Consider the following 144,179-nt stretch of genomic DNA (forward strand, 5'->3'; position numbering starts at 1 on the left):
TCTTGTACCGTTAGGAATGTCGTTGATGAAGATAAGAAAGAGTACCGGCCCAAGTACGCTCCCTTGTGGAACTCCACTTCGCACGTCTGTCCAGCTTGACGATTGACCTTTGACCTTGACCCTTTGCCTACGGTTGCTAAGAAAGGTACAGACCAAACTAAGGATGAATGGTTTAAGTTAAATGTTGATGGGTACAGACCGATCTCATGATGAATGGTTTAAGTTAAATGTTGATAGGAGACAGACCTAACTAAGGATGAATGGTTTAAGTTAAATGTTGATGGGTACAGACCAAACTAAGGATGAATGGTTTAAGGGGCATCCCTTCGTTTGAACGTCAAATGTGTACTGTACAGTAATTTATAAGATTGATGAATAAAAGAAACTTACACTCATACTGATGATTAACTGTGATGGAATAGATACCGTATTTGTAAAGAACATATTCAGCCGCGCCTCCTACGCTTCATTTAGATATCACGTGACCATACAGACTCAGTTCGCTAAAAAATACACCAGTAGTTCGGTAAAATCACGTCGATTGTGTAAAGCTTATCGTACCGTTTAAACCCATATTATAGCCCGTTTTACCTCAATTACTTGATGTTATGGTAACATGCATAGCGAGTAAATGAGTTAAAAATATCAACAAACATTTAAGATATTACACAGGAACATTATCTTACCCGTGCACAAAGTCGCATAAATGTGCCGTGTTTACAAACTGATGTGTACATGAATGTAAATGAAGGAAATGTCTAAGATAAGATAAATACACAGTGCACTTGTAAAATCATTTATTGTGGTTCGATGAGGTAATATTTAGTTACAGTGTCTGTGATTTGTCAGCACGGTAACAAGTGTAACTTCGAGCAGAACTTCATTACGAACCTGTCAGTCTGTCCACTATCACCTATACCCCGTAGAACTTCCCAGAAGCAATGCGAGTGGTTTGTTAACTATACTTGATAATTAACCCAAACTGGCGTTAATGTGCATGTCGGCAGGATTTGGTTTTTTTTTCGTTTTAAAAGATAAATAGAAAAATGTAACATTTCAAACTAGAGGTTTGTCAGTTCACTGTTCATTATTTTTTTTAACTTAATGAACGTCTGTTGTACAGTAAGTGATACAGCAAACTAAACTATTAGAAATGAACGATTTCTTCATGTTACTAGCTCTAGAAGTTTTCTCGGCGACTCATAATATACCGGTCTCATCCCCAACAACGGGTGATAAATTTGTTCTTCATCTTGTCCTCCTTGTGTTTGATCAATACGTCTTGTTGCCCACGCTTCATCACGAAAGTGTTTTGTGATTTTGAAAAGTTAAATTACGAGAATTCACTGGGATGTAAGGTTTTCTAGAGACTGTGAACTAGGGGGAGTAACTGCAATTAAAACACAAATTATAAATCGTGTCCAGTTTATTAAGGCACGTGTAATTCATATATTTTCTACAATGCACGTGTAAACCACAAAATTTCTATTACTGGTCAGGTAATAGGCACTGCGTCAAGACAATATTACATAACTGGAATATCCGGTTAAACGATCGGACATGAATGAAGTCCTGGTTTAACATTCGTATATGATATGAGGTATGTGAATAATCATCTTAAACGCTTCCTTGAAATGGATTCACTCAAGCAAGGAACACGTAACACGATATAACAGTTCCACATAACTTTTCCGGTAATCAAAAAGAGAAAAAATCCTGATTTCACTCTGAAACTTGTTACTAGGCAATAATCGAAACAAAATTATTTTTGCCTAGGCAAAAATCGAATATTGCCTAGGCAGAAATATTTTTGCCTAAGCAATATTCGATTTTTGCCTAGGCAGAAATAATTTTGCCTAGATATTTAATTATGACATCCTTCCCGTGCCACGGCATATCATGCGTGGTTGTTTCAATGACACTTCTACACGGTAACTTGTTACAGTGTACTTTGTTTGTTTGTTTTTGATTAACGTCCTATTAACAGCCAGGCTTATATAAGGACGTGCCAGGTTTTAGAGATGGAGGAAAGCCGGAGTACCCGGAGAAAAACCACCGGCCTACGGTCAGTACCTGGCAACTGCCCCACGTACGTAGGTTTCGAACTCGCAACCCGGAAGTGGAGGGCTAGTGATAAAGTGTCGGGACACCTTAACCACTCGGCCACCGCGGCCCCTACAGTATACGATGCGTGGTTGTTTAAGTAACACTACAACACTGTAACGGGTTCTTTGCTGACTCGTTTACGACGTTCTCTCTCGGCGAGGTAATGTTTCACTCTGTCACTAATACATTCCTTTAACTTAAACATGATAAAGAAAAACGTATGTATGAGAGGCACGCCTAAAAACGTCAATAATGCTGACGTCACGAGTGACGTCTGCCAATTGTGTGCCCAGTCTAAGATGAATGGATAGACGGGTCTGACGTCACCGGTCCAGTAGAGAACCAGGGTAAATGTTAGGTACAACAGACCCAGAATCACACTGTACACAACATGCATCAGTCGTACTGGTATCGAACCAAGCACATGATCTAGGCCGACTATAACGAAATTGATGGCGTGGGTCTGAAGGTTCATGTTGCTAATACCTTCCTCCTTACTCAACCTCGGCCACAGGAATACGAAGAAAACCAGCATGACTAAAGCCGCGGCGTCAGTGGCCACAACGTACAGGGCCCACGTGATTTTGAAAGTACCACTGCAATGTTTTCCGTCTAGGAGATGAAGGCTGATAAAACTAAGAGGATGTTCTGTATTCCTCAGTTCGGAACAACCTTTATCCGAGTTGATCATTTCTGCAGAAAAAGTTTCTTGCGGGGTGTGCGTTTCACTATCACTCGATGGAACTCTCCAGTAGAATTTAGGTCGGCGACACACGTGGAAGGACACGGCCACTGCGTACAAGAGCAAGTAGAGAGTGAGTACCACGTAGGCCCAGTGAGACAGGTACACGGGCCAGGCGTGGATCCGGTCATTTTTGGCTGTAATGGCCGTGAACTCCATTCCGGTAGCCAGCAGCCAGAACAAGGCATACAGGGCGAGGACCACTCGGTACACCACGTACAACACGGGAGGCCATGGGAACTACAACACAGTGATCACACCTTCATAAGAGGCAAACACAGTAACCAACAAATGTTAATAGTATCCAGGCTAAATATGCTAGGGTCTTCGTCTGTGGTATCTAGTCAGTCTTCGTCTGTGGTATCTAGTCAGTCTTCGTCTGTGGTATTTAGTCAGTCTTCGTCTGTGGTATCTAGTCAGTCTTCGTCTGTGGTATCTAGTCAGTCTTATGCTGTGGTATCTAGTCAGTCTTATGCTGTGGTATCTAGTAAGTCCTATGCTGTGGTATCTAGTCAGCCGTCTGCTGTGGTACGTGTATCTAGTCAGTCTTATGCTGTAATATCTAGTCAGTCTTATGCTGTGGTATCTAGTCAGTCTTCGTCTGTGGTATTTAGTCAGTCTTCGTCTGTGGTATCTAGTCAGTCTTCGTCTGTGGTATCTAGTCAGTCTTATGCTGTGGTATCTAGTCAGTCTTATGCTGTGGTATCTAGTAAGTCCTATGCTGTGGTATCTAGTCAGCCGTCTGCTGTGGTACGTGTATCTAGTCAGTCTTATGCTGTAATATCTAGTCAGTCTTATGCTGTGGTATCTAGTCAGTCTTCGTCTGTGGTATCTAGTCAGTCTTCGTCTGTGGTATCTAGTCAGTTTTCGTCTGTGGTATGTAGTCAGTCTTCGCCTGTGGTATCAAGTCCTTCTTCGTCTGTGGTATCTAGTCAGTATGATGCTGTGGTATCTAGTGAGTCTTATGCTGTGGTATCTAGTCAGTCTGATGCTGTGGTATCTAGTCAGTCTTATGCTGTGGTATTTAGTCAGTCCTATGCTGTGGTATCTAGTCAGTCTTATGTTGTGGTATTTAGTCAGTCTGATGCTGTGGTATCTAGTCAGTCTGATGTTGTGGTATTTAGTCAGTCTTCTGCTGTGGTATCTAGTCAGTCTTATGATGTGGTATCTAGTCAGTCCTATGTTGTGGTATTTAGTCAGTCTTCTGCTGTGGTATCTAGTCAGTCTTATGCTGTGGTATCTAGTCAGTCTTCGTCTGTGGTATCTAGTCAGTCTTATGCTGTGGTATCTAGTCAGTCTTATGCTGTGGTATATAGTGAGTCTGATGTTGTGGTATCTAGTCAGTCTTATGCTGTGGTATCTAGTCAGTCTTCGTCTGTGGTATCTAGTCAGTCTTCGTCTGTGGTATCTAGTCAGTCTTCGTCTGTGGTATCTAGTCAGTCCTATGTTGTGGTATATAGTCAGTCTGATGTTGTGGTATCTAGTCAGTCTTATGCTGTGGTATCTAGTCAGTCTTATGCTGTGGTATCTAGTCAGTCTTATGTTGTGGTATCTAGTCAGTCTGATGTTGTGGTATTTAGTCAGTCTGATGCTATTGTATCTAGTCAGTCTGATGTTGTGGTATCTAGTCAGTCTTATGCTGTGGTATCTAGTCAGTCTTATGCTGTGGTATCTAGTCAGTCCTATGCTGTGGTATCTAGTTAGTCTGATGCTGTGGTATCTAGTCAGTCTTCGTCTGTGGTATCTAGTCAGTCTTATGCTGTGGTATATAGTCAGTCTTATGCTGTGGTATCTAGTCAGTCTTCGTCTGTGGTATCTAGTCAGTCTTCGTCTGTGGTATCTAGTCAGTCTTATGTTGTGGTATCTAGTCAGTCTTATGTTGTGGTATCTAGTCAGTCTGATGCTGTGGTATCTAGTCAGTCTGATGCTGTGGTATTTAGTCAGTCTTCGTCTGTGGTATCTAGTCAGTATTATGCTGTGGTATCTAGTCAGTATTATGCTGTGGTATCTAGTCAGTCTTACGCTGTGGTATCTAGTCAGTCCTATGCTGTGGTATTTAGTCAGTCTTCGTCTGTGGTATCTAGTCAGTATTATGCTGTGGTATCTAGTCAGTCTGATGCTGTGGTATCTAGTCAGTCTTCTGCTGTGGTATCTAGTCAGTCCTATGCTATTGTATCTAGTCAGTCTGATGCTGTGGTATCTAGTCAGTATGATGCTGTGGTATATAGTCAGTCTTATACTGTGGTATCTAGTCAGTCTTATACTGTGGTATCTATTCAGTCTGATGCTGTGGTATATAGTCAGTCTTATACTGTGGTATCTAGTCAGTATGATGCTGTGGTATCGAGTCAGTCTGATGCTGTGGTATCTAGTCAGTATGATGCTGTGGTATTTAGTCAGTCTTCTGCTGTGGTATTTAGTCAGTCTTCGTCTGTGGTATCTAGTCAGTCTTATGTTGTGGTATCTAGTCAGTCTGATACTATGGTATCTAGTCAGTCTTCTTGAAGGGACATTTATAGTGCAAGCAATATTAATCTTTACACAGAGGCAAAAAACTATCATATACGTGCAAGCAAATTAATCAATCACGCGCGTGTACACCAACAGACCATACGTACAGATAACACAATCGTGTAATATAACTTTTGTGCAAGAACCTAACCTTTCAAAAACATACATATACGTGAAAAGTCCCAAACAGTTTATCCTACCCTGTCTCTCTCCCTACACAGTTTATCCTACCCCTGTCTCTCTCTCCCTACACACAGTTTATCCTACCCCTGTCTCTCTCTCTCCCTACACAGTTTATCCTACCCGTCTCTCTCCCTACACACAGTTTATCCTACCCCTGTCTCTCTCTCTACACACAGTTTATCCTACCCCTGTCTCTCTCTCTACACAGTTTATCCTACCCCCGTCTCTCTCCCTACACAGTTTATCCTACCCCCGTCTCTCTCTCCCTACACACAGTTTATCCTACCCCTGTCTCTCTCCCTACACAGTTTATCCTACCCCGTCTCTCTCTCCCTACACAGTTTATCCTACCCCTGTCTCTCTCTCTCCCTACACAGTTTATCCTACCCCTGTCTCTCTCTCCCTACACAGTTTATCCTACCCCTGTCTCTCTCTCCCTACACACAGTTTATCCTACCCCTGTCTCTCTCTCCCTACACAAAGTTTATCCTACCCCCGTCTCTCTCTCCCTACACACAGTTTATCCTACCCCTGTCTCTCGCTCTACACACAGTTTATCCTACCCCTGTCTCTCTCTCTACAGTTTATCCTACCCCTGTCTCTCTCCCTACACACAGTTTATCGTACCCCTGTCTCTCTCTCCCTACACACAGTTTATCCTACCCCTGTCTCTCTCTCCCTACAGTTTATCCTACCCCCGTCTCTCTCTCCCTACACAGTTTATCCTACCCCCGTCTCTCTCTCCCTATACACAGTTTATCCTACCCCTGTCTCTCTCTCCCTACACAGTTTATCCTACCCCTGTCTCTCTCTCCCTACACACAGTTTATCCTACCCCTGTCTCTCTCTCCCTACACAGTTTATCCTACCCCCGTCTCTCTCTCCCTACACACAGTTTATCCTACCCCTGTCTCTCTCTCTACACAGTTTATCCTACCCCTGTCTCTCTCTCCCCTACACACAGTTTATCCTACCCCCTGTCTCTCTCCCTACACACAGTTTATCCTACCCCTGTCTCTCTCCCTACACAGTTTATCCTACCCCTGTCTCTCTCTCCTACACACAGTTTATCCTACCCCTGTCTCTCTCTCCTACACAGTTTATCCTACCCCTGTCTCTCTCTCTACACACAGTTTATCCTACCCCTGTCTCTATCTCCCTACACAGTTTATCCTACCCCTGTCTCTCCCTACACACAGTTTATCCTACCCCTGTCTCTCTCTCCCTACACACAGTTTATCCTACCCCTGTCTCTCTCCCTACACACAGTTTATCCTACCCCTGTCTCTCTCTCCCTACACACAGTTTATCCTACCCCTGTCTCTCCCTACACACAGTTTATCCCTACCCCTGTCTCTCTCTCCCTACACAGTTTATCCTACCCCTGTCTCTCTCTCCCTACACACAGTTTATCCTACCCCTGTCTCTCTCCCTACACAGTTTATCCTACCCCTGTCTCTCTCTCCCTACACACAGTTTATCCTACCCCTGTCTCTCTCCCCTACACACAGTTTATCCTACCCCCTGTCTCTCTCCCTACACACAGTTTATCCTACCCCTGTCTCTCTCTCCCTACACACAGTTTATCCTACCCCTGTCTCTCTCTCCCTACACACAGTTTATCCTACCCCTGTCTCTCTCTCCTACACAGTTTATCCTACCCCTGTCTCTCTCTCCCTACACACAGTTTATCCTACCCCTGTCTCTCTCTCCCTACACAGTTTATCCTACCCCTGTCTCTCTCCCTACACACAGTTTATCCTACCCCTGTCTCTCTCTCCCTACACACAGTTTATCCTACCCCTGTCTCTCTCCCTACACACAGTTTATCCTACCCCTGTCTCTCTCTCCCTACACAGTTTATCCTACCCCTGTCTCTCTCTCCCTACACACAGTTTATCCTACCCCTGTCTCTCTCCCTACACACAGTTTATCCTACCCCTGTCTCTCTCCCCTACACAGTTTATCCTACCCCTGTCTCTGTCTCCCTACACACAGTTTATCCTACCCCTGTCTCTCTCTCCCTACACACAGTTTATCCTACCCCTGTCTCTCTCTCCCTACACAGTTTATCCTACCCCCGTCTCTCTCTCCCTACACAGTTTATCCTACCCCCGTCTCTCTCCCTACACAGTTTATCCTACCCCTGTCTCTCTCCCTACACACAGTTTATCCTACCCCTGTCTCTCTCCCTACACAGTTTATCCTACCCCTGTCTCTCTCTCCCTACACAGTTTATCCTACCCCTGTCTCTCTCCCTACACAGTTTATCCTACCCCTGTCTCTCTCTCCCTACACAGTTTATCCTACCCCTGTCTCTCTCTCCCTATACACAGTTTATCCTACCCCTGTCTCTCTCTCCCTACACACAGTTTATCCTACCCCTGTCTCTCTCTCCCTACACACAGTTTATCCTACCCCTGTCTCTCTCTCCCTACACACAGTTTATCCTACCCCTGTCTCTCTCCCTACACAGTTTATCCTACCCCTGTCTCTCTCTCCCTACACAGTTTATCCTACCCCTGTCTCTCTCCCTACACACAGTTTTATCCTACCCCTGTCTCTCTCTCCCTACACAGTTTATCCTACCCCCGTCTCTCTCTCTCCCTACACAGTTTATCCTACCCCCGTCTCTCTCTCTACACACAGTTTATCCTACCCCTGTCTCTCTCTCTCCCTACACAGTTTATCCTACCCCTGTCTCTCTCTCCCTACACAGTTTATCCTACCCCCGTCTCTCTCTCCCTACAGTTTATCCTACCCCTGTCTCTCTCTCCCTACACAGTTTATCCTACCCCCGTCTCTCTCTCTACACACAGTTTATCCTACCCCCGTCTCTCTCCCTACACACATTTTATCCTACCCCTGTCTCTCTCTCTCCCTACACAGTTTATCCTACCCCCGTCTCTCTCCCTACACACAGTTTATCCTACCCCTGTCTCTCTCTCTACACACAGTTTATCCTACCCCTGTCTCTCTCTCTACACAGTTTATCCTACCCCCGTCTCTCTCCCTACACAGTTTATCCTACCCCTGTCTCTCTCCCTACACACAGTTTATCCTACCCCTGTCTCTCTCTCCCTACACACAGTTTATCCTACCCCTGTCTCTCTCCCTACACACAGTTTATCCTACCCCTGTCTCTCTCTCTCTACAGTTTATCCTACCCCTGTCTCTCTCCCTACACACAGTTTATCCTACCCCTGTCTCTCTCTCCCTACACACAGTTTATCCTACCCCTGTCTCTCTCTCCCTACACAGTTTATCCTACCCCCGTCTCTCTCTCCCTACACAGTTTATCCTACCCCCGTCTCTCTCTCCCTACACACAGTTTATCCTACCCCTGTCTCTCTCTCCCTACACAGTTTATCCTACCCCTGTCTCTCTCTCCCTACACAGTTTATCCTACCCCTGTCTCTCTCTCCCTACACAGTTTATCCTACCCCTGTCTCTCTCTCCCTACACAGTTTATCCTACCCCTGTCTCTCTCTACACAGTTTATCCTACCCCTGTCTCTCTCTACACAGTTTATCCTACCCCTGTCTCTCTCTCTCCCTACACATTTTATCCTACCCCTGTCTCTCTCTCTACACAGTTTATCCTACCCCTGTCTCTCTCTCCCTACACACAGTTTATCCTACCCCTGTCTCTCTCTCCCTACACAGTTTATCCTACCCCTGTCTCTCTCTCCCTACACACAGTTTATCCTACCCCTGTCTCTCTCCCTACACAGTTTATCCTACCCCTGTCTCTCTCCCTACACAGTTTATCCTACCCCTGTCTCTCTCTCTACACACAGTTTATCCTACCCCTGTCTCTCTCCCTACACACAGTTTATCCTACCCCTGTCTCTCTCCCTACACACAGTTTATCCTACCCCCGTCTCTCTCCCTACACACAGTTTATCCTACCCCTGTCTCTCTCCCTACACACAGTTTATCCTACCCCTGTCTCTCTCCCTACACAGTTTATCCTACCCCTGTCTCTCTCCCTACACAGTTTATCCTACCCCTGTCTCTCTCCCTACACAGTTTATCCTACCCCCGTCTCTCTCCCTACACACAGTTTATCCTACCCCGTCTCTCTCCCTACACACAGTTTATCCTACCCCTGTCTCTCTCTCCCTACACACAGTTTATCCTACCCCTGTCTCTCTCCCTACACAGTTTATCCTACCCCTGTCTCTCTCCCTACACACAGTTTATCCTACCCCTGTCTCTCTCCCTACACACAGTTTATCCTACCCCTGTCTCTCTCTCCCTACACACAGTTTATCCTACCCCTGTCTCTCTCCCTACACACAGTTTATCCTACCCCTGTCTCTCTCTCCCTACACACAGTTTATCCTACCCCTGTCTCTCTCCCTACACACAGTTTATCCTACCCCTGTCTCTCTCCCCTACACACAGTTTATCCTACCCTGTCTCTCTCTCCTACACACAGTTTATCCTACCCCTGTCTCTCCCTACACACAGTTTATCCTACCCCTGTCTCTCTCTCCCTACACAGTTTATCCTACCCCTGTCTCTCTCCCTACACACAGTTTATCCTACCCTGTCTCTCTCTCCCTACACACAGTTTATCCTACCCCTGTCTCTCTCTCTACACAGTTTATCCTACCCCTGTCTCTCTCTCCCCACACACAGTTTATCCTACCCCTGTCTCTCTCTCTACACAGTTTATCCCACCCCTGTCTCTCTCTCCCTACACAGTTTATCCTACCCCTGTCTCTCTCTCCCTACACACAGTTTATCCTACCCCTGTCTCTCTCTCCCTACACACAGTTTATCCTACCCCTGTCTCTCTCTCCCTACACACAGTTTATCCTACCCCCGTCTCTCTCTCCCTACACAGTTTATCCTACCCCCGTCTCTCTCCCTACACAGTTTATCCTACCCCTGTCTCTCTCCCTACACACAGTTTATCCTACCCCTGTCTCTCTCCCTACACAGTTTATCCTACCCCTGTCTCTCTCTCCCTACACAGTTTATCCTACCCCTGTCTCTCTCCCTACACAGTTTATCCTACCCCTGTCTCTCTCTCCCTACACAGTTTATCCTACCCCTGTCTCTCTCTCCCTATACACAGTTTATCCTACCCCTGTCTCTCTCTCCCTACACACAGTTTATCCTACCCCTGTCTCTCTCTCCCTACACACAGTTTATCCTACCCCTGTCTCTCTCTCCCTACACACAGTTTATCCTACCCCTGTCTCTCTCCCTACACAGTTTATCCTACCCCTGTCTCTCTCTCCCTACACAGTTTATCCTACCCCTGTCTCTCTCCCTACACACAGTTTATCCTACCCCTGTCTCTCTCTCCCTACACAGTTTATCCTACCCCCGTCTCTCTCTCTCCCTACACAGTTTATCCTACCCCCGTCTCTCTCTCTACACACAGTTTATCCTACCCCTGTCTCTCTCTCTCCCTACACAGTTTATCCTACCCCTGTCTCTCTCTCCCTACACAGTTTATCCTACCCCGTCTCTCTCTCCCTACACAGTTTATCCTACCCCTGTCTCTCTCTCCCTACACAGTTTATCCTACCCCCGTCTCTCTCTCTACACACAGTTTATCCTACCCCCGTCTCTCTCCCTACACACAGTTTATCCTACCCCTGTCTCTCTCTCTCCCTACACAGTTTATCCTACCCCCGTCTCTCTCCCTACACACAGTTTATCCTACCCTGTCTCTCTCTCTACACACAGTTTATCCTACCCCTGTCTCTCTCTCTACACAGTTTATCCTACCCCCGTCTCTCTCCCTACACAGTTTATCCTACCCCTGTCTCTCTCCCTACACACAGTTTATCCTACCCCTGTCTCTCTCTCCCTACACACAGTTTATCCTACCCCTGTCTCTCTCCCTACACACAGTTTATCCTACCCCTGTCTCTCTCTCCCTACACACAGTCTATCCTACCCCTGTCTCTCTCTCTACACACAGTTTATCCTACCCCTGTCTCTCTCTCTACATACAGTTTATCCTACCCCTGTCTCTCTCTCCCTACACACAGTATATCCTACCCCTGTCTCTCTCTCCCTACACAGTTTATCCTACCCCTGTCTCTCTCTCCCTACAGTTTATCCTACCCCTGTCTCTCTCTCTACACAGTTTATCCTACCCCTGTCTCTCTCTCCCTACACACAGTTTATCCTACCCCTGTCTCTCTCCCTACACACAGTTTATTCTACCCCCGTCTCTCTCCCTACACACAGTTTATCCTACCCCTGTCTCTCTCTCCCTACACACAGTTTATCCTACCCCTGTCTCTCTCTCCCTACACACAGTTTATCCTACCCCTGTCTCTCTCTCCCTACACACAGTTTATCCTACCCCTGTCTCTCTCTCCCTACACACAGTTTATCCTACCCCTGTCTCTCTCTCCCTACACACAGTTTATCCTACCCCTGTCTCTCTCTCCCTACACACAGTTTATCCTACCCCTGTCTCTCTCCCTACACGCAGTTTATTCTACCCCCGTCTCTCTCCCTACACACAGTTTATCCTACCCCTGTCTCTCTCCCTACACACAGTTTATCCTACCCCTCTCTCTCTCCCTACACACAGTTTATCCTACCCCTGTCTCTCTCTCCCTACAGTTTATCCTACCCCTGTCTCTCTCTCCCTACAGTTTATCCTACCCCTGTCTCTCTCTCCCTACACAGTTTATCCTACCCCTGTCTCTCTCTCCCTACACAGTCTATCCTACCCCTGTCTCTCTCTCCCTACAGTTTATCCTACCCCTGTCTCTCTCTCCCTACACAGTTTATCCTACCCCTGTCTCTCTCTCCCTACACAGTTTATCCTACCCCTGTCTCTCTCCCCCTACACACAGTTTATCCTACCCCTGTCTCTCTCCCTACACAGTTTATCCTACCCCTGTCTCTCTCCCTACACACAGTTTATCCTACCCCTGTCTCTCTCTCTACACACAGTTTATCCTACCCCTGTCTCTCTCTCTACACACAGTTTATCCTACCCCTGTCTCTCTCTCCCTACACACAGTTTATCCTACCCCTGTCTCTCTCTCTACACAGTTTATCCTACCCCTCTCTCTCTCCCTACACACAGTTTATCCTACCCCTGTCTCTCTCTCCCTACACACAGTTTATCCTACCCCTCTCTCTCTCTCCCTACACAGTTTATCCTACCCCTGTCTCTCTCCCTACACAGTTTATCCTACCCCTGTCTCTCTCCCTACACAGTTTATCCTACCCCTGTCTCTCTCCCTACACAGTTTATCCTACCCCTGTCTCTCTCCCTACACACAGTTTATCCTACCCCTGTCTCTCTCCCTACACAGTTTATCCTACCCCTGTCTCTCTCTCCCTACACACAGTTATCCTACCCTCTCTCTCTCCCTACACAGTTTATCCTACCCCTGTCTCTCTCTCCCTACACAGTTTATCCTACCCCTGTCTCTCTCTCCCTACACACAGTTTATCCTACCCCGTCTCTCTCCCTACACACAGTTTATCCTACCCCTGTCTCTCTCTCCTACACACAGTTTATCCTACCCCTGTCTCTCTCCCTTACACACAGTTTATCCTACCCCTGTCTCTCTCCCTACACAGTTTATCCTACCCCTGTCTCTCTCTCCCTACACACAGTTTATCCTACCCCTGTCTCTCTCCCTACACAGTTTATCCTACCCCTGTCTCTCTCTCCCTACACACAGTTTATCCTACCCCTGTCTCTCTCCCTTACACACAGTTTATCCTACCCCTGTCTCTCTCTCCCTACACAGTTTATCCTACCCCTGTCTCTCTCTCCCTACACAGTTTATCCTACCCCTGTCTCTCTCTCCCTACACAGTTTATCCTACCCCTGTCTCTCTCTCCCTACACAGTTTATCCTACCCCTGTCTCTCTCCCTACACACAGTTTATCCTACCCCTGTCTCTCTCCCTACAGTCTATCCTACACCTGTCTCTCTCTCCCTACACAGTTTATCCTACCCCTGTCTCTCTCCCTACACACAGTTTATCCTACCCCTGTCTCTCTCCCTACACACAGTTTATCCTACCCCTGTCTCTCTCTCTCTACACAGTTTATCCTACCCCTGTCTCTCTCTCCCTACACAGTTTATCCTACCCCTGTCTCTCTCCCTACACACAGTTTATCCTACCCCTGTCTCTCTCCCTACACAGTTTATCCTACCCCTGTCTCTCTCCCTACACACAGTTCATCCTACCCCTGTCTCTCTCTCCCTACACAGTTTATCCTACCCCTGTCTCTCTCCCTACACAGTTTATCCTACCCCTGTCTCTCTCCCTACACACAGTTTATCCTACCCCTGTCTCTCTCTCCCTACACACAGTCTATCCTACCCCTGTCTCTCTCTCCCTACACAGTTTATCCTACCCCTGTCTCTCTCTCCCTACATACAGTTTATCCTACCCCTGTCTCTCTCTCCCTACACACAGTATATCCTACCCCTGTCTCTCTCTCCCTACACAGTTTATCCTACCCCTGTCTCTCTCTCCCTACAGTTTATCCTACCCCTGTCTCTCTCTCTACACAGTTTATCCTACCCCTGTCTCTCTCTCCCTACACACAGTTTATCCTACCCCTGTCTCTCTCTCCCTACACACAGTTTATCCTACCCCTGTCTCTCTCTCCCTACATACAGTTTATCCTACCCCTGTCTCTCTCTCCCTACACAGTTTATCCTACCCCCGTCTCTCTCTATTCAATTGCATCGTTAATGCAATGCGACATGGGCAGCAAATCGACTTTCGTAGATCTAATGAAACATGCACTTGTACAATGATGCTTCACACAAACTGTTACAAGGTGAACCAAACAACCTCAATCACCTTCAGTTGTACGTTTTCACGATATGCGACACTCGTGTTAATGGGAGCATGGACGATTTGGCCGTCAACACATTCTTATATTTCCTCAATATTTTTTATCATAAAATGTCGTTGTATGTGGTCCTACACCCAGTTCGACTGAACAGGGTCACACTACATTAAACATAGAGCCACACTTTATATATACAAACAAGGTAGGGTTTTGTGCTCTTATCGACCAGTGAATGTTAAAATACATATTGAATATATATATGCAATGCACGACTGCAATGCATGACACTGCATAGCCCCAGTGTGGCCTGAACGCTACATATGTACAGTTTGTACACACAACCAAAACAAGTCGTCTGCAGTCAACAGAGTAAAGGAACCAATAAACAAATACTAAAGCCGCTGTCACTTACGTGGAAGCGCGTGAATGTGTTCGGGTGCACTCCTCCGAAGCCAAGGTTCCTCAGCTCGAACTCTCGACACAGATGCTGGCAGCAGGAAGGCATCTCTTTACCACCCGCTTCCTGTTGGCAGGGTTACTCAAGGTTACAAACGATCGCCATACGGAAAAATCAAGTACACAACTCCACATAGGATGGTTCAGGTTCAATGGACTTGTTGCATGAACAATTAAAAAACGTCGCCGGCTTAATGGGCATGGCTGTCATTCAACCTGGTGGCAGTGGAATGAAACATGATCGGTTGTCGTCTGTACAACGCATCGATTAGTCAGATCGCACGAGATCCGAGCTATAATTAGCCGCTCTGTGAGCGTACATTGTGGACAGAACGAGCAATATAGGTCGGGTGTATTTGGTTTCAGTATTAATCATATCGCCACATCAAAGTCATCTATAACTGGATGTTACTATGTACACAGTTTCTCACGTGTCTGTGTGTCCATGCAACTTTAATTTGCTTCATGTCATTTCAAAACAAAAAAATCGTCAGTGAAAATACATCAGATTTGACCATGATCTTGACCTTTGGTCAATTGACTCCTTGTTTAATTCTGACCAACATTGCTTCATGTTATCATAACCTACAAAATTTTATCGGTGAAAATACATTACCTCTGGTTATTTGGCTAATTTCATTGTGACCAACTTAATAATTAGCTGCAAAATGCTCATCAATTAAAAAGACACTAAAATTTGATCTTGACCTTTGGTCAGTTGACTCCTTGTTTAATTCCAATTGCGATCAACTTTGCTGCATTATATAGAAATTTCATCATTGAAAATATACAAAATTGTGCCTTAACCTTTGACCTCTTTTGACACAGATTATGACCTTTAGTCAGTTGACTGCTTGTTTGATTCCAACTTACTTTGCTTCATGCTATTCAAACACGATATTTATGTTCATCAGTAAAAAGAAACAAAATATTGACCTTTGAACCCATGGCCAATGACCTTGATGATAATATAATGTACCTCACAAATACACTGAAGACATCAGACAATCAAGATGGTGATGGGGTCTACATTTTGATCGCCTTCATCCCAGAACAATCACACATTACTAGAAGTTCATAAGTATATGTTTCTGAGTGCTTATATGCTAAGTGTTTCCTCCATCTTGAAAACAACCATAAATTGAAAGATGACAAGGTATTAAAGGCTCTGATCAATTGAAGCGTCCGATGACATCCTATATATATATATATATATACTCTGTTCAAGTCATCATGTTCTCTCTCTATATACACCATCTTGTTGAGTTCAATAATATAAGTGAAGATACTTCTTTCAACATACATTTTACACTACATCATTTCAAGTAACATTTAGGAAACTTGTACAGAATAACCAATATTTTGAAAACTTCCAAGGTTCTTGGAGTGAACAAAATATATTCATAAGAAATAAACAAAAAACATACATGCTCAAAATTCTTTCAGGATAGCACTTTTTATTATTGTAACATATAAATACAATAGCCATTGCACAATAAAACATAACATGTAACTTTGGCATAAAAATATCTAAAATTTATCAAGAGAATTAATGTTATAACATTGGTAATATTTGGATATCATATGACTATTTTACTAAATCAAAGTAAATATATATTGTTAAATAAGATAATACATAAAATGCAAAATGTACCATATCTATCTAACAATAAACCCATGATCCACAATAAGCTTATCAATAGCTGTTCAGTTAATTGTTCCAACAAAAATTATTTCATTTCAAGGAGTGAGAATTGGAACCTATTTCGTTGCCTGTGTGAACTTGTTGTGGAGAATATCATAACTTCACAGCTGATAAGGAGAGACATCAGCTGAATGTTGAAAATATCCTCCAAGAAACTTATCCTTAAATTTCCAACTTGTACCAACTTAGCAAGTACCGTATGTTGTTTTTTGATATTATTTTACTTTTAGACTGTGTACATATACCGTATATAACACCTTGGTTTGTGGCAGTACTTCCACTAGTTATGCTCAAATCATTTTGTTAGGTTAAAAGAATTGGTGAAGAGCAGTCACTTTTGCAAATTGTAGAGTATTTTCAGGCAAGTCCAAAACATTACCAATTTTTTTTGTTAATTTTATGAGATACTGACAATTAAAATTTGATCTTAAAGATTTTGAACAGCTATAAAGACCTTTAAATTTGAACATTAAATAAATTATTTAAACATTTATAGTTACTTCAAAAAGAACATTAAATAAGAGACATATGAGAATTAAACAGTAATTTACCAGTTATCTTGTTAGGATCACAGTTTAGACTCGGTCAACTATATATATATTATCACAGGTGTCTGCTTCTGGTTAGTATCTATGGAAACATAATATTAGCCCCTATTCTACCATGTTTCCTATACAACGCCAGTTTTGATTGGTTTAAAACCATGTATTATTTTCCAATAACCCACTCTCGTGCCAATAATACACTGTCGGGAGTCACGGCTGTAACAATTTTATATATCTAATATTCACCCGTTTTCCAAAAGGTTACTATAGCCGAGTGGGCTAATGGGTTAGTCTTTCAATAAATTTTTATCACGACGCGAGTTCGAATCCTACGGAGGACCCATTTTTTTTATTTATTTTTTTTTATCCTTTTTTTTAATTTTCAAAATCAATGCCATATAATAGATGCTCTTGATCGTAGTACTGTATTGCCTGTATATTTCATCAACAAATAATGCAATACTCAAGAAATAAATCACAAGGTTTTCTCGGGGTTTCTTTGCTGTTTTTCTATTAGAAAGAGGTCGATCTCTTAGAACTAAACAGTACATGGTAGAATAGAAATAATCAACTTTGACTCGTGTATTGTTGCAGGATATACAACTCGGACTCGGATATTTTGCAATTTTAATTAATAACTCAGGCCTGCGGCCTTCGTTATTAATTAAATTGCAAAATATCCTCGTCCTCGTTGTATATCCTGCAATAATACACGAATCATCGTTAATTATTTCTTAACTATATCAACAAGGTGTAACACTCAAGAAGTCGGTGGTGGGGGGTGAGCTTCGATTCACTTTAAATTTAAGTTCGATCGGACTATAATATCAAATGCACACAAACTTCAGTAACGTACCTAGTTTATAGAATCCTTAAATATAAATGCATGTTATTCTTTTGTTGTGTGACAGTGATTTTAAGATGCATCATCTGATCTTTGAGTGTTACATCTTGTTGATTTGTTCTATTAATACCAGCCATAAGTAGACGTCTGTGGTATTACTAGGTAGGATTATCTTAAATAGAGCATTACCAGTATATATACTCTCTGTGTATTAGTTCAAACAACAAACCACTATAAACAGTGGATTTCTCTAAATACACAAAAAAAATATGATAAAAGTTGGTGATGTAAATATATGTCGAACTTCATTATATAATTATCAATAGACATAATACAAAACGTTAAAAACACAAAAGCATTGTGCTTGATATACCAGGGTAATTATTTTTAGGGAGATATATATTTTCAAATGAAATCAGGGTTGCAAAAAATGTTTTAAGTCTATATTCCCAGGCTGTGCTTGCAAGGAAAAGTGCACTTACTAGGTTGTATAAGTACGTTACAGAATAAACTCTGAACACTAAATATGTAAGTACTTGTACAAATACGATATGCAATATGACTAGGTACAAATATGCATGCAATCTATTTCAATGCAAATTAATCATTTAGTCTGATCATGAGATTATCACAAATCTTGCTTCATCACAATGATTAAAGGATAAAATGATTTTCAAAGTTTGATTTGGAATACAAAGATGCTTTATTATAACCGACTTAATTATAATTATGCAAGGAATGGATTTATTTGATAAAAATATATAAAATATGTAGTATAAAATATGTTTATTCTGCAAAAAGATACAGCTAGCGTATCTGTGTATAATAAGTATACAAATTGATTAAATTATAGAAAGCACTATCACATCCATACTCCAGACACTTCACAACACAATAACAATACAAACACAATGGCATACATATCAAAAACATTCAGTTGACCATTTAGCTTTTAACAATTCCAGTAATCTGAAATAACTTTTTTTCTGAAAATTTGCAGGATCAAACACACATATAAAATAGATATGTACCACATAAATGTGTGTCTTTTTCATCCATTTCTTTTCACTAATGTACATAAATAACCATGTTATCTTTTACTACTATTCTCCTGATGGCTTCTCTATAGCATGCTGAAATTTGTATTCAGTTTGTTAAGGTACAATCATGGGGAAATATGAAACCTCATTGTAGTTTATATATATCTCTGAAAATTAGTATCTTGTTGAATCAAGTGTTTGGAGAGAAAATGGTTTCATGTACATGTATCAGTGATCACCATTGCCTGTTTTAACGTGGCGGCCCGCCACCCTTAGCTGGGTACCCGCCACGCTTACACAACCAAATTCACTCGATCCGCCACGCATGTAATTGTTACCTAACACCCCTATTTTGTATCGATTTCAAGCAGAAAACTGGCCCGTTTCTATAGCGTCCGATACTCATTACCTATGGTCCCTGTTTTTACAGGTGAACTAGGCCTAATTGACGAATTGCGATCTCGGTAAGGTGCCTCACCGTTATGTTTTGATACGGTTGACTGATCTCTTGATCACACCTATATCGATGGTGATAATTAATTAATAGTAGGTGTACTGTTCTGACCATGGGAACAGATGTGATTGTATGGTTTCAGTCGATCGGGACATCAGAGTAAATGTTACCATCGTCTACATCGGAAAAACCGACGGTCCGATAAGATTTTTTTTTCACAAGAATTAATATTCAGCTGGGATAATCAAACTGATAATATCAATACCTAAGCCGATGTTTGAGAAGCATGGATACATTTTTGAAAACTTTATGGCAATGTCACCATGAAGAGAGGAGTATCAGCTCCTTTTTTGGAACACCATGTGAACGACATGCGATCGCGACAACCGATCTAGAAAACCTGCAGCCAACAGACTGAAATCTGATATATCGCGCAAGCCACGGCTACAGAAATGCACATGGATTAATTGTGTATGAAGATGACCAAGGTAAGCTTACAATTAGCCTATATTTGATTTGCTAGATAATGATAATAATCTAATGAATATTTCGTGCATTGGTTTTCTTGTCACGTGCTATTTTTAGAAAGTACTATTAGAGTGATCTCCCTTCCAAAAACGATCTCGAAACGTCCAATAATATAAATAATCTCAGAATCTCTCCTAATGTATCTCTCTATTTATTATTTGATAAGTGTTATCTAGGTTTTTGATTTTCTTTAATTATTATTAAATAAAGATAAGTTAATTAGCACCTCAAGTATATACAATGTAATTAAAAAATAACATGTACATTTGTAATGAATATGTACTAATTTGATTATATTTGTTAAAATATAATTAATTTGTTTTTTGGGGTTTTTTTTTCCAAAGATTTATTGATGGTTTTAATTGTTTTGCTTATTACAAATTTGTAGGAATAAGAAGTTCATAATTATAATATGGTAATGACCACAATAAGATTCATTAAGCTTTTCAAAAATATTTATTTATTTATCTATTTATCTCTTTATTTATTTATTTATTACCACCAGCAGGAACAGGCTCTCTCAGAGGATCTTGAACTCTCTGATGATGGTGTTTACCCAGAAAGTTCCCTACAAGAAAGCTGCTTCATTCTAGAAGGGACTGTGCAACAGCAGAATGTTCATGTCATTTGGAGAGACAAATTGTGTTTGGCTTCAATTGTTCATATATAGTGAAGACTATTTTCAGGAGAAAATTATAGTGACTGTGTTGAATTGATATCTTAATTGAAATTATATTGTGGCTTGTGCATTGCTTTAAATACTTTATATATTCTTATATTATGTCCAGTAAAAGTTGCCATTGAGTTTGATTTGTAGATGCTGTATCATAGATATAATAGTTGCTATTAATATGTTCACTGATAATATTATAGTGCAATTTATGAAATTAATAATTGAAATGTTTTAACTTATAATACTTGACAATGCAATATGATCTTCGTGTGAATGTTTATCATATTTTTAACAGTAAAAGATGTTATTTGAGTTTGTTTTATTCAATGTTATATTAAAGAACAGCGAGTTGGAATTGAGATTGAAATGGTTTTGTGAAAATAAATTGATGATTGTTTAAATGAGGAATGTATGTTTGTAGTTTTTTAAAGTAATGGTATAAGGTGTTATTTTGTTTTAATTTACACGATATATATGGCATAGAGTGAGCAAATGATTAAAATGCATATTTATTTAGAACTAAATCAAACAACATAATTAAATCTCTATTCTTAATGTCATAATTGATGATGTTTCTCGAAACGTCGCACCGCGAGGCTGCATGACATCCACAAAAGTACATGTTCAGAAAAAATTGTCAAAAAATTTTCCTCCACCCATCATTTTGAAATTGTGGTGATCCCTGATGTATATATATGTATAGGCCTAGGACAGAAATAGCTATCGGTCACCCAAAACATATTGATCCCTGATAACAAAATTGTACTATATACTGACACTTCTGAGGACTCGTACATTATCACAAGCTCTATACTAACTCTAAGATGTCTCTACAGATGACACCCAGCTAAACAACCACATCTTCACTTTATAGATGATGAAAAAAAATAGCTGTAGTAGCGGTAGTATCACAAAACCCACTACTACCACCATTATCATTGTCTGTCCTACTTTGTCTGAGTTCCAGTCCAAAACATTAGGGTAGATTGGATCCTTGTTCCCAGCACCATAGAAGATGGCTGTAAAGATTATGTATACTATACCATATATAAGGGGATACACATAGTGTAGTAAGTGTACAGGCGCGGCTGTCAGCAGACACTCCACAAACACTATCACAGAGTTAATTCCATGTAGCTGCAGATTGTCTAAGTCTATAGGCTCGTTGTTTGTGTCCATTTGTGGCCATAGAAAAATAAAAAATACAAGAGTGACCATTATTGAGCATGAAGACGCAATATTGAATAGGATCCATACCAGCTTAAAGTAGGCAGGCATGAGGTTGGTTCTTGTGGACGTTTCTCCATATGATAACTCCCTGTCCTCGTCATCATGACTGGGTATCTGCTCATAGGCATCACCCCACAGACTTGGATATACATCCAGCTCCTTAAATAAAGCCCTGTGTTCCCTAACTGATAGTCTCCTCCAAAGTACGGTGGGTCTGGTGCACAGGAAGATGAGAGAGGTCAGAGCATGTAGAGTGAGGTAGAGACACAGCATAGTGTATGTCCAGTTAGTTAGATATACCGGCCAGGAATAAACACCACTCCCAGTTACTACTGACCCGTACTCCACCGCAGTGTATATCAGCCAGGTGTCTGCATACACAGCAATGAGCAGTCGATAGAGGAGGTAGACAATCGGAGGCAGGCGCCACTACAATTTAACAAAAGAGAAAACAATTACTAGTTATAAGGTAATGAAAGGTTCTTTGTTTCTTGCTGAAGTCTTGTAAAAGTATGCTATATGGATTGCCTCCCTTTTAAACACGATGTTTCCTTTCTAAAATATAACTCTTTACAACGTACATTCTCAGTATCCACTTCAATCAAATTCAGTTCTAGAACACTAAAAAAGGACTGTCTGCCTAATTACAAGGTTTAATGACCGTCACCTAGTTACAAGGTCATATGACCATCGGCCTAGTTACAAAGTTAATGACCATCACGTGCACCCTAGTTACAAGGTTAAATGGCCGTCGGCCTAGTTACAAGGTTGAATGACAGCTGTCGGCCTAGTTACAAGGTTAAATGACCGTCACCTAGTTACAAGGCCATATGACCATCAGCCTAGTTACAAAGTTAAATGACCGTCACCCTAGTTACAAGGTTAAATGACTGTCGACCTAGTTACAAGGTTAAATGGCCGTCCGCCTAGTTACAAGGTTAAATGACTGTTGGCCTAGTTACAAGGTTAAACGACTGTGGGCCTTGTTACAAGGTTAAATGACTGTCGGCCTAGTTACTGTTACTGTTGACCAAATTTCAAGGTTTTACCAAGAGATACAAAATCACATTTATTATCTTTTATTTCAAAATATTTCATTGTTCACACAATAATGATAATATAAGTAGTAAAACATGGAAAATATTACTGTAAAGTACTAGTACTAACGAAAAGGATTAGATAACAAGCTATATAATATAGTTTGTCTTGTATATCATATATATTACTTTGTCTTTATATCATATATATTACTTTGTCTTATATATCAAATAATATATTCCTTTGTCTTATATATCAAATAATATTTTTCCTTTGTCTTATATATCAAATAATATATATTCCTTTGTCTTATAATCATAAATATTACTTTGTCAACATATATTACTTCGTCTTCTATATCTTATATATTACTTAAGGATTTTACCTCATTTAGACAGCATATATACAGTAGTATGCCCGTAGTTGAAGATATCTTACCCATAACATAATATGTTCGTTGCCAACTGCGCGGGCATACTATACTGTCAAAATGAGGTACAATCCTTATATTTACATCAAACAGATTGTTTAAATACAGTACAAAGAAATGAAAGTTCACAATTTCTTTTTGAAAAAATGCACAAACACCCATACATAAAAGTCTTCAGGGCATTTCTAAAAGACTGGAGTCATTCTAACTAAGGTAAACTTTAATATATCTGTACATTTGTGATTTACATGTACCTGTCTACCTAAACCCTACTAACAGGTGCTTCAGTTGTCCAACAATGTATGAGGAGCGTCAGTTGATGTCAGATCAACAAAAAATACCCAGGCCAGAGCTTTTTAACTAGGCCTAGTACCGTATAGCCTAGTTGAAGTAAAGTAGGGCTTGACAAGTCCCTCAGATTGAAATATTTAACCCAGCCTCAGGGTCCGTCCCCTGGTCACTTATTGACAATACGTGATCTGGGGCTAATACATACTAAGAGGCATATGCACGTATCAAGCCCTTGTGACTCGACTCGGCTGCTAACAAGTAACGTTACTGTTACTGTACAGTAAGCTTGTCAGTCTTTCTTCAAAGTGTCGTGAACAGTGTTGTATTTATATTATATTAGGCCTACCTGAAACATTGAGAATCTGGCGGGGTGTACATCACTTAACCAGAGCTTCTTCGATCTGAATTCGTTGCGGATGTGAGCGCAACATACAGCCATTGTCTTGGACCAGTTGTGTAACAGACACTCTCTAACACTGTAGATGTCTACCCTTGTCTACTCGTGTGCTCAGCGGAACTGACAGCGATCAACACGGTGCATACAAAATTCGGAATAACAATTAACGTATGAAACGGAATACACCAACACGCCCCAGAATTTGACCTCGTATATCGAATCACATGAGAACAACCCGTGACAAAGCATGTGATAATGCGTTCTCTTTATATATCGTTTAAGTGATTGTACAGATAAATTGTACAGACACGTTTTACCTTTTCTCTTATTTTGTTTTCATCATCTCTTCGCCTAGCACCCACTATAACTATAAATCAAGGTAGCCGTATGGTTTACTAGACCAGGTACATATCTATTTTTACAAGTGTATCGTATCATATATCCCTGTTTTTAAAATTGAATTTTCAAAACAGGATATTGGTGAATGTAGGAATTTATGCCTCTATGATACGGGTATCGATCCACGTCAATATGTTATTTGAAACGCAAGGTGGTACTTATAACATAAACTTATAAAAAGGCATTAATGATTTTTTAATATTAAAGAATAGATATTTACGCCATAAAGCTATAACACAAAAAACGGAGTGAACTCTATATAAATAACTATTAATATCAATTAATAATTTTGAATAATGATTAAATAACTATTAATAAATGAATATTGATATTTTTAATATCAATTGTTGAACATTAATAGTATTGGATGAATGGACAGAGGCTTTGGACAAAGAAGGAGAAATTGACTGTGTGTACCTGGATTATCAAAAGGCATTTGATACCGTACCTCACAAGAGGTTAATAAGCAAACTCAGATCTTTTGGAATAGGAGAGGAAATGCTGTTGTGGATAGAAAATTTCTTATCGGGTAGGAATCTTCGGAATGGGGAGAGGTGACATCAGGAATCCCTCAGGGGTCAGCAATTGGGCCGCTGCTGTTCGTTATCTTTATCAATGATCTGCCGCACTTAGGACCTAGTCCAATCAAGCGTTTTCCTATTCGCCGATGACACCGAAAATCTTCAAAATCATAAAAACGGACAGTGACAAAACAATACCACAACAAGATCTTCAAATCTTAGAGGATTGAAGCAAGACATGGCTGCTAAAATTCCACCCACAAAAATGTAAGCACATGCACATTGGAAAAGACACTCATGGGAACCAAATTAGATACATACTAGGAAATCAAACACTGGAAATGGCCAATGAGGAAAAGGATATAGGAGTCATAGTCGATAATGAGTTAAAATTTGATAAACATGTAGCTGAAAAAGTAAAAACGGCAAACTTCATGTTCGCCATTATCAGAAGAATTTTTAAACATTTAGGATCAGAAACATTTATTCCGTTATACAAGTCACTAGTGAGAACGCACCTTGACTACTCTAGTTTAGTCTTGGCACCCTACAAAATCAAACATGTGGAACAAATCGAGTGTGTACAAAGAAGAGCAACGAAACAACTTCCCGGGATGGCTCACCCAACCTACACAGAACGACTAAAAATACTAAAACTACCTACGCTAAGCTACCGTAGAATTCGGGGTGACATGATCGAACTGTACAAAATGACAACAAATAGATATGACAATTCTGCATGTCCAAAATTAACATTTTGGGACGAAAAATGTGAAAGGATTTCAACTAGAAGAAACACTAAAAAAAATTCCAGGAGAGGTCAGATTCAGATCTAAGGAAAAATTCTTTAACAATCCGTACGTGTTGTAAATTTGTGGAACAGTCTACCAGAGAAAGTAGTGTGCGCAGACAGTACAAACACGTTTAAGATAAATATATGGAAGGACAGGAAATAATGTATAAAGACTTTTAAGCCAAAGTGAATGATACCGGAAGTCACAGCAAAGTCTTAAAGTCAAACGAGTCGGATGTAGAGGATCCCTGGGGAGTCTGAATCAGTAAACTACACTAAGTAACGATACGTATCAATACGTACCTCTTTTTTCCATAACGGCTTGCCATATTTTGGTGATCGTACTTCAACTCAAGATCGTTTTTAGAATTCGCTCAAGCTTTTATTCTCAAAGTCAAATAATTTTTATGTTACTTGATACAATAACTTTTTGGACACATATTTTACACTGATTCCAGACGTAATAAATTTTGATGGACATCAAAACGAACATGTCCTGTATAACCGTAATACAGTAACACAACTCTCATGAGAACTAGATTTTTTTAAAAAAAATTTTTTAATATAGACTAGGTCTATATTTAGTCCGAATAATCGACGCCAGACGAATGGGACATGCAGGATATACATATTAGGCCTTAATATAAGTAGATATGTACCGTAATATGTTTCGCGGTAGTTGTAAAATAAATAATGTTTAGCAAAGTATGTCAGGTTTCATTAGATTCGTTACATATGGGATGTGTGTATTCATTCTATAAACAAAAGGAGACGGATTTACATAAGTATTTAGTACTTGTTTCTGAATCTTTTCATGCTTTGTATAATGTAAGTACTATTGCAATTTATAGTAATATAATTCAGTTTAAACTAAGTTAAAGGGGGTGGAGGTGTGCGAAATCGGTAGGGTCAGTGTTGAAGGTTTGGAGAGTCTTCTCGACGGAGAATAGTTTTCAAGAAAGTCCGATAATAACCATCCCTCGTGTCCTGACGACACTTTTTGTTTTACATTCTTGAAAATTTCTCTTGCAATTCTTCTTCTTCTAGCAGTTGACACGTGTTTGAAAACTTATGATCAAATCGTTTATTAACAAATATTTCATTCACCTTTTATGGATTTAGGCCAATGACTAAAAAGTGCCAGTGAATGTGTATAGGAAAATCAATATATTGCCGATGAAATTACGATGTAATTTATCCGAGAAAAAAAACGAATAACATGTAATAATCTGATAAAGATATTTTATAACGCAGTCCTCGACAATATCTTTGCCATCCGATCGCAATCAAAGGGAAACAACTCTAGCAAAATAATTCACATAGAGCAAATGGGTCATTTTGAAATTTGTATCAACTTTAACTTAGAGAGTATGTTTTATTGATGGGCCGAGCAAATGTAAAATCAGTACAGCTTTTACATTAGAATTATAGTCTTTTAACAAATATAGTATTAAAGTCTGCTTATGTGAGCTTTTGGAAGAATATCTGAAAAAGTTTTTTTTTTTCGGGGAACTTGAGAGTATGTCGGAGTCAGTGAAAACAATATGGCTGCTCCATAGCGACGGGGTACGCGCCAGCAAGGGAAAAATTGTAAATCTTCATATTGCAACATGAGTCATGGATTACATTTCAGCACCAACATGATCAAATGGGGAGGACGAGAAACGATGTCCATGATAACCATACGTTTGCTCCTCAGATAAGTGAAGCAAGCAAACGTATTGCAGCTCGTCGCTTGCAAAGTTTAGATGGAGGGGTGCCACATTTTATGCTGAATATAAAGTGCAGAGAGCCGCTTGCACCCATCCCCTCTAACCCTGACAAGCAGAAGATACCCACAATCTCTGATGAAGCCATCGAATCTGACCGTGAATCGAAGGAGGAGTTACTTTTAGATACCGTTTTAAATTCTCCTAAATTATCGGAGAACAGCATTAAATTTCCGAAAGATAAAAAGGGCGGGTATGCTCTTCGATCCGGAACTATGGCCACAAAAGCTAACGTTTTACTAGACGACAGCATCTTTACATTCCGCCCAAAAGTCAGTAGTGCTAGCGTTAAAATAGTTGAAAGTCTAGGTACAGATTTTATGTCCAGACAACAACAACATTTGGAAAGACAAAAAAGACATGTAAGTAATTCTAGTGTGCATGGTTTTACAGGGTAGGATAAATTTATTAATGTATTTTTTTATATATTAAGTTTTTCTCTTTAAGTACATTCATTTAAGAAGTGGTCCATTTAGTAACCAATTATAAATTGGATCCTTATTATCAGACTTGTGTAATTGTTTTATTGTAATATGTAAAGTATTCATGAAATGTGTTCACATGGATTCACAAACAATTGACAAAATTATGTAGCCTGAATTTCCTACTTATTTCACTTGTCTGGGGTGGAGCCCTTTTGCCTCATTTTGTGAAGCTAGTCAGCGAATTAGGGAGGTACTTCCAAGAGTAAACTGCAAATTTTGAGAATTTGGCTTAATTAAGTGTGAAATAATTTCAATTTTGAATGGGGCCCATTATCAGCCCGTAAAAGCCCTGCATGACTTCCATCACTACTCCAGTAATAATCCAGCTGGCCAGTAGTCTGTTATTACACAAATATACATAGTTATATCAATAGAAATCGCCAGGCCAATTATGAACTTGAAATGAAGCCAAGATAGTAAATTATGTCATGAATTAACTACATACCAATTGCAAATCTCAAGTCAGCACTCTTGAATGAAGCATTCATAGCTTTATAAATATCATTAATTACTGTAATTAGGAGTTATTATGGTGACTTATGTGTGGCCTTTGCATAATAGGAGTAAACAAGTTACCTATAACCTATTGCATGGTTGTAATTGCAATTTATATTGTGATGCTTCTAAAATGCGAATACCTTCAAAAATAGACTTAAATAGACCCTTAACAAAACAAAACAAAAATAATAATAATAATTATACAGTAAGTGTAAGGAACCCCATTTTCAATCTAGTGGAAATAACAAATTACTTCATCAAAGAAATGTTGTAACATGGTATCCTTAATGAAGATCCTTACATTTGCAAATCAGTTGATTCAGTATTATTGAATGCCAATAATAATAGGGTGCACACGACCTTAGTTATCAATGTGTTAGTCAATCAGTCAATTTTAGGAGTAATTGTTGATAAATTCATTATTAAATTGTTAACTAACTTTTGTTTATTACAGATCGAGCAAGCTCCTATACACTTTTCAAGTTATTCTGGACGTCTTTCTCCTGTGCTAGCCAAATCTGGAAAGAAAGCAACAAAATCAAAAGAGGTAATGCTCCATAAACATTACAACAGTGATATTGTTGGTGGCTCTTACAGTCCTTCAGTAAGAAACATGATGGTCATAAATGATCAGAAAGGGCAAAAAAATCAAATCAAATAAAGATAGTTCCTTATAATCGAAAACAGCAATTGACACCCTAATTTAAATGCAGCCTTATCATATTTCACCTTTGACTTCTGAAATAAATGGTATCTCATTGATGTCTATAAAATACATATACTGTGGAGACCTAGGGGAACTGTAGTTTTGTATTGTGTCTGTCCTTCCATCTTTACATTGTAGATCTGTTCCTCAACATCCCCTTCTGTCTTTCCGTCCTTCTGCACTTTAACTTGTGCATGTTCTATATCCTCCTTGTCTTGGGAGCTTTAAACTGAGGGCATGGTTTCACCTAGTTAGCAGGTCTCTTTAATCTTCATTTTGAACTTTGACCTACATAAAAAAGTTTGTCCAGGCTTTATTTCCTACACTACTTGTCACTGGAACTTTATGCTTGGGACATAGGTTCACATGTAAATGAGCTGGTGTGACATGTACCAAAAGTAGGTCACTCTGAACTATATTTGACAGGCCAAAACAATAATTTTTCAATTTCTGCAACTACCTGAAATGTCTACTTCCTTATGGAAGATTCTAAACCATTGTAGTCAAAGACATTTGTATAAATAATGAGAGTTGATAATTCATTTATAAACAATGAAAGTCTATCACAGCTGTCAGTAGTGTTGTTGATTTACTACCTTTTATCATACTGATGTAAATCATACTGATGTAATAATAATAATGTTATAGGCATTATTTATAGTGTTTTTTTTAATTCTTCAAAGTGTAGGACATAAGGAACAGTGTTGTTGTCTTATTCAAATGTTCTTTTTGACATTAATGAGGACAGGCAATACAGTGCCATTTGACAGCTGGAATCATCCTTAACTGACCATAGTTCAGCTGTTGATAGGATGTTAATGTACGTTTATGCTTTCCTACTATCCATATTTGGGAGGGAGAGGCTCAATATCTTTTTTTACGCTAAATTTAGAAATAAATCGTCAGCTAAACATTTCTGTTAACCTGGTTAGAATAACCAATGTGGCCTTCAGCCATATGGTGGTATTCATCGTTCCTGTATCTATACATCATAATTTCTTTAAACATGTTCTGTGATTCACAACTAATGTAGTTCTAGTTGGAATGACACTTAATTTGACTGGAAGCATCCCTAGGTGGTGGTGATTCAAAATTGTACAAATGGTGAAGCTGAACCCCCAGGGGACTGAGGGGCAGGACCAAAAGGGGGCAACTCGGTTATATTGCTGTAAACAACTTTTTTTTCCAGAAATATGCCAGGGCTTTTTTTCACTACTTTGGGAATGGGGCCTATGGCTTTAGGATTGGGGGAAAATGTATGACAACACTTACAGGTAAATGGGGAAAAATGGACATAATGGTAAAAATAACAAATAGACACAAATATGAATCTATGCTATATTTATTTAGACTCTAGAGCATTATCTCCCTTTATCAGGCCAGAATAACCAATAAAACGTAGACGGGACGGCACCATCCAGATTTTTAAAGACATAATTTTTTTATAGATCATTCGATTGGGAAGTTTAACTGGTTGGATTGGGAAAAATATCCAATTTTGCTGTGGGGAATGGGGCCGAAATTCGGCCCCAAAAAAAGCCCTGTATGCACTTGTGGATATTGCTCATATTTGATTAAAAGCATCCTTAAATGTTTGGTATTCAAAGTTGTACAAATAATGAGGTTGATCCCAGGGAGCCGAAGGGCAGGTCCAACAGGGAACAATTTGGCAATATATTACTTTAAACATTGTCTTCTCTAGAACTATGGACTAGTTTGAGTTTTGGGGGATAGTTCTGTTGGCCCTGAAAAGTGATGCAAGTTAGATAATTTATATTTGGGTCCTATTAGTGTCTTCAAAATTCAAAAAAAAAAATTAGATATTTTTTCATGTGAAGCCAAGATATCCAGGAATCTATGTTACTCATCTTTCTACTAATTTTAAACTTGAGCTGCACAAACAAATCTATACAGTAGTTGAGCTATAGTCGTTTCCAAAGTGGCCAAGATTAAAACACAAGTTTAATAATGTCTGTTTTCCTGATATAATATGAACAAGCAGAATTCTTACTCCACCAAATAAAAATAAAATGAAATTTGTTTGTACTAACCAACGATTAGCTGGAGGCAGGGTTCGAAATTAACTCTTTAACTTGCAAAATGCCACTTAAATTGCAGGAAATGTGACTTTAAATATTTTGTCTACTCACAAGTGTTTGCTTGTATGTTTTCCCCAAAAATCAGGCTGAGTATTTTTCCCAGGTCCCTACATGGGCGCCAATGTAACAGAGCGTGTGATTAATTAATTTTAAATCACTGCCTCTGCTAGGGATCGAACCAGGGACCTCTGGCTTACTAGTCTTACGCTCAACCGATCAAGCTAAAGAAAAGATCTCTCTAGCCAAGCAGTATATTGCAGCTAGTATTTACCATGGTTACATATACAGTGGACCCTCGATAATCCGAACACCTTCGTTCCAAATCCGAACCGTCCGGATTACGAGTTTTCCGGACTGCCGAATTTCGTCTACCAGGTCAAAAAAAAAATGTTGTGTAAGAGTTCTCTCCCTTGATTATATACAATCCGGGACGTTTCATAAACACAGACTTTTTAACAATAAATATACTTATGTTTCTGATATGATTCTTGTTTTGTTTTGTAGAAAGTAAAAAATAAACTATGTTTTTAAAAGAACATGTAAAGTGAAAGTTGTTTTATTTATAGTGGGCATATGTGACCTACAAACAACACACATGTGTCACGTCCCGGAGGTTCACAAACAAGTAGAAATTACAAACGTTCAATACCTTAAATAAATGACCCGGATTTTACAACTTACCGTCAGTCCATGTTTTTTTATGATTTTTACGTACCAGAAACCCCAAGCTATGTATTTAAAAGTACGCGACACCAGCGAGAACTACCCAAGATGTCCGATAATTATTAAACCCGTATTCACTTAACAATGTGACGCTTAGTTAAGTATCAGACGACTATTGACTAATTTGTGTGTAATCAACCCAGTTCTTGTGATCACTGCTTAATACGTAAATGTGTATGTAATTTATAACATGCATCTTTCAATGAGCCGTCGTTTCACGTAACGGTGTTACAAAGCCGATATCCGTGTTTACCCAATACAAGTGTTAATGATGTAAATTACCGATCATAAATTTATTAGATCTACATGTATTTGAGTTTGATTAATTATCGTATCACGTACTGTATGTTTGTGCATAAATTCTGTAACATTTAGGTCGTAGAGAAAAAGCAATGTACCGTTATAAAAACAAAAGCTACACATTGTAACACAGGTAAACACCCGGGGCTATGACCTGGCAGCGGTCGCTATGACTACGCACAGTGTCAAACGATAGTCTGTACAGCTGTCGACACGGGTGACTTGCCCCGACATTTTTTTTCTCCTCGTGGTGAAAAAATCGTCCAGATTATTGAGGGAAATTTACTAATGAAAAGTACGTTCCGTTCCCAAAATGGGCTTCCGGAATCAGAATCCGAATTTCCGGACTGGTGAGTACAAATAACGTTACGGAAATCCGTTCCCGTGCATTTCCGTCCGGACTGCGAGTTTTCCGGACTATCGGCGTCCGGATTATCGCGGGTCCACTGTACGTGATACACAAGCATAAATAGTGAAAATATGAGTGGAAAATAGATACCAACATATAAGAAATTATGATTTCATGATAAATGAAATCTTTCCGATAAGTGTTGTGATTCCTGTATTGTCTCTACTTTACTTCACAAAATTAATGAAAATACTGCTATTTGAAATTTTAGGAACTGGCAATGAATTGCTAGTGATGAAAAAAGTTAATTTCAACCCTTTGGAGCTTTATTTTAGTTACAGCCTCCAATTTATTATTGATTCCATATTTTACCTGATAATTGGTTGGACTCGCAGAGCGTCGACACTAAATATCCGTGTCATTGGTATTATACAAGTATTTACAAACAGGAAAAAGATATATACATGTATGACACCAGTTCCTGCTTCAGTATCTATCCTGGTGAGGTTACATACATGTATGACTTCAGTATCTATCCTGGTGAGGTTACATACATGTATGACTTCAGTATCTATCCTGGTGAGGTTACATACATGTATGACTTCAGTATCTATCCTGGTGAGGTTACATACATGTATGACTTCAAAATCTATCCTGGTAAGGTTACATACATGTATGACTTCAATATCTATCCTGGTGAGGTTACATACATGTATGACTTCAATATCTATCCTGATAAGGTTACATACATGTATGACTTCAGTATCTATCCTGTGAGGTTACATACATGTATGACTTCAATATCTATCCTGGTGGGGTTACATACATGTATGACTTTATCCTGGTGAGGTTACATATCCTGGTGAGGTTACATACATGTATGACTTTATCCTGGTGAGGTTACATGCATGTATGACTTTATCCTGGTGAGGTTACATACATGTATGACTTTAATATCTATCCTGGTGAGGTTACATACATGTATGACTTCAATATCTATCCTGGTGAGGTTACATACATGTATGACTTCAGTATCTATCCTGGTGGGGTTACATACATGTATGACTTCAGTATCTATCCTGGTGAGGTTACATACATGTATGACTTCAGTATCTATCCTGGTGGGGTTACCTACATGTATGACTTCAATATCTATCCTGGTGAGGTTACATACATGTATGACTTCAATATCTATCCTGGTAAGGTTACATACATGTATGACTTCAATATCTATCCTGGTGAGGTTACATACATGTATGACTTCAATATCTATCCTGGTAAGGTTACATACATGTATGACTTCAGTATCTATCCTGGTGGGGTTACATACATGTATGACTTCAGTATCTATCCTGGTGAGGTTACATACATGTATGACTTCAGTATCTATCCTGGTGGGGTTACCTACGTGTATGACTTCAATATCTATCCTGGTGAGGTTACATACATGTATGACTTCAATATCTATCCTGGTAAGGTTACATACATGTATGACTTCAATATCTATCCTGGTGAGGTTACATACATGTATGACTTCAATATCTATCCTGGTAAGGTTACATACATGTATGACTTCAGTATCTATCCTGGTGAGGTTACATACATGTATGACTTCAGTATCTATCCTGGTGATGTTAAATACATGTATGACTTCAATATATATCCTGGTGAGGTTACATACATGTATGACTTCAGTATCTATCCTGGTGGGGTTACATACATGTATGACTTCAATATCTATCCTGGTGAGGTTACATACATGTATGACTTCAGTATCTATCCTGGTGAGGTTACATACATGTATGACTTCAATATCTATCCTGGTAAGGTTACATACATGTATGACTTCAATATCTATCCTGTGAGGTTACATACATGTATGACTTCAGTATCTATCCTGGTGGGGTTACATACATGTATGACTTCAATATCTATCCTGGTGAGGTTACATACATGTATGACTTCAGTATCTATCCTGGTGAGGTTACATATCCTGGTGAGGTTACATACATGTATGACTTCAGTATCTATCCTGTGAGGTTACATACATGTATGACTTCAGTATCTATCCTGGTGAGGTTACATACATGTATGATTTCAGTATCTATCCTGGTGGGGTTACATACATGTATGACTTCAATATCTATCCTGGTAAGGTTACATACATGTATGACTTCAATATCTATCCTGTGAGGTTACATACATGTTTGACTTCAGTATCTATCCTGGTAAGGTTACATACATGTATGACTTCAGTATCTATCCTGGTGAGGTTACATACATGTATGACTTCAATATCTATCCTGGTGAGGTTACATACATGTATGACTTCAATATCTATCCTGGTGAGGTTACATACATGTATGACTTCAATATCTATCCTGGTGAGGTTACATACATGTATGACTTCAATATCTATCCTGGTAAGGTTACATACATGTATGACTTCAGTATCTATCCTGGTGAGGTTACATACATGTATGACTTCAGTATATATCCTGGTGATGTTACATACATGTATGACTTCAATATATATCCTGGTGAGGTTACATACATGTATGACTTCAGTATCTACCCTGGTGAGGTTACATACATGTATGACTTCAGTATCTTTCCTGGTGAGGTTACATACATGTATGACTTCAATATCTATCCTGTGAGGTTACATAAATGTATGACTTCAATATCTATCCTGGTGAGGTTACATACATGTATGACTTCAATATCTATCCTGGTGAGATTACATATCCTGGTGAGGTTAAAAGATCTGGTGAGGATGATTAATTGGGATATAGAATTGGGTATATTACCACAGACTATATCTCCCTGCAGTATACGACCACCTGTTTATCTCCCTACAGTATACGACCACCTGTTTATCTCCCTACAGTATACGACCACCTGTTTATCTCCCTACAGTATACGACCACCTGTTTATCTCCCTACAGTATACGACCACCTGTTTATCTCCCTACAGTATACGACCACCTGTTTATCTCCCTACAGTATACGACCACCTGTTTATCTCCCTGCAGTATACGACCACCTGTTTATCTCCCTACAGTATACGACCACCTGTTTATCTCCCTACAGTATACGACCACCTGTTTATCTCCCTACAGTATACGACCACCTGTTTATCTCCCTGCAGTATACAACCACCTGTTTATCTCCCTGCAGTATACGACCACCTGTTTATCTCCCTACAGTATACGACCACCTGTTTATCTCCCTACAGTATACGACCACCTGTTTATCATTACCACCATGTATCAGCGATTTAATAAGTGATTTTAATTATTGTTCCTTTACTTAGTTATATACATGTAGTTCAACAATGCATTCAGGACTATTTCCTACTAGTATTCTCAAGACCATGTATACAGTATTATTGCATGGTTCAGAGAATGTAGCTTGTCCTCAAGTGTGGTAGATTGGAGCCCCTATAATACACAGATCATATAAAGTCCACAACTTACAGGCCACCTTTAGAAATACAGATTAGGTGATTTTGGATCTTTATGTTGACTGAATGTGGTATATATATATATATTACATTCAGTGTATTATAAATCCTCAATGCTATTGAAAATGTGTTTTAAACTTGACAAAGAATAGTCACACTATGTTAAAGTATTTTGGAGGTCATAGGTCATTGGTGATCAATCAAATGACAACCCTGGTCTACCTATAAACAGATAAATTTAGCATGAAACAGGTTGGAAGATTGGAATCTTGGTTACAGAAGCACAATGGTACAGGAAAACACCTGATTAGAACATGTAAACAGAGGACTTTGTACAGGTTGTGTTTACCAGAGTTAAAGTGTGACAAACTCGGGTGGATCAGGACACATCTGATACTATCTCCTACTGACTTCTGTCAACACCTTAGGTATCATGTCAACTAACAAAACAGTAACACCCACTATCATAAACTAACAAAACAGTAACACCCACTATCATAAACTAACAAAACAGTAACACCCACTATCATACACTAACAAAACCATACACTAACAAAACTGTAACACCCACTATCATAAACTAACAAAACAGTAACACCCACTATCATAAACTAACAAAACAGTAACACCCACTATCATAAACTAACAAAACCATAAACGAACAAAACCATACACTAACAAAACTGTAACACCCACTATCATAAACTAACAAAACTGTAACACCCACTATCATAAACTAACAAAACAGTAACACCCACTATCATAAACTAACAAAACAGTAACACCCACTATCATAAACTAACAAAACTGTAACACCCACTATCATAAACTAACAAAACAGTAACACCCACTATCATAAACTAACAAAACAGTAACACCCACTATCATAAACTAACAAAACTGTAACACCCACTATATATCATAAACTAACAAAACTGTAACACCCACTATCATAAACTAACAAAACAGTAACACCCACTATATATCATAAACTAACAAAACTGTAACACCCACTATATATCATAAACTAACAAAACTGTAACACCCACTATCATAAACTAACAAAACAGTAACACCCACTATATATCATAAACTAACAAAACAGTAACACCCACTATCATAAACTAACAAAACAGTAACACCCACTATATATCATAAACTAACAAAACTGTAACACCCACTATATATCATAAACTAACAAAACTGTAACACCCACTATATATCATAAACTAACAAAACAGTAACACTCACTATCATAAACTAACAAAACAGTAACACCCACTATCATAAACTAACAAAACAGTAACACCCACTATCATTAACTAACAAAACAGTAACACCCACTATCATACACTAACAAAACCATACACTAACAAAACTGTAACACCCACTATCATAAACTAACAAAACAGTAACACCCACTATCATAAACTAACAAAACAGTAACACCCACTATCATAAACTAACAAAACCATAAACGAACAAAACCATACACTAACAAAACTGTAACACCCACTATCATAAACTAACAAAACTGTAACACCCACTATCATAAACTAACAAAACAGTAACACCCACTATCATAAACTAACAAAACAGTAACACCCACTATATATCATAAACTAACAAAACTGTAACACCCACTATCATAAACTAACAAAACAGTAACACCCACTATCATAAACTAACAAAACAGTAACACCCACTATCATAAACTAACAAAACTGTAACACCCACTATATATCATAAACTAACAAAACTGTAACACCCACTATCATAAACTAACAAAACAGTAACACCCACTATATATCATAAACTAACAAAACTGTAACACCCACTATATATCATAAACTAACAAAACTGTAACACCCACTATCATAAACTAACAAAACAGTAACACCCACTATATATCATAAACTAACAAAACAGTAACACCCACTATCATAAACTAACAAAACAGTAACACCCACTATATATCATAAACTAACAAAACTGTAACACCCACTATATATCATAAACTAACAAAACTGTAACACCCACTATATATCATAAACTAACAAAACAGTAACACTCACTATCATAAACTAACAAAACAGTAACACCCACTATCATAAACTAACAAAACTGTAACACCCACTATCATAAACTAACAAAACAATAACACCCACTATTAGAAACTAACAAAACTGTAACACCCACTATCATAAACAAACAAAACTGTAACACCCACTATCATAAACTAACAAATCCATACACTAACAAAACCATGAACACACACAACAATAAACACACAAACAACCTTAAACTCACAAAACCATGAACACACCAAACCATGAACACAAAATACCATGAACACACAAAACCATAAACTAACAAAACCATAAACACACAAAACCATAAACACACAAAACCATAAACACATAAAACCATGAACTCAGCCAACCATAAGCTAACAAAACCATGAACACACACAACCATAAACACACAAACAACCTTAAACTCACAAAACCATGAACACAAAATACCATGAACACACAAAACCATAAACTAACAAAACCATAAACACATAAAACCATGAACTCAGCCAACCATAAGCTAACAAAACCATAAACACACAAAACCATAAAAACAGAAAAACCATGAACACACACAACCATAAACACACAAACAACCATAAACTCACAAACCATAAACACACAAAACCATAAAAACAGAAAAACCATGAACACACACAACCATAAACACACAAACAACCTTAAACTCACAAAACCATGAACACACCAAACCATGAACACAAAATACCATGAACACACAAAACCATAAACTAACAAAACCATAAACACACAAAACCATAAACACATAAAACCATGAACTCAGCCAACCATAAGCTAACAAAACCATGAACACACACAACCATAAACACACAAAACCATAAACACACACAACCATGAACACACAAAACCATGACATGATGCATTATAACACCTCAGAAAGATTTTCTGTAGGGTGTTGTTATAATACTGTAACTTAACATACATGTACCTGTTCCAGGGGGAGGATATCGATGGGTTGAAGTCCACATCAGAAACAACTTTAGAATCTGAAGCGGATAAACCTGAGTTAACAGCAGAGGAGTTGGAGGAGGAAGGTGACACGATGCCGTCCTCCCTCACCCTCAATCGTACCAAGACAAGCATCTCGCCTGGGCCTTCAGAGGCTTCTTGATGGTAAGTCCTCCTTCAGGAGAAAGGAAAATATCTAAAAAGGTTCTGTGTAGGTATAGGTGGATTTCTGTGACACCTGTGTTACCTGTAAGTTTGTAGGTATAGGTGGGTGTCTGTGACACCTGTGTTACATTGTTACCTGTAGGTTTGTAGGTATAGGTAGATGTCTGTGACACCTGTGTTACATTGTTACCTGTAAGTTTGTAGGTATAGGTGGGTGTCTGTGACACCTGTGTTACCTGTAAGTTTGTAGGTATAGGTGGATGTCTGTGACACCTGTGTTACCTGTAAGTTTGTAGGTATAGGTGGATGTCTGTGACACCTGTGTTACATTGTTACCTGTAAGTTTGTAGGTATAGGTGGATGTCTGTGACACCTGTGTTACCTGTAAGTTTGTAGGTATAGGTGGATGTCTATGACACCTGTGTTACATTGTTACCTGTAAGTTTGTAGGTATAGGTAGATGTCTGTGACACCTGTGTTACATTGTTACCTGTAAGTTTGTAGGTATAGGTGGATGTCTGTGACACCTGTGTTACTTTTGTTACCTGTAAGTTTGTAGGTATAGGTGGATGGCTGTGACACCAGTGTTACCTGTACATTTGTAGGTATAGGTAGATGGCTGTGACACCTGTGTTACTTTTGTTACCTGTAAGTTTGTAGGTATAGGTGGATGGCTGTGACACCTGTGTTACCTGTAAGTTTGTAGGTATAGGTAGATGTCTGTGACACCTGTGTTACTTTTGTTACCTGTAAGTTTGTAGGTATAGGTGGATGTCTGTGACACCTGTGTTACCTGTAAGTTTGTAGGTATAGGTAGATGGCTGTGACACCTGTGTTACATTGTTACCTGTAAGTTTGTAGGTATAGGTAGATGTCTGTGACACCTGTGTTACCTGTAAGTTTGTAGGTATAGGTAGATGGCTGTGATACCTGTGTTACTTTTGTTACCTGTAAGTTTGTAGGTATAGGTAGATGTCTGTGACACCTGTGTTACCTGTAAGTTTGTAGGTATAGGTAGATGGCTGTGACACCTGTGTTACTTTTGTTACCTGTAAGTTTGTAGGTATAGGTGGGTGTCTGTGACACCTGTGTTACCTGTAAGTTTGTAGGTATAGGTAGATGTCTGTGACACCTGTGTTACCTGTAAGTTTGTAGGTATAGGTGGATGTCTGTGACACCTGTGTTACCTGTAAGTTTGTAGGTATAGGTAGATGGCTGTGACACCTGTGTTACTTTTGTTACCTGTAAGTTTGTAGGTATAGGTGGGTGTCTGTGACACCTGTGTTACCTGTAAGTTTGTAGGTATAGGTAGATGGCTGTGACACCTGTGTTACCTGTAAGTTTGTAGGTATAGGTGGATGTCTGTGACACCTGTGTTACATTGTTACCTGTAAGTTTGTAGGTATAGGTAGATGGCTGTGACACCTGTGTTACTTTTGTTACCTCTAAGTTTGTAGGTATAGGTAGATGGCTGTGACACCTGCTATGGTAACTGTTTGTTTAGTATTGATCTAGATAATTATTTGATCGTTTCGTTGGGATAGTCTCCTCTGGTTATGTCCCATCCTATCAGATGTTGGCAGACAGTACAAGGTTGTCATCAAATATTGATCATCAACCCCACAATACTAGTTCTACTTGGTCTTTGCATATTCTATGATTGTTAAGTTGTACTGTATCAGGAGTGAGCTGATCCCCTCTGTAGATTGAATTTATACAGGTGGATATGGAATATGGATGGTGAATACTGAGTGTAGGCAAGTGAATACAGAATTTGGAGGTGAATACTGAGTGTAGGCAAGTGAATACAGAATTTGAAGGTGAATACTGAGTGTAGGCAAGTGAATACAAATTTGGAGGTGAATACTGAATGTATAGGCAAGTGAATACAGAATTTGGAGGTGAATTAGTTTTAGAGGAGAATGTCAGATGCTGATTAAGTCCTGCTGGCATAAAGGATTTTTATAACACAATCAGACCTGAGAAATGTTGATGAAAAAGGCTCATCTGTAACAGTTGTGAGTTTATTTGGATTTGGAATATGAGGCATCAACTGTCTAGAAGAGGAACAGTAGTCTTCAGAAGTACAGGTAGTAAGTATACTATCACACCTCAGGTAAACTACAGGTGCAAACGAGAACAGCAACTTCAGGTATATTACAGGTACAGGTGAGATATTGATGCTAATTAGGAAATCAATATAAAACACATTTACCCACCCATTAGCTTGTTGATGTTGTTTATTCCCACCCAGGCTTGTTGATGTTATTTATTCCCACACAGGCTTGTTGATGTTGTTTATTCTCACCCAGACTTAATGATGTTGTTTATTCCCACCAAGGCTTGTTGATGTTATTTATTCCCACCCAAGCTTGTTGATGTTGTTTATTCCCACCCAGGCTTGTTGATGTTGTTTATTCCCACCCACGCTTGTTGATATTGTTTGTTGTTTATTCCCACCCAGGCTTGTTGATATTGTTTGTTGTTTATTCCCACCCAGGCTTGTTGATATTGTTTATTTTCACCCACGCTTGTTGATATTGTTTGTTGTTTATTCCCACTCAGGCTTGTTGATATTGTTTATTCCCACCCAGGCTTGTTGATATTGTTTATTCCCACCCAGGCTTGTTGATGTTGTTTATTCCCACCCAGGCTTGTTGATGTTGTTTATTTTCACCCACGCTTGTTGATATTGTTTGTTGTTTATTCCCACCCAGGCTTGTTGATATTGTTTATTCCCACCCAAGCTTGTTGATGTTGTTTATTCCCACCCAGGCTTGTTGATGTTGTTTATTCCCACCCAGGCTTGTTGATATTGTTTATTCCCACCCAGGCTTGTTGATGTTGTTTATTCTCACCCAAGCTTGTTGATGTTTATTCCCACCCAGGCATGTTGGTGTTACTGTGGTATTGTGATTCAGACTAGTTGTAAGTCTTCATTAATGACTGTTAAAGCCTGAGAGCACTGTTAATGGGTTGTCTGTCAGCGCCAATATGGCTGGTCATTATACAGAGCTACTGGACCATTTCCTATACCACCAGAATGGTACATTTAACATGATGATTGTTGTGTTGAGATATACTGTTATATAGAAATCCTAGAAAACCATTGTGATATATTGTAGTGTTTTCCCTTGGGTTTTCCTGGGTCAGTGTCTACGTATATATATATACGTCTGTATGTCCTAATGGTATCAATACCCTGTAATATCACTGTAACGTCTGTGTGGTAACCATGCTTTATAATACCAAGCCTGGGTCAGTATCTACGTCTGTATGTCCTAATGGTATCAATACCTGTAATATCACTGTAACCTCTGTGTGGTAACCATGCTTTATAATACCAAGCCTGGGTCAGTATCTACGTCTGTATGTCCTAATGGTATCAATACCCTGTAATATCCCTGTAACCTCTGTTTGGTAACCATGCTTTATAATACCAAGTCAACCGTAATTCTTAATATATCGTCCTAAACATTTTCAGCTTTGGAAACAAAAATTCATAAAGTTTTATCATTTAATTGTGTTACATTACAGTGAATAGAATGCTTCTATTTGATAGATTCTTGGTTTTTGCAATTAGAACTTACACATCCCTATGTTGGTAATAGATGTGTTATATCCTAATTGTTTTGTTTTTGACTCATTGTACCTTCTATAATTTCCAGGTCCCGGTAAGTCCTCCTATTTAATTCACTGTTCAGATATAACACACAGTATGGAGTGTCCATCATAACTCTGTAACCCTCAATAGTTTGTCTTAATAACCATCACTTTGTTCTGGTGACAACCTGTTACTACAAAACATAACAAACCGGGGATAGATTTACTTCAGACATGGACAGTATCTACTTAGACTTTCCATGGGGAGATTGCGAGTTGTTCAAAATTTCAAGCTTCAGAAAGGTACACCTATATTATACACCTTGTTAATAAACAAGTTAAAACTAGATAACTTAACCTGCTTTTTATGCTTGGCTGATTTTAGTTTTACAATTATTTACAATAAGAAATGTGCTGATAAGTTATGTATAAACTCAGGTTCCAAAATAGGGAGGATGAGCTAACATGTATGGTATATGTCTTAAGATCTACATACCAAGTTCCCCAATTACTAAGTTCACCCTGTCTTTAAAAAGAATAACTTCAACTTGCATGTGTTCCTTTTTTTTTTCTTTTTTTTTTATGGTTTTATTCTCAGGGTTGATAAACATTTTTGTATGTTGTCTTACTTATCACAGTTTTAACAAATCTGATTCATACAATCAAAATATTCTAATGAGTAATACAAAAATTGTCTTTCAAGTTTCCAAATTAACAGTAAATGTTAATTTCACAATTAATCCTATTTTAACATGTTTATAACCCTACCCTCTCCCTGATGATACTAACTGGGGACGGCAGCTAAACCATGTCTGTGGTATCAGTTTAACACACTGACATCGAATTTGAATGTGTCTTAAATTATGTGGTATGTGATATATCCAGTTATATAAGTAGAGATTCAGTGTGTGTGGTATGTGATATATCCAGTTACATAAGTAGAGATTCAGTGTGTGTGTGGTATGTGATATATCCAGTTACATAAGTAGAGATTCAGTGTGTGTGGTATATGTGATATATCCAGTTACATAAGTAGAGATTCAGTGTGTGTGTGGTATGTGATATATCCAGTTACATAAGTAGAGATTCAGTGTGTGTGTGGTATGTGATATATCCAGTTACATAAGTAGAGATTCAGTGTGTGTGGTATGTGATATATCCAGTTACATAAGTAGAGATTCAGTGTGTGTGGTATGTGATATATCCAGTTACATAAGTAGAGATTCAGTGTGTGAGGTATGTGATATATCCAGTTACATAAGTAGAGATTCAGTGTGTGTGGTATGTGATATATCCAGTTACATAAGTAGAGATTCAGTGTGTGTGAGGTATGTGATATATCCAGTTACATAAGTAGAGATTCAGTGTGTGTGGTATGTGATATATCCAGTTACATAAGTAGAGATTCAGTGTGTGTGGTATGTGATATATCCAGTTACATAAGTAGAGATTCAGTGTGTGTGGTATGTGATATATCCAGTTACATAAGTAGAGATTCAGTGTGTGTGTGTGGTATGTGATATATCCAGTTACATAAGTAGAGATTCAGTGTGTGTGGTATGTGATATATCCAGTTACATAAGTAGAGATTCAGTGTGTGTGGTATGTGATATATCCAGTTACATAAGTAGAGATTCAGTGTGTGTGGTATGTGATATATCCAGTTACATAAGTAGAGATTCAGTGTGTGTGGTATGTGATATATCCAGTTACATAAGTAGAGATTCAGTGTGTGTGGTATGTGATATATCCAGTTACATAAGTAGAGATTCAGTGTGTGTGGTATGTGATATATCCAGTTACATAAGTAGAGATTCAGTGTGTGTGGTATGTGATATATCCAGTTACATAAGTAGAGATTCAGTGTGTGTGGTATGTGATATATCCAGTTACATAAGTAGAGATTCAGTGTGTGTGGTATGTGATATATCCAGTTACATAAGTAGAGATTCAGTGTGTGTGGTATGTGATATATCCAGTTACATAAGTAGAGATTCAGTGTGTGTGGTATGTGATATATCCAGTTACATAAGTAGAGATTCAGTGTGTGTGTGGTATGTGATATATCCAGTTACATAAGTAGAGATTCAGTGTGTGTGGTATGTGATATATCCAGTTACATAAGTAGAGATTCAGTGTGTGTGGTATGTGATATATCCAGTTACATAAGTAGAGATTCAGTGTGTGTGGTATGTGATATATCCAGTTACATAAGTAGAGATTATGTGTGTGTGGTATGTGATATATCCAGTTACATAAGTAGAGATTCAGTGTGTGTGGTATGTGATATATCCAGTTACATAAGTAGAGATTCAGTGTGTGTGGTATGTGATATATCCAGTTACATAAGTAGAGATTCAGTGTGTGTGGTATGTGATATATCCAGTTACATAAGTAGAGATTCAGTGTGTGTGGTATGTGATATATCCAGTTACATAAGTAGAGATTCAGTGTGTGTGTGGTATGTGATATATCCAGTTACATAAGTAGAGATTCAGTGTGTGTGTGGTATGTGATATATCCAGTTACATAAGTAGAGATTCAGTGTGTGTGGTATGTGATATATCCAGTTACATAAGTAGAGATTCAGTGTGTGTGGTATGTGATATATCCAGTTACATAAGTAGAGATTCAGTGTGTGTGGTATGTGATATATCCAGTTACATAAGTAGAGATTCAGTGTGTGTGGTATGTGATATATCCAGTTACATAAGTAGAGATTCAGTGTGTGTGTGGTATGTGATATATCCAGTTACATAAGTAGAGATTCAGTGTGTGTGTGGTATGTGATATATCCAGTTACATAAGTAGAGATTCAGTGTGTGTGGTATGTGATATATCCAGTTACATAAGTAGAGATTCAGTGTGTGTGTGGTATGTGATATATCCAGTTACATAAGTAGAGATTCAGTGTGTGTGGTATGTGATATATCCAGTTACATAAGTAGAGATTCAGTGTGTGTGGTATGTGATATATCCAGTTACATAAGTAGAGATTCAGTGTGTGTGGTATGTGATATATCCAGTTACATAAGTAGAGATTCAGTGTGTGTGGTATGTGATATATCCAGTTACATAAGTAGAGATTCAGTGTGTGTGGTATGTGATATATCCAGTTACATAAGTAGAGATTCAGTGTGTGTGTGGTATGTGATATATCCAGTTACATAAGTAGAGATTCAGTGTGTGTGGTATGTGATATATCCAGTTACATAAGTAGAGATTCAGTGTGTGTGGTATGTGATATATCCAGTTACATAAGTAGAGATTCAGTGTGTGTGGTATGTGATATATCCAGTTACATAAGTAGAGATTCAGTGGTGTGTGGTATGTGATATATCCAGTACATAAGTGGAGATTTAGTGTGTGTGGTATGTGATATATCCAGTTACATAAGTAGAGATTCAGTGTGTGTGGTATGTGATATATCCAGTTACATAAGTAGAGATTCAGTGTGTGTGGTATGTGATATATCCAGTTACATAAGTAGAGATTCAGTGTGTGTGGTATGTGATATATCCAGTTACATAAGTAGAGATTCAGTGTGTGTGGTATGTGATATATCCAGTTACATAAGTAGAGATTCAGTGTGTGTGGTATGTGATATATCCAGTTACATAAGTAGAGATTCAGTGTGTGTGGTATGTGATATATCCAGTTACATAAGTAGAGATTCAGTGTGTGTGGTATGTGATATATCCAGTTACATAAGTAGAGATTCAGTGTGTGTGGTATGTGATATATCCAGTTACATAAGTAGAGATTCAGTGTGTGTGTGGTATGTGATATATCCAGTTACATAAGTAGAGATTCAGTGTGTGTGGTATGTGATATATCCAGTTACATAAGTAGAGATTCAGTGTGTGTGTGGTATGTGATATATCCAGTTACATAAGTAGAGATTCAGTGTGTGTGTGGTATGTGATATATCCAGTTACATAAGTAGAGATTCAGTGTGTGTGGTATGTGATATATCCAGTTACATAAGTAGAGATTCAGTGTGTGTGGTATGTGATATATCCAGTTACATAAGTAGAGATTCAGTGTGTGTGTGGTATGTGATATATCCAGTTACATAAGTAGAGATTCAGGTGTGGTATGTGAGTGTGTGGTATGTGATATATCCAGTTACATAAGTAGAGATTCAGTGGTGTGTGGTATGTGATATATCCAGTACATAAGTAGAGATTCATGTGTGTGTGGTATGTGATATATCCAGTTACATAAGTAGAGATTCAGTGTGTGTGTGGTATGTGATATATCAGTTACATAAGTAGAGATTCAGTGTTGTGTGTGGTATGTGATATATCCAGTTACATAAGTAGAGATTCAGTGTGTGTGGTATGTGATATATCTAGTTACATAAGTAGAGATTCAGTGTGTGAGGTATGTGATATATCCAGTTACATAAGTAGAGATTCAATGTGTGTGTGGTATGTGATATATCTAGTTACATAAGTAGAGATTCAGTGTGTGTGGTATGTGATATATCCAGTTACATAAGTAGAGATTCAGTGTGTGTGGTATGTGATATATCCAGTTACATAAGTAGAGATTCAGTGTGTGTGGTATGTGATATATCCAGTTACATAAGTAGAGATTCAGTGTTGTGTGGTATGTGATATATCCAGTTACATAAGTAGAGATTCAGTGTGTGTGGTATGTGATATATCCAGTTACATAAGTAGAGATTCAGTGTGTGTGGTATGTGATATATCCAGTTACATAAGTAGAGATTCAGTGTGTGTGGTATGTGATATATCCAGTTACATAAGTAGAGATTCAGTGTGTGTGGTATGTGATATATCCAGTTACATAAGTAGAGATTCAGTGTGTGTGGTATGTGATATATCCAGTTACATAAGTAGAGATTCAGTGTATGTGGTATGTGATATATCCAGTTACATAAGTAGAGATTCAGTGTGTGTGTGGTATGTGATATATCCAGTTACATAAGTAGAGATTCAGTGTGTGTGTGGTATGTGATATATCCAGTTACATAAGTAGAGATTCAGTGTGTGTGGTATGTGATATATCCAGTTACATAAGTAGAGATTCAGTGTGTGTGTGGTATGTGATATATCCAGTTACATAAGTAGAGATTCAGTGTGTGTGGTATGTGATATATCCAGTTACATAAGTAGAGATTCAGTGTGTGTGTGGTATGTGATATATCCAGTTACATAAGTAGAGATTCAGTGTGTGTGGTATGTGATATATCCAGTTACATAAGTAGAGATTCAGTGTGTGTGGTATGTGATATATCCAGTTACATAAGTAGAGATTCAGTGTGTGTGGTATGTGATATATCCAGTTACATAAGTAGAGATTCAGTGTGTGTGGTATGTGATATATCCAGTTACATAAGTAGAGATTCAGTGTGTGTGGTATGTGATATATCCAGTTACATAAGTAGAGATTCAGTGTGTGTGGTATGTGATATATCCAGTTACATAAGTAGAGATTCAGTGTGTGTGGTATGTGATATCCAGTTACATAAGTAGAGATTCAGTGTGTGTGGTATGTGATATATCCAGTTACATAAGTAGAGATTCAGTGTGTGTGGTATGTGATATATCCAGTTACATAAGTAGAGATTCAGTGTGTGTGGTATGTGATATATCCAGTTACATAAGTAGAGATTCAGTGTGTGTGGTATGTGATATATCCAGTTACATAAGTAGAGATTCAGTGTGTGTGGTATGTGATATATCCAGTTACATAAGTAGAGATTCAGTGTGTGTGTGGTATGTGATATATCCAGTTACATAAGTAGAGATTCAGTGTGTGTGGTATGTGATATATCCAGTTACATAAGTAGAGATTCAGTGTGTGTGTGGTATGTGATATATCCAGTTACATAAGTAGAGATTCAGTGTGTGTGGTATGTGATATATCCAGTTACATAAGTAGAGATTCAGTGTGTGTGTGGTATGTGATATATCCAGTTACATAAGTAGAGATTCAGTGTGTGTGGTATGTGATATATCCAGTTACATAAGTAGAGATTCAGTGTGTGTGTGGTATGTGATATATCCAGTTACATAAGTAGAGATTCAGTGTGTGTGGTATGTGATATATCCAGTTACATAAGTAGAGATTCAGTGTGTGTGGTATGTGATATATCCAGTTACATAAGTAGAGATTCAGTGTGTGTGGTATGTGATATATCCAGTTACATAAGTAGAGATTCAGTGTGTGTGGTATGTGATATATCCAGTTACATAAGTAGAGATTCAGTGTGTGTGTGGTATGTGATATATCCAGTTACATAAGTAGAGATTCAGTGTGTGTGGTATGTGATATATCCAGTTACATAAGTAGAGATTCAGTGTGTGTGGTATGTGATATATCCAGTTACATAAGTAGAGATTCAGTGTGTGTGGTATGTGATATATCCAGTTACATAAGTAGAGATTCAGTGTGTGTGTGGTATGTGATATATCCAGTTACATAAGTAGAGATTCAGTGTGTGTGGTATGTGATATATCCAGTTACATAAGTAGAGATTCAGTGTGTGTGGTATGTGATATATCCAGTTACATAAGTAGAGATTCAGTGTGTGTGGTATGTGATATATCCAGTTACATAAGTAGAGATTCAGTGTGTGTGTGGTATGTGATATATCCAGTTACATAAGTAGAGATTCAGTGTGTGTGTGGTATGTGATATATCCAGTTACATAAGTAGAGATTCAGTGTGTGTGGGTATGTGATATATCCAGTTACATAAGTAGAGATTCAGTGTGGTGTGGTATGTGATATATCCAGTTACATAAGTAGAGATTCAGTGTGTGTGGTATGTGATATATCCAGTTACATAAGTAGAGATTCAGTGTGTGTGTGGTATGTGATATATCCAGTTACATAAGTAGAGATTCAGTGTGTGTGTGGTATGTGATATATCCAGTTACATAAGTAGAGATTCAGTGTGTGTGGTATGTGATATATCCAGTTACATAAGTAGAGATTCAGTGTGTGTGGTATGTGATATATCCAGTTACATAAGTAGAGATTCAGTGTGTGTGGTATGTGATATATCCAGTTACATAAGTAGAGATTCAGTGTGTGTGGTATGTGATATATCCAGTTACATAAGTAGAGATTCAGTGTGTGTGTGGTATGTGATATATCCAGTTACATAAGTAGAGATTCAGTGTGTGTGGTATGTGATATATCCAGTTACATAAGTAGAGATTCAGTGTGTGTGGTATGTGATATATCCAGTTACATAAGTAGAGATTCAGTGTGGTGTGGTATGTGATATATCCAGTTACATAAGTAGAGATTCAGTGTGTGTGGTATGTGATATATCCAGTTACATAAGTAGAGATTCAGTGTGTGTGGTATGTGATATATCCAGTTACATAAGTAGAGATTCAGTGTGTGTGGTATGTGATATATCCAGTTACATAAGTAGAGATTCAGTGTGTGTGTGGTATGTGATATATCCAGTTACATAAGTAGAGATTCAGTGTGTGTGGTATGTGATATATCCAGTTACATAAGTAGAGATTCAGTGTGTGTGTGGTATGTGATATATCCAGTTACATAAGTAGAGATTCAGTGTGTGTGGTATGTGATATATCCAGTTACATAAGTAGAGATTCAGTGGTGGTGTGGTATGTGATATATCCAGTTACATAAGTAGAGATTCAGTGTGTGTGTGGTATGTGATATATCCAGTTACATAAGTAGAGATTCAGTGTGTGTGGTATGTGATATATCCAGTTACATAAGTAGATATTCAGTGTGTGTGTGGTATGTGATATATCCAGTTACATAAGTAGAGATTCAGTGTGTGGTATGTGATATATCCAGTTACATAAGTAGAGATTCAGTGTGTGTGGTATGTGATATATCCAGTTACATAAGTAGAGATTCAGTGTGTGTGGTATGTGATATATCCAGTTACATAAGTAGAGATTCAGTGTGTGTGTGGTATGTGATATATCCAGTTACATAAGTAGAGATTCAGTGTGTGTGGTATGTGATATATCCAGTTACATAAGTAGAGATTCAGTGTGTGTGGTATGTGATATATCCAGTTACATAAGTAGAGATTCAGTGTGTGTGGTATGTGATATATCCAGTTACATAAGTAGAGATTCAGTGTGTGTGGTATGTGATATATCCAGTTACATAAGTAGAGATTCAGTGTGTGTGGTATGTGATATATCCAGTTACATAAGTAGAGATTCAGTGTGTGTGTGGTATGTGATATATCCAGTTACATAAGTAGAGATTCAGTGTGTGTGGTATGTGATATATCCAGTTACATAAGTAGAGATTCAGTGTGTGTGGTATGTGATATATCCAGTTACATAAGTAGAGATTCAGTGTGTGTGGTATGTGATATATCCAGTTACATAAGTAGAGATTCAGTGTGTGTGGTATGTGATATATCCAGTTACATAAGTAGAGATTCAGTGTGTGTGGTATGTGATATATCCAGTTACATGAGTAGAGATTCAGTGTGTGTGGTATGTGATATATCCAGTTACATAAGTAGAGATTCAGTGTGTGTGGTATGTGATATATCCAGTTACATAAGTAGAGATTCAGTGTGTGTGGTATGTGATATATCCAGTTACATAAGTAGAGATTCAGTGTGTGTGGTATGTGATATATCCAGTTACATAAGTAGAGATTCAGTGTGTGTGGTATGTGATATATCCAGTTACATAAGTAGAGATTCAGTGTGTGTGGTATGTGATATATCCAGTTACATAAGTAGAGATTCAGTGTGTGTGGTATGTGATATATCCAGTTACATAAGTAGAGATTCAGTGTGTGTGGTATGTGATATATCCAGTTACATAAGTAGAGATTCAGTGTGTGTGGTATGTGATATATCCAGTTACATAAGTAGAGATTCAGTGTGTGTGGGTATGTGATATATCCAGTTACATAAGTAGAGATTCAGTGTGTGTGAGGTATGTGATATATCCAGTTACATAAGTAGAGATTCAGTGTGTGTGGTATGTGATATATCCAGTTACATAAGTAGAGATTCAGTGTGTGTGTGGTATGTGATATATCCAGTTACATAAGTAGAGATTCAGTGTGTGTGGTATGTGATATATCCAGTTACATAAGTAGAGATTCAGTGTGTGTGGTATGTGATATATCCAGTTACATAAGTAGAGATTCAGTGTGTGTGTGGTATGTGATATATCCAGTTACATAAGTTACAAAGTAGAGATTCAGTGTGTGTGGTATGTGATATATCCAGTTACATAAGTAGAGATTCAGTGTGTGTGTGGTATGTGATATATCCAGTTACATAAGTAGAGATTCAGTGTGTGAGGTATGTGATATATCCAGTTACATAAGTAGAGATTCAGTGTGTGTGGTATGTGATATATCCAGTTACATAAGTAGAGATTCAGTGTGTGTGGTATGTGATATATCCAGTTACATAAGTAGAGATTCAGTGTGTGTGGTATGTGATATATCCAGTTACATAAGTAGAGATTCAGTGTGTGTGGGTATGTGATATATCCAGTTACATAAGTAGAGATTCAGTGTGTGGGGGTATGTGATATATCCAGTTACATAAGTAGAGATTGAGGTGTGTGTGGTATGTGATATATCCAGTTACATAAGTAGAGATTCAGTGTGTGTGGTATGTGATATATCCAGTTACATAAGTAGAGATTCAGTGTGTGTGGTATGTGATATATCCAGTTACATAAGTAGAGATTCAGTGTGTGAGGTATGTGATATATCCAGTTACATAAGTAGAGATTCAGTGTGTGTGGTATGTGATATATCCAGTTACATAAGTAGAGATTCAGTGTGTGTGGTATGTGATATATCCAGTTACATAAGTAGAGATTCAGTGTGTGTGGTATGTGATATATCCAGTTACATAAGTAGAGATTCAGTGTGTGTGGTATGTGATATATCCAGTTACATAAGTAGAGATTCAGTGTGTGTGGTATGTGATATATCCAGTTACATAAGTAGAGATTCAGTGTGTGTGGGTATGTGATATATCCAGTTACATAAGTAGAGATTCAGTGTGTGTGGTATGTGATATATCCAGTTACATAAGTAGAGATTCAGTGTGTGTGGTATGTGATATATCCAGTTACATAAGTAGAGATTAAGTGTGTGTGGTATGTGATATATCCAGTTACATAAGTAGAGATTCAGTGTGTGTGGTATGTGATATATCCAGTTACATAAGTAGAGATTCAGTGTGTGTGGTATGTGATATATCCAGTTACATAAGTAGAGATTCAGTGTGTGTGTGGTATGTGATATATCCAGTTACATAAGTAGAGATTCAGTGTGTGTGGTATGTGATATATCCAGTTACATAAGTAGAGATTCAGTGTGTGTGGTATGTGATATATCCAGTTACATAAGTAGAGATTCAGTGTGTGTGGTATGTGATATATCCAGTTACATAAGTAGAGATTCAGTGTGTGTGGTATGTGATATATCCAGTTACATAAGTAGAGATTCAGTGTGTGTGGTATGTGATATATCCAGTTACATAAGTAGAGATTCAGTGTGTGTGGTATGTGATATATCCAGTTACATAAGTAGAGATTCAGTGTGTGTGGTATGTGATATATCCAGTTACATAAGTAGAGATTCAGTGTGTGTGGTATGTGATATATCCAGTTACATAAGTAGAGATTCAGTGTGTGTGGTATGTGATATATCCAGTTACATAAGTAGAGATTCAGTGTGTGTGGTATGTGATATATCCAGTTACATAAGTAGAGATTCAGTGTGTGTGGTATGTGATATATCCAGTTACATAAGTAGAGATTCAGTGTGTGTGGGTGTGTGATATATCCAGTTACATAAGTAGAGATTCAGTGTGTGTGGTATGTGATATATCCAGTTACATAAGTAGATATTCAGTGTGTGTGGTATGTGATATATCCAGTTACATAAGTAGAGATTCAGTGTGTGTGGTATGTGATATATCCAGTTACATAAGTAGAGATTCAGTGTGTGTGGTATGTGATATATCCAGTTACATAAGTAGAGATTCAGTGTGTGTGGTATGTGATATATCCAGTTACATAAGTAGAGATTCAGTGTGTGTGGTATGTGATATATCCAGTTACATAAGTAGAGATTCAGTGTGTGTGTGGTATGTGATATATCCAGTTACATAAGTAGAGATTCAGTGTGTGTGTGGTATGTGATATATCCAGTTACATAAGTAGAGATTCAGTGTGTGTGGTATGTGATATATCCAGTTACATAAGTAGAGATTCAGTGTGTGTGGTATGTGATATATCCAGTTACATAAGTAGAGATTCAGTGTGTGTGTGGTATGTGATATATCCAGTTACATAAGTAGAGATTCAGTGTGTGTGGTATGTGATATATCCAGTTACATAAGTAGAGATTCAGTGTGTGTGGTATGTGATATATCCAGTTACATAAGTAGAGATTCAGTGTGTGTGGTATGTGATATATCCAGTTACATAAGTAGAGATTCAGTGTGTGTGGTATGTGATATATCCAGTTACATAAGTAGAGATTCAGTGTGTGTGGTATGTGATATATCCAGTTACATAAGTAGAGATTCAGTGTGTGTGTGGTATGTGATATATCCAGTTACATAAGTAGAGATTCAGTGTGTGTGGTATGTGATATATCCAGTTACATAAGTAGAGATTCAGTGTGTGTGTGGTATGTGATATATCCAGTTACATAAGTAGAGATTCAGTGTGTGTGGTATGTGATATATCCAGTTACATAAGTAGAGATTCAGTGTGTGTGGTATGTGATATATCCAGTTACATAAGTAGAGATTCAGTGTGTGTGGTATGTGATATATCCAGTTACATAAGTAGAGATTCAGTGTGTGTGGTATGTGATATATCCAGTTACATAAGTAGAGATTCAGTGTGTGTGGTATGTGATATATCCAGTTACATAAGTAGAGATTCAGTGTGTGTGGTATGTGATATATCCAGTTACATAAGTAGAGATTCAGTGTGTGTGGTATGTGATATATCCAGTTACATAAGTAGAGATTCAGTGTGTGTGGTATGTGATATATCCAGTTACATAAGTAGAGATTCAGTGTGTGTGGTATGTGATATATCCAGTTACATAAGTAGAGATTCAGTGTGTGTGGTATGTGATATATCCAGTTACATAAGTAGAGATTCAGTGTGTGTGGTATGTGATATATCCAGTTACATAAGTAGAGATTCAGTGTGGTGGTATGTGATATATCCAGTTACATAAGTAGAGATTCAGTGTGTGTGGTATGTGATATATCCAGTTACATAAGTAGAGATTCAGTGTGTGTGGTATGTGATATATCCAGTTACATAAGTAGAGATTCAGTGTGTGTGGTATGTGATATATCCAGTTACATAAGTAGAGATTCAGTGTGTGTGGTATGTGGATATATCCAGTTACATAAGTAGAGATTCAGTGTGTGTGGTATGTGATATATCCAGTTACATAAGTAGAGATTCAGTGTGTGTGGTATGTGATATATCCAGTTACATAAGTAGAGATTCAGTGTGTGTGGTATGTGATATATCCAGTTACATAAGTAGAGATTCAGTGTGTGTGGTATGTGATATATCCAGTTACATAAGTAGAGATTCAGTGTGTGTGGTATGTGATATATCCAGTTACATAAGTAGAGATTCAGTGTGTGTGGTATATGTGATATATCCAGTTACATAAGTAGAGATTCAGTGTGTGTGGTATGTGATATATCCAGTTACATAAGTAGAGATTCAGTGTGTGTGGTATGTGGTATATCCAGTTACATAAGTAGAGATTCAGTGTGTGTGGTATGTGATATATCCAGTTACATAAGTAGAGATTCAGTGTGTGTGGTATGTGGTATATCCAGTTACATAAGTAGAGATTCAGTGTGTGTGGTATGTGATATATCCAGTTACATAAGTAGAGATTCAGTGTGTGTGGTATGTGATATATCCAGTTACATCAGTAGAGATTCAGTGTGTGTGGTATGTGATATATCCAGTTACATAAGTAGAGATTCAGTGTGTGTGGTATGTGGTATATCCAGTTACATAAGTAGAGATTCAGTGTGTGTGGTATGTGATATATCCAGTTACATAAGTAGAGATTCAGTGTGTGTGGTATGTGATATATCCAGTTACATAAGTAGAGATTCAGTGTGTGTGGTATGTGATATATCCAGTTACATAAGTAGAGATTCAGTGTGTGTGGTATGTGATATATCCAGTTACATAAGTAGAGATTCAGTGTGTGTGGTATGTGATATATCCAGTTACATAAGTAGAGATTCAGTGTGTGTGGTATGTGGTATATCCAGTTACATAAGTAGAGATTCAGTGTGTGGTATGTGATATATCCAGTTATATAAGTAGAGATTCAGTGTGTGGTATGTGATATATCCAGTTACATAAGTAGAGATTCAGTGTGTGTGTGGTATGTGGTATATCCAGTTACATAAGTAGAGATTCAGTGTGTGTGGTATGTGATATATCCAGTTACATAAGTAGAGATTCAGTGTGTGGTATGTGATATATCCAGTTACATAAGTAGAGATTCAGTGTGTGTGTGGTATGTGGTATATCCAGTTACATAAGTAGAGATTCAGTGTGTGAGGTATGTGATATATCCAGTTACATAAGTAGAGATTCAGTGTGTGTGTGGTATATGTGATATATCCAGTTACATAAGTAGAGATTCAGTGTGTGTGTGGTATATGTGATATATCCAGTTACATGAGTAGAGATTCAGTGTGTGTGGTATGTGATATATCCAGTTACATAAGTAGATATTCAGTGTGTGTGTGGTATGTGATATATCCAGTTACATAAGTAGAGATTCAGTGTGTGAGGTATGTGATATATCCAGTTACATAAGTAGATATTCAGTGTGTGTGTGGTATGTGATATATCCAGTTACATAAGTAGAGATTCAGTGTGTGAGGTATGTGATATATCCAGTTACATAAGTAGAGATTCAGTGTGTGTGTGGTATGTGATATATCCAGTTACATAAGTAGAGATTCAGTGTGTGTGGTATGTGGTATATCCAGTTACATAAGTAGAGATTCACTGTGTGTGGTATGTGATATATCCAGTTACATAAGTAGAGATTCAGTGTGTGTGGTATGTGATATATCCAGTTACATAAGTAGAGATTCAGTGTGTGTGTGGTATGTGATATATCCAGTTACATAAGTAGAGATTCAGTGTGTGTGGTATGTGATATATCCAGTTACATAAGTAGAGATTCAGTGTGTGAGGTATGTGATATATCCAGTTACATAAATATATCAAGACTTGTAAGTCATGCTCAGTTGTATGTATGGGGATGTTTGTCCCATCGTTATATATTTTTCTGGATATGTTACCCATTATTTTTTGAGTTCACACTTTTTTGTCATTAAGTTAAAGATTAGTGAGAAAAGTCTGATATATATTTACATATTAGGCTTGTTCATATGTGTGTATGTAGGATAGGAAGTTCTACCGGAGAAGGTCACAAAATGTGGTGAAACCCAAGGCTTGTCAAGGGTATTACCACATTTTGTGATCCCGGGGGTTGAATTCTATATATGTATACACATATAATGATATAGTGAGATGCCATACTTTTGCAAATTATTCAAACACTGGACATTTCCATAAAATAGTCTTTTTACATTGATATAGCTAGTGTAGTGAAGTCGCCTGGGCTACTATATACCTGGAGACATACTGTCGAGAGGAGCCTATAAATGATTGTGTATTGATTACTGAATATTTAAGGCCAGGGTTTGTATAGTAATCCTGTACTTGTCAGTCTCCTAGCACACCACATTGATCAAGTTTACCTTTCATCAAACAAGTCAGTCGACTTCATAGTGTCAATAATGCACTACATTGATCACCGCACGTATCACTGACTTATCCCATACCGAAATAAAGCACAGAAAAAGTACAGAAAATAATGCTAAAAAAAGCATTAAAAAGTATGCTTTTTTTTACTCAATTTGGAACCGAGGGTTCAACATGGTTTCAAATTGAGTCAAAAAAAGTACACAAGTACAAAAACAGGCTAACAAAAGTATACTTTTAATACATTTTAGTGTCATCATAAAGTACAGAAAAAGCAAGCACATATATACATGTACAATGTAGTACAAAAAAAGTACTTTTATACTTTTTTAGTAATTTTACTGGTAGGCCAAAAAAGAACAAAAAAAGTACTGGAACAAAAGTACTGTGAAAAAGTAGGAAAATAGTACTGAAAAAGTACAAAAAAAGTACTGGAACAACTTGGCATGAAAAAGTACCAAAAAAAAATATGTTTCTAGCAGGAATTAAGTAGGATGTGCATACATTTCGTACTGAAAGTTAAAAAAGTAGGAAAATAGTACAGAAAAAGCAGGAAAATAGTATTGAAAAAGTAGAAAAAAAAAGTATCAAAAAAGTTCTAAAAAAAGTAGGAAATTAGTACTGAAAAAGTAGGAAAAAAGTACCAAAAAAGTAGGAAATTAGTACTGAAAAAGTAGGAAAAAAGTACCAAAAAAGATTAGCATTAAATTAGAATACTGCATGCTTGAACAATATATACATCACTGGTTGTAGCATCCTAGGAAAATGTTTGAACTTAAATTAGAGTATTTTACCATAATTACTGATATATCCAGGTGAGCGATGCAGGTCCTCAGGGCCTCTTGTTAAACTTTAAGAGTCTGACATAACAGTAAAATATTTATTATTACATTTTTACCCAAAATGACATTTTATGATGTAGATGTATTACACTTGTTTTTAAATGTATACAAAAATATAAGAATTAAACAAAGTTTCATGTTCCAGTAGGTCAAGACAAGTATCATTTTATATAAATATGAATATTGATAAAGTCTCGTAACATTAACAGGTTGGTCACTGGTATAACTAGGCCGAGTGAATATTACTAGTTAGTATTTATAATAATGTGTTTTATTAAATACCAGTTGAGTGAACATGTAACAAATCATTAAGGCACAGAGTAAATACAGACAAATCAGCTTGGGACATGTGGGCTTGGGACCGAGTCAATATTTTGATTGCTTATATGATTATAAGCTGGTTGTCAATATCAAAATTCTCTGTCACAAACTTCCATTTCATCAGTGTATAGAATATCTATGCTTTTGTAAAGCTTTTGAATTATTTTGCATACATCTCTTATATTTGTCTGGTAATTGTCCTCGGTTTAGAAAACATAATTATTTATTCGTCAATGTTTCCCGAATGAGTTAGTGCCAGGGTTTAAACATTAACCACCATTTCTCACAATACACTTGTCGGGCGTGCCTATACAGTCTATAGCCATCAATACGAGACCTTGGCAGACTTGACATTATAGATCCAATAAAAAAGAAAATTGAATTATACACTATTCCTTATACATTGCATCCAGTTTTACACATTCATTTATTCTGAAAAGGTTTGATGCAAAATTTAAATTTCTCATTTATGCAGACATAGGACACAGTACCTGCATAGGCATGATTTTCATGTCAGAATAATAAATCGGGCAAACAACCCCCTTAAATATTGGAACAGTTCGTGACAGCAGTATATATGATTAAATCCTATCTAGTGTAGTGTAAAGAGATTTGAGAATCCCACCCATTACCTACATTACAGTAAAGTGGTGAAACAGTGTTGTGGAACAGTGTTGTTGTGGAACATTGTTGTTGTGGAACAGTGTTATTGTGGAACAGTGTTGTTGTGGAACAGTGTTGTGAAACAGTGTTGTGGAACAGTGTTGTGAAACAGTGTTGTGGAACAGTGTTGTGAAACAGTGTTGTGGAACAGTGTTGCTGTGGAACAGTGTGGTGAAACAGTGTCGTGGGACAGTGTTGTGGGACAGTGAAGATATATGAGTGTAGGAATATAATGTTGGCTGTATGTTGATAGGTAAAGAAACTTTATATCAACTGTAAATTGTGATAAGGTGCGAAAATGTAGCATTAGACTTTATGATACCTATCATGATAGGTAAGTACAGGGTATATACATCTGTATAGGTAAGTACAGGGTATATACATCTGTTAATGTTCTCACTGTAGTATTTAATGTTTTAGTTTTATTGTAAATTCTATAAACTTTAAAGAGTTTCCTGTCACATTTATTTTTACTCTTTCTCAGGTCCTTATGCCAATGGAAACCCAGATATGGTGTTAAAACGACAGAAGCAGAAAATGGGAAGCCATCAAATCAAAGCCAAGCCTGCAGGAGACGGGAGTGTGGATGACACGGCTGGTATGTTTGTCATACACAAGGTGTTGTAGCTTTACAGTGATACATTATCTGTACACAGAGAAACAGTGTTTAGTGTATGTTATTATGGAGAATTATTGTCTTAAAGTGTTCAGTTTTAGAATTATTGTTTTGAAGTGTTTAATTTTAGAATTATTATTTTGAAGTGTTCATTTTTAGAATTATTGTCTTGAAGTGTTCAGTTTTAGAATTATTGTTTTGAAGTGTTCAGTTTTAATTTTGGTTGCTATGTTACCAGGTGACCTCCCAACTTCTATGTCTAGAAGTAAGACCATGCCAACCCTCGGCCGTCCTAAGATCTCTCGTAAGATACCTGTCACATCCAACCCCTCAGGTTCTATCAGTACAGATCGACTAAAGCATGCCAAGGAAACTGCTGAGCGAGCGATCAAGGTTTGTGAGAAGCTTGAATATTGTTTACTGTTAATTGCTAACACATCTATGGCATTACTAGAAATAAGAAAATTTGACTTTCTTCACTCTTCACTAATAGAAACAACAATGTCATATTGTTTGGTCATTGATATCATTATAGAAACAACAATGTCATATTGTTTGGTGTTCGCTATTAGAAACAACAATGTCATATCGGTTGGTCCTCATTAAAAGAAACAACAATGTCATATTTGTTTGTCTTCATTATAGAAACAACAATGTCGTATTGTTCTTCATTATAGAAACAACAATGTCATATTGTTCTTCATTATAGAAACAACAATGTCATATTGTTCTTCATTATAGAAACAACAATGTCATATTGGTTGGTTTTCACTAATAGAAACAACAATGTCATGTTGGTTGGTTTTCACTAATGGAAACAACAATGTCAAATTGGTTGATGTTCAGTAAAAATATCCCAAATATCATAATTTGTAGCAACGAAAGATCTTCACCATCCAGGGAGGGTACTCTGGGGTGAGACAGAGTCTGCGTAAGAGGGGCTGGGTGGAAAAATTCTACCGAATTCAAGGACCACCTAAGAAAGCTCGGCGGAAACGAAGAAAGACAGTGGATGGTGATGATGATTCAGATGATGATGATGATGATGATGACGATGATGATGACGATGATGATGATACAGATAGCGACAGTAAGTTTTTTTCCAATTGCTATTTTCACTTTATTGTTGCACAACTGTCTTACTTATATATAAACAATCTTACTTATATATAAACAATCTTACTTATATATAAACAATCTTACTTATACAGTCAAACCTCGATGATTCGAACTTCGTTGATTCGAATTTATCGCTGTATCGAACTTTTTGCTTGGTCCCGAATTTTCTCACTATATAACACTACTAACGAAACTATGTATGATTCAAATTTTTATAAATCGAAGTTTTCGATGTATCAAACTTTTTTCATGACCCGTTAGCTATGATATTATAGGTAATTGACATCTCATGATTCGAACAAAAAATTTACCTGTACTGACCACTGGACAGGTGTTTGTCGTGACCCCTGCCGCAAGATTTCACACCTCCCCCCCCCCCCCCCCCAAATGCCCTGACTGACCATAGGGATAACGATAGCGTGTGTTGTCACTCCCGGTCATGGGGCTAATTAATAATCAGACCAAATTGATAGATAAAAGGTGTATTTAGAAGCCATGACATTTAATCATTCCGGTAAAACATTTCAGTAGTCGTCTCTGATAATCTCCGCCGCCATTGAAATCAGCGGTCGGTGAGTAAATTTTACGGAACTGTAAAACAACCGGACCAATTTTAAACACAAACAATTAGCGATGGCTTCACTCATATTCAAAGTGTCACGTTTTAAACTTATACATAAATATCCAAGTAAATCGATTATTTGTCATTCAATCATGCATTTTCCAACCGATAGGGCATTCCGTATTGTATATGCACAAAACGTAAACGCACGTGTCTTTAGCAGAAAAGCCTAACGACTTACGTAAGTGTGCATTGTACTTCTTTTGCTTTATCTGTTAAACGCGATATAAGTGTTTTGTAACCGATACATATTTTGTTTAATTAATAAAATGCTTAGGTATAATTAACGAAAAGAATTTTTTATTTTGTTGTGTTTGAGGTATAAATTAACCTAACTTTTCGATGTGAGCCTGACAGGCGACGATCAACACGAAGACACTGAGGACATGTAACGTTAACAGATATGGTCATTGTCTTACTTATATATAAACAATCTATGACAGGTTCCAGTAGTTATAAATGAACCATGGAAGTACCTGTAATTATTAATGATCAGTTCCAGTAATTATCAGTGGACTGTGACCAGTTCCTGTAGTTATCAGTGGACTGTGACCAGTTCCTGTAGTTATCAGTGGACTGTGACCAGTACCTGTAGTTATCATTGGACTGTGACCAGTTCCTGTAGTAATTAGTGGACTGTGACCAGTGCCTGTAGTTATCATTAGACTGTGACCAGTTCCTGTATTTATCAGTGGACTGTGACCAGTTCCTGTAGTAATTAGTGGACTGTGACCAGTTTCTGTAGTTATCATTAGACTGTGACCAGTTCCTGTAGTTATCAGTTGACTGTGACCAGTTCCTGTAGTAATTAGTGGACTGTGACCAGTTTCTGTAGTTATCAGTGGACTGTGACCAGTTCCTGTAGTAATTAGTGGACTGTGACCAGTTCCTGTAGTTATCAGTGGACTGTGACCAGTTCCTGTAGTTATCAGTGGACTGTGACCAGTTCCTGTAATTATCAGTGGACTGTGACCAGTTCCTGTAGTTATCATTGGACTGTGACCAGTTCCTGTAGTTATCATTAGACTGTGACCAGTTCCTGTAGTTATCATTAGACTGTGACCAGTTCCTGTAGTTATCAGTGGACTGTGACCAGTTCCTGTAATTATCAGCGGACTGTGACCAGTTCCTGTAGTTATCAGTGGACTGTGACCAGTTCCTGTAGTAATTAGTGGACTGTGACCAGTTCCTGTAGTAATTAGTGGACTGTGACCAGTTTCTGTAGTTATCAGTGGACTGTGACCAGTTCCTGTATAGTAGAGTTTCTCCTCCAATCATAAAATACCTTACAAAATCCCATTATAAACTTTTATCATATTGATCACAGAAAACACTCTCACACACCGAAAAGGGATTAATTTCTGTTCTGATACTAACTCCATTATTGATTATCACCAGGAACAAACTGACATGAACTTAACCTTCTCCCAGTAAGTGACAGGAATACCTCAGTTGTATCATAATGTATACCTTATGTTCTACGTTATACAATTATTGACTTTTGTTGAAGTGCACACAAGACTACACAGACCTGGTCAAGAGTCGTTCACCTCAGCCAAGATGAACAAACTCTTGACCAGGTTTGCTTACATTCCACCATTTTGTACTCATGTTTGAGACTCACTACAAACTTACCTAATTTAATAGCAGTTTGGTGAAGTATTGCTACCCAGGTAATTGTGTAACATGATAGGTAGGTCTCTAGTCTGTGTTCGTTAATACACCTGTCATGTTGACACCTGCATTTAGATAATGTTTAATGCACACTCAGGAATAAAATTGTGCCATTTCTCTGACCACTCACTTAGTAGACATACCTGTGTCACTAAGGACAAAAATACCTAAACCCAGGGCTTCAAATTACTGACAACCCTAGCTAGCTAAACAGGGAACATAAACCAGGCCTTCAAATTACTGACAACCTTAGCTAAACAGGGAACATAAACCAGGCCTTCACACTACTGACAACCCTAAACAGGGGACAGAAACCAGGTCTTCACACTACAGACAACCCTAAACAGGGGACAGAAACCAGGTCTTCACACTACAGACAACCCTAAACAGGGGACAGAAACCAGGTCTTCACACTACTGACAACCCTAAACAGGGGACAGAAACCAGGTCTTCACACTACAGACAACCCTAAACAAGGGACAGAAACCAGGTCTTCACACTACTGACAACCCTAAACAAGGGACAGAAACCAGGTCTTCACAATATATATATATATACAGACAACCCTAAACAAGGGACAGAAACCAGGTCTTCACACTACAGACAACCTTAAACAGGGGACATAAACCAGGTCTTCACACTACTGACAACCCTAAACAGGGGACATAAACCAGGTCTTCACACTACAGACAACCCTAAACACAGGACAGAAACCAGGTCTTCACACTACAGACAACCCTAAACAAGGGACAGAAACCTTGTCTTCACACTACTGATAACCCTAAACAGGGGACATAAACCAGGTCTTCACACTACAGACAACCCTAAACACAGGACAGAAACCAGGTCTTCACACTACAGACAACCCTAAACAAGGGACAGAAACCAGGTCTTCACACTACAGACAACCCTAAACAAGGGACAGAAACCAGGTCTTCACACTACAGACAACCCTAAACAGGGGACAGAAACCAGGTCTTCACACTACTGACAACCCTAAACAAGGGACAGAAACCAGGTCTTCACACTACTGACAACCCTAAACAAGGGACAGAAACCAGGTCTTCACACTACTGACAACCCTAAACAGGGGACAGAAACCAGATCTTCACTCTACAGACAACCCTAAACAGGGGACAGAAACCAGATCTTCACACTACTGACAACCCTAAACAAGGGACAGAAACCAGGTCTTCACACTACTGACAATCGTAAACAAGGGACAGAAACCAGATCTTCACACTACTGACAACCATAAACAGGGGACAGAAACAAGGTCTTCACACTACAGACAACCCTTAACAGGGGACAGAAACAAGGTCTTCACACTACTGACAACCCTAAACAGGGGACAGAAACCAGGTCTTCACACTACTGACAACCCTAAACAAGGGACAGAAACCAGGTCTTCAGACTATTGACAACACTTAACAGGGGACAGAAACAAGGGGTTCTCACTACTGACAGCCCAGATATACTATTATTCACATTAATTTTGTTCACATACATGCTGTCCAAACTTAAGAAATGTTTCAATATATAACTTCTAATATAAGTAAAAATTGACATCTTTTTCAATGATTATCACAGAATGCATGGCATGCTGAGAAAACTTGACCACTCTCCCATTGTATTAATTCATGACTAATAGATTTATCTCCCTTTGTAGATGACCAGCCAAAGATAGCTCCATGGGATGAGGATGATGGAATCTATGGCATTATGGTAAGTTTTAGACTTGGTGTGAAAGCTGATGCTAAATCCTATCGGAATATTTACCTACAAATTTCAGTTGAAATACAGATATCATTGTCAAATGTAACTATTGTAGGACACTTGTCTTGAGCCATTAAAAAACTTTAATTTTTGAAATTTTTCAATATTAGTCATTCTTTATTTTTCAGTCACGCATTGTTCGCAATATCAATCCTACATTTATCTGGGTGCTAAAGAGGGACATTGTCGACTACAGATTTCTTACTAAAGACCAGATGGTGAACCACTTCTGTAAGGCCGGGTCATTTACAACTAAGGTAAATAAATCTGTAAGGCTGGGTCATTTACAATTAAGGTAAGTAAGCTCCTAGACAGATGGTGAACCACTTCTGTAAGGCCGGGTCATTTACAACTAAGGTCAATAAATCTGTAAGGCTGGGTCATTTACAACTAAGGTAAATAAGCTCCTAGGACAAATGGTGATGCATCAGGGATGGCAATTACAATGGTTGCCATCATGGTATATAATGGCTAATAGCTCATCAGTCCTTATATAATTTAAGAGGTGCTTCCTGAACCATTAATATGGAAACATTATGGAGGCTTCTGATTGGTCATAATTGAGATATTGTCCAATTAAGTTGAAAATTGGTGTCAAGGTTTTGGTGCAAAGGGCAAATGATGTGTAGCAGGGGTTATTATTTGTAGGATTGGAATGTATAATAAGTCACCTGTACTTAACTTTTAATTCCAGGTTGGCTTGACGGTCAATATGAGAAATGTTCCATGGTTTGACAACTCCGATCCAGAAGGGTTTTTTCCTCGATGTTTTCGTTTGAGTCACGAGGAAGAGAAAATAGCTTTTATAGGTAAGTTTCCTGATAATTGTAGCCAGAGATGTTTATTGTGGATCACTTTATACTTCCTTATCTGTTAAAAGACTCATGACGCCACAGGAATCATAGATAATTATCGTGAGACGGGATTTATATCTGTCTAATTGATAACACATTTCTGTATTTGACAGATGACTATCGTCAGACGGCCTGTATGAATGTGTTAAAAGCTGTCAGTGCCCACTACATGGAGGCTGGGTTGTCCGAGGCAGGTGACGAGGAGGAGAAGCGTGATGTCGGCAGTGAGAAGGAAAGTGCCACTCCCTTTATCTGTACCGACCCTGAATGTACACGTTCACGCCCGGGAAATAACTCTGGTAATCTGTGTGTCCACGCGCTAGAGAAACAGAAACTTCTGGAAAGGGAGAAATCCGAGCTCAAAGACAAAGTGCCAAATCTGCCTAAAGGTAAATCACAAAATAAAATATAAACAATTCAACTGTGAAAAATGTCTGTGTAGATTGGTAAGTAGGAACACCTGATGTATGAGACAACAATATACAATTTTATTAGCTGTATGTTGTAATACACACTACCTTTGTATATGTAGAGCCTCTTTTGTTACATGTACAGGGTTAGGGTAACTCTAACCCTGCATTACATGTAGTCTATTAATGGAATATTCTAATTGTTACAGTGTCAACATCTAGATCTGATAAGTCAACCTCATCATTTAAAAAACTGATGAAGAAGAAGAAACGTGTGATAGTACCGCTTCAGTGTCTGGAGCGGGCCATGCAGCAATGTGAACGCTACTTAGAGGAGAAAGAGCATGAGGATATTGACATCATGGCAGCTGTAAGATTTCCTCTGATCTGTTTGAGAGGAGGAGGACTTTTATTTATCATTTTGTCAGGTCTAAGTTTTCCTCTGATCTGTTTGTGAGAGGAGGAGGACTTCTATTTATTATTTTGTCAGATCTAAGTTTTCCTCTGATCTATTTGTGAGAGGAGGACAACTTTTATTTATCATTTTGTCAGGTCTAAGTTTTCCTCTGATCTGTTTGTGAAAGGAGGAGGACTTTTATTTATCATTTTGTCAGATCTAAGTTTTCCTCTGATCTGTTTGTGAGAGGAGGAGGACTTATATTTATCATTTTGTCAGGTCTAAGTTTTCCTCTGATCTATTTGTGAGAGGAGGACAACTTTTATTTATCATTTTGTCAGGTCTAAGTTTTCCTCTGATCTGTTTGTGAAAGGAGGAGGACTTTTATTTATCATTTTGTCAGGTCTAAGTTTTCCTCTGATCTGTTTGTGAGAGGAGGAGGACTTATATTTATCATTTTGTCAGGTCTAAGTTTTCCTCTGATCTATTTGTGAGAGGAGGAGGACTTTTATTTATCATTTTGTCAGGTCTAAGTTTTCCTCTGATCTGTTTGTGAGAGGAGGAGGACTTCTATTTATAATTTGTTTAGTTCTCCTCAAGTCAATTTCTGAGAGAAATACAGATGATGACTCCTCTTAACCATTTTGATGGCCGTAGGTATTCTTGGTTTCCTGATGACCATCTTTATTTTACAGACAAATGAACTGACACAGGCCCAGTGGGACGAGTTTATGGTCTGGTACTACCAGCTATGTCAGTAAGTAGATGCTTTGTTCTTTTTTAAAGAATAATAATGACTTCAGAGGCATAAATTCTTAATCAATTTCTAATTTTTGGTCCCCTGCAATTTTACATGGTGTACTCCCAAATTCTACATGCCAGTCTCTTCCAAAGTGAGTCTCCTCGTCTTAATTCTGGTCTTTTACTCCTCTATATACAAAGGTATGGCCCCATGTATAGGAGTTCCTTCTGGTATGGTAATTTCTCACTCTGTACTTAGGTCAGATACCCCACTTATACAGACTTATGTCCCTTTGTTCATATTTTGATACTTATGTTAGGCTGGGTGTTAAATTTGACAGATGTTTGATGTAATTTTATGTGACAATTTGATGGTGTCTGTCTATGGTCATCTGTCTGTCTGTCAATAATTTGTTACAGTTTTGGTACAAGTTTCTTCATTGGTCTACATTTTGGTCAGGTAATGTGCTTTGGTCCTTTTGCCTCTGTTTGTAGTACTATTGTTGATTTATGAGTGATATGATATGTACAGTGATGGAGGTGTGATATCCGGAGTACCTGAGAACATGCTAACTGAGGTGGAGAACCTTACTAACCGTCTCAAGTCCAAACACACACAGTATGAACTGGATGGAATGAGGAACGTGTGGATTGTAAAACCTGGCGCCAAGTCACGGGGCAGGGGTGAGTATCCCATGGGGTAGGGGTGAGTATCCCACGGGGTAGGGGTGAGTATCCCACGGGGCAGGGGTGAGTATCCCACAGGGCAAGGGTGAGTATCCCATGGGGCAGGGGTGAGTATCCCATGGGGCAGGGGTGAGTATCCCATGGGGCAGGGGTGAGTATCCCACGGGGTAGGGGTGAGTATCCCACGGGGTAGGGGTGAGTATCCCATGGGGCAGGGGTGAGTATCCCATGGGGCAAGGGTGAGTATCCCATGGGACAGGGGTGAGTATCCCATGGGGCAGGGGTGAGTATCCCACGGGGTAGGGGTGAGTATCCCATGGGGCTTTGGTTTGGTTTGGTTTGTTTAACATCCTATTAACAGCCAGGGTCATTTAAGGACGTGCCAGGTTTTGGAGGTTGAGGAAAGCCGGAGTACCCGGAGAAAAACCACCGGCCTACGGTCAGTACCTGGCAACTGCCCCACGTAGGTTTCGAACTCGCAACCCAGAGGTGGAGGGCTAGTGTTAAAGTGTCAGGATACCTTAACCACCCGGCCACCGTGGCCCATATTTAGACAGTGTTATACCCTGAATGTAACCAAGTAAAATATAAAATCAATGTCAGTATTTCACCATGTAAATGTAATGTGGCTATGTTGGTGGCAGGGTATATCATCTGAATTCTCACAAAGTTTTTATTTTTTTGCAGGAATTGTGTGTTATGATAAATTGGAAGATATGCTGAAACTAGTCAATAGTCAGGTGGTGAGGAAGGATAACAAATATGTGGTACAGAAGTATATAGGTATGTACAAGGTCACAAAGAACAGTGCTATAATGCTATATATACATGTAGGTAGGTACGAGATCACAAGGAATAGTACTATGGTTTTTACCCTCTGCATAGTAATGGGTGGGTTTAGAAAGTATAATCACTTTGGTATTTCATAACTGTATATGTTTTGTCTTCATTGGTATGGTCATGCATGTTTTTTTTTTTTTTTTCCATTTTACAATTTATTTTAATTTGTTTTGATGTTGAATGTGGGTTAACAATGTGTCATGTGACCTTGTGTTACAGAGCGTCCCCTGCTGATTTACAACTGTAAGTTTGACATCCGTCAGTGGTTCCTGGTGACAGACTGGAACCCGCTCACACTCTGGTTCTACCAGGACAGCTACCTCCGCTTCTGTTCCCAAGAGTATACACTGGACGACTTTGATGAGTCTATTCATCTGTCTAACAATGCCATACAGAAAAACTATAAAAATGGCCAGCGTAACCCCAACCTGCCTTCTGATAACATGTGGACACACGAACAGTTCAAGGACTATATCAAGTACGACATAGCACTGTACATTGTCACTGTCATACTGAGTGCAAGGAAATGTTAATGGATTATCTAAAGATATATTTTAAACATTATATAGAGATTTCCCTAAAAAAACACATCTCTCTATTTTATTGTACAAGATTAATATGTGTGTTTAGCCATTAAATATCTCAACAACATTAATCCAGACACACATTCTTTTTGTGACATCTTTTTTTATCCCAGTTCCTAAATTCATTTGAGAGATAAATTGTTTTGCTTGTTTGTAGGTCCAAAAACAAGGGAAACCTGTTTGATGAGCTGATCTACCCAGCGATGAAGAAAGCCATCATATGTTCACTACTATGTACTCAGGACCTGATAGAGTATAGAAAGGTGACACTGTACTCTGACAAATTGTTATTACAAGTAGCCTCCAAAAGTTATCTCCCTTTATCACAAAATATCCTCCAAAAGTTATCTCCCTTTATCACAAAGAAATCTGTTGTTACATGTACAAGTAGCCTGCAAAAGTTATCTCCCTCCATCACAAAGTAATCTGTGTTACAAATAGACTCCAAAAGTTGTCTCCCTTTATCACAAATTATCCTCCAAAAGTTATCTCCCTTTATCACAAATTAATCTTTTGTTACAAGTAGCCTCCAAAAGTTATCTCCCTCCATCACAAAGTAATCTGTGTTACTAAGAGCTCCAAAAGTTGTCTCCCTTTATCACAAAATATCCTCTAAAAGTTATCTCCCTTTATCACAAATTAATCTGTTGTTACAAGTAGCCTCCAAAAGTTATCTCCCTTTATCACAAAACATGCGCAGATTTTGTTGTCTCGGTCCCTTAGCCTAGGATTTGTATTGCTTTGCAACATGTTTCATTGCTAAAAAAGAGAAATAAAATAGCACGACTTTCATATAGCCATCAATCTCTGAAGAATGCCTCCAAAATGTCTTTATATGTTGTAAACATTCAAATCCAAACTTACGTTAGGTGTTGTAAACATTCTGATCAAAACTTACTTTATGTGTTGTAACCCTTCAAATCCAAACTACTTTTAATTAGCTGTTGTAAACATTCTAATCCAGACTTACTTTATGTGTTGTAAACATTCAAAACCAAAATTAGTTTATGTGTTGTAAACATTCTAAATGTTGATTATGTGTTGTAAACATTCTAAATGTTAGTCTCTTTACTTCCAGTCATCGTTTGAGTTATATGGTGCTGATTTCATGTTGACGGATGATTATCGTCCGTGGCTGATAGAGATCAATTCTAGTCCTAGCATGGAGAACAGCACAGCGGTCACCTCTCGGCTGTGTAACAATGTACTGGAGGACACCCTCAAAGGTAACACTTATTCCCCCTCTTTTCTTCCAACCTTCCTGGGCTCCATAGGTTCACAAGCTTTACACCTAACAGGTTAATATAGACAAGCTAGTCCCTCGGGATTGGAAGTCTCCATGTTATCTAGTTAATGCTGGGAAACAGACTAGTCTCTGCTGTCAGAGTTGTGTCCTTATGTCAGAAACTAATTGCTCTGGATGGCATACAGTCCCCGACCTATATGTTGTCAGTGAGGTAGCCACCAGCTACTACAAGGATAGCTGCCTCAAAATGACTGTTCATGGGGTGTATACCCATTAAACAGACAGCTATTGCTGTCGGTAAAGGAGGACTATTATCACATTAGCCTCTTGTATTTATGATCTGTGTTATAACTAATGTTGCTTTGTACATTATTAATCATTATTACTATTAAGAGATCTTTAGAAGCACATAAAAATACCCAGTTTAATGTGTTTCAGTTGTGATAGACCGGAAGTATGACAGAAACTGTGATGTTGGTCGCTTTGAGCTGGCTTACAAACAGCCTGTGGTCACTGTTCCACCCTATATTGGAATTAGCTTGTGTGCAGAGGGCACAGGTGTCCGTAAGCCTGCAGGATTTATGAAACGTGGACAAGGAGACAATGGTGAGGGACAACAACAGTACTTCTCCCCACGAAAAACTCAGGGTAACCAAGACAATAATAAGGACACAAATAAGAGTTTTACCTGTACAGGTGTGACTCGTCGGCCACGGAGTGAGAACAATGACAGTTTTACCCACAAAGCTGCTACTGTGAACTCGGCCCCAGCCAAGACAACCAAATCTTCCAATCAGGAGGCCTCTTCTGTCTATTACCATGCCTCACGCAATCAGCGCAAGAACATTATGAATGGTAACAATAAAAACTCAACAACAGTATCTGCTGATGTTAGAAAGTCACCCACAACTGGCAACAGTCATGTAATACTGTCCAGTAGTAACTCAAGCAACCATTCGGACTCGGACCGATATGGGGACCGGGGTGGGGAGGTCACCCGTGATGTGTCGATTTTTAATAAGGAGAACAATCACCCACTACAGGCGTCGTCCTTTCCTCGACCCGAGAAGTCAACATCTCTGCCGTCCACCATGGGCAATAACTACATCACAGCGATGCCCGGTAAAAAAATTGTGTCAAAGACTTCTGTGTCAAGTAATTATTCCATTCCTGCTGACAAGTTGGATCGACCCACACTCGCTGTCAACAATGTTGAATCTACAGATCTGCAGACTATCAAACCTATGACCTCGGCCTCAAACCATTCTAATTCAAAAGGTAATAAAGAATTACAAACCATGTACAGGTTGGCAGGTTTTCCAGCTAACAGAGCACCCAGGGTTCATAAACGAGGGCATGTGCACTCGCGGCCAATTGGACATCACATTCGAAAGCAACGTGATTACGCCAGGCGGCCTGAGGTCAGGATTAAGTTTCCAAAAGTGCCCTATGCTAGTATCAATGTCAGTTTCAATGAAAATGTTACACCAAAGCTGAAGTACTTCAACTTAGACAAAGAGGATGATGATATGTACCAGCCCGAGCTGGCTGTGGTGACACGTTAAACGACACACACTGGACCACACACAGATCCTCATAGCTTTACTTTGTAACTTAGGCTTGTTTGGTCCCATGATATTGTCAGGGTTTTGTTTATCTGTAGACCAGCATCTTCTTTGATGTGTGGTATGTTGCCTGATGACTGGTAGCCCTGGCTTATGACTGTAGGTTACTGTTATATCTATCCTGATCAGAATAGCCCTTCCCACCGTAGGTTACTATAATATCTATCCTGATCAGAATAGCCCTTCCCAGTGGGTACATGTATGTATGCTCAGTGACTGCTCTGTATGACATAGATACATGGATAACTACAAGACATTACATTCCCTAACCTCTGCATCATATTTACAATTCAAGATATGTAATGAAAAAAATTGTCCTGAACAAATCAAATGGGTAGCCTGTAACAGATTAACCGTTAATTTTTACTCGTCCATTCGGCAAAGGAGATACAGCATTTATATTGATGGCAAAACCCTTGGTTTTCTTTCAATGATACTTTTTCACTATGCCTGACACCATCAACAGGATATTACACATTACACAAACAACAGGACTAACATTACACATTACACCATCAACAGGACTTATATTACACATTACACAAACAACAGGACTAACATTACACATTACACAAACAACAGGACTCACATTACACATTACACAAACAACAGGACTCACATTACACATAACACAAACAACAGGACTAACATTACACATTACACCATCAACAGGACTTATATTACACATTACACAAACAACAGGACTAACATTACAAATTACACAAACAACAGGACTAACATTACAAATTACACAAACAACAGGACTAACATTACAAATTACACAAACAACAGGACTTATATTACACATTACACAAACAACAGGACTAACATTACACATTACACCATCAACAGGACTTATATTACACATTACACCATCAACAGGACTTATATTACACATAACACCATCAACAGGACTTACATTACACATAACACCATCAACAGGACTTATATTACACATTACACAAACAACAGGACTAACATTACACATTACACAAACAACAGGACTAACATTACACATTACACCATCAACAGGACTAACATTACACATTACACCATCAACAGGACTTATATTACACATTACACAAACAACAGGACTAACATTACACATTACACAAACAACAGGACTCACATTACACATTACACAAACAACAGGACTTATATTACACATTACACAAACAACAGGACTAACATTACACATTACACAAACAACAGGACTTATATTACACATAACACAAACAACAGGACTAACATTACACATTACACAAACAACAGGACTTATATTACACATAACACAAACAACAGGACTTATATTACACACTACACAAACAACAGGACTAACATTACACATTACACCATCAACAGGACTTATATTACACATTACACAAACAACAGGACTCACATTACACATTAGACCATCAACAGGACTTATATTACACATTACACAAACAACTGGACTTACATTACGCAAACAACAGGACTCACATTACACAAACAACAGGACTCACATTACACAAACAACAGGACTTGTATTACACATTACACAAACAACAGGACTCACATTACACAAACAACGTGATTCACATTGCACATTACACTATCAATTACCATTATGTATGCACTCGCATCTAAACCTGCTGTAGAGGGCTCTACACTGAAAAGATTCCTAACGAAGCTGCAAAGCGCCCTTATGAGTAGCTTATTGTAAAGTGATAGTATCCCAATAATGAAAGATAATTTTCTAAAAATTGTCAATAACAAACTTTTTCTTGTCTACCCAAACTTAGGAATAGACTATATTCCAGGTGGGTTTTAACTGTTATTCCATTGAATCCTTTGCTAGTTTACCTCATATAGATATAGATAGATATTAACAGAAAAGGTGAATTGGGTGTCTACCCTCTATCCTGCACCCAATATCCTCATTTCCCATCTGTTTAATGACTTATAGGTAGCTAGTAAAATCATATCCAATGCTAACATCATTATTATTACTGCATGTGTAATGGCCTTCCCTTTTGATCTTCTAATAAACCATTATAGTGCATACTCAAATCAAATCAAATTCAAAATCATCCATGCATAGTGTCACATGAAAACAGCATAAATAATGTATTTGTCATTCATCGTCAAAAGTCTGTTATTACTACCTTTGTTACTCGTATTTAACTACATAGGTACCTACATGTCTTACCTGGGTTAGGTACCTACATGTCTTACCTGGATTAGGTACCTACATGTCTTACCTGGATTAGGTACCTACATGTCTTACCTGGATTAGGTACCTACATGTCTTACCTGGGTTAGGTACCTACATGTCTTACCTGGATTAGGTACCTACATGTCTTACCTGGGTTAGGTACCTACATGTCTTACCTGGATTAGGTACCTACATGTCTTACCTGGATTAGGTACCTACATGTCTTACCTGGGTTAGGTACCTACATGTCTTACCTGGATTAGGTACCTACATGTCTTACCTGGATTAGGTACCTACATGTCTTACCTGGGTTAGGTACCTACATGTCTTACCTGGATTAGGTACCTACATGTCTTACCTTTCCTGTAAACTTGAATGTCCCATTTTGGTTTGCTATGTTTAGTTCCTACTTTGTACCTGTGTAAAATGACTATCTGTGCTACATGTATTTGTGATGTATTAGTTTTGGTGCAGTTTGATGTCTAATACTTGTGTGAGCTGTATATTGCCCTCCTGAGCTAGCTGTGTTTGGTACCTTATTGACTGTGTTAGCTGTGTGATGGCTTTGTTAACTGACTGTCTGATAGCTATGTTAACTGACTGTCCGATAGCTATGTTAACTGACTGTCCGATAGCTGTGTTAACTGACTGTCTAATAGCTATGTTAACTGACTGTCCGATAGCTATTTTAACTGACTGTCCGATAGCTATGTTAACTGACTGTCCGATAGCTATGTTAACTGACTGTCCGATAGCTATGTTAACTGACTGTCCGATGTCCTCCTGAGCTAACTATGTTTGATACCTTATTGACCGTGTCAGCTGTCCAATAGCTATGTTAACTGACTGTCCGATAGCTATGTTAACTGACTGTCCGATAGCTATGCTAACTTACTGTCCGATAGCTATGTTAACTGACTGTCTGATGCCCTCCTGAGCTACCTATGTTTGATACCTTATTGACCGTGTCAGCTGTCCAATAGCTATGCTAACTTACTGTCCGATAGCTTTCAGTTAACTTACTGTCTGATAGCTATGTTAACTGACTGTCCGATAGCTATGCTAACTTACTGTCCGATAGCTATGTTAACTTACTGTCCGATAGCTATGTTAACTGACTGTCTGATGCCCTCCTGAGCTAACTATGTTTGATACCTTATTGACCATGTCAGCTGTCCAATAGCTATGTTAACTGACTGTCTGATGCCCTTCCTGAGCTAACTATGTTTGATACCTTATTGACCATGTCAGCTGTCCAATAGCTATGTTAACTGACTGTCTGATGCCCTTCCTGAGCTAACTATGTTTGATACCTTATTGACCATGTCAGCTGTCCAATAGCTATGCTAACTGACTGTCCGATAGCTATGTTAACTGTCTGATGCCCCTCCTGAGCTAGCTATGTTTGATACCTTATTGACCGTGTCAGCTATTTGATGCCCGTTATCTGTATTGTCCAGTATTGATTGTTCTACATGTGTGTTACCTGTGCCAGATTTGTGATTGGACTACATGTGTGATACAAGCTTTGTGATTGGTCTACATGTGTGATACAAGCTTTGTGATTGGTCTACATGTGTGCTACAAGCTTTGTGATTGGTTTACATGTGTGATACCAGTTTTGTGACTAGTAGAAAGCTGTGGTTTGTTGTGTCTGACATATCATCATCCTAGGCCTCTATCATACGATACAGACACCCTTCAGTACCTTAGGCTATAAATTACACATGTTGACATTAATGCAATTGACAATTCTCGTTGGTTGATAGTCACATACACACAAGCTGCACATCACTTGCAAAAGTTGTGTTTGGTGAAGTTTCACTGGCTATCTTTGTAAACTTTCAGTGGATATGTTAACTTTCAGGTTTTTACATTGTATTGCATTCAGTTTAACATGAATACGTCATCATCATCATCATCATCATTATCATGATCATCGAAAGTTCTCTTCATGCAATAGATTCCTTGAAGTTGAGCATTCATGCAGCAGGCGTTTCATATTTTTTAATTTACCTGTAAAATAAGAATTTAGCTTCTAATCAAGTTTGCTTTCATATGATGATCTTGCTTAGTGTTTTAGACATTTTTGTTATTTGTATAGTTTCAAAATTAATATGTAAAGGACAAACATAAAGTGATTGTATATTTATTTGAAGGGAAAAGACGTCGTAAGAAACGAAAAGATGGAGACCGCACACATAGTTTGAATGCATCGCAGCGTCCGGTCAAACTACAGTTGACCAAAGCCTCCCCTTATGTGAAGGTTCACAACCTTCCTGCAATCAAGGTTCATGTCATGAACGAGCACATGCAAGCTCAAGTTCACGATTCATTCCATGTTGCTTGACCTATAATGTTTGGAGATATTCACATAGAGAGGCTTTGGCACGTGGTATTGGTGAGGGTGCATTTATCTGCATGCCATTACTGGGGCTTGTCTGTACCAACTCGCCAGGACACATACACACCCAACCATCTCTCTCAAAACGTCAATCTTTTGTTTTGAATTTTTTCTAGATCAATACTTGAAATTTCTGTTTGTGTACAAAACAAACTTATATCATTCATACCAAACTGATGAACCTTATTCTTAATTTCAGAGATGAAACTTTTAGAATCGTAAGAGAGTTATAAGATGTGTTGGCTGTGTTGAAGTAGTCTGTAACAGCCTGTCATTGTAGTCCGTACTCCTAGTCCATGTCGCCCCTATTGGTGCTTCCTCATACCCGCCTCACTAACTAACCCAGCAACATCCCCAGGGTACTGATCCCGGGGCAATCTTGCATGTTTCACATCCTGATGCCGATCCTACATATTCCCAAGGTGGCGGTCATAATACTTAACGGTGGTCCTAGTCATGTAGGTCCATAATATAACATAATATAACATAGGTGGTGGTCCTACACGTTTAGATCCCTTTTCCGGTACTGCCCCTGACGGTTATCCTACTATATCTATATGATTAAACCCCATTGCCCGGTTTTTAACCCTTCCTAGTCATTGCTCCCATGTGTATATGCCCCCACCTCCCGTTTGGTGAATGTCCTACATATTGTATATCCTTACATAAATAGCGCCGTCTGCTGGTGGTCAGATGTAGTGCAGTCGAATTGTTGTCTTATAATCTGTATATAGCTTATATATGGATTACTGATTGCAAGTTGTTCCATTAATCTGCTTTATCGTAAGAATTTCTCTTATCAAATAATTCTTCACCAGTTTTCACCATATTCTGCACATTCTGTTACAACATCATCTTTAGGTTAAACGTTTCCCCGGTGGTATAAGGTTATGTATAATTGTAGGACCACTGCCTATTTATAATGCTTTATGTATATAATACATTTTGACTTTTCAGCCGTATTTTTGTTCGATGGCGTTTGTGTCATTCATTGTAAGTCATGTCTACAGGGGCGTTTATCGTTACTTGTTTCTTCCCTTATTTGCAGTATTAGTCCTAACGATGTTACTCATCCTGTACATAAACATATCATGTATATATAACACTTACTGTGCATGGACAGCAACCTTAACCTGTTCTTCCTGTATTTAAACTTTCAGACTACTTGGGGTACATGCGCCTAAAGTTCCCACTCATAAAGTTTAAGTAGGAAACAACTAGATCCTAAGGTACATGTGTCTGCACGCTGAGCCTTTAGTTTGGAGTTTACCTTTGATTTAATCTAACGGTTTACAAACTCTTCTTCCCTAGATTATTTTGCATTAATTTTCTAATAGTTATTTTTGTTGACACTAAGATTTCAAATCCTTACTTATGACTACGTTTTGGATTCGACAATTGGAAACCTGTGAGAAAAAATTCCCATTGGACGAATCCAAATAAGTCATCAACAGAGAGAGATGAGATCCTAGAAGATTTGAGTGATTTTAGTTGCAATTTAAATGAACAGGTTAATTTATTGTTCACCGCTACTTGAGTGCGTTTCCTGTTTACATTCCTTTTTCTCAAGTTTACAGCTGCTTAGTATCACTACCGATGTCAGTATTTGCATTTTCATTCACAATTAATAGTCCATAACACCAAACTTGTTTCATTTTGATTTATTTTGTATTGTTGTCATCCTTTATATTGAATATAAGTATTGTAGAATTGTTATCACTTACCTTTAATGCGATTCTTCACTGGACTACAGGTATTCTTACTTGCAAGGCAAATTTCCTACAGCTTGGTCTACAAAATCTTGTGTGATAAATCAGGGTGAAAATGGACCAATTTTATACATCAGACTTATAATTTTATCTTAATGGGAAAGGTTTAGACATTCCTTTGTAATATGTTTCCATATTGATTTGGCATATACAATGTATCATACCTGGCTGTCATCTGAATTAATTTTAGAGATTTAAAGTGATGACAACACACATACAGTAATATGTATATATGATTACTAGGCGGTACGATCAGTGTTAAGTTGATTTCCAATTCGATTTTTTATGAAGTAGTTTGAAAACCCATTGTATGTTTTAAGCTGTACTGCAATTCCAGTGTCATTATTGGCGTATTTTTGTCTCGCCTTTATCTGAAGCGAAATTAATAATATTCCAAACTGAAAGTTACCAAGCCTGATTTCCCTACACTGCTGTTAGTGTCTGCCGTTATGTGTCCCGATTACCTGCATGCTTTACTAAATTTTCTAAATTATATACTCTGCGTTTATTTACCCAACTGCTTTTAAAATTGCTTTTTCATAAAGTTACCTTACCGCAGAACCTAGTGTAGAAAAAAACAGCCAGTCACATTGGTAAAGTCGAAGTTCTGGGTATCGGACAGGAGCCATTTCTGAAAGTATGCAAAACAGAAAACGTACAGAATGAAGTTTAAACAAATCAATGGCTGTTTTTTTTTTAAATATATAATCTGTACATAATCAGATAACGCTTGTACACTATCGTTTGACTACTATTCCTCGTGTGTTCTTTCTCCTGTGTATGACCATGTTAGTGACACAGTTTAAACACCCTTACCCAAGTAAGTGTTCATGTATTACAGTGTACGGTCCTCCATTACATTTTCAACTTCTCAAAAACTTCTGAAACAATGTTGATGAAATTTTGCAGGAATTTTCCTTGGTCAATGGTCAACCAAAAACGTAAATGATTTGGTCCCCACCACCCAGGGGGTCTGAGGACAGGGTGAAATAGTGTCAAATTGACTGGAAATTCAAAAATCTCTATACCCAAAAATCACGTGTATATATGAAAATATATTTAATGCATCATGAAGCTGTATAATGGTAGCTTGTAACTGTTGATATATTAGTATTTTAGATGCGTAGTTCCATCAGTAATATACTTGGCTGTAATTCTCATTGTGTTACATGCGGGAATGTAAATTATGTTACAAATATTGTTTAATATCCCAAGGTATTATTGTGACTGCTATCCTAGAAAGATATTGCATGGAAATAACCCCACCCCTGGTATAAACTGACAAAGCCACCACTCTCTCTCGGAAATAAGTATGTAATTAATGAGATCCAGTCGTCATTGTTGTAGAACTAATCTTAATGTAGTACACTAACTGTAGATAGAACTAACTAAAAATAGCTGTGGTAGTAGTGACAACACAGTATATTAGTAGTGGTAATATCTGGTCACACAAAGCAGCCAGCATACTACAACAGTGTTACTGGATAGATATGCTTCTACTGCTGACATCTAGGGCATTGTATAATGTTGGCTAATTTATTATTACCTATCGTTTAATAGAGCTTGTATTTGTTGCATTTACCGTCATATTGCCGAAACTGTTTCTGACATTATATATAATACAATAGTAAGATATATTTTGTAATTCTAATTTACTTCCAATTGTTACCTCAAAAATGTTGTAAGCATTGCTTTTTACAATGTATATGTTAATGCTCTAAACCACGTCTGTGGATCTCCGTATGAAGATCATTGGCTTCCCTACCAACTTAAATTGGGCTTCACTTACCAACTCGCTTCACTACCACTGGGCTTCACTTACCACTTCACTACCACCTAACATTTGATTGTACTGATGTTGTGGTCGTAACGGTGTTGAAATGACTTTGCCTTGTCAACTAAACACGTTTTATTTTTAATCCACTTATTACTTTACAAGCATGTGCATGATCATCACCCTAACTGGAGATAAAATTGGCAACGTATTAGATACTAGACTGTAAATAACATTGATAATTAATTGGGTATGACTATTTTGATTTCATCTGTTATAAATTGCGAATAATCAGTCAGATTAATGCTATCCTAATTACATTTTTATTACTAGTTAGTGCGTTTGATGATGCTAGTCGATATTATCACTAGTTTAACGATATTTTATCCACAATTGTAAAACGAGACATCCTCATACAGGTCTCACAATCACGACTCAGTTATTGTCTGGAAATCCTCTGAAATATGTAACAAAATCGCAACAGTGACATGGAAAACGAACTGTTCAGTGATTCAGAATTTCAAGTATTTTAAAGGGTAAATACATTACTACGTAAAATCACCGATATTCTTATACTTCCACTAATCATCGTATACAGACAAGTTAGAACAGTAATGATACTGTAATTATCCAATAATCTTGTAATGATGATTGTGAAACTAGTGTGGATGTGTACGAGTTTTTGCTAATATTACCATACTAACGTTAACGTTGTGCACTACCATACTTGCTAGTGTGTACATTTTATACTCATCTGTGTTACTAATACTGGATCTTCGCCCTTTTTTGTTAACAGGTGTAAGTCCTTTAATCGATGGTGCCTGGGCTCGAACTTGTACCGAGTGTGGGAGCGGCAATAATCTCCATCTTTATTTCAACAAGCCATACTGTAAATGTCGGCAGGACAGTGTGTGTATCCCGCCAGGGTGTGAGCGTGCCCGTAGTGCGAGGGGCTTCTTCCCGCGCCCGCGTAGTAGCTACGGATCTCCTAGGCCCCCGAGTGCTTGCTCGAATACAGTGAATGCAAAGAGCGGTACTTCTTCCACAAGCTTGGCCATAGTTGCTACCGCTGCAAAGACAAACAACAAAATTCTCCTCAGATTTTCTGATGGAGGAATTCAGAGGCCTGTGTCGCCAGTGAACTCTCTATCCAACCCGCTACCCAAAATTGTTCGGCGTTATATTGGCCGCAGGGTCGCTCAATGTCATGAAATATCCTCTAGTGCCAATCACATGTCTGCTGTGTTTTTGGACACCACTCAGCTACATAACCCGCTTTCTATCGTGTCTCATGGGGTGTATAACACATCTAGGTAGTTAGTCAACAGCCACACATATATCTCATCTAATAACAGCTGGTTTATACCAGTGGGTTTTATCAGAAACTAATAACTAACCCGTCTATAAGCACCGTTCTACTAAAATCATCCATTTCCATCAAAAATATCTCGTAAGATAGATGTAAGTAAAAAACACTTTCATAAAAAACACCTTAGTTTTTTTTATGTTTTAAGACTTCTTGATACATTTTGTTTCATATTAAAAAGGAGAAGAAAATAAATTTAAATAACAAACAAAAATAATAATACTGGAACAATGATCGCAAAATTATTACAAATAGTAAGCACATATTAAAACCGAAGAACCAACCATTCTGTCTCTACGATTCATATGATATATCTCTGTCGCCTGATTCAGATGTTAATATGAGATGGGGGTTTCCCCCAGTCGTTATCATTGTACTGTGTACGAGTTGACGAGTAGTATAATAAAGTATACTAACAAGTCATGTTTTGTATTTTGAAGTAGAAGGAAAAACATTGCTCAAACCCTGGGTTGTGTAGGTAATATTAGTTTAACTGGTGTCTATGCAGGCAACCATTAGGGAACAAGTTGCTATACATTGAACTAGAAATGAAACCTACACATTCTTATATTAAGTTGTGCCAAATATCATTTCAATAAATGTGCAAATGTTTTGTTATTTTTCAACAGTGCATTACAAATGATTTGATTTGTTCTTCCTGTCATTGTATTAAGCTGTTTATATAAGTTTACTCACCATACCCTGTATGTTCCATGATTATCCATGTTTACTGTCAAATCAATCCTTATATTTACCAAGGCGAGCTGTTTTACAATCATATATTGTTGATAAGTATTGGTGTCTTTAACGACCATTGTTTCTTATACGATAATCAACATAGATTTGTAATTTGTATTGCTAGGCATTTTAATTGTTTTTATTTATTGTTTTATTGTTCTGAGGTTGAAAGTGATACGATAGAAGTGTTATGAGATATGTTTCTCTTCTGTATATGCCATTGTATCCATAAAATCTCTGAACATCAGGCGTAAAAATGGTGACGCATTTTATTTAGAGGTTTATAATAGACATCAGCCACTATATTGAGCACATGTTAAAACAAGGACGTCTGTCGGATATGAAAATGGGGAATGTCATGGATAAGAATCTTGGGAGAACAATTTGAATGTAATTCCTTAGAATATCCGTTGTTTTGCACCATTTAGAAATATGAAAATGGTTTAAACGAGTGTTGCAGTCATTTACAGTGGATATAATAGAGCTGAAACGTCAAGTATCCCTTATAGTACGGGGATGTTTATCCGTCTGTGATCAAGTCAACATTAGGGCATTGCCTTAGTATGAGTTATAGGTCGTTAAACGTGTTTGGTATTTTTTTTTACATTTATCTGGTTGTCCTTTTCTTCACTGATGAATGTATTGCTTATTTAATGGCGACCATTGTTAAGTTTATAATCATGACGACATATTTCCTAAATGCAGAGTAAAACAAGAACGCTTTGATAAGGTATAATTTGATTATACATTTTACCACAGTTTCTGATTTTGTTTTTATTGATCATGTAAACAAAAAACAAAGGTCTAAACGATTATATTGATACAAATGTCGTAGGTATTACTGGTCTAAAATCTTCAGTGTTTAAGGGTAGATGCCCTCCATTTTATACAAAAAGCCTCTGTGATATGTTTATAGTGATATCCTTGTTTTGTAAAAAAAAATGTATTTTATTTTAGTGAATTACAGTATATTTATATTCATATATATATATGTATAATTTTAGATAAAGATTTATTTATCATTTGTATTAACTGCTGAACTTCAGTTTTTATGTCAATAAATTCGTTTAACATTAATTGTGTTTTATTTTCTATTGAATAAACCTGCAATTTAGGTAAGAAATAACAATAACATTATTACAAATCAAAATCTGAAAAAGTCAAACTCGTAACAAACAAAATACACTTAGTTTAAACAATATTTATTTATATTCAAGACAAGTGTACATATACATTGCAAATTATACATTGGTGAGGGATTTAGAAACAAGCTTAAAGCTTATATTAATCCATTTCCCTCTAAGGTTCGGCATATTGGTGATTAGTATGGTGGTACAAATACTGTTTCATAATAATAAACAGAAAATAATTATTTTGAAAAAAAAGGTAAATTATGGGAAAAAAAGGTAAATTATGGAAAAATACACTTATCAATATGCCCCCTTCGTTGACGACACCCGCCATGACAACAAAACACCTGTTACAAGGAACATCGGTCAATTTCAAAGGAAATCGAGAGCGAATTTCTTACTAAAAACTGGTTTTAGTTTCCAACCGATTCTACAAACTCCCTACTTGTTTCAAAAAATGTTTAAACTTTAAACTGGTTTCTCTATTTATTTCCTGTAAACTTAAACTTATTAGTTAAACCAATCAAACCGTTCCAAGAACAAGATGGCGACTGTTACACTACAACAGGATGTTCTCCGCCGGCGGTTCTCCTTAAACACGATCGATGACTGCATACTGTTTGATTGTTTTAATAAACCTGGTCATTCAGTGGACTGGTGGTATTATATAAGACACAACGGCATGTTTTTATTTCCTTACTATTGGTATTTTAGTGTCCCTTTATGCTTTGATAATATGCTAATCAAAGCAGCAAACGGTTCTTATTTCTTCCTGAATCTTTTCCGAGAATATTCTTATCTGTAGACGGGACCAGTGTGCTCGATATACAATGTAATTCTCAATGCGGGAACGTTTTTGGTGTCAAAGGGTATCAAAGAGTACATGACTGAATGTGTTCTTTATTTCTATTCTTCAAAGAATACAATTTTTAAGAATAGAAGTTTCTATTAGTTTCTCACTACGAAACGGTTTTAGTTGGAGAACCAGTTTGCAAACTAATCAGAAACTGTAAACCAAAACATAAGCCAATGTATTTGCAGCAAATTCGACCTAAATGTAAATGTGGTTTGTGTAGAAGGGGTTTTGTTATGAAGTTCAGGTGACAAATGCACTGAACAGGCGGAAGTCTGACCTGGGAATCTCAAAACACGCGGTAACAGAAAAGCAATGTGCTGGAAAAGCTTACACTTTAAAGATACCATGAACCAGGAAGCCATTGTTACACACCAAGGTATACGTAAGAGTAAAAGCTGTAAACAATTACGTTTTTGATATCTACAGAAGAAATTCCAAATTACACTAATTAAAAAGAGTTTTCGATACAATAGTTTTACATTTACTCCTTTAAACAAGTGTTATAAAGTAACAAAAGACAACAAGTGTTATAAAGTAACAAAAGACAACAAGTGTTGTAAAGTAACAAAAAACAACAAGTGTTATAAAGTAACAAAAAACAACAAGTGTTATAAAGTAACAAAAAACAACAAGTGTTATAAAGTAACAAAAACAAGTGTTATAAAGTAACAAAAAACAACAAGTGTTATAAAGTAACAAAAAACAAGTGTTATAAAGTAACAAAAGACAACAAGTGTTATAAAGTAACAAAAGACAACAAGTGTTATAAAGTAACAAAAGACAACAAGTGTTATAAAGTAACAAAAGACAACAAGTGTTGTAAAGTAACAAAAAACAACAAGTGTTATAAAGTAACAAAAACAACAAGTATTATAAAGTAACAAAAAACAAGTGTTATAAAGTAACAAAAAACAAGTGTTATAAAGTAACAAAAAACAACAAGTGTTATAAAGTAACAAAAAACAACAAGTGTTATAAAGTAACAAAAAACAACAAGTGTTATAAAGTAACAAAAACAAGTGTTATAAAGTAACAAAAAACAACAAGTGTTATAAAGTAACAAAAAACAAGTGTTATAAAGTAACAAAAGACAACAAGTGTTATAAAGTAACAAAAGACAACAAGTGTTATAAAGTAACAAAAGACAACAAGTGTTATAAAGTAACAAAAGACAACAAGTGTTGTAAAGTAACAAAAAACAACAAGTGTTATAAAGTAACAAAAACAACAAGTATTATAAAGTAACAAAAAACAAGTGTTATAAAGTAACAAAAAACAAGTGTTATAAAGTAACAAAAAACAACAAGTGTTATAAAGTAACAAAAAACAACAAGTGTTATAAAGTAACAAAAAACAAGCATTATAAAGTAACAAAAACAACAGGTGTTATAAAGTAACAAAAGACAACAAGTGTTATAAAGTAACAAAAGACAACAAGTGTTGTAAAGTAACAAAAAACAACAAGTGTTGTAAAGTAACAAAAAACAAGTGTTATAAAGTAACAAAAAACAAGTGTTATAAAGTAACAAAAAACAACAAGTGTTATAAAGTAACAAAAAACAAGCATTATAAAGTAACAAAAACAACAGGTGTTATAAAGTAACAAAAGACAACAAGTGTTATAAAGTAACAAAAGACAACAAGTGTTGTAAAGTAACAAAAAACAAGTGTTGTAAAGTAACAAAAAACAACAAGTGTTATAAAGTAACAAAAACAACAAGTATTATAAAGTAACAAAAAACAACAAGTGTTATAAAGTAACAAAAACAACAAGTGTTATAAAGTAACAAAAAACAACAAGTGTTATAAAGTAACAAAAAACAAGTGTTATAAAGTAACAAAAAACAACAAGTGTTATAAAGTAACAAAAACAACAGGTGTTATAAAGTAACAAAAACAACAGGTGTTATAAAGTAACAAAAACAACAAGTGTTTTAAAGTAACAAAAACAACAAGTGTTATAAAGTAACAAAAAACAAGCATTATAAAGTAACAAAAACAACAGGTGTTATAAAGTAACAAAAAACAACAAGTGTTTTAAAGTAACAAAAATCAACAAATGTTATAAAGTAACAAAAACAACAAGTATTATAAAGTAACAAAAAACAAGTGTTTTGAAGTAACAAGTGTTTTAAAGTAACAAAAAAATGTTATAAAGTAACAAAAATTATAAAGTAACAAAAAAATAAGCGTTATAATGAAACAAAAAAACAAATGATATAAAGTAACAAAAAACAACATGTTATAAAGTAACAAAAAACGACGCTATAAAGTAACAAAAAACAACATATGTTATAAACTAACAAAAAACAACAAAAGTTGTAAAGTAACAAAAAATAGCAAATGATGTAAAGTAACCAAAAACAACAAATGATGTAAAGTAACAAAAAACAACAAATGTTATAAAGTAATAAAAAAAAAAAATAATAATAAAGTAACAAAAAAACAAGCGTTATAAAGAAACAAAAAGACGAAAACAAATGATATAAAGTAACAAAAAACACCAAATTTAATAAAGTAATAAAAAAAACATGTTATAAAGTAACCAGAAAAATGTACTGATTTTTTTTTCGGGTTTCCTATGTTCTGATATACAATGTATTTAACATCTCCACTGTAAATTTTATAAACAGGCACCTAACATTATTGTTTTCATATTGCCATGAATGAAGTTGGGTAAGTATGTCCTTTTAATGTTTCTCCTCTTTCTTTAAGCTGTTCTAGCATCAGAATCGATTATATGAGAAAATTTCTACATATTTCAAGTTCTTATAACAAGTTGATATTTTCAAAAATATCGGTTTTGAAAGAGATCACTGTTTATGTCGGTAACATTTACATTCAGTATGCTTGAAAGCATTGTCGAAAATTGTATTCATTTTGTATAACACCATAAGCCTCATCACAGTGTGTAGTAGTACTCTCCGTCGGATTTTTACTTCTTCTCGTGTTATTTCAAATAAACACGATCCATGTCATATGTCGAGAATTACGGACATTTTAAGTATATAGAAATTGGCGCTATATATTTGTTGTGATTACATGACGTCACATTCTCTATGACGTCATTACGTTGTACGTTTTGCTCATATTAAATTGAATTGTCAAACGGAAAAGACGTTCTTTTTATTATCATTTATCTGGTTAATTCGGTATTTGCATAAATCCAATGTTGTTATGGTATCCTAAATGTTCAAAACATAAAAATCACTCTAAAGATCTCGCAGAATAGCTGTTATAGTGCATTTGTGTTGTTATGACGGTTGCTAAGATTGTCCCAACCGATCTCAGCTAGAGCATAAGGGTGATATTGTGTGACATACATGGCGTTGACAAGCTATAGAGATTGTGTGACGTACATGGTGTTGACAAGCTATAGAGATTGTGTGACGTAGATGGTTTTAACAAGCTATAGAGATTGTGTGACGAAGATGGTATTAACCAGCTATAGAGATTGTGTGACGTAGGTGGTGTTAACAAGTTATAGAGATTGTGTGACATAGATGATGTTAACAAGCTATAGAGATTGTGTGACGTAGGTGGTGTTAACAAGCTATAGAGATTGTGTGACGTAGATGGTGTTGACAAGTTATAGAGATTGTGTGACGTAGATGGTGTTAACAAGCTATAGAGATTGTGTGACGTAGGTGATGTTAACAAGCTATAGAGATTGTGTGACGCTCATGGTGTTAACAAGTTATAGAGATTGTGTGACGTTCATGGTGTTAACAAGTTATAGAGATTGTGTGACGTAGATGGTGTAAACAAGCTATAGAGATTGTATGACGTAGATGGTGTTGTGTTAACATGCTATAGAGATTGTGTGACGTAGGTGGTGTTAACAAGCTATAGAGATTGTGTGACGTAGATGATGTTAACAAGCTATAGAGAGTGTGTGACGTATATGGTGTTAACAAGCTATAGAGATTGTATGACGTAGATGGTGTTGTGTTAACATGCTATAGAGATTGTGTGACGTAGGTGATGTTAACAAGCTATAGAGATTGTGTGACGAAGGTGATGTTAACAAGCTATAGGGATTGTGTGACGTAGATGGTGTTAATAAGCTATAGAGAGTGTGTGACGTAGATAGTGTTAACAAGTTATAGAGATTGTGTGACGTAGATGGTATTAACAAGCTATAGAGATTGTATGACGTAGATGGTGTTGTGTTAACATGCTATAGAGATTGTGTGACGTAGGTGATGTTAACAAGCTATAGAGATTGTGTGACGAAGGTGATGTTAACAAGCTATAGGGATTGTGTGACGTAGATGGTGTTAATAAGCTATAGAGATTGTGTGACGTAGGTGATGTTAACAAGCTATAAAGATTGTGTGACGTACATGGTGTTAACAAGCTATAGAGAATGTGTGACGTAGGTGGTGTTAACAAGCTACAGAGATTGTGTGACGTAGATGGTGTTAACAAGCTATAGAGATTGTGTGACGTAAATAGTGTTAACAAGCTATAGAGATTGGGTGACGTAGATGGTGTTAACAAGCTATAGAGATTGTTTGACGTAGGTGGTGTTAACAAGCTATAGAGATTGTTTGACGTAGATGATGTTAACAAGCTATAGAGATTGTGTGACGTAGATGGTGTTAACAAGCTATAGAGATTGTGTGACGTAGATGGTATTAACAAGTTATAGAGATTGTGTGACGTAGATGGTGTTAACAAGCTATAGAGATTGTATGACGTAGATGGTGTTGTGTTAACAAGCTATAGAGATTGTGTGACGTAGGTGGTGTTAACAAGCTATAAATATTGTGTGACGTACATGGTGTTAACAAGTTATAGAGATTGTGTGACGTAGATAGTGTTAACAAGTTATAGAGATTGTGTGACGTAGATAGTGTTAACAAGCTATATAGATTGTGTGACGTAGATGGTGTTAACAAGCTATAGAGATTGTGTGACGTAGGTGTTGTTAACAAGCTATAGAGATTGTGTGACGTAGATGGTGTTAACAAGTTATAGAGATTGTGTGACGTAGGTGGTGTTAACAAGTTATAGAGATTGTGTGACGTAGATGTAGGTGTTGTTAACAAGCTATAGAGATTGTATGACGTAGGTGGTGTTAACAAGCTATAGAGATTGTGTGACGTAGATGGTGTTAACAAGCTATAGAGATTGTGTGACGTAGATAGTGTTGACAAGTTATAGAGATTGTGTGACGTAGATGGTGTTAACAAGCTATAGAGATTGTGTGACGTAGGTGATGATAACAAGCTATAGAGATTGTGTGACGTAGGTGTTGTTAACAAGCTATATAGATTGTGTGACGTAGATGGTGTTAACAAGCTATAGAGAGTGTGTGACGTAGATGGTATTAACAAGCTATAGAGATTGTGTGACGTAGGTGTTGTTAACAAGCTATAGAGATTGTGTGACGTAGATGGTATTAACAAGCTATAGAGATTGTGTGACGTAGGTGTTGTTAACAAGCTATATAGATTGTGTGACGTAGATGGTGTTAACAAGCTATAGAGATTGTATGACGTAGGTGGTGTTAACAAGTTATAGAGATTGTGTGACGTAGATGGTGTTAACAAGCTATAGAGATTGTGTGACGTAGATGGTGTTAACAAGCTATAGAGATTGTGTGACGTAGATGGTGTTAACAAGTTATAGAGATTGTGTGACGTAGGTGGTGTTAACAAGTTATAGAGATTGTGTGACGTAGATGTAGGTGTTGGTAACAAGCTATAGAGATTGTATGACGTAGGTGGTGTTAACAAGCTATAGAGATTGTGTGACGTAGATGGTGTTAACAAGCTATAGAGATTGTGTGACGTACGTGGTGTTAACAAGATATAGAGATTGTGTGACGTAGGTGGTGTTAACAAGTTATAGAGATTGTGTGACGTAGGTGGTATTAACAAGCTATAGAGATTGTGTGACGTACGTGGTGTTAACAAGATATAGAGATTGTATGACGTAGGTGGTGTTAACAAGCTATAGAGATTGTGTGACGTAGATGGTGTTAACAAGCTATAGAGATTGTGTGACGTAGATGGTGTTAACAAGCTATAGAGATTGTGTGACGTAGATGGTGTTAACAAGCTATAGAGATTGTATGACGTAGATGGTGTTAACAAGCTATAGAGATTGTTTGACGTAGATGATGTTAACAAGCTATAGAGATTGTATGACGTAGGTGGTATTAACAAGCTATAGAGATTGTGTGACGTAGGTGGTGTTAACAAGCTATAGAGATTGTGTGGCGTAGGTGGTGTTAACAAGCTTTAGATATTGTGTGACGTACATGGTGTTAACAAGCTATAGAGATTGTGTGACGTAGATGGTGTTAACAAGCTATATAGATTGTGTGACGTAGATGGTGTTAACAAGCTACAGAGATTGTGTGACGTAGGTGGTGTTAACAAGCTATAGAGATTGTGTGACGTAGATGGTGTTAACAAGCTATAGAGATTGTGTGACGTAGATGGTGTTAACAAGTTATAGAGATTGTGTGACGTAGGTGGTGTAACAAGCTATAGATATTGTGTGACGTAGATAGTGTTAACAAGCTATAGAGATTGTGTGACGTAGGTGGTGTTAACAAGCTATAGAGATTGTGTGACGTAGATGGTGTTAACAAGTTATAGAGATTGTGTGACGTAGGTGGTGTTAACAAGTTATAGAGATTGTGTGACGTAGGTGGTGTTAACAAGCTATAGAGAGTGTGTGACGTAGATAGTGTTAACAAGCTATAGAGATTGTGTGACGTAGATGGTATTAACAAGTTATAGAGATTGTGTGACGTAGGTGGTGTAACAAGCTATAGATATTGTGTGACGTAGATAGTGTTAACAAGCTATAGAGATTGTGTGACGTAGGTGGTGTTGACAAGCTATAGAGAGTGTGTGACATAGATAGTGTTAACAAGCTATAGAGATTGTGTGACGTAGATGGTGTTAACAAGCTATAGAGATTGTTTGACGTAGGTGATGTTAACATGTTATAGAGATTGTGTGACGTACATGGTATAAACAAGCTATAGAGATTGTGTGACGTAGATGGTATTAACAAGCTATATAGATTGTGTGACGTAGATGGTGTTAACAAGCTATAGAGATTGTGTGACGTAGGTGGTGTTAATAAGCAATAGAGAGTGTGTGACGTAGATGGTGTTAACAAGCTATAGAGATTGTGTGACGTACATGGTTTTAACAAGCTATAGAGATTGTGTGACGTAGGTGGTGTTAACAAGTTATAGAGATTGTGTGACGTAGGTGATGTTAACAAGCTATAGAGATTGTGTGACGTAGATAGTGTTAACAAGCTATAGAGATTGTGTGACGTAGGTGATGTTAACAAGCTATAGAGATTGTGTGACGTAGATGGTGTTAACAAGCTATAGAGATTGTGTGACGTAGGTGGTGTTGACAAGTTATAGAGATTGTGTGACGTAGATTGTATTAACAAGCTATAGAGATTGTATGACATACATGGTGTTAACAAGTTATAGAGATTGTATGACGTAGATGGTATTAACAAGCTATAGAGATTGTGTGACGTACATGTAGGTGGTGTTAACAAGCTATAGAGATTGTGTGACGTAGGTGGTGTTAACAAGCTACAGAGATTGTGTGACGTAGATGGTGTTAACAAGTTATAGAGATTGTGTGACGTAGGTGGTGTTAACAAGTTATAGAGATTGTGTGACGTAGGTGGTGTTAACAAGTTATAGAGATTGTGTGACGTAGATGGTATTAACAAGCTATAGAGATTGTGTGACGTAGGTGTTGTTAACAAGCTATAGAGATTGTGTGACGTAGGTGGTATTAACAAGCTATAGAGATTGTGTGACGTAGGTGGTGTTGACAAGCTATAGAGATTGTGTGACGTAGGTGGTGTTAACAAGCTATAGAGATTGTGTGACGTAGATGGTATTAACAAGTTATAGAGATTGTGTGACGTAGATGGTGTTAACAAGCTATAGAGATTGTGTGACGTAGATGGTGTTAACAAGCTATAGAGATTGTGTGACGTAGGTGTTGTTAACAAGCTATAGAGATTGTGTGACGTAGATGATGTTAACAAGCTATAGAGATTGTGTGACGTAGATGGTGTTAACAAGTTATAGAGATTGTGTGACGTAGGTGGTGTTGACAAGCTATAGAGAGTGTGTGACGTAGATAGTGTTAACAAGCTATAGAGATTGTGTGACGTACGTGGTGTTAACAAGTTATAGAGATTGTGTGACGTAGATGATGTTAACAAGATATAGAGATTGTGTGACGTAGGTGGTGTTAACAAGCTATAGAGATTGTGTGACGTAGGTGGTGTTAACAAGTTATAGAGATTGTGTGACGTAGGTGTGTTAACAAGCTATAGAGATTGTGTGACGTAGATGGTGTTGACAAGTTATAGAGAGTGTATGACGTAGATGTGTTAACAAGCTATAGAGATTGTGTGACGTAGATGGTGTTGACAAGCTACAGAGATTGTGGGACGTTGGTGAGGTTAACAAGTTTTAGAGATTGTGTGACGTAGATGGTGTTAACAAGCTATAGATATTGTGTGACGTAGGTGGTGTTAACAAGTTATAGAGAGTGTATGACGTAGATGTGTTAACAAGCTATAGAGAGTGTGTGACGTAGATGTGTTAACAAGTTATAGAAATTGTGTGACGTAGGTGGTGTTAACAAGCTATAGAGATTGTGTGACGTAGGTGATGTTAACAAGCTATAGAGAGTGTGTGACGTAGATGGTGTTAACAAGTTATAGAGATTGTGTGACGTAGGTGGTGTTAACAAGCTATAGAGATTGTGTGACGTAGATGGTGTTAACAAGCTATAGAGATTGTGTGACGTAGGTGGTGTTAACAAGCTATAGAGATTGTGTGACGTAGATGGTGTTAACAAGCTATAGTGATTGTGTGACGTAGATGGTGTTAACAAGCTATAGAGATTGTGTGACGTAGATGGTGTTAACAAGCTATAGAGATTGTGTGACGTAGATGATGTTAACAAGCTATAGAGAGTGTGTGACGTAGATGGTGTTAACAAGCTATAGAGATTGTGTGACGTAGATGGTGTTAACAAGCTATAGAGATTGTGTGACGTAGATGGTGTTAACAAGCTATAGAGATTGTGTGACGTAGATGGTGTTAACAAGCTATAGAGATTGTGTGACGTAGATGGTGTTAACAAGTTATAGAGATTGTGTGACGTAGATGGTGTTAACAAGTTATAGAGATTGTGTGACGTAGGTGATGTTAACAAGATATAGAGATTGTGTGATGTAGATAGTGTTAACAAGCTATAGAGATTGTGTGACGTAGGTGTTGTTAACAAGCTATAGAGATTGTGTGACGTAGGTAGTTTTAACAAGCTATAGATATTGTGTGACGTAGATGGTGTTAACAAGCTATAGAGATTGTGTGACGTAGGTGGTGTTAACAAGCCATAGAGATTGTGTGACGTAGGTGGTGTTAACAAGCTATAGAGATTGTGTGACGTAGGTGGTGTTAACAAGCTATAGAGATTGTGTGACGTAGGTGGTGTTAACAAGCTATAGAGAGTGTGTGACGTAGATAGTGTTAACAAGCTATAGAGATTGTGTGACGTAGGTAGTTTTAACAAGCTATAGATATTGTGTGACGTAGGTAGTTTTAACAAGCTATAGAGATTGTGTGACGTAGGTGGTGTTAACAAGCTATAGAGAGTGTGTGACGTAGATAGTGTTAACAAGTTATAGAGATTGTGTGACGTAGATGATGTTAACAAGCTATAGAGATTGTGTGACGTAGGTGGTGTTAACAACCTATAGAGATTGTATGACGTAGGTAGTTTTAACAAGCTATAGATATTGTGTGACGTACATGGTGTTAACAAGCTATAGAGATTGTGTGACGTAGATGATGTTAACAAGCTATAGAGATTGTGTGACGTAGGTGGTGTTAACAAGCTATAGAGATTGTGTGACGTAGATAGTGTTAACAAGCTATAGAGATTGTGTGACGTAGGTGGTGTTAACAAGCTATAGAGATTGTGTGACGTAGATGGTATTAACAAGCTATAGAGATTGTGTGACGTAGGTGGTGTTAACAAGCTATAGAGATTGTGTGACGTAGATAGTGTTAACAAGCTATAGAGATTGTGTGACGTAGGTGGTGTTAACAAGCTATAGAGATTGTGTGACGTAGATGGTATTAACAAGCTATAGAGATTGTGTGACGTAGATGGTATTAACAAGCTATAGAGATTGTGTGACGTAGGTGGTGTTAACAAGCTATAGAGATTGTATGACATACATGGTGTTAACAAGTTATAGAGATTGTATGACGTAGATGGTATTAACAAGCTATAGAGATTGTGTGACGTACATGTAGGTGGTGTTAACAAGCTATAGAGATTGTGTGACGTAGGTGGTGTTAACAAGCTACAGAGATTGTGTGACGTAGATGGTGTTAACAAGTTATAGAGATTGTGTGACGTAGGTGGTGTTAACAAGTTATAGAGATTGTGTGACGTAGGTGGTGTTAACAAGTTATAGAGATTGTGTGACGTAGATGGTATTAACAAGCTATAGAGATTGTGTGACGTAGGTGTTGTTAACAAGCTATAGAGATTGTGTGACGTAGGTGGTGTTAACAAGCTATAGAGATTGTGTGACGTAGATAGTGTTAACAAGCTATAGAGATTGTGTGACGTAGGTGGTGTTAACAAGCTATAGAGATTGTGTGACGTAGATGGTATTAACAAGCTATAGAGATTGTGTGACGTAGGTGGTGTTAACAAGCTATAGAGATTGTGTGACGTAGATAGTGTTAACAAGCTATAGAGATTGTGTGACGTAGGTGGTGTTAACAAGCTATAGAGATTGTGTGACGTAGATGGTATTAACAAGCTATAGAGATTGTGTGACGTAGGTGGTGTTGACAAGCTATAGAGATTGTGTGACGTAGGTGGTGTTAACAAGCTATAGAGATTGTGTGACGTAGATGGTATTAACAAGTTATAGAGATTGTGTGACGTAGGTGGTGTTAACAAGTTATAGAGATTGTGTGACGTAGGTGATGTTAACAAGCTATAGAGATTGTGTGACGTAGGTAGTTTTAACAAGCTATAGATATTGTGTGACGTAGGTAGTTTTAACAAGCTATAGAGATTGTGTGACGTAGGTGGTGTTAACAAGCTATAGAGAGTGTGTGACGTAGATAGTGTTAACAAGTTATAGAGATTGTGTGACGTAGATGATGTTAACAAGCTATAGAGATTGTGTGACGTAGGTGGTGTTAACAACCTATAGAGATTGTATGACGTAGGTAGTTTTAACAAGCTATAGATATTGTGTGACGTACATGGTGTTAACAAGCTATAGAGATTGTGTGACGTAGATGATGTTAACAAGCTATAGAGATTGTGTGACGTAGGTGGTGTTAACAAGCTATAGAGATTGTGTGACGTAGATAGTGTTAACAAGCTATAGAGATTGTGTGACGTAGGTGGTGTTAACAAGCTATAGAGATTGTGTGACGTAGATGGTATTAACAAGCTATAGAGATTGTGTGACGTAGGTGGTGTTAACAAGCTATAGAGATTGTGTGACGTAGATAGTGTTAACAAGCTATAGAGATTGTGTGACGTAGGTGGTGTTAACAAGCTATAGAGATTGTGTGACGTAGATGGTATTAACAAGCTATAGAGATTGTGTGACGTAGATGGTATTAACAAGCTATAGAGATTGTGTGACGTAGGTGGTGTTAACAAGCTATAGAGATTGTATGACATACATGGTGTTAACAAGTTATAGAGATTGTATGACGTAGATGGTATTAACAAGCTATAGAGATTGTGTGACGTACATGTAGGTGGTGTTAACAAGCTATAGAGATTGTGTGATGTAGGTGGTGTTAACAAGCTACAGAGATTGTGTGACGTAGATGGTGTTAACAAGTTATAGAGATTGTGTGACGTAGGTGGTGTTAACAAGTTATAGAGATTGTGTGACGTAGGTGGTGTTAACAAGTTATAGAGATTGTGTGACGTAGATGGTATTAACAAGCTATAGAGATTGTGTGACGTAGGTGTTGTTAACAAGCTATAGAGATTGTGTGACGTAGGTGGTATTAACAAGCTATAGAGATTGTGTGACGTAGGTGGTGTTGACAAGCTATAGAGATTGTGTGACGTAGGTGGTGTTAACAAGCTATAGAGATTGTGTGACGTAGATGGTATTAACAAGTTATAGAGATTGTGTGACGTAGATGGTGTTAACAAGCTATAGAGATTGTGTGACGTAGATGGTGTTAACAAGTTATAGAGATTGTGTGACGTAGGTGGTGTTGACAAGCTATAGAGAGTGTGTGACGTAGATAGTGTTAACAAGCTACAGAAATTGTATGACGTAGGTGGTGTTAACAAGTTATAGAGATTGTGTGACGTAGGTGGTGTTAACAAGTTATAGAGATTGTGTGACGTAGGTGGTGTTAACAAGCTATAGAGATTGCGTGACGTAGATGGTGTTAACAAGCTATAGAGATTGTATGACGTAATTGTAGGTGGTGTTAACAAGCTACAGAAATTGTGTGACGTAGGTAGTGTTAACAAGTTATAGAGATTGTGTGACGTAGATAGTGTTGACAAGCTATAGAGATTGTGTGACGTAGATGGTGTTAACAAGCTATAGAGAGTGGGCTTGCTATATTACGGGGAGTTTAGCAGAAATCCTCTACTTGAATGGTAAACTAGAAAATAACAAAGAAATGTGTGTAGGATGAATGATATCTTGGCGGTCATAACATACAACAAACTACGTCTTGCCAAAACCTAGTAAAGAGACGTCGACTGTGTGATGCGTCCGGTTGGAACTTTACACCGAGCCAATGTTAAATATATGGGGCTCCGTTTTACTATTTATTCCCATTTGGTGATATCACCTATTCAAATGAGTGATATCAACTATTCGAAAAGGTGATATCACTTAAGAAGTTTATAAGTGATATCACCTATTCCAATTGGTGATATCACCTATTCAAATGAGTGATATCACCTTTTCGAATAAGTGATATCACCTATTCGTTTCATTAAGTGATATCATCATTTCGAATAGGTGATATCACTCATTCGAATAGGTGATATCACTTATTGAACCGAATAGGTGATATCACCAATTCGAATAAGTGATGTCACCAATTTGAATAGGTGATATCACTTATTCGAATAGATGATATCACTTATTTGAAAAATGAATTGGTGATATCACCTATTCGAATAGGTGATATCACTGAAGAATTTTATAAGTGATATCACCTATTCCAATTGGTGATATCACCTATTCGAATGAGTGATATCACCTTTTCGAATAAGTGATATCACCTATTAGTTTCATTAAGTGATATCACCTATTCGAATGGGTGATATCACCTATTCGAATAGGTGATATCACTTATTTGAAAAATGAATTGGTGATATCACCTTTTCGAATAGGTGATATCACTGATTGAATAGGTGATATCACTGATTGAATAGGTGATATCACTGATTGAATAGGTGATATCACCAAATGGGAATAAATAGTAAAACGGCGCCCCATATAAATAATGTTGAATTATCATGGTCAGGCTTAGTGTGTCGCCAGGAGAAGAGTGGCTTTTCTATAAAGGATAGGTTTTTTTGACAATGACGATGCATAATGATGATGATTATGATTATGATTATGATGGTGATGTTGATGTATGAAGATGATAATGATGATTATGATGGTGATGTATGGTGTATGAAGATGCATGATGTATGATGGATGATGTATGATGATGATGTATGAATATACATAATGTATGATGATGATGATGATGATGATGATGACACAGCATGTTAGTGTGAGAGTATGCATGTGTATGTTTTTTGCCTTTGTCATATTTAAGCATTAAACTGTCTTTTTATGGATTATATGGTCTATATAGATGCCAGAGCTTTGCAGACAATCTTCATAATGCGCGCTAGCGCATTATGAAATGATTGTCTGCAAAGCTCTGGCATCTATATAGACCATATAATCCATAAAAAGACAGTTTAATGCTTATATTTACGTTTTCTATATTAGATTCTTTTCGATTTCAACTTTAATTTTCATTATAATTTGAAATCTGACTTTTACCGACGTTTCCATTGTCAGAGGTCAACAAATTGAACAGCCTATTGTGATTCACGTGCTGATTGGCAAACAAACAAACAAACAAAAATAGTGCGTGGAAATAATTAAAAAAAATACTGAAAACATCATCAGATATTTTAATAACAATATCAATAATATTGGTAGTCAGTATTTCAGAATATACGGATGAATTGTTTCAAAATTTTTGTCATTCAAACACTGGATGGCGGTGGCGCGCAAACAATGTGGTGTGTAATGATTTTCCACTCTGGCCCCGGAACAAATATCTGTCAACATATGTGTTTATTAAATCTTGTTTTATTTCCATTTTCGTGATTGTTAACCATTCTTACCTTTCTTTTCGTTTTACATTTTAAGATTTGTTTTCTGGTCTCGTACTCTATCCGATAAAATGATGAGCAATGATAAGATGCCATTTGTTTACATTGGTGCAAGCTTAAGTAGTTCCGGGGGATCCGGTCGCGTATGAATAACACCCGAATGCACGATTTGGGTGTCAGTTATGCATAGAATGGTGTCACGCTTTGGGTGTCAGTTATACTCTCATAGACTGCAAATTTGTTTAGTTTGTTTATATCATGGCTTTGCCATCCAAATGTAAATATATGTCTATAATATTGTTTAATATGTGAAAATCGTCAAAACATAAAAAGAATTATAAAAAAAGGATAAGTGTGGGAGAAATACGGGACAGAGATGACTGTACAATAAAGGATCGGTGTGGGAGAAATGCGGGACAGAGATGACTTTACAATAAAGGATGGGTGTGGGAGAAATACGGGACAGAGATGACTTTACAATAAAGGATGGATGTGGGAGAAATACGGGACAGAGATGACTTTACAATAAAGGATAAGTGTGGGAGAAATACGGGACAGAGATGACTTTACAATAAAGGATGAGTGTGGGAGAAATACGGGACAGAGATGACTTTACAATAAAGGATAAGTGTGGGAGAAATACGGGACAGAGATGACTTTACAATAAAGGATAAGTGTGGGAGAAATACGGGACAGAGATGACTTTACAATAAAGGATGGGTGTGGGAGAAATACGGGACAGAGATGACTTTACAATAAAGGATGGGTGTGGGAGAAATACGGGACAGAGATGACTTTACAATAAAGGATAAGTGTGGGAGAAATACGGGACAGAGATGACTTTACAATAAAGGATAAGTGTGGGAGAAATACGGGACAGAGATGACTTTACAATAAAGGATAAATGTGGGAGAAATACGGGACAGAGATGACTTTACAATAAAGGATAAGTGTGGGAGAAATACGGGACAGAGATGACTTTACAATAAAGGATGGGTGTGGGAGAAATACGGTACAGAGATGACTTTACAATAAAGGATAGGTGTGGGAGAAATACGGGACAGAGATGACTTTACAATAAAGGATAAGTGTGGGAGAAATACGGGACAGAGGTGACTTTACAATAAAGGATAAGTGTGGGAGAAATACGGGACAGAGATGACTTTACAATAAAGGATAGGTGTGGGAGAAATACGGGACAGAGATGACTTTACAATAAAGGATAGGTGTGGGAGAGATACGGGACAGAGATGACTTTACAATAAAGGATGGGTGTGGGAGAAATACGGGACAGAGATGACTTTACAATAAAGGATCGTTGTTTGCTAGTAACACAATACAGTTGATGAAAACTTTACGATACAATACAATACAATACTATTGATTTACCATCGAATATATTAAACATGAGCAACATTAGCCATGTAGTGCTTGCATTTCGAAAAAAAAATAAGACAAGTATCAACTACAGTTGAGTGTAGACTAAAGGTTACACAAAGTGCACTCCGTTTGGACTCCAGGTAAACTTGGAGTGTACTCCAAGTGCACTCCACCAAGTTTACCTGGAGTCCTATCAGGCTCCAATTCTACCTGGGTCCACATGTATCACATGTACCTGTAACCATGTACATATATACATAATGTTTATAGATAGATGTATACTCATATACATTTAGACTTCCAAAACATGTAACAATAAGCAAACATCTAAAAAAAAAAAATGCCATAAATATGACACAATTTTGTTTTATCTACAGTACATCATTTACAGCTTCTTATTGTTCATGAAAAATCTGTTTGTTTACAGCAACAGTAGAAAATGTGTCAATTTTCTCTGTGGACACAGAATTTGTGTGTCTTCATGCTGCAGTTCTAGATCTGGACGACGGACGGTTTCTCACATTAAGGGCATGTCTAGTCTTATATTAAAAACATAACCAGAAACACCTATATATAAAGGCGCCTTTATATGTGATGGACAGACGGTGAGGTTCGGTGATTCCGTACCTACCAGACGTTGGTTTTAAATTTACTTCTTTTGCCCGGAGTTATCTCCCCTGTTTATTGTGATGGAGGCGATGCTGTAGGACACAGCCATTGATCTGCTTTCTGTAAACTTCACCAGTGAACTGGCGGTCGACATTACTTCTCTTTGACTATTGCATTGATGAACAACCATGTGTTGCAATCGAGGAATGATGCCTATATTTGAGAACGAGCCATGGATCTCGATAGCTGTGTGTTGACACCGCCCATCGACAGTAAGCTAAGTTTTGTCCATTTTTGCAAATATTTGATCCATTTTTAATGTCAGATCATGTTTGTCTTGAATTTTAATATGCTTTTTAAATTATGTGCACCAACCAAACATAATTTTGCTGTGATCGTATTTAATTTCGCTATTGTGACTGCTGAGCAACCTATAAATTTTAGGTGTTCTATCTAAACCCGTTCTAAAATAATAAGAACCAGATAAGAGTTCGGATCCTGGATATTGCTTTCCCGTGAATTACAATCACAAGAGATAAAGTGTATCAGCTTTTTGTGATATTATTATTATTTTGCATCAAACATTGCTAAATCAACACCACTCTTCTGATATTGGTCACCCAAACTATACTGACTTGCCCTATATTGTCTTCACTGCCCTGCATGATCACACAGGCATTCATGACAGATACCATGCAGTAGATGGTAAGTGCACAGGGACTTGGCATGATTTTACAAATGATCGTCCATATATATATGTATTAAAGCCACATACTCTCAAACAACATAAAATTCTAGTAGCACACATGTATTAATGGCAATCAACGATGCTCATTCACCTCTCCTAACATTAAAATGACCACTGGCCTGGACACTTGACCAGGGGAGTCCTTGAGACATCATGTATAAAAACAATGCGCCACATTTATATTTATAGCTGCATATAAACTACACACAAAAAATGACATGGCCATTGTTTACATATCAAGCATGTACAGTATGTGAACTTTGCCTAATGATATATGCTTTCATCTAAACATATTAACAGAATATCCGCGTAATAACTGAACAAAATAAACATAGTTTACATATAAATACTTAATTTTAAAATGTAGCAATATGCATACAACAAAACATCGATAAAATCTGAGATCGGTGAAGTTGACAATGTTCAAAAGCTAACCAGCAATCCAATAGACGTCCGGCAAAATCAGAATTCAAGTCTATTCCCTTTTCTTTTCTCGCTAAATTCCAACGAATCATTTCCTTTCCTAAGGAAATACTCCGGTTTTGCCGATTTCATGTTAGCATCTTTTTTTGGCAGAATCTGTCTACGTTTTCTCAGGTCCACGCTTTCGGTGTTTTGCCATTTTGTATGGACTGTAAAACCCGTCATTGCATTGTGGGACTAATTTTCAGAGAAACTTAAGCTTGGTCTGGCAGCCACAGTTATTATTTTTGGGAATTCCTCGTATACTTTCATAAATACACATTTTCTTTCAGTTTCTGATTCATGATAGTCTGTTAGGTATGTATCAAGTCCGAAAACTGTAAAAAGCTCAAAATGTAAACATTGATACATGTTTCTTCGGGAGTATGTGGCTTTAAGGTCACTATAATACATATATATATCTATGGACTATCCTTTGGAAAATCATGCCTGTGGTTTAGTGTTTAAAAAGACGCCCCTACACCAGATACCTGTTTGTCATAATGTCCTAATCTGGTGTCAGGGTTAAAAGCGCTTGTGCTACCTACTGACATCAGCAAAAGATACTATTTCACTACTCAAATAGATTGTATATGTGTGCCTCTGTTTTATAGAGATACTATATTAGGCCTATATAAGTCTATTTGATAAATAATCTTACTCAGGATATCTCAGAAACAGGACTGTAATCTTCTAGACACATTCACAGGTTGTTAGATTAATTAACGGTACTGTAACTTATACTTAATAATACATACTTTATGTAAGAATTTAATTCCTAAACTTAAGACAAAATCTGTAATTAGTTTCAAATATTCATACATTAAATGGAAACTTGTACTGATAAATATAAATGGAAATAATCTCTTTAAATGTGGGTCTGTTTTCTTCATGATCAGAGTCCTCTATGGGATATGTTTTTAAATAGAATATTCTTTATCAATGTTGATGTTTAATGAACCCTTTTTTATTTCTTTCAGGACATTAAGGCCTGTCCAGCCACTTTAGAGGTCAGTGGCGGTCTTACTGACTTAGGCCTTCTGGGAGGTCAGTGGCGGTCTTACCGACTTCAGGATATGTGACAAGAATTTGATTTGGAAACAAGCCATCTGAGTGACGTGATGGCGTTGACTGTACCTGAGAACAGTTTCACTGGCTCCCTGGAAGACTCGGCCAGCAATCAGTCGGGAGGGAGCGAGTCATATGCCATGTACCTGACAGTTGGAGATGGTGGCTATGGCGTCTCCACAACAATGTTTGGAACCATTGATCCAGGGGAGGATGCCGACTCCGAGGATGAAGGACAAACCAGTAACACTAACCATTATAATGAACAGAAAAGCAAAAGGGAAACCAATATCAACAAAGAAACTTGTGACAAATCGCCTCAAGGTGATCAGTTGTGTGTACCAGATACTCTGGAGACCCAGAAGTACCTCAGTGGTATGGAATGTACTGACACTATGAATGCTGGTGTAGTAGAGGGGTCACACATTGGTAATTCCTCTGATAATGATTCAAGTGACACAGAACACTACAGTGTTAACTCAGAAGACGATGAACAAACCAACAACATGGATTTGGATGGTGAAAGCCATCCAGTCGACGATCAACAAAAAAACCACAAAGATGATGATAAGGACTTGAGTGTTAATATAAAAACGGAACCAGTGTCTCCTGTTGACTCCGATTCCTCAACAGAACATCAGCCAATGAACACCCAAAATAAAGATACCAACTCAGACTTTTCACCATCAAAAGCATTTTCACTTCGATTGAATCTCTTTCAAAACAAGCCTGTTACTAAAAACAGTAAGTTTGATTTTGAGACATTGGACAGTGTCATTGCTGCTGCTGTAAGTAAGACCTACAACAAGGAGACCGATGTCAATGGTAGTGACACCGGTCAACCCAAAGAGAATCTCACCGAAGCTACCCCTAAAAAAGTCAAACCCGTGGAGGAGACAAAATCTGGGGTGGTCGTCGTCGACAATCCAATATACATAGAAGGCAGACTATATCATAGCTGTAGTGTTTGTCAAAAAATGTTTAAAACACCCAAGGAATTACGCGTGCATTCTCGCATCCACACCAAAGAGAAACCATATGCGTGTTATGTTTGTGGCAAGGCATTCCGGCAACAGGCACACTTAAATAGTCATTACAAAATCCACAGTGGGGAAAAGCCGTACTCCTGCAATCTCTGCTCCTTGTCTTTTACGGAGAACTCTAGTCTGAAGCGACACATCCGTATACATTTAGGTATAAAGCCCTATAAATGTGATCTGTGTGACGATGCCTTTGTCACTTCTTACTTGTTAAAGACACACAAGACAAGGCGACATGAGGAGAAGCAGAATCGTACTAGATTTACTTGCGACAGATGTCCTAAAATTTACACCAGTAAGGAGACTTTCAACAAGCATCTGAGGAGTCATGATCCAGACACACGGATCTCTTGCTCTTACTGTGGACAAGTGTGTCTGACAAGCTCGCATCTAAAACGTCACATAAATGTCCATACAAGAACAGACTTCTGTAACCTTCAAACTAAAGACAAACCTTTTGAATGTGGCATTTGTCAGAAAAAGTATTTCAATAAGAAACACTTGGAATTACATGTAGTGCGTCATACTCAAACTGAAAATTTCTCCTGTGATACCTGCGACAAAACTTTCGACACTCGTTACAAGTGGAAAAGGCATGTAAGGCGTTCACACTCTGAAAGAAGCGATGAAAAACCAAATGAGCCAAAGTTCTTCAATTGTCTTATGTGTAGCAAAGTGTTTAGAACTAATGAAAATCTTGAATCTCATATCAAAAGAGTTCATGATAAACCCTCGACCTTCAACTGTGATATATGTGAAAAGACATTCCTGAGGAGAGACGCAATGTTAAATCACCGAGAAAGTCACCTAGGGCAGATCTTTCAGTGTTCCCTCTGTGATAGAAATTACTCCACTTCTATGACTCTCAAATCACATATGCGTAAGAAGCATGGTAAGACAGAGGGCCAGAAACCTACAGGGAGGACAGTCTCTGATATAATATGCCAGTTCTGTCACAGAGCATTTTGCAATAAAGTATCACTCAAAGAGCATATTAGAACGCGACACTCGGACAACATTCAGCTGTTCACATGTACCATGTGCCAAATGAAATTCACCCGGAGAAATTCCCTTCAGAGACATATGAAGAAGTCCTGTCGCATGCTGGGTTCAGATAAACAGAACCCTGACATGATGCAAGAATCCAGTGACAATGATGACAGCAGCCCAGATACGATGGACCATAGTGTGGACGCAGACATGGACGCAGACATGGACGACCAAGGTACTGACATGAATACGAGTCTAAGTACTGATCTTGTGTCACCTGATGAGGACTCTGATGATGAAGACAGTGATACAAACATTGAGCCGAACTGCTCACAGCAGGAAGAGATAGATACAGCATGTCCTCAACCAGATTCTAGGACTCTCATCTCAAAAACCAACAATGGCCACCGTGATGTTTCAGTATTAAGTGGCCATGGAGATGAACACAAGATAGAAGATGAGACAGTTTCTATAACTGCTTGCCAGGAAAATCTTGTGCAATCTATTCAGCAGGATTCTAGTCCAAAATTGTCACAGCAAGCAAGCTTGTCGGAGAGTTTAGACTCAAAACTAGACAAACACTCTAACGCCCCACTATCTCCAGAACCACGTTCTACCTAATGATGAAAATGCCTATGTGAGGATAAACTTCCCCGTCACAAGTATAATGATGATGTTTTTTGATTTTATCTTATTCTATATAACATCATTATGAGTACTGATTTAGGTCTGTACAGCACCATAATGTGATGTGTTGTACTTATAACTTATAATATAAGTAGTTGTTTAAGCTTAAATATTCTTTATAGCTTAATATAATCACAGGTTAAGATGGAGTATACAGAAAGTGGAAAATGTAAAGGACTAGATCCTCTATAGTCTAATTACTCTAAACAGACATTTTAACCACATTGAGCTACATATGTGTGAATGGTCACCATGGATTGGCCATTTTAGTTCTGTGACACACACAATGTATCTGAGCTCGAGCCAGATATGTATATCATTATACTAGACATATTGCAGTGATAGCCAAAAGCATTTAGTTATTTGTCTTAACTTTTTATTTCATTCATTTTGACAAAGTTTAAAAAAAATCAATATATTGCTCTATGTAGGGATATACCAACAAGGAATTACCATGGCTATATTTAGATTTTTATATTTCAAATTGAATAAGAAAACAGTTGATTATTACAGGTAGTCATTTATTACAGGTGATATCTTCTGAGCTGGTCTCTCATTCAGACACTTATATATATCAATATCAGGAAAGTTGTTGGGATGGGGTCCTATATATATATACAGTCTCAGTGAATCAGCTGGATTTAATAAGTTGTGATGCAAACCTATTGTACAGCATAGAAAAATTGTGATGATTAACTTTATAAGGATTTATTAGGAAAATTACTGGATACAGACTGAAAGCCTGTCCTTACACAATATACAAACAATGAGTAAATTACATCATCCCCTATATACTATATCTTAAATTATCATTAAACATTAAAACACAGTATTTTTTGTCAGTGTTCACTTAAAGAAAGTGTTTTTTATATTACCTCATAATAATGATGACCATGCACATAATTTTTGGTGCTTAGTATAGACTCGTCATGAACCCTAGGCCTGTACTAGTATATTATACTGTACCAAAGGGATTATTGAATTTCACAAACCCTTCCCCAGTTTGGTCCTAATTATCATGGAAGTAAAATTCTTCACTCTGTTTATATTTGATCTCAAGATGAATTAAGCCCTCATTAACAGAGGTCATAAAGCAACGTTAAGCTTTTATGAATAATCTTCTGGAAAAGAGCCAACGCCGTTCTTTTAATTAAGGTTCTGTAGGTTCTGAAATCCCGGCTTGGATACCTCTGAGTATACAGGACGATTGAGAAAGTGGGGCAATATATTGTTAGAATTCAATCGCAACAAGCAACAGGATTAGAGGGTTCTTGGATATTTATTTGGTCTACCGGTTTCGCCCGAACATGTGGGCTTCTTCAGGACAATTTTTTGTAAAATTCTATTCTTTTATGAATATATACGTTTAGTTAATTTAGTCTGGACCCTATAACACACGTGACAACTGACCAGGTAATTAAGGATAAGCATTACTTTATGCTATTGTATGTGTTGGGTATTTATTATTATCACCATGTAATTATACAATAGGTCCAGGGATCTGTGTTTGTATACAATGAAATTAGTACTGTTATACTTTCGATATACATGTATACTATAATATTATATCTAAGTCGTTACAGAAAGTTTGTGTAAACCAGAGCTGGCCTTACCCAGAAATTGGTCTGTATATATGTAAGGATCTGTTTAGTGCTTTCAGGGTTAAATCATTAACTGGTTTACCTGTGTAATACTGTACAATGTCGTATAAATTGTACTTTGTTGTAAAAACTTCATGTGTTATTAATCTGTACGACATACAGAAATCATGTATTAGGTAAACCCAGGACTGCGTGTAAGGGTCAACAAAACCTTAACTGTTGGGATCAGAGTATGATTATTTTCTTAATTCAAATTGATGTATATATATCATTGATATTTATACTAAAAAAAGACGTTCCGGAATACGACATAATCAGCCTCTGTTGACATGCCAAAATTACTTACTGTATACTATTTCTGTAAAGTTTAAAAAAAAAAACATTATGAACTATGATTGGTTGAATATATCAGTATTACCAGGTAGCTATTTATGATACACCTTGATACACATTGGTCCAGATTAATGTCACCACAAGTCTAACTCTTGTCATATATTCAACCTTGTTCAGGTAACACTGGGACTGACATTCAATACTGTACACCTTATATATATTAACTGTGATGTGACCGAGTCATATGTCATATTGTCATCCAGGGTTTGGAAAACTCCACAAAGTTACAGGTTTGGTCTACTACATGTGTACCAGTTGCAGTATGTCCAGGAATATCTCGTGTTCCTACTGGTAAAGTCTGGATTGATGATCATGAAGTGTCTGAACATTAGGTTCCTTATTTGAACCTTTATAAACAAGACAACAACACATAGATATATGATGAATAGCATGAGTTTTGTTTCCTTTATTTGTTGCATCTATTTATAACATTAGAAGAAAAAAAAATAGAAAAATACCATACTTGTTAAAATGTATATTTGTTTTTGTGCCAAAAAAAAGCTTCAAACCAGGAATCAAATATTTAGACATAACAAGTCTACAAATAAACAACAATATTCTGATAAAATTACTTTGATATGTATTGAACTAGTAGGAGATATCTGTAAAAATGGGAAGTTTTATTAAATGTTATATATATATATATTGTTGCTCTAGACTTATCCAATGTGAATCCGTTAAGAAAACAATACAGAATGCTTCATATTTTTTTATATCAAAATTAACATACCTTTACCATCAATTTGTTATAAAGCTGCTACGTTTGATAATCCATTCATGGATGATTCTAGACATCGCGTAAGGTGTTGTTGTGTTCAGTGTAGGCTAGGTACTATTATAATGGATTAGTGATATTTCAGATATATAGGTTTGAAATGTTTCCATTGAGACAGGATCGTTATATACCTACAGGTATATGTGATATTACTAATTGAACCACTGTTATATATGTAGTAGTTTGAAGTTAAAAAGGGCACTAAATGTATATAATGTTTTTCAACAAATAGATATGATATTCTGATGTACTTGATGGCAAAACCAAGTTGTATGAAACTGAAGCTTGTTTCCATGAAAAGTGTATATAATTATAAATATCAATGATAGCATTGTATTTTATGTATATATTACATACTGTACATATCTTAAGTCTCGTTTTGTTTGAGGAAGAGATATATTGTATTTACATACAAAGAGAGATATAACGTATTGTTTACATACAATGTATTAGTATTTTGCTGCAGTGGCTATATTGCTTTTATAAATATAATTAAAAATCACTCATGTACATGAATAAATACAGATCATTCTGTATAGTACCGTATACCTGTGTTCGCTTCGTATTTCCTCATGCCAGCAGGACCGATCTTAAACCCAAACTGGCCGCCAAGACCTTGATTGACTGAGGAAAGAAGGGCCACTTATGATATAAATTGGTTGTCGTCCTAATAATCCAGACAACATATTTAATTTTGTGTCAAAGATTGATAACAATAAGTCTTCTGTTAGGTCCTGTTAAGTATCTAGGAACTGACCTCGGCTTTAGTTGGCAGTGTTTTGTTTTTGTTTTGCCTGCGACGAAAAGTTGCGAAAGCAAGACTACATGGTGTTACTTTTCTGACCGCACAGATGATTTGATGTGATGTTCGAAAAGTCGAGCTTTAATCAAACTTGGTATATAGCGAGATCACAGTGAATATCTCAACACATCCTTCCACCCTAATACAGCTGTTGCTATCGCTGCTCAACCGGCTTGAGGTCCATCCATCGTGGAGGGTTTTCAACCCCTGTCCTGGAATTCTCCACTGATGTTGGGTCAGCAGGGACGATCAGTCCCTACTCTCCGACGGTTGGCTTCCAGCTACTTTCTCCACGCTGCATTCACAGCCATCGTGATGCCCGCTCCCCTTCCTGACCCATCTCTGACTACAGTGTTCCGTACCTCTCCTGTGATGCCGAGGGCTCCGAACATCCTCCACCATGATTGGGCCGGGAATCCTCTGCAGCCTACTTCCACAGGAAAGTTCCACTCTTGCCATCCTTTTCTGCCACACTCCTCTGTCAGCTCTGCATACTTGCACTTCTTCCTTTCCTGTGCGGATTCGCACCTTGTCTCCCATGGCACAGTCAGTTCCACCATCACACGTTTTTTCTTGCTGGGTGATAACAACACTATGTCTGGTCGCAATGTTGTCTCCACGATCTCTGATAAAACCGATTTCCTCCCGCCAAGATCCACTTGCATCTCTCAGTCTTCGGACCCTCCAAGAATCCCGTTGGTGTTCCTTGCTGCTCCCGATGTGTCTGTCCCTCTTTGTGAAATCGTATGAATGTCACATCTGGGCTCCACGCCCTTTCTTCCTTTCCTTCTCAAGTATGTGAGCCAGTTGCCCTAACACCTGGTCATATCTCCATGTGTATCGGCCTAGAATGAATATTCATACCCTGCCTACATTGTTCTCATCTGTCAGAAATTGTCCGTCCGTCGTCCAGAGTTACGTTATCGCAGCTTATCAGCCTTGTGCCAATGCCACCTCACAGGAGGAGATGATATGCTCCGGGCTTCCTGGATTTCCACATTGATGACATGTAGGAACTTCCAACATTCCCCATCTGTGAAGATTCTTCCTCTCCCCATGTTCCATCTAGTCCAAGCGCCTTGACTCTCCATCTTCACTGCTTTCAACTTCCTTGCCTACTCTTCATGTTGCCTGATCTCTCCCTGTGCTCGTTTTCTCCTCTCTGCTGTATTAGCATCCTTCCATCTTGGCGACTATCTGCCTACATTGTAATCCTCGCCTTCCAATACACACTGTCCCCACAATGTCCTTGCGCCTGAAGTCAGCTTTCTGTCTCTGCGACTGCCTTGCTGGCTAACCACTTTCTTCAGGTCTTCACTTCCATCCCTGCTTGCCAAGACAGAGAACGCAAGGCTGATTATGACGTTGAAAGATTACAGGGATGAGAACTCTTCCACCACTGATGATAATGGGAGTTGCAGTTTCGACGTCCGACTATTCAGTCCATTTGACGTGAAGCACAGGGGAGCCCCGAGCCATCTTCTCAGATGTTTATTGGTCTTTCTTTCGATTCCATCTACAGTCATCAGAGTAATCTCATACAATATCAGAGGCCACGGAAGTCGCGGCAATAAACCATGTTGGAACATCTATGTCTTGTACTTAACCGGCAGACCAGTCTTGTCGATGTTCCTCAAAATTATGTATCGACCAATGACTGGAAATGAGGGATACTGGAATCTGGACTTTACGTTTTGTGTTTATCTCAGTTTCTGAAATCAATATCAATATGTGTATTACAGTTTGCACCACTCAACACACTACAGATTATGAGATTTTCTTATTACTTAGTGTAATACATACGTTATAAGACAAACAGCTTGTCATATTTTTAGAATCTTCATTGGCTGGTACTGTAGAATAAACTCACTTCGGCACACTTTAGTTTTAGTGCGTAACTGAATTAAAACCGGCTAACACACTCCAACAATTTTAATTTATCAACAATATTTGCCGTAAAAATACAATAACCAGAAACTTCAGTGGAATCACGATTAAAGTCGCATGCTGGTTTTACAGCATTGAAATCGGAGCTCCACCAGGTACACATAACTACTCTAATCATATATAGAACCACACAGCACCACTCGTAGTCCGCTGAGTTTTCTTTCTTAGCTTACACCGAGACTGTTGTGCGTCCTATTCGAGGACGCCGACGTACAGATATTGGGTGGGGTTTCAAAAATGGTACAGTACAAATGATAAGGCTATGTGGCTATGAACAACTTTTTGTATTTTTGAAACTTGAGATTCCCACCCCATAACCATATACATTGTATAGCATTAATGGGAATCCAGAGATAACCACAATCCTGCTGTAAAAATAGGCCCGTGGGTCTTTCCCCACCCCTAGGGACTAAGGGAAGCTAGTTTCTTTGATATATCTTTGAAACTGTTGAGATCCCCACCCCATATCCACTAGCATTGCTGAGCATCAAGAGATAAACACAATCCTGATGTAAAAATAGGCCCTTGGGTCTTTCCCCACCCCTGGGGTATCTAAACATCAAATCCAATCAAAGCAGTGATATTTTACAAGCATATAAATCCCTACTATGGTGCAATTTAACAGAAATAGCTTGAAGTTTTAGTATGTATCGTGGCAAACTTGCTGTTGACATTTAATGTGTAAAGCTAGCTGTTTGTAAATTTCAGCAAAACATGCGAAAATGAATGTTTCAGATGGACATTATTAGATCATTTGTATCGCATATATTGCACAAAACAGCCATGAATTTTGCTCACAAGTGTAAAAAGCACAAAATAAGAGCATTGGTTTGACCAGATTTGACATTATAATACATGTATGTATAGAAATGCAAATGCCGATTGTGAATAATATCACACAGATATGGTAAGGAGAAAATCCACGGGTCTAGAGGTCACGGGGTGTAAAATGCAAATTCCATTACTCAAGTTCATACTTATTCAATTTTGGAGTAAATATTATAATTTTTGGGAAGTTCCTTGTTTAAAAAGTGACGTTTTAATCAATTGATCACTATACAAAAATGTCAAAACTGACAAAAAAGATGGTCACGGTAACCTATATAATTTGACGACTTGTCTGTTTTGGTAGCAAATACTTTAAAAATGACCAATAAACTTCCATGAACCATTCATGCACTAGTAACTTTAGAACAGTATTTGGCAACTTACTGACCCCTCAGAGCATGCACTGGGGGCATAATGACTGGTCCCCATAGGATACAAGATACAAGATAAAAAAAAAACGTACACGAAACTTTATTTCACGTGGCATATACACAACATAGTAACATAAGCTCGAAAGAGCTTGTATTTCAACAAACATAATTCAAGAGATGGCCTAAACAAACAAAAAATTAATATATCACAGCACTAATTAGACAGTTACAATTACAGTTGCGTGCAAGCTAACCTTTACACCCTAGTGCACTACGTTTAAACTAGTAGTGCACTACATTTAAGCTACAGGTAGACTAGTGGTGTCTTCCCACTCAGCCAACATATCCTATTTTAACATTAGGGGTAGGAACAATAGAGAACAATAGGCACTAATTACAGGTAAGTTATAGCCTGTTTTGGAGAAGTAATTGATTCTCAGGTTACCTGTGTTACCTGTATTACCTGTGCTACATGCTGTTAACAGTTTGTAGATAATGTATACTAAATATATATCACAAATACTTTTATGAAATTAAAAACATGTCAAAATATGAATAAATTAGTGAAAATAATTTATTCCTCTATATCTTTCATTGTTATAAATTTCACACTTTATTATAATTATAATGTTTTATAAATAAAACAGAAAATACATTTGTTCAATTTTAACCTTTACATATATTGTAAGGAAACATTATTAATAAGTTTAAGTCAACGTTACCTGTTTCATTGTGATATATAACAGGGATATATAATGTACTTCAGAGAAAACAATTAAAAACAAAACACTTTAAATGACATTTTAATAGTTCAAGTAAAGCAAATCATGTATGATCATGAAACTGATTGAGTAATAAAGCACAAATCAGTATAATCCTATAAATCACAGATAAAGTTCACAATATCTGAATAGGATATATCGTCGGTTGTCATATATATGCAGTCTTCACATGCGAAAATAATTCACGTAATAAATAGTTCAATCTTATTACTACAAAGAAACATTAGTCTATATAATAGTCACTTCCTTTAACACGAGCAATCGTAATCCAAGTTCAAGTCACTTTATGAAATTGAATGTTAAATTATATAATGTTTAGAATACACAACTTCAATTTCTCAAAGTATATCATAATCACTTAGGTCCATTTATGAAATTTAATGTTAATGTTCAGAAGACACAAGTATACGATACACGGGTATATAATTGTCATTATCCTGGATTTATTACTCCAAGTGGATAAGATGTGAAGCTGCATCAACGTATGGACACAGTCGATCTACACATCTCCAATAGCATCTATCATTGTGCCTTGTCTTCACTGAATACAGTGTATTTGAATCCCTCTTGGACCAAATAATATCCTCCCTACCATTCTCCAAGAAATCAACCCTAATCTGGGCATTTGTCATTGCAATCTATAATCTATTTTCAGGAACGTCAAGTACATTAAGTGTTCAGAGAAATATAACTTATTGAATTGGTAAAATGTTCTAATTCTGAGGGAATTTTTTTATTGGTAATATACACATACTCTTATCAACAGTTTTGACTACATATCATTGAAGATCATGTGATTGTAACAAAATGTACCTTTATTTTTGTTGAAACAATAATTCAATTAGTAATAATTAGTTGCTTATTATAATATAGTAATCATATCTAATTAAAAGGGAAAAAACAAGAAAAAATTTATTGAAAGTACACTAAATATCACTGTTACCTGTATATGGTGCAATTTTAATTATAAAAGATTTTCCATTATTTCATTTCTAAAAGTGTTGTGTAATATAATTATTAATATAAGTAATAAATTATCACTAACTCCTGGTGTCGCAAGTGGAGGATGTCTATAAATACTGAAAAAACCAAAGTTTTACACTTCAGGGGAAAAAATTCTATATAAAAATGAAATTAGTACAAGTTTTTATGTTAAAAATATTAGAAATAGATCACACAGAAGAATTTTATCTAATTTTAGAAGTGGTTCTCTGCCATTAGCTATAGAAACGGGTAGATACGCCAGGCCAATAATTCCTTTACAAGAAAAGAAATGTATATATTGTACATCAAATCATGTTGAGGATGAAACTCACTTTTTTATTGATTGCGATTTTTACTCTGACTTGAGACTTTTAGTTTAATAAAGCAGAAGCTAATTTACAGAATTTTAATGCTTTAAACAGCAAAGATAAATTAATATTTCTTATGAAAGAAGATAATTTGCAAAAAGATGTCGCCAGGTTATTGTTTGATATGTACCAAAGAAGACAAAACTTTTTATCAATAAGTCTTAATATTAATTGACTCTCAAGATTTTACTGTAGTAGTGTCTCATAAGCCAAATATGGCTGAGTGTTGATGCATTTTATCGTTTTTAATGAAATTATGCTTGTATTTTATGTATATTTTATGTATCAATACGTGACACTTTAATAAACATATCTGAATCTGAAACTATATGTATTTTGTTATTAATACGTACATATGAATGTATATTTTATTTTTAAAGGTATTCTTAAACATTTTCTTCACTTGTTAGTCACCTTTGAGTCCCATGTATACGTATACTGAAACAGACTATACCTACATTTTCCACAGGTAAACTCAGGTAATGTTTATATAGCAAAAACAACATGTTGGCTGAGTGGGAATGAACCAGACTAGTAGTGCACTACGTCCAGTCAGGTGTGACCACCAATCCCCCTATACAGGTAATGGACAGTGCCACTGGACACCTGTGGTAGATACCTGTAGTTGTTACATATACAGTAATATAAGTAATAAGTAATATCACCGGGTAAATATTTAAAGTTATTTATAATTTATATGCAAATACCAAATCCTGTGTAATAAATGGAAATGAGGTATCTGAAATTTTCGTGGTAATATCGGGGTAAAACAAGGGGGGAATGTATCGCCATTTCCGTTTGCCATTTACCTGAATGATCTAGAAGACTTTCTTGGAGAACAATGTGTTAATTGTTTACAAAACAAAAAAACAAAACAAAAAAAACAACTAGAAAATGTAGGTGAAAACATTGGAATTTATATCAAACTGTTTATAATTCTTTATGCAGACGATACAGTAATTATGTCTGAATCGGCCGAAGAACTCCAATCAGCCCTGAATACATTTGAATTATATTGTAATAAATGGAAGCTTGATATAAATACAAATAAAACTAAAATTGTTATATTTTCAAAAAGAAAGTGTCGAATGAACTTCCATTTTACAATATCCAATGATGTGATAGAGGTTCTAGAATCATTTCCTTATTTAGGAGTTCTGATGAATTATAATGGGAGCTACTACAAAACAACAATGAAACTGGTGGAACAATCTAAAAAAAGCTATGTTTGCTGTATACAAAAAAAAAATCAGAAATATCCCTTTACCTGTAGACCTACAATTAAAAGTTTTTAACTCCCTCGTATTACCGATACTTTTGTATTCAGTAGAAGTATGGGGCTTTGAAAATTTAAGTGTCATCGAAAAACTACATTTACAGTTCTACAAGCGTATACTAGGTATTAAAAAAAGTACACACCAAACTACATGGTATATGGTGAGATCGGGAGATTTCCATTATATATAGAAGTTAAAACAAGAATTATTATGCTATACTTTGGCATAAATTGATAACTGGTAGTAATCTGTCTAGTGCTATGTATAACTTAATGTTTAATTTACAGACAAACGGAACTATGGATTTCAAATGGTTAAAGCATGTTCAGAATATATTTATAGAAACTGGTATGAACTTTATCTGGGATTATCACACAATATGTACATTAAATAGAGATTACTTGAAGTATGCTGTGAAACAAAGATTACAAGACCAATTCATCCAAAAATGGTTTAACGATATTTAGGGCTCTTCAAGAGGGTCTGTCTATTTTATCTATAAAAGAAATTTTGTGTTTGAAAATTATCTTGTGAAGTTAAAGCCAAAAGAAAGACAAATTATTACTAAATTTAGAACTTCAAATATGCACATACCTATAGAAACTGGAAGATGGATTGGAATACCTAAAGAAAATAGAACTTGTAATATATGTTATGATGAAATAGGTGACGAATATCATTATTTATTTAAATGTGATCATACAACTGTTAAGCAGATAAGACAAGTATTCATTCCTAATTACTTCTGTACTAATTCTAGCCTTATTAAAATGCAAGGATTATTTACCATATGTAATGTGAAGGTTTTATCGAATATCAGCAAATTTCTACAAAAACTTGAAAAATTACTGGATGTATATCACTAGTTTATCATTGTAGCATCTGTTGTTAATTACATTGATATTTTGCTAACCGCCACGTGTTCATGAATTTAATGTATAGTGACGTCACATACTCTGTATGTCTGAGGGAGAAATAAAATCTGAATCAGACCTGTGTAAATCGACTGCCTTATATCTGTCATACTGACTTTACCATTTTATCTAATATTAACTCAAAATAAAATTAGCTGCGGTTCTTATATGATATATTGCACGAGTGTAGGACAAAAGCACCCCCCCCCCCCCCCCGGACATTAGCCCCTAGGACAAAAGCCCCTCCGGACGAAAGCCCCCCCCCCCCCCCCCCGGACATTAGCCCCCCCCCCCCCCCCCCCCCCCCCCCCCCCCCGGACATTAGCAGCCCCCCCGGACAAAAGCCCCTTCGTTATAAATTTAGCTGGTATACTTTATATAAATATGTACTTTTGAAAAATATATATATATATATATTGTTGTTTTTATCTCTGAAATTTGGAGAATAATTGTGTGGAAAATGAAGGTCCTTGGTTCAATGTCAGTGTAGCATTATATGTCTGTGGTTAAACATCATAATTGATTTTTTCAAACTTTATATTATTAAGAAAGCTAAATATTTCAGGAAAGCTCTCCATGATGAACAAATTGTTACTGATTACACATAATTTTTGACTTCCTAATATACTGCAAATATTGATAATCAAAGAAATGTCTACAAAAGCAATAAACATTAAATTTTGATCCCTATTTGCAGTGTTGTCCGTACCTCATATTGCACAAGAGGAATTAAAACTCTATCAGTTGGATTTGTAGTGGTTTTTTTTATCATTAATCTTCTGTTAAAAAGATTTCATTATGGTGTAAAATTAAGGTTTATCTTCCCAGAGACCTATATATTAGGATTTAGTATATAGGTCTCTGATCTTCCTGATTTAAAAATTTTGATGCTTTTCATTTATTTTTTTAGATGTAATTAATATACATTCTATATTAATGATTAATTCTACCTTAGGCCTTGATGACTGTTTGTTGACTTTTTCTCAAGTACACTGTGTATGTACATATATTTTAATATTTATTATTTTATCAGACAAAAATATTTTTAAATTCAATGTATTGTTACTTCCCTTATATCTGTTAATTCAACCATGAAATCATTTCATAATCAAGAATCAGAAGTTTCGTATATTCTCATTTATGTTCTCATATAATGTACCTGTATGTATAATTGGTACTCCCAGTAAATGCCTGTTGTCATGGCCACCTGGCCCCAGGGCAAACCCCACCTCACCACCACCTTATGGACCTCCATAACACCTTACCTATGTGTGTGTCAGATGAGGATCAGTCTTAAGACGTGCCTTTTTTAACACATGGCTATATGGCTATAGTTTTGTCAAGTCCCCAATTATCCCCCCCCCCCCCCCCCCCCCCCCCCCCCCCCCCGCCCAGGGGTCCATTTATATCATGCTGTGCCAGGCTCCTCTGCCTTACCTACCTGTAATTAGCATCTAACACTCCATATATAATATCTACCTGTGGATGTTTTTTTGCGATTCGTAAAAAAATAATTAAATTTTATATGCATTTTCTTCACAAAAGAGATATTCAATAAATATAGTGTATATGCTGATGAACATGTATGTGTGTTATATAAGCTTAAAACTGTTGCCCTCCCCTCCCCATGTTTGCCAGTATATATATTTCATAACAAAAAGGACATTAATTGTTCCCTCAGGCCATTATCTCATTCTGTGTTACCTGTAACTGATACCTATACCTGGAATCAGATCCAATATATTAGATCTTCAAAGTATTAGATACCTGCACACGGGTACTCCCCTGCGAGCGAGATGGTATTCATGAGTTCATGAATGTTCATGAATCATTCAGAAACTTTTAAGAATACTGTAAGTTTTTGATTCATGAAAAAATGTTCATGAATATTCATCAAATACCTCTCATGACCTCTTCATGAACTTTTATGAGTAATTTTACAAAATTCTTTAAGATTCATGATCGTTCATCATATTTGATTATGAACTATTCATGAACTTTTATGTCTAGATGATATTCATTAAAATTCATTAAAATAGATAAAATAGTAAGAACAGTTGATAATGAATTTTGAAGAATTTTAATGAATGAGAATTTTACTTTAAAATCGAACATTTTCTTGAATTAAAAAATACCTTACATTTTAAATTGAATAACTCAAACAAATGTCAGCTGCACTTTCTCCTTAGATGTAGGTACTTAATGGTTCATACATTTTATTATTATTATTAAAAGTAATGAAATTGTTAGATGGAAGCTTTATTACAAGTAACATATGCCTTTGATAAACTTAAAATTTTGAAATGTAGAACTGTTATGATCACTTAATTACCAGTAAATTCAAAGAATCTCTTTCTTTACATGTTAAATCAATGTTTAATTAATTTCTTTATGTGTTCAGGTTTCTGACTTTAAGCATTGGATGTATACACATAGAATGTATAACATATATCATGGGCTGAATTAGGTTTTAATAAGCATAAAATCACATCAAAAATGAAATTATGAATATGCTGCCTAATTTAATCTGAAATTAAACTACACTATAAATCAAATGTATCCAATTGAAATGTTCAAGTAACGATAATTGTTTTCAAATGTTTTATTATATACTTTCATGTGATGAAAACAAAATAACTGAAATTAAACATGTGAAATATATAACTGATTAATCAATACAAAATATAAAGTACCAAAAGATAAATGAAACTTGGCTTGAACAATTTAACTTAGTTAAAGGATTTATAAAGTAAATCTTAGTTACAGTGTATAATTAACAAGAATAGAAAGGTTGAAATATAACATCAAACTATAAACTTCCAAAAACTTTTTGAGAACTCTTTGAATATAAGTGCTAGATAGCCTTATACAATACAGGTAAAAATCACAGGTAGCCTTGGGTACTGCCCATTACCTGTATGGGGTTTTTGCTGTTCATCACCTCTTAGGGGTATAGTGCAGCTACAAGTTTTTTTTGTTTTTTGTTTTTGTTTTTGTTTTTTGTTTGTTTTTTTTTGTTTGTTGTTTTTTTCCGCCGTATACTGTACTTTATTTTATGTCTAATAATTATAAATGTCTAATGTTTTCTACCCAAGGGTGTTTCATCCTAAATCACATTTTTTATCTTAACATAGCAAATCGTTCCGGGTACACACTTTAACTTACATCACAGATTTATATAATCATATTTTGATAAAGACTTAAGAATGAACAGTACGAGTAATAGCATAGACACTGTGTTACTAAAGTTTTAATTAAACCACTATAGAAAAGTACGTGTAATGTCAAAGAGTAAAACTATCCAGAATACACACCAATATAGTCTTGATAGTAATTTAAATAAATAAAATTAAATTGAAATACAGAGGAATAAAATCAAACTTGAGACAAAATATTACGAGACACAAAGCATAAAATATCCATAGTAGAACATCACAAGTCACATAAACATAGATGCGTACACCACAGGAAGAAGTTTAAGCTGAACATATTGTACACTTACAGTACGGGCCGTCCACATACGGAGCAGCCTCCGAAATTCTGCATAGTTTTCAACTTTTCACAGGGAAAAATAAGCACTGTATTTCATCATATATGTATTTCTGTAGGGGTATTTCATATATTCAATAAACTTCGTTCATGAGAACACAATTTTAATAAAACAATGTAGCATTGTAGGGGCCTGAGGACTGGGGAAGGTAGTTCAGAGTACATTTTCAGTATCATTCAGTTTATGAACCATGTGATATAGTTTAGCCAAAAATGTAAATGTGTGAAAAACCAATATCGCTTCATTGTTCTGTCTTTTACAGCGCCTTATCTATGGACATAAGAAATAGTTAAGGATCTACATAATAAAGCAAACGAACAATTTCGGTCCCTGAGCGACAATTCATTATTCGGCTCTTTTCTTATCTAGTGAAAAGTCATTTAACATTTTCACTTAAGTGAAATTTGAAATAACACGTTCAGATTACAACATTGTGACACAAATGCGTCATCAATTCGTAAGACCTAACCTGTTGATACATGTTGGTCATTTATATTTTTATCGCGATTGACACGTGTGCAGACGACGCAAGGGGAAATACCCCTAACACGTGACTGTAAATGTCCAATGAAATGTGGCCTAATTCATATCCGGTCTGAAGTGAAACTAGCAAAACAAAAGTCAAGCAACAAGTTGTGGGAAAAGTCATATGTTAAGTTTATAGGTTAGGCCCTATACCGATATCTATACCTAAAGAAATGTACAGGCGTAACGTAAGTATTTCCGGCGAGTGCACGTGTTATTTTCTGTTAAAGTCAGCACTAACGTTAGAAATGTTCTGCAATAATATGTGATATTTTATTTCTATGTACAGTGTAACGTAACGATGCTACTTATTATAATTATTTGTATTTTAACATGATTACATGATCAAAACATCATATTACTGGTTTATATACATCTACAAGTATGTATAATCCATGAGTCTGATAGAAATAGGTTGAATATTTTACGTGTGCTTTATAAATAAAACCAAGCTGTACATCGGCTTTCATGGGCAATCCTAGGTAAAGCAAATTTACTCCATAACAATAATGTGCAATATATAACATGATACTTATGTCAACTGTGATATTTCAACAATATTTGTGATACTATTCATTAATCACTCATCATTTGTATCTATTGTGAAATTAAGAAAATAAAGAAATGATGTAAATATTGTATAACATATAATATGTGATACTATTGTACTGTGTATGCTTTACCTGAATAAATATTATCATTATTATTATTTGGGCCAGGCCTTGAACTAGGAGTTATAATCTCAGTACAAACCCATACAAGTTAGGCTATATATCAAAAACCTTCGACACAGGATCACAGACTCCAACGTGGGAACCATGATTAGAATGATAAAATTTGCAGCACCAACTTAATTAGTATTACTCCCCTAATGGTTCCCAATCTAGATGTCGACTACAGGCAGCTACGTACATGTACATGTAGGAACATCCCTTATATGTTTCAACATGTGAAAAGTGCTGTCCTTCCAGCTATAGCAAAGACCCCACCTTATGTTATGGCTCTTCACCCCATAGAGTTAGACAGGTAACATCCTTTTTGTTGTTGAGGCTTACACACCGTGACCTACAGGGCTCATCCATAATGGCAACCAAAATAAATTGGCACCAGCTCCTATCCAGTCTGATAAGCACCAACCTCCAAGGAAAGAATGCCGGACTCAACCCAGCAACCAACATCCATCGCATCAACAATATGTTATACCAGCATTAACCTTTGGTCTCGAAATACTTCCTCCTACAAACTGCAACCTGGAGTCACAGAAAATGATGAAACAGTCATTCTCACTCCTGACACTGTCTTTGATGTTGCTTTCTACATTCTCTCAGGATGTTACTGCTGAAAGGCTGGATCCACAAGAATTTTCTATCCTGAGGGATTTTCGACAGACAAGACCAGCCTAGTGCCCTCTTGCTCTCTGAGTGGATACTCTACCACAAGGCTAAAGGGGATTCCCCTAGCCTTAGCTAGTAATTATAAGTTGATCCTACTCTCTACACTTAGTCAATGACACCTGAATTCTGTAATAGGAAAGAAAAATGGAATAATACATTGCCCGTTCTGGGCCTTAAACTTGTGACCTTTATAAATCTCTCAAAGCAGATATCTTACTCACTAGGCTGAAAGGAAATTCCCAGTAGTCTGAGCTGGTAAAGTAGATTGCTCTTCACTTTTACACATGCATTCTGGAGTCTACACATGGTGTACATGTATCTGAAAGTCTAGCTCCAGCTTACTTGAGAAAATGACAGTGAGTTCTGGTATTCACTGCCAGATCTAGGAGTGAGAAGGCAGTGAAAATAAGAATACGTATGTTCCTTCATCACTCCTTTCTCAAAAACAAGGGCAATACATCTCTAATTGTAAGCGATGCAAATATGTGTACAACTGTACACAAAAACTGAGAATGTAATTAATGACCAGACTCATTCAAGATCTGGAGGTCATACAAAAGTAAACCCGACTCGAGAAGAAATATACATTGTATGTTTATCCAGTGATTATAAAGAAAGACTTTCACATTGATAGGTCTGTGATTATGTCATCTATAATCCTAAATCATAAGTTTAAAAGTTTAGACTCTAACTTCCACCCCATACATGGCAATATATACCCCTCTCCACCCCCGGAAAAAATGTACATATAGCTTGAACCTAATCTCCTCTTCATATACAAGCATTGATTGTTTAATTGTTTTGGTGTAAATGATTTTTTTTTTTTAATTTTGCTGTTTAGTATCCAGATGACCCTGGAATGCACAACATGTCAAATGATCGACACACTCGCACCACCTTCAGAGGGAACCCGACGTTTTTTGAAAGAGTTGGAAACAGCTGTGCTGGAATTCTTATAGGAATTGTTTTGCTAATTGTTGCTTCCGGTCTTCTGTTTTTCAATGAGGTAAACTTAATATTTATATTAGATGTAAATAAGAAATAATTTGTGAGGCCTTTCATCAGATTTTACATAAAGCAGTAAATGCTAGAGAATGTAAAATTCTTGGAGTTTAGTGAAAAAGTTTAAAAAAATGGTTTTGTTTATTTACAATTGCTGAAGATTCAAATACAATGCCTTGTTAAAGTAAGTGGCTGGTGATGTGAAATGTATTTGATATCCAGAATACCAATAACAGTATGATTCTTACATTGTAGGGGCGAGCAGTTCAGACCGCTCAATCACTTGATGAAGGTTTAGCCAGTGTGGTTCCCTTAGATAATGCTAATGTTGTGTTTGACACCAACAATGGTAAACTTGTTCACCTTACTGGAAAACTAAGCACTGAGAGGGTAAGTGAAAAATATACACAAAGTGTAAACCTTGTCTTTTCCCAAATTTAAAACAATAAAGTGAAAATGAATTTTGCCTGCATTGAAAAATAAATTTGATTGTTGTCAAATGTCCTAAAAATTGATGAATTAAATTGTTTTTTGATATTTTTTGTCTTTAGTTTGGTTTGGTTATTCAGAAGTCTGTACATGTGAAACAGTGATATACACCAAGACTGACTGTATTTTTGTGTATGTTGATAAAGGTGCTGACAGATGCGACCTACAACATAGCAGTGCACGCTGTTCACCTGAGGAGAACTGTAGAGATGTACCAATGGGTGGAACATCAAAGTAAAACGTAAGATATGGTTTAAATGTCGAATGTATTTCAGTGAAGTACGAAAAGTTATCCCTTTAATATAACCAAGCATTACAAGAAGCTTGAAGCCTCTCTATGTTTTTGTTGATAAATATAAAAACTTTATCAAACTTTATTAAACTTCATAATCCCTTATAGATTTATCTTCATTAATTTCCACCAAATCTGCTCAGTCTCACCAACAATTCATAAGTAAAGTATGTAATAAACATTTAAAAGTAGAATGTGAATCAACCCTGTGTGTTCCTGATTAATATCCCCGGATGATAGCCAGAAAAGTGTGGGTTTATCAAATGCTGAGAAGATTCACTGCCAATTCATGGTGACTTTTCACATTTAACCTATCTGTAACAGACTCTGTAATTCGTAGATAATGTTGTGATCTTACCAAATCCTTCAGGCTTCTGATTTGTTACTTTGGATATCAGTCTGCTTTTCTTGAAAACAAACCATTTTAAACATGTGTGCTTAACAGCGGCTCATTTAAGTAATGTAGAGAGTGGAGCACCGCGTTGGAGATTCCCTGTAATCAGTGGATAGATTAAATTTCATCTCTTTGTTTTCTAGGGAGTACAATGAAGGCAGTCATACCAGAACTGAAACCACCTACACCTACTGTGAGTGTGATTATCTCCCTTTGTCTGTTGAATAATATCAGCCTCTGTAAAAAGTTGTTTGAGGGACAACTGATTGTGTCCCTTTGTCTGTCGGATACATTAGTATGATGAGTTTGAAAAGAAATTGACTGCGCTGTTAGGGAGAATTGATTATTTCCCTTTGTTTGAACAAGTCTGAGCTCTGAGTTAGATCTGAGGGAAGTTGATTATCTCCCTTTGATTGATAATTTTATGATATTGGCCTTTGAATTGTCTAAGCTCTGAGGAAATGTTGATTTTCTGCCTTTGTATGTTCGAAAAAATTGAATGATATTAGTCTTTGAATAAAATAGGATATTATGATGCCTCATTTAAAAAAAAAGATTGCCTTAGTTACAACATATAATCTGACCGTGAAGGAGAGAGTTTGATGAGAATCTTGTCGGTGTCTACCAAACATGACAACCAGACGTCTTGTTGCATGTTTTATGTTAAGATGATTTATCTGATTAAATCTAACTACTTCCCTTGGCTAGTACTTACTGTCATTGGTGACAGTGTTTATACCACAAATGGGCAGAATTATTCTATGACAGATGGAATTCACGTCATGGTATAGAGTTATACAAGATTACAAGTCTCAAGGTGCTAAGAGAAATTTGCTTTATCCCTATATTTTGTTTTTGTAATATCTACACAGTCCAATAAAAGACAGGTTATTTACATGTACAGTTGAAACCAGAACAACATCGTTATTACAACATTTTATTTTGTGTTTGTGTTACAGCCCAGGAATGGAGGACTGATCTTGTGAGAAGTGAACAGTTTGATAATGAATTCAGTCATCGAAATCCGACGTAAGTACCTGTGTTATTGACAGCAGTTGATAATTTAAATATAATGGGAACCTTTCTTATCAATGCTCAGTACCGTAACATTGTCTACATCTCCTCATTAATACTAGTGCCAGTAATAACAAGCATTATGTTTATGTGTAATTATCTCTTCAGTACTGTCGTGGCACATGTGTAACTCACAAATAATTCTGTCAGTTTGTTGTCGCGACAGTTCCATGGCTGTGCAGTCAAAGACACAGACAGCTCACCTGGTGAAGGTTGGACAGTTCCAGTTATCTTCAGGTGAGTTTTCTCTGTTATCACCAGAGTTATTAGTAATAATAAGAATTCTTGTGATCTCTGTTAGTATAGAGCTGTACATTAAATTGTAAATCAAGTTATAGGGAGTACAGATATACATAAATGTAACGTAATACAGATAGAGAGACTATACAGATATAAACCAGAGATAGAGAGTTGTATTGGTCTTTTAAGGTATTGATTAATAACTGTAAAACACTGTATATAAGTACTTAGATGGAACCATTGATCATTGTGTTCATTTCTTCTACTCATACAAGTTCAAACTGTAATGCTACCGAGACATGCTCAGTGCACAGAAAGTTTTAAGGAAAGGTATAATAATTGATATACCCGGTAGAAAGTTTTCCACACTTAGAGAGGCATTGTACTTTTCTATCTACAGATTCTATTCTTGCCATTAATCTCATTGTTTTGCCCTTTCTGTAGGTTTAGTCGCAAAAATTGCCAACTTCAAGCCTGTTGATCAGGACCTTATTAACAAACCAGAAGATCCAAACATCCATGTGTTAGATGGACTTTTTATACACAGCCTAAAGCCAATGAATCCTCAGGTAAGACAAGCACAACTTCTGTTCTCAATTGTCAATCATCATGACATGTAAAAAGGCACCCATCACATGTATAATCATAAAGTCAGGGATCTTAATTGTAACCAAGCATTTGTAAATTTTACACCTGGTGTACAAGACATCTCAGAAATCCAAGGACTGATTTATTTTATTCATGTGGGTGTGGGTATATATTTGTGTGAGCCCCCTCCTCCTTTGTTTTAATAAGCTTTCCTGTATTTATAAAGGTGGGCGACCTGAGGTAAAGTTTGAGTATGTATTCCTGTATTTATAAAGGTGGGCGACCTGGGATAAAGTTTGAGTATGTATTCCTGTATTTATAAAGGTTGGCGACCTGAGGGTAAAGTTTGAGTATGTATTCCTGTATTTATAAAGGTGGGCGACCTGAGATAAAGTTTGAGTATGTATTCCTGTATTTATAAAGGTTGGCGACCTGAGGGTAAAGTTTGAGTATGTATTCCTGTATTTATAAAGTTGGACGACCTCAGGGTAAAGTTTGAGTATGTGTTCCTGTATTTATAAAGGTGGGCGACCTGAGGGTAAAGTTTGAGTATGTATTCCTGTATCTATAAAGGTGGGCGACCTGAGATAAAGTTTGAGTATGTGTTCCTGTATCTATAAAGGTGGGCGACCTGAGATAAAGTTTGAGTATGTATTCCTGTATTTATAAAGGTGGGCGACCTGAGGATAAAGTTTGAGTATGTATTCCTGTATTTATAAAGGTGGGCGACCTCAGGATAAAGTTTGAGTATGTATTCCTGTATTTATAAAGGTGGGCGACCTAAGATAAAGTTTGTGTATGTATTCCTGTATTTATAAAGGTGGGGGACCTGAGATAAAGTTTGAGTATGTATTCCTGTATTTATAAAGGTGGGCGACCTGAGATAAAGTTTGAGTATGTATTCCTGTATTTATATAGTTGGACGACCTCAGGGTAAAGTTTGAGTATGTGTTCCTGTATTTATAAAGGTGGGCGACCTGAGGGTAAAGTTTGAGTATGTATTCCTGTATTTATAAAGGTGGGCGACCTGAGGATAAAGTTTGAGTATGTATTCCTGTATTTATAAAGGTGGGCGACCTCAGGATAAAGTTTGAGTATGTATTCCTGTATTTATAAAGGTGGGCGACCTGAGGATAAAGTTTGAGTATGTATTCCTGTATTTATAAAGGTGGGCGACCGGAGGGTAAAGTTTGAGTATGTATTCCTGTATTTATAAAGGTGGGCGGCCTGAGATAAGGTTTGAGTATGTATTCCTGTATTTATAAAGGTGGGCGACCAGTGGGTAAAGTTTGAGTATGTATTCCTGTATTTATAAAGGTGGGCGACCTGAGATAAAGTTTGAGTATGTATTCCTGTATTTATAAAGGTGGGCGACCTCAGGGTAAAGTTTGAGTATGCTGGTCTCAGTGGGCAGTCCATGATGGGAGATGCAGAAACTGTAAGTATTGATTTACAACATATACCTGATTAACCTCTTTCTGACTGGTTTTAGTTAAAATTCCCTTTAATTACCTTGTTAAATGGCTTTGGGCACGCTGAAAAGTAAACATTGGGTTACAAATATGAGTGACCATCTCACAGTATCTGACCAATAAAAGTGTTTTTTTTTGCCCGTGATTACTTCCCTATGTTAAAGTGAGTGTATGTATTGTGAGGAAGTTTGATCATCAACTATTTACTATAGGCAGGCCGTTAATTACATATGCTAATAAAATCACTGCCATGCTTTCAACTAGTGTTGCAAACTGCACATATGATAGCTAGATGTCTATAGTTGCTGCGGTTAGACTAAAGTCAATTGGTAGTTTGGCCACAGTCACCCAGACAAGCACATCATAACTTCTAGTTTCTCTACACATGCTCATGACATGTAACCAAATCAAGCTCTCCCCTTTTATAGTAAGACCAAAGTTACTTACTCTTTGAACTTGTTATGTGTGTGTATCTCTTTATTTAGGTGAGTATAGTAGCACGACAGCTGGGTAGTGAGCTGAAGAGTTACAGTACCGTTGCCGGGGACAACCTAGAGTTCCTGTACCCTGGGGCTGTATCTGCCAAGGTTTGTATATAAACTAGTACAGAAAAACACAAAGAATTACCGAAAATGTTCAACTGCTGAAATAACCTGGTACATTTTTGAAGATATTACACTCTGCTATTCGGTGTGACATGTTGCTTCCCATATTGAAACATTTTTCTTAGAAGCTAGTACTAATATTTCCTCTTTAATTTAGTGGGAAACATACAAGGTTTTTTCAATAATTAAGCAATATATACTTCAGTTTTCATGTTGTTTATTTCTGATATGTCAGGGACCTGTGTGTAGCCCATTAAATAGGGTTAAATTTGTTTAACAGCAGAACACTGGTATCAAAATCAGAACACCCCACTATGTAAGTCTGTTTATACATGATATCTGATTTTATCCTTTGTTGTAGGCAATATTTTCCAAAGAACATGCCCAGAACACTGTGATGACTTGGGCCCTCAGATTCGGAGGTTGGCTTCTTATGTTTGTTGGCTTTGCATGTCTAACAAACATAATTACTACTTTAGGTAAGGTCACAGGGTCATTCTCCAGGTAATGTCACAGGGTCATTCTCCAGGTAAGGTCACAGGGTCATTCTCCAGGTAAGGTCACAGGGTCATTCTTCAGGAAAGGTCACAGGGTCATTCTCCAGGTAAGGTCACAGGGTCATTGTCCTATAATAAAGGTTACATGGTCATGTATTCCCTGGATACAAAGGTCACAGGGTCAATCTGTAGGTAAGGTGACAAGTAAGTCTAAAATGCAGTCTGATAAATTGATATAGATCAATTTTATACATGATATACAGGGTCAATCTGTAGGTAAGGTGACAAGTAAGTCTAAAATGCAGTCTGATAAATTGATATAGATCAATTTTATACATTGATATTTACAGAAGAAAGTGATTAATAAATTAACATATCAATATTTACAGAATAAAGTAATTGATGAATTGATGAATTGATACATTGGTATTCAAAGAATAAAGTAATTGATAATTTATGATTGATCAATATTTTCAGAATAAAGTAATTGATAAATTGATATATCAATATTTACAGAATAAAGTGATCACTTTATATAATCAATGTTTAAACACATTTTACATATCCTGTTAGAGTATAGACAATATCCTTTAATAGGACTCTATACTTGGTTGATTTCATTGTTACAGTTGATTGGGTGCCAATCATCAGAAATCTTGTTGCTGCTGGTGTCATGATTCTGAACCTATCGCTGTCCATCAGTTTGTCTCTCACTGTCATTGCCATTGGCTGGATTAGATACCGCCCTCTTCTGGGTATCGGTATATTGGCATTGGCAGCCACACCTTTCATCATGTCAAGATTCCGACGACAGCATCATGGAACAGCCAGGTATCCATAGCAACACTCCTGTTTATTCGTGTAACAGTGAATTTGTTTGAAATTGAAGTGTTGAAAATTAAGTGATCTCTCTGATCTGTGTATGATAGATAAATATATGTCCTTCAAACAAGGCTACACATACACTTATACCCAAACCATACTACAACTAGGAGCATGTTATTACTTTTAGTTCTGTAGTTAACATTTTAAATTGACAATCTACTGTAGTAAAAGCCATACAGGATAACTATCTAGATACACAAGTTACTAGGAAGTTGTCAGTAATTTACATGTATGTCTTACCTGTAAATTTTACCTGTATGTTTTACCTGTAAATTTTACCTGTATGTTTTACCTGTAAATTTAACCTGTATGTCTTACCTGTGCTTCCTGTATATACATAGTAGATGATCCTAAGATCGGTGCACTGTTATATTTGTAGATGTCGTATGTACTGGATGTGTGTGTAAGTTAGATGAGTATGTATTTATATCCCCCGAATGAGCTCATGTTTTATGTTTAATTGTCCCCCACCACAACAAGTTTTGTGGAGGATATGCCAGCATCCATTTGTACATTCCTGTCATATTTTTTGTCAGTGCTCTCTAAATTCTACATTTGTTGTTGGATTTTAACCAGAGTTATATGAAAGGTTTACATATAATACATTGATTATGTCAGAGTGTTCTTGCTGAGTTATGAAATTTACTGATGTTGACTTGATCTTTTAAGAACTTCTTGTTAGCTCTCTCAATTCTACATTTATTGATAGATATTTACCATTTGTAATTGATTTGGAAATAATATATTGACAATACCTTGATCAAGTTTGAAATCTCCTTGTTAGTGCAAATACCAGTTAATTTTCCTCCGTTTTATGGTTCTCTACGCAATAATAAACTAAGTCCAACACAGTACATATATAGAGAATGCATGGTCAGTGTCTAAAATATAAGCTGTATTTTGGTGAGGGTCAAGAAAGACAAAAGTGGCGAGCCACCTTTGTCTTTCTGTCCCGAGCCAAAAATACAGCTTACATTTTAGACACTGACTGTGTATTCTATTTATCCTGCAACGGTCATTAAAAAATGATCAAGTGAAACGGTGTCAAAAATGATAGAAATATGTTCGCCTTTTAAACGTTGTTTCGCTTTGAAGTAGGTCAGTCTAATTGACGCACATGCTAATATTCCGAAATACAGCTGTTTTCTGTCACTGCTATATACAGCAAAAATATTTATTGGTGGGTGTATTCCGACAATGCGGTGTCAGTTGCAGTATAAATACATGTACGTATAGGGCAGTGATATCTGTAGCATCCATACATTAATTTTTACAATGTAGATTACAGTTCTATAATGTACATTTTGTATTATCAATAGCGATGGGTCACACTGATCTGTAGTAATGTTGTTTGTATAGCAGCGTTTAATTACTGTAGGAAAGCATTCCAATTTAATGTGTGTATCTAATTCTATAGAATTAAGTTGTGTGGATGACTGATATGATTGTTAAATTTCACATTGTTTAATTGTTTTGATCCATTGATCTCCGAGTGTTTTGAATCCTTTCCCCTTACTGTGATGCCTAATAACTTTCCTCCCCACTATATTAATGCTTGTTTATGTGGTAACACTGGTGTAACACTTACTGTGATGCCTGATAGCTTTCCTCCCCGCTATATTAATGTTTGTTTATGTGGTAACACTGGTGTAACATTTACTGTGATGCCTGATAGCTTTCCTCCCCGCTATATTAATGCTTGTTTATGTGGTAACACTGGTGTAACATTTACTGTGATGTCTGATAACTTTCCTCCCCGCTATATTAATGCTTGTTTATGTGGTAACACTGGTGTAACACTTACTGTGATGCCTGATAGCTTTCCTCCCCGCTATATTAATGCTTGTTTATGTGGTAACACTGGTGTAACACTTACTGTGATGCCTGATAGCTTTCCTCCCCGCTATATTAATGCTTGTTTATGTGGTAACACTGGTGTAACATTTACTGTGATGCCTAATAACTTTCCTCCCCGCTATATTAATGCTTGTTTATGTGGTAACACTGGTGTAACATTTACTGTGATTGTCGGAATAAACTTTCCTCCCCCTATATTAATGCTTGTTTATGTGGTAACACTGGTGTAACACTTACTGTGATGCCTGATAACTTTCCTCCCCGCTATATTAATGCTTGTTTATGTGGTAACACTGGTTGATGCCTGATAACTTTCCTCCCCGCTATATTAATGCTTGTTTATGTGGTAACACTGGTTGATGCCTGATAGCTTTCCTCCCCGCTATATTAATGCTTGTTTATGTGGTAACACTGGTGGTGTCACTTACTGTGCCAGTCGGTATACTTACATATTAAGCTTCATATCACCTACAATACATTGTCAGGCTATGTATACAAAATCAAAGAAGTTCTTAATGTTCTGTAAATACCTTTGTCCACTTTTGAAATCAAATTAATTATAATAATTGCCAATGCCATGAAGGTTTTTTTCACTAAGCATGACTTATTAACTTTAAACACTATCACTTGTTGCTCTATTTGATTAAATTTTTGTACACAACATGGCAGTGTTTGGTCTGACTATTTATGTTTACATTGTCATAAGGGCGATTTGTGTCATTTTAAGGGGTGTTGATCTCAAGCAAGAGAGGTTTGCATGCTTTAAGTTTGTTTCATTTTATGTTAATGTACCGGTAATAGATGAATTTCATTTCACAAAATGTTTCATTTTATGTTAATGTACCGGTAATAGATGAATTTCATTTCACAAAATGTTTCATTTTATGTTAATGTACCGGTAATAGATGAATTTCATTTCATTTGTGAAACTTAAGACTCCATTAGAGGTATCATTTATATTACCGTCCTTGTGCATAGATATTGAAGGTAGCAGTCAAGTCATACTGCCAGTTTTGTCTATTTTGATAATCTTTTCTATAAAATGGGGTATGTAACATTTTTGTGTTAATTATAACATATCCTAGACTACCATACGGCTGTATTTAGGCTATATTTAGGCTATATATCCTAGACTACCATACGTGTCTGTGTTGAGGTTAAAGTTAACTGATGTCAGGTGTCTGTGTTGGGGTTAAAGTTAACTGATGTCAGGTGTCTGTTGGGGTTAAAGTTAACTGATGACAGGTGTCTGTGTTGAGGTTAAAGTTAACTGATGTCAGGTGTCTGTGTTGGGGTTAAAGTTAACTGATGTCAGGTGTCTGTGTTGGGGTTAAAGTTAACTGATGTCAGGTGTCTGTGTTGGGGTCAAAGTTAACTGATGTCAGGTGTCTGTGTTGAGGTTAAAGTTAACTGATGTCAGGTGTCTGTGTTGGGGTTAAAGTTAACTGATGTCAGGTGTCTGTGTTGGGGTTAAAATTAACTGATGTCAGGTGTCTGTGTTGGGGTTAAAGTTAACTGATGTCAGGTGTCTGTGTTGGGGTTAAAGTTAACTGATGTCAGGTGTCTGTGTTGGGGTTAAATTTAACTGATGTCAGGTGTCTGTGTTGGGGTTAAAGTTAACTGATGTCAGGTGTCTGTGTTGGGGTTAAAGTTAACTGATGTCAGATGTCTGTTGGGGTTAAAGTTAACTGATGTCAGGTGTCGGTGTTGGGATCAAAGTTAACTGATGTCAGGTGTCTGTGTTGGGGTTAAAGTTAACTGATGTCAGGTGTCTGTGTTGGGGTTAAAGTTAACTGATGACAGATGTCTGTGTTGGGGTTAAAGTTAACTGATGTCAGGTGTCTGTGTTGGGGTTAAAGTTAACTGATGTCAGGTGTCTGTGTTGGGGTTAAAGTTAACTGATGTCGGGTGTCTGAGTTGGGGTTAAATTTAACTGATGTCAGGTGTCTTTACTGGGGTTAAAGTTAACTGATGTCAGGTGTCTGTGTTGAGGTTAAAGTTAACTGATGTCAGGTGTCTTTACTGGGGTTAAAGTTAACTGATGTCAGGTGTCTTTACTGGAGTTAAAATTAACTGATGTCAGGTGTCATTACTGGGGTTAAAATTAACTGATGTCAGGTGTCTGTGTTGGGGTTAAAGTTAACTGATGTCAGGTGTCTGTGTTGAGGTTAAATTTAACTGATGTCAGGTGTCTGTGTTGGGGTTAAAGTTAACTGATGTCAGGTGTCTGTGTTGGGGTTAAAGTTAACTGATGTCAGGTGTCTGTGTTGGGGTTAAATTTAACTGATGTCAGGTGTCTGTGTTGGGGTTAAAGTTAACTGATGTCAGGTGTCTGTGTTGGGGTTAAAGTTAACTGATGTCAGATGTCTGTTGGGGTTAAAGTTAACTGATGTCAGGTGTCGGTGTTGGGATCAAAGTTAACTGATGTCAGGTGTCTGTGTTGGGGTTAAAGTTAACTGATGTCAGGTGTCTGTGTTGGGGTTAAAGTTAACTGATGACAGATGTCTGTGTTGGGGTTAAAGTTAACTGATGTCAGGTGTCTGTGTTGGGGTTAAAGTTAACTGATGTCAGGTGTCTGTGTTGGGGTTAAAGTTAACTGATGTCGGGTGTCTGAGTTGGGGTTAAATTTAACTGATGTCAGGTGTCTTTACTGGGGTTAAAGTTAACTGATGTCAGGTGTCTGAGTTGGGGTTAAAGTTAACTGATGTCAGGTGTCTGTGTTGGGGTTAAAGTTAACTGATGTCAGGTGTCTGTGTTGGGGTTAAAGTTAACTGATGTCAGGTGTCTGTGTTGGGGTTAAATTTAACTGATGTCAGGTGTCTGTGTTGGGGTTAAAGTTAACTGATGTCAGGTGTCTGTGTTGGGGTTAAAGTTAACTGATGTCAGATGTCTGTTGGGGTTAAAGTTAACTGATGTCAGGTGTCTGTGTTGGGATCAAAGTTAACTGATGTCAGGTGTCTGTGTTGGGGTTAAAGTTAACTGATGTCAGGTGTCTGTGTTGGGGTTAAAGTTAACTGATGTCAGGTGTCTGTGTTGGGGTTAAAGTTAACTGATGTCAGGTGTCTGTGTTGGGGTTAAAGTTAACTGATGTCAGGTGTCTGTGTTGGGGTTAAAGTTAACTGATGTCGGGTGTCTGAGTTGGGGTTAAATTTAACTGATGTCAGGTGTCTTTACTGGGGTTAAAGTTAACTGATGTCAGGTGTCTGTGTTGGGGTTAAATTTAACTGATGTCAGGTGTCATTACTGGGGTTAAAGTTAACTGATGTCAGGTGTCTGTGTTGGGGTTAAAGTTAACTGATGTCAGGTGTCTGTGTTGAGGTTAAAATTAACTGATGTCAGGTGTCTGTGTTGGGGTTAAAGTTAACTGATGTCAGGTGTCTGTGTTGGGGTTAAAGTTAACTGATGTTAGGGTGTCTGTGTTGGGGTTAAAATTAACTGATGTCAGGTGTCTGTGTTGGGGGTAAAGTTAACTGATGTCAGGTGTCTGTGTTGGGGTTAGAATTAACTGATGTCAGGTGTCTGTGTTGGGGTTAAAGTTAACTGATGTCAGGTGTCTGTGTTGGGGTTAAAGTTAACTGATGTCAAGTGTCTGTGTTGAGGTTAAAGTTAACTGATGTCAGGTGTCTGTGTCGGAGTTAAAGTTAACTGATGTCAGGTGTCTGTGTTGGGGTTAAAGTTAACTGATGTCAGGTGTCTGTGTTGGGGTTAAAGTTAACTGATGTCAGGTGTCTTTACTGGGGTTAAAGTTAACTGATGCCAGGTGTCTGTGTTGGGGTTAAAGTTAACTGATGTCAGGTGTCTGTGTTGGGGTTAAAGTTAACTGATGTCAGGTGTCTGTGTTGGGGTTAAATTTAACTGATGTCAGGTGTCTGTGTTGGGGTTAAAGTTAACTGATGTCAGGTGTCTGTGTTGAGGTTAAAGTTAACTGATGTCAGGTGTCTGTGTTGGGGTTAAAGTTAACTGATGTCAGGTGTCTGTGTTGGGGTTAAAGTTAAAACTGATGTCAGGTGTTCCTGTGTGTGAGGTAAAGTTAACTGAGTCAGGGTGTCTGATGTGAGGTTAAAGTTAACTGATGTCAGGTGTCTGTGTTGGGGTTAGAATTAACTGATGTCAGGTGTCTGTGTTGGGGTTAAAGTTAACTGATGTCAGGTGTCTGTGTTGGGGTTAAAGTTAACTGATGTCAGGTGTCTGAGTTGAGGTTAAAGTTAACTGATGTCAGGTGTCTGGGTTGGTTAAGTTAACTGATGTCAGGTGTCTGTGTTGGGGTTAAAGTTAACTGCTGTCAGGTGTCTGTGTTGGGTTAAAGTTAACTGATGTCAGGTGTCTGTGTTGGGGTTAAGTTAACTGATGTCAGGTGTCTGTGTTGAGGTTAAAGTTAACTGATGTCAGGTGTCTGTGTTGGGGTTAGAATTAACTGATGTCAGGTGTCTGTGTTGAGGTTAAAGTAAACTGATGTCAGGTGTCTGAGTTGGGGTTAAAGTTAACTGATGTCAGGTATCTGTGTTGGGGTTAAAGTTAACTGATGTCAGGTGTCTGTGTTGGGGTTAAAGTTAACTGATGTCAGGTGTCTGAGTTGGGGTTAAAGTTAACTGATGTCAGGTGTCTGTGTTGGGGTTAAAGTTAACTGATGTCAGGTGTCTGTGTTGTGGTTAAAGTTAACTGATGTCAGGTGTCTGTGTTGGGGTTAAAGTTAACTGATGTCAGGTGTCTGTGTTGGGGTTAAAGTTAACTGATGTCAGGTGTCTGTGTTGGGGTTAAAGTTAACTGATGTCAGGTGTCTGTGTTGGGGTTAAAGTTAACTGATGTCGGATGTCTGTGTTGGGGTTAAAGTTAACTGATGTCGGATGTCTACTGGGGTTTAAATTAAATGATGTTCCTGGCAGATGTTACTAAATATAGTTATACAGTAGATTGTCTCATGTCTGAATTCCTGCCGTAAAATCAACTAGATGGCACCTCTATAATATACACAAATCTACTAAGAATGCAATATTGGTTTAAAGCATAATTTGTTTAAAAACAGTTTGACCTCATTATGCAACATGATAATCATTGTTGAGTATTTCTATTAAAATCACATGAATTGTGCAATCAATGTTAAGACATGTTCTATGATTTGTTATGTAATAACGTGTTTGTTTAAATTGATGTCATTATGACTTCTTCCTGGGTAATATCCAAAGTATTATCAATCATGCTGCTTTGTAATTTAATACAGAATCTAAATTAGCTACTAAGATGTTTATTGGCCATGTGTGTGAACCATTTTGTGTAGATTGATTTCCTACAGGAAGATGTAACAGGAAACATGAGTATTGTCTGTAGTGTCGTGGACCAGGTGTCTTCTGTCTATACACTACATACTAGTGGCAATGTGTATGGAGCTGGACATGGCAGCCATGATGGATTTAAATTTATTTACAGCCAACTTCTTCTCTATTTCCTGTGATTGAAAATCAAATGAAAAAAATTACCTGATTTACTTATGAGATAGTTGCTTTCATGATATTGAATTGATTTTTGAAATCTAATGTTTGAGGGATGTACATGACTGGTCTATACATTTTTTTTTTTGTATATTTGACATGACATGTTCGTGTGGGTTTATTTATTTATACTATCTGTGTATATACTTCTTAAGAATGTTTTTGTCTGCATGTTCACTAGAGTTTCTAATAAATCATTTACATTATTAACCAAGATACAAACAGATATGTCCATATTCTTTACCAAAAAATCTTCTTCAAACACTTATTTTAAAATTGTAGTTAGCAATTCTAGCAGGCAGATTGTGATTTGATCATAACATATTAGATATAATACCACCAGACTTTTAGGCAGTGGTTGCTTGTCTACACAACTGTTGTTGATCTGTTAAAATAAAGGTTTTGTTTTCAAATTTTAGCTTAATTGTTTACATGGTTTGTTTCCTCACCAAATATTCAGTGTAAAATACAAAGCTGGTGGACATACATCTGTTATACAACAGGAAATCCATCGCTGAATTTTGAATTTGTTAAAAATTTCAGCTCATCTCAAGTCCAAAGGACAAGCGTCTGTCCAACATCCATCAATATGTCCTTTAAATGGCTTAATTCCTTAGTGCCTGAATGGATTTTGATGAAATATGGTCTGTAGCATTATTGGGCAAAGGATATCAAATTAGGAATAAATGAAGAGCGTGGCAATTCTGGGGATCAGCAAATTCTTTAAAATCCTTCACTTCTAAAAATGACAGGATTGGGTCTATGAGAGGCAACTAAAAACTTGGGAAAATATGAACTTCAATAATTATTTACTTAAATTATTAATACTTAATTGGTGTAATATTGATACTTAATTGGTGTAATATTGATACTTACTTGGTACAATAGAAGATCAAAGGAACACCCAAACACATGTATATATTTTTTCCATTTATTGCAAACAATATATATGGAATGTATCACAGAAGTTGGAAGAAGATAAAACAAAGGTAATATAAAATATCATTCGCCACAGAAAAACTGATGCATAGAAACTTAACAGTAGAGCCTGTAATGGTCACACAAAGCTGTCAACACAATAGAAAATTACACAGGTAGCAATAAATATTACTGAATCGCCAAAATAGGTAAAACCCTACAAACTGATTCATTATGGTGACTTTATACAGATGAAACATTTCAGAATTCCATATGTTTCTTCCATTATTATAAAGTATTGGGTTAAATCAGAATGGTCTAAACATCTGTCCAAGCTTGTAGGTCAACATGGATGTACCTCTGAGAAAACCATATCTAAAATTGGCAGGACAAGATTCCACCCACACAAATGAAAATAATCTGGATATAAATGTGTAAACACTGCAGGTAAAACGTTCACTCGTTACCTGTATATAATTCTAAACACAGGTAAAATGTTCACTCGTTACCTGTATATAATTCTAATTACAGGTAAAATGTTCACTCGTTACCTGTATATAATTCTAAACACAGGTAATATGTTCACTCATTATCTGTATATAATTCAAATTACAGGTAAAACGTTCACTCGTTACCTGTATGTAATTCTAAACACAGGTAAAACGTTCACTCGTTACCTGTATGTTGGTAAAAATGTTAATCCTCAGCAAAAATTTTCATACACAACCAAACATACATTACAACTGTTCTTATCGTATCTATAAATGTATGCAGTCTTATTGTAATTTGTTGTGTAATAATTTACAAAAATTTCAAACATTTACGTAAAAATTTAGACTCCAAATTGTTTAAAGTTATCAATTTATATAAAAAGTAAAGATGGCAGATGATATTACTTGTAAAGGAATTCACCAATAGAAATATACTATGAGCACAGGTATGTTGTAAGGACGGATAGGTAAATTAATGTGTGTGTAGCACCTGAGCACAGGTATGTTGTAGGGACGGATAGGTAAATTAATGTGTATTTAGTACCTGAGCACAGGTATGTTGTAAGGACGGATAGGTAAATTAATGTGTATTTAGCACCTGAGCACAGGTATGTTGTAGGGACGGACAGGTAAATTAATGAGTATGTAGTACCTGAGCACAGGTATGTTGTAGGGACGGACAGGTAAATTAATGTGTATTTAGTACCTGAGCACAGGTATGTTGTAGGGACGGACAGGTAAATTAATGAGTATGTAGTACCTGAGCACAGGTATGTTGTAGGGACGGACAGGTAAATTAATGAGTACATTGTATGTAGTACCTGAGCACAGGTATGTTGTAGGGACGGACAGGTAAATTAATGTGTATGTAGTACCTGAGCACAGGTATGTTGTAGGGACGGACAGGTAAATTAATGAGTATGTAGCACCAAATGGAAGTAAACGAAGTGTATACTACATGTTTCAATTAATGAAACATTCAGTTCTTATGGAATTGAAGAAAACGCTCAACAAAACAAAATATGATGACAGTGCAGTGTTTGTAGAATTTATCCTAAAACAGCTGTAATGCTTGTACATATAAACTTGATAATGTTTTAGTTCAGAAAGGTTTATTTTAAGTATAATATGTATTTTATAATAATTTTTAATGTTGTTTGTTCCTTGATCCCGATTAAGAATTTCAAATCGAGCCTTTTGTTTAACATACACCTGATAATTTTTCATTATATGCTCATAAAAGAATAACATATTTAAAGTTTAAATCAGTCAGGTATCAATTAATAGTGTACTCAAAGTCCACAAAATAAAACAATGATATAATATACCTGTACCAGGTTCCCCTCATACACAGCTGTCCATTACAATGATCGGTAGATACATGTAATTAATCTCGGATCTGATTATAAACTGCTGGTGAGCTGCTCGGACATTGTCACATAGTTGGTGTGACACTGCTTAATTTACTCTGAATCATTAACACAAGTTTTAGATATTGAAATTAAATTAATGAAAAAAAAAATATATAGACATTTTAACATATAGTATATAGTAAGGAATTTATAGTTTTAAGAAATATCTTAAATTATGAATACTTGTGATTCAAAGATATTAAAAAAAAAAAATCCTTACAGAATTTCTATACTTTTTAAAATTTTCAATATCTAAAAAATTAAATAATAGATCAGATTAAGGAAACAAAGTATTTATACAAAGTGTTTTGTGTTTTAGTTTGTACTCCTTATAAGTGGCTGTGCTCCTACAGAATAACAGATTAGTACAAAGGGTGGTCTTAATACACAGTTCCACTCTGTGGCTGGAGATTCCAGTCTTAAACAGATCTACACAATAACAATAACAGTTCAAATGCTCGTGTACAAGTTCAATGTTTTAATACTGTAAGTAAATGCTATGATAATTATGGATATTAGATATGATTTATGTTATAACATCACAAACAAGGTATAACACAGGGGCCTGACAGATATATAGTTTAATAAAGTTTTACTCTCCAAGCCCCTGTGATAATGTATTTTCAACAATGAATATAAAACATGAAAAAGTATCGGACAATAAATAGAGTTGAGCAAAAAGATTTGAATAATAAAATTCTAGCTAGATAATTGTTTGGTGAAAAACACTGGTACATACTGAATCAAACACACTACTGTACGAGTTAAAAATAAATATGAAATAATGTATTTTACCTGATAATATCTGACATCCCTATAAAATCTCCCCTATAAGGTCTTCATACACCTCGACTATTTTAAAACTACTTTGTCCATTTCTAGTTTGTACCTTAATACTTTAAATTCTGTAAAGTCAAATTGTCTAACCACCCCATGTGTATAAATTACCACCCCCTGTCTATAATGACCCATCTATAATAACACCTGCCTATAATGACCCCTGCCTATAATAACCCCAGTGCCTATAATGACCCCTGCCTATAATAATCCCTGCCTATAATAACCCCTGTGTATAATGACCCCTGCCTATAATAATCCCTGACTATAATGATCGGTCTATAAAGACCCCTGCTTATAATGACCCCTGTCTATAATGACCGGTCTATAAAGACCCCTGTCTATAATGACCCCTGCCTATAATGATCCCTGCCTATAATAACCGGTCTATAAAGACCCCTGTATATAATGACCGGTCTATAAAGACCCGTCTATAATAACCCCTGTGCATAATGACCCCTGCCTATAATAATCCCTGTCTATAATGACCGGTCTATAAAAACCTGTCCTGGAGCATGATCAAGTTTTACTAGCTTCAGCACTATACACAAAAACTGTGTAGAGTTTGACAATCAGTATTGAAGCAGAAATAGGTCGATTCAAACCAAATGTAGGTCACTGTAAACCCAATTCTTTAACAAACAGTTCAGAGAAGTTCTGTATCGTAATGATCCTATCAATAGAGCACTCTTGTATAGATACTAAATGGTATCGATTACAGCTACTTTATGTAAAACATTTCACGATATAATAATTGAGAGTATTTATACTGATGGTCAGTTCTGTATAGAGTTGTATGTCTCAGATAGATACATTAATGAGGAAAGTTATCAAAAATGTCTCTACTTCTCCAGATGTCACAGGATTCCTTTAGTGCGATGTAATGATAATCCATTGTCACTATATGTCAAAGTCTTTTTGATCCATAGAATAAAATACTATCCAGAACGAGGTGGCTCCTAGAATGGATCAGATCAATGTTTGTAACCAGTGGATCATATCAATACAGAAATTTGTTACTGGCAATGGAGCCTCACTTTAGACTGCATGTCCAGTTGATGGGATTGTAGCGCCCTCTATCTCTGTCTGAACGGTCCTCAATAAACTTATCAACTTTATTGTCACTCCACTTCTCCTCCATTGTCTGTAAAGGAAAACAACATACATTATAGGATATGTACCATAGTCTGGACACTGACCGGTGGTCAGAACATACATTATACATGACTGTCGTGAGGGCAAGCTTGTTGGACCAAATGCATATAACCATAACAAATAAGACAGACAACCAAGTTTAGAATGAAATTGGCCGTTTATTATATATAAACGACAGACCTGGAAATATGGATTTCCAAGCCTGAACCAACATTTAGTACATAACAAAACATTTGGTCCTAGGTGGGGATAAAAATAGAATACAAAAGGAGTCACAGCTCCTATTTACATTTAGTACATAACAAAACATTTGGTCCTAGGTGGGGATAAAAAACGCCCAACCTAGAGTAGATAGAATACAAAAGGAGTCACAGCTCCTATTAAGAAATATACTATGAACGGAAGGAGGAGGGGGTGGAGGCGGATTAAAACAATCTTCCTGAATATATGTAAATAAAACCAGACTGACCTGCTCTGATTGTTCCTCGATTTTCTTTGTTTGTTTTCTGTGCGTAATTGCGCATGCGTAAATATCTTAGTATGACCTCTTGACCATATCCCCCTTCCGTATACAACGCGCGAAATTTAAAGTGATCCAAAATGTGGTAAAACATATAACTCATAAACATAACTATACAATAACAGCTCCTAGCATGTATAAAGTACATTAAAATGTTATTTTAATTATCATTTATACATGACTGTCGTGAGGGCAAGCTTGTTGGACCAAATGCATATAACCATAACAAATAAGACAGACAACCAAGTTTAGAATGAAATTGGCCGTTTATTATATATAAACGACAGACCTGGAAATATGGATTTCCAAGCCTGAACCAACATTTAGTACATAACAAAACATTTGGTCCTAGGTGGGGATAAAAAACGCCACAATGTTGTGCTAGGGAAATTTTCGGGAATTTCCTGGAATTTCCAGAACAACATACCCCACCCACCATAGTCTGGACACTGACCGGTGGTCAGAACATACATTATAGGATATATGTACCATAGTCTGGACACTGACCGGTGGTCACAACATACATTATAGGATATGTACCATAGTCTGGACACTGACCGGTGGTCACAACATACATTATAGGATATGTACCATAGTCTGGACACTGACCGGTGGTCAGAACATACATTATAGGATATGTACCATAGTCTGGACACTGACCGGTGGTCAGAACATGCATTATAGGATATGTACCATAGTCTGGACACTGACCGGTGGTCAGAACATGCATTATAGGATATGTACCATAGTCTGGACACTGACCGGTGGTCAGAACATGCATTATAGGATATGTACCATAGTCTGGACACTGACCGGTGGTCAGAACATGCATTATAGGATAATGTACCGAAGTCTGGACACTGACAGGTCGTCACAACATACATTATAGGATATGTACACTTTGAACCAATTAAAGTCTGGACACTGACCGGTGGTCAGAACATACATTATAGGATATGTACCATAGTCTGGACACTGACAGGTGGTCAGAACATACATTATAGGATATGTACCATAGTCT

General features: G+C 37.0%; 6 protein-coding genes and 2 long non-coding RNA genes across 15 annotated transcripts in view; 5 read left to right on the top strand and 3 right to left on the bottom strand.

The window, feature by feature from the left end:
• Positions 1-782: 782 nt before the first annotated feature.
• LOC117331317 (protein rolling stone-like) lies at positions 783-15,067 on the bottom strand. Its single transcript, XM_033889985.1, has 2 exons — positions 14,768-15,067; positions 783-3,088 (listed from the first exon to the last, which is right to left on the bottom strand). Exons 1-2 carry the CDS (start codon positions 14,858-14,860, stop codon positions 2,210-2,212), a joined length of 972 nt encoding a protein of 323 aa, XP_033745876.1. The 5' UTR covers positions 14,861-15,067; the 3' UTR covers positions 783-2,209.
• Positions 15,068-18,676: 3,609 nt separating this feature from the next.
• LOC117331318 (protein rolling stone-like) lies at positions 18,677-24,109 on the bottom strand. Its single transcript, XM_033889986.1, has 3 exons — positions 23,936-24,109; positions 21,292-22,259; positions 18,677-19,172 (listed from the first exon to the last, which is right to left on the bottom strand). The coding sequence occupies exons 1-2, from the start codon at positions 24,026-24,028 to the stop codon at positions 21,420-21,422; spliced, it is 933 nt and encodes a 310-aa protein (XP_033745877.1). The 5' UTR covers positions 24,029-24,109; the 3' UTR covers positions 18,677-19,172; positions 21,292-21,419.
• On the top strand, positions 19,847-21,005 carry LOC117331319. The gene is made up of 2 exons (XR_004533463.1): positions 19,847-19,887; positions 20,433-21,005. It is a non-coding gene; the product is annotated as an uncharacterized LOC117331319 (long non-coding RNA).
• A 4,796-nt stretch (positions 24,110-28,905) lies between the features above and the next one.
• Positions 28,906-83,794, top strand: LOC117331320 (tubulin monoglycylase TTLL3-like). Of its 5 annotated transcripts, XM_033889990.1 has the most exons (20): positions 28,906-28,998; positions 39,146-39,321; positions 60,056-60,169; positions 60,426-60,580; positions 61,064-61,277; positions 65,272-65,327; positions 65,507-65,635; positions 66,073-66,187; positions 66,346-66,621; positions 66,852-67,012; positions 67,735-67,796; positions 68,313-68,464; positions 69,155-69,250; positions 69,527-69,785; positions 70,049-70,154; positions 70,970-71,117; positions 71,576-72,415; positions 77,119-77,249; positions 78,524-78,592; positions 81,703-81,814. In XM_033889990.1, the coding sequence occupies exons 3-19, from the start codon at positions 60,082-60,084 to the stop codon at positions 78,545-78,547; spliced, it is 3,012 nt and encodes a 1,003-aa protein (XP_033745881.1). In that variant the 5' UTR covers positions 28,906-28,998; positions 39,146-39,321; positions 60,056-60,081; the 3' UTR covers positions 78,548-78,592; positions 81,703-81,814. The 5 variants fall into 5 exon arrangements, with proteins under 5 accessions (XP_033745881.1, XP_033745880.1, XP_033745882.1 ...); XM_033889989.1 differs by lacking the exons at positions 77,119-77,249; positions 78,524-78,592 and adding an exon at positions 42,990-42,995 and having other exon boundaries at positions 81,703-83,794; XM_033889991.1 differs by lacking the exon at positions 78,524-78,592 and having other exon boundaries at positions 81,703-81,828.
• A 17,707-nt stretch (positions 83,795-101,501) lies between these two features.
• On the top strand, positions 101,502-109,748 carry LOC117331321 (zinc finger protein 880-like). Its single transcript, XM_033889993.1, has 2 exons — positions 101,502-101,710; positions 103,629-109,748. The coding sequence occupies exon 2, from the start codon at positions 103,770-103,772 to the stop codon at positions 106,365-106,367; it is 2,598 nt and encodes an 865-aa protein (XP_033745884.1). The 5' UTR covers positions 101,502-101,710; positions 103,629-103,769; the 3' UTR covers positions 106,368-109,748.
• An 11,872-nt stretch (positions 109,749-121,620) lies between these two features.
• On the top strand, positions 121,621-130,629 carry LOC117331322 (transmembrane protein 43-like). The gene is made up of 12 exons (XM_033889994.1): positions 121,621-121,738; positions 123,786-123,950; positions 124,202-124,336; positions 124,582-124,676; positions 125,265-125,314; positions 126,081-126,150; positions 126,362-126,432; positions 126,880-127,004; positions 128,390-128,461; positions 128,981-129,082; positions 129,462-129,579; positions 130,227-130,629. Exons 1-12 carry the CDS (start codon positions 121,724-121,726, stop codon positions 130,436-130,438), a joined length of 1,230 nt encoding a protein of 409 aa, XP_033745885.1. The 5' UTR covers positions 121,621-121,723; the 3' UTR covers positions 130,439-130,629.
• A 1,908-nt stretch (positions 130,630-132,537) lies between these two features.
• LOC117331324 lies at positions 132,538-136,233 on the top strand. 4 transcript variants are annotated; one of them, XR_004533466.1, is made up of 5 exons: positions 134,050-134,735; positions 134,771-135,468; positions 135,504-135,573; positions 135,609-135,713; positions 136,100-136,233. It is a non-coding gene; the product is annotated as an uncharacterized LOC117331324 (long non-coding RNA). The 4 variants fall into 4 exon arrangements; XR_004533467.1 differs by lacking the exon at positions 135,504-135,573; XR_004533465.1 differs by lacking the exons at positions 135,504-135,573; positions 135,609-135,713; positions 136,100-136,233 and adding an exon at positions 132,538-134,037 and having other exon boundaries at positions 134,073-134,735; positions 134,771-135,497.
• Positions 136,234-138,742: 2,509 nt separating this feature from the next.
• The window catches only part of LOC117331325, a 35,617-nt gene continuing 30,180 nt past the window's right edge, over positions 138,743-144,179 (bottom strand). Inside the window, exons 4-5 of the mRNA XM_033889995.1 lie at positions 140,056-142,627; positions 138,743-139,994 (exon numbers count right to left, since the gene is read on the bottom strand). Of these exons, the coding sequence (XP_033745886.1) occupies positions 142,517-142,627 (111 nt within the window). The 3' untranslated portion in view covers positions 138,743-139,994; positions 140,056-142,516. The remainder of the gene's footprint in view (positions 139,995-140,055; positions 142,628-144,179) is intronic.

This window comes from Pecten maximus, chromosome 7, assembly GCF_902652985.1.
Source record: "Pecten maximus chromosome 7, xPecMax1.1, whole genome shotgun sequence".
Taxonomy (NCBI): domain Eukaryota; kingdom Metazoa; phylum Mollusca; class Bivalvia; order Pectinida; family Pectinidae; genus Pecten; species Pecten maximus.

What these genes read in the sequence shown, in the direction of transcription:
- LOC117331321 (XM_033889993.1), top strand. Translation starts at nt 103,770, where the DNA reads ATGGCGTTGACTGTACCTGAGAACAGTTTCACTGGCTCCCTGGAAGAC.
- LOC117331322 (XM_033889994.1), top strand. An exon ending in GAAAACTAAGCACTGAGAGG is followed by an intron (nt 124,337 to 124,581) that starts GTAAGTGAAAAA and finishes ATGTTGATAAAG; the next exon opens with GTGCTGACAGATGCGACCTA. An exon ending in AAACATAATTACTACTTTAG is followed by an intron (nt 129,580 to 130,226) that starts GTAAGGTCACAG and finishes TCATTGTTACAG; the next exon opens with TTGATTGGGTGCCAATCATC.
- LOC117331318 (XM_033889986.1), bottom strand. Translation starts at nt 24,028, where the DNA reads ATGGCTGTATGTTGCGCTCACATCCGCAACGAATTCAGATCGAAGAAG. An exon ending in CCAGATTCTCAATGTTTCAG is followed by an intron (nt 22,260 to 23,935) that starts GTAGGCCTAATA and finishes GTTAAATTGTAG; the next exon opens with TGGCGCCTGCCTCCGATTGT.
- LOC117331320 (XM_033889989.1), top strand. Translation starts at nt 60,082, where the DNA reads ATGGTGTTAAAACGACAGAAGCAGAAAATGGGAAGCCATCAAATCAAA. An exon ending in TGATGATACAGATAGCGACA is followed by an intron (nt 61,278 to 65,271) that starts GTAAGTTTTTTT and finishes CTCCCTTTGTAG; the next exon opens with ATGACCAGCCAAAGATAGCT. An exon ending in CCGGGTCATTTACAACTAAG is followed by an intron (nt 65,636 to 66,072) that starts GTAAATAAATCT and finishes TTTTAATTCCAG; the next exon opens with GTTGGCTTGACGGTCAATAT.
- LOC117331317 (XM_033889985.1), bottom strand. Translation starts at nt 14,860, where the DNA reads ATGCCTTCCTGCTGCCAGCATCTGTGTCGAGAGTTCGAGCTGAGGAAC. An exon ending in ACACATTCACGCGCTTCCAC is followed by an intron (nt 3,089 to 14,767) that starts GTAAGTGACAGC and finishes ACTGTGTTGTAG; the next exon opens with TTCCCATGGCCTCCCGTGTT.